The 144179-nt window shown below is 35.7% G+C and overlaps 2 protein-coding genes and 2 long non-coding RNA genes across 9 annotated transcripts; 2 read left to right on the top strand and 2 right to left on the bottom strand.

The window, feature by feature from the left end:
* Positions 1 to 70230: 70230 nt before the first annotated feature.
* LOC129901141 (expansin-A4-like) lies at positions 70231 to 71624 on the top strand. Its single transcript, XM_055976260.1, has 2 exons — positions 70231 to 70886; positions 70970 to 71624. The coding sequence occupies exons 1-2, from the start codon at positions 70414 to 70416 to the stop codon at positions 71277 to 71279; spliced, it is 783 nt and encodes a 260-aa protein (XP_055832235.1). The 5' UTR covers positions 70231 to 70413; the 3' UTR covers positions 71280 to 71624.
* Positions 71625 to 72467: 843 nt separating this feature from the next.
* Positions 72468 to 75958, bottom strand: LOC129901058 (uncharacterized). Its single transcript, XR_008769746.1, has 2 exons — positions 75433 to 75958; positions 72468 to 72857 (listed from the first exon to the last, which is right to left on the bottom strand). It is a non-coding gene; the product is annotated as an uncharacterized LOC129901058 (long non-coding RNA).
* A 17633-nt stretch (positions 75959 to 93591) lies between these two features.
* LOC129901535 (uncharacterized) lies at positions 93592 to 117041 on the top strand. Its single transcript, XR_008769855.1, has 3 exons — positions 93592 to 93937; positions 100780 to 100845; positions 116788 to 117041. It is a non-coding gene; the product is annotated as an uncharacterized LOC129901535 (long non-coding RNA).
* Positions 117042 to 125138: 8097 nt separating this feature from the next.
* Positions 125139 to 134232, bottom strand: LOC129901693 (delta-1-pyrroline-5-carboxylate synthase-like). 6 transcript variants are annotated; one of them, XR_008769909.1, is made up of 6 exons: positions 134095 to 134232; positions 133311 to 133460; positions 132621 to 132692; positions 132439 to 132530; positions 131833 to 131934; positions 125139 to 125363 (listed from the first exon to the last, which is right to left on the bottom strand). XR_008769909.1 is itself a non-coding variant. In XM_055976949.1 (3 exons), exons 1-3 carry the CDS (start codon positions 133356 to 133358, stop codon positions 131865 to 131867), a joined length of 372 nt encoding a protein of 123 aa, XP_055832924.1. In that variant the 5' UTR covers positions 133359 to 133701; the 3' UTR covers positions 131768 to 131864. The 6 variants fall into 6 exon arrangements, 1 of the variants encoding a protein (XP_055832924.1); XR_008769911.1 differs by lacking the exon at positions 134095 to 134232 and adding an exon at positions 133914 to 133990; XR_008769910.1 differs by lacking the exon at positions 134095 to 134232 and adding an exon at positions 133557 to 133701.
* Positions 134233 to 144179: the final 9947 nt, after the last annotated feature.

Below are 144179 nucleotides of genomic sequence, written 5' to 3'. Positions count from 1 at the left end.
AAAGAACAATCGTTAGGAGGGAAGGTCTTAGAGTACCACTTTATCGCATGATATAGATCATGAAAGAAGCAAGGATTTCCTAAGATGCCTCATAGACTCCTACTCAAAAGTGTGGAATACTTCACACCCATGAATAAGACCCTACTTGACAAGGCATGTTGGACACCCTAGGACACTTGGACCTTGTGCTCTGATATCTAGTTTGTCATGACCCGACCTAAAGCCTAGTCGTAACACAGAAATCAAAACCCTAAAAGGCTCCAACCAAGCCTCTTGTACATATAATAAGCATACATAAGGTAAAGAAAAAGCGAAAACATTATAGGAGAGTCTAAACCATGAATAGGAAATGAAGAATGTCACATGACAATATAAACTCAAAATATTTATCCAACTAGATGCCTCTACTCATGAACATTGGCGGGGGCTAAGACATGTACCCAGTTTACCCTCAATATGAATCATAACAAAATGTATTTAAAAAAAATAACCAACTGGATGACTATGCCCTGATAAATGAGGATTCACCACAAACACTGCCGGATAGGAAAGCTTAACTAGCCACGTGGACGAATATGATCTTCAACCTCAACCCCTACATTGTGAGACAATGTAGGCAAAATGTATGCATTAGTATGTTGGAATGTACTAAGTATGATGGCATGACATGCAACGTAAATCACGGGATGCAATGGTCTAGTAAAACACATCATAACATAAGATAAGTAAAGTCATGAGAAAATAATAATGACCAAAGCATTTGGAAAGCATAATTGAGATCATGAAAATACACTTGGAATCATATATATGTGGGATAGGAACCTAACCGACAATAAGACCATGTGAGTTATAACATAAAATCCTAATGTTACTCCTACATCGGAGGAAAGGGGAATCTATTTGCCAAGGTACACTCTACCCCACTAGGCGGATCATGCATATGCTATATGTGGATCCAATAGCTAGGCCATGAAGGCAACCTACGGTGGCACGTAGTTTATGGACAAGAGACTTTATATAAGGACCCTATATTTCGAGCCCCCACCTCAAGTCTACATTCGGTGCTAAGTTATATCTCACAAAATACATACATAGCATAGAAATCATAATTACATATATCATAGCCACGATCATAGGTTTGAAATCATAGAGTAGCTCAATTTCATAACATAAGTGAAATGTGGATATTGTCCTTCCACATTACAAATCATACATACATAGACATAATTCATACTTGGAAATTCATGGTCATAGCTTATACTTGAAACTAGGGTAAGACATGAATGCATAATCAATTGACTTAAAATCATGAAATTCACTTGAAAACATGCATGATTATATACTTGCTATCAACCCATACATAATTCATAAAGATAATATCATTTGGAAGTATAATTGAAAATATCCATAATTCATAACATGAACCCTAAAGATCAATATAGGAAAATCATGGAAAAACTCTTTAATTCAATGCAATAACTATTAATTTATATTAAAATATATTCATAATCATAATTTGAATCATAATTCATGCAATTGGACTAGAGATCATAAAACTCATAAAATACCATACTTTAATTTGTTAGAAAACTTGAGAAATTGATTGGGCTTCATGGATGAAAGAATCTATGAGTCAATATCCACATACTTTAAGTGAGAAAACTAACTAATTTGGAAGAACTTGAGAGTTTTGATGGAGAGCTTGAGTGAATTTACTTGAAGTCTTCAATGGATTCCTTGAGAGTCTTTTTTAGAGAGAGAAATATTTGAATAGGTGAATTGTAGAAGAATGAATAGAATTAGAGGTTTATGTTGATTAATAGAGCTGAATTAGGTCCTAAAAATGTCTAGGCTAATTAACTAACAGTTAGGGAAAAGTCTAAAGTTCCCTTACTTAAATGAATTCGAACAAAAATCATCTCCCAAGTCTACGATGCAGAGGTATTCCCTGATTGGCAAATTTTGAGCGAATGAGATTTTGGCCAGATTTTGATTTGGGAAAAAATTACACTAAATGGGAGCAAGTCCACCACATGGAAATGCCGTGCACTTTAATGTTTTGCACATTTCTTCAAATAATATATCTTTTGATATACAGTCCTAAAAATCCACCGAGACCATTTTCTCGCAGGTTTGACCCCCTGATCGATATCTGGACTTGAATTTTCTAAAAAGATTAAGGATAATACATTATGTGAGCGGCCTATTCCCAAGGCATTCTTAAGGTACTTGTGAGGATTTTAAGGAATGTTACACCTAGGTACCAAAGTGATGATGTTAGGGGTAAAACTTATCCCACATGCCAAGAGTGTAGAAAGTATCATCTAGGAAATTGTTTAGCCAGTTCGGGTGCATGTTTTGGTTGTTGTTCGATAGATCATAAGTTAAGACTTAGTCATTGGGCTTCTAGGAATGATTATGATAGTCATCAAAGAGCTCAGACCTACTTTTCTTTGGGGCGTCCTTTTCCCACCTGTCGGAACTATGGTAAGAATTATCTAGGAGAAAGCATGGCCAGTAAGAAGGGTTGCTACAAGTGTGGTGACAGGGGATATAAGATGAGGGATTGCCCATGGCTACTAAAAGAGGAGGTGAGATGGATCGGGCTGCTTCATTCGATAAATTGAAAAGTCTTTGACATTGATGCTTATGCTTTACTTGATACGGATGCTATATTATTTTTTTGTTACTCCTTTGCCTTTTTATAAGATTTTAGGTATGTCCCAATATTGTGCTAGAGTTTCTTTTTTTCCATTTTGGTTAATACCCTATTGTAATTTGGTATTTATGGGTAAGGAAGAGTGATCCTACTAAGGATAATATTTGTGTTCAAAAACATTTGGAATTATCATTGATAGTGGTTGTAGAGGCAAAGCAATACATAGACCCAATATTTGTGCAAGTGGCGAAATTGGTGGTTGATAAGAAAATTGAAGCTTTCTCCCAAGAGAGAGATAAAGTATTTCATTAGCAAGTTTGCTTAGGAGTTCCGAATGTAAATGGCCTAAGAGTAATGGTATTGAGTAGAACTCATAGTTCTTGATAGATGAGTTAGAAAAGATTAGGGGTAAAGTGGGTGTTCCATCTTGTGATGATTGAAGTATGTTTGTTCCATTTAAGGCTATAGACCTAAAGGAGAGCCAGATGGGATCTTGTTGGGTGTGATATATAGGTAGGAGTATATTGGTGTGTTTTTAGCTGGAATGAGTGCAAATGTGGAAGTAGAGATGCTAAGGTAGACATTAGAGTTCATAAGTGATATTAACTTCGAGAAAGCCATAAAGTGGTTAGAATGGTAGGCTTTAATGCGTAGTTGTGGATATGTGAGTGGTTGTAATAGGTTATTCATGACTTTTTATTGAGGGAATTTATGATTGATTTTTAAAGGAAATTGGGAGGATCATTTAGCATTAATAGAGTTTGTATATAATAACAGTTATCACTATAGAATTGAAATGACTCTATTTTAGGCATTGTATGGTAGGCGGTGTAGATCCCCTATCGATTGGTTTGAGATAGGTGATGTTGCTTTGATAGGACCCAGGTTGGTATTTGAGTCCATGGTGAAGGTTAGACTCATTAGAGAAAGATTGCAAACGGCCAAAAGCTGACAAAAGTCCTATTCATATGTGAGGAAAAGGGAACTTGAATTTGAAGTTAATGATTGGATTGAATTTAAAATTTCACCCATGAAGGGTGTGATGCATTTTGGTAAGAAAGGGAAGCTAAGTCCCCACTATGTTGGCCCATATCATATTTTGAGGTGAATTGGTAAAGGTGGCTTATGAGTTGAATTTGCCTTCAAATTTGGCATCAGGGCATCCGGTGCTCCAATGTCATTATTAAGATATTTTATTGGTGATACTAGCTCTATTTTGCCATTGAACAACATTAAGGTTAAAGAGAGTCTTTCTTATGAAGAGTTTCTGGTTGAGATCTTAGACCAACAAGTTAAAAAGTTGAGAAAAAAAGAAATAGCTTTAGTTAAGGTGTTATGGAGGAATCAAGATATTGAGGGTGCTACATGGAAGGCGGAAGCCGATATGATTTCTCGAGATCCTCATCTCTATCCTTCCATGCCTAGTTGAGGTATATAGCTGCTTCATGATCCAACCAGCCCAAATCAAGTATTTCAGATATTTTCATGGCTTCATATGCATTAATGTTAATGAAATGAGTTTTAAAGTTATGTTTTGAATTGATTTTAGGGATTTCAAGTTTTATACATTTTCGAGATATTTTGCATTCATGTTGGGTGGTTATATTCTTCTCCTTTTTTGTTAATGTTAAATTGAGTCTCATTCGAGGATGAATGTTTCAAGGGGGAATGGAATATTGTAAGCCCCCAGAAGTTGAAAAGTCATAAAACGAGGTTCAAAGAAGTTCCAAACACAAATATCATCTTTTAAACCAGGTGACCACCCCGAACTGGGTTCAATGACCGGGTTCACGAACCAGTTACTCAGTACGGTCCATTTTGTCTCCCACAGCGGAAGCCTTGAAATTTAGGTTTTCAGAGGTGGGCTTCACAATAGGGACCACGGTCCATGGTGTGCACCATGGCTCGTGGTGCCCTTCGTGGTGGACACACCCCTAAGACCCCCATATTTCTAGATTCAAGTTTATCACCACGGAGGAGGTTCACAGGCAGTATTGCCCAACATGGTCCGTGGTGATGGTCCGTCTAAGTACCCGAATCAAGTTTTAATTTAAGGTCATTTTGGTCATTTTCCTATATTTCATTAATGTATGCGAACGTTTTTGTGACTAAATTCATTATGTAACTGTCCTAAATGATCCTAAGTCTATTATTTTTCTCTCATTAATTCCCAAACAACTTTAAGACTTTTCTCTCAAGGCTTCTTCAAGAGTTCATCTTTTTTATCAAGTTTGGCTAGTATTTCTTCAAGAACAAGTCTCCTTTGCCAATTCCACATTCAAATTCACTCATGGTGTGTAGGGATTAATCCATGGGCCCCTTCCACCCATGGAGTCCCAAGGTTTTTATTCAAAATCTCATTAATTTCAATTGGTTTTGTAACCCTAATTTGATGATTGCATTGGGGTTGTTTCAATTATATTTTAACCATTATAAGTGATCATTATAAGTATATTTCTACATGAATTACATGATTTCAAGTTGAATTATGATTGCCCATACATGAAGCTATTTTCAATGATGATATATCAAGTATGATTATGAATTGAATGATTTCAAAATATTATCATGGTTTTCATTCAAATTGACTATGTATGTGAGTTTTACTCCAAATTCAAGTATAATAACAATTACGGATTTCAATTATGATTAAACTTTGAATTTTATGCAATTTATGGAAAAGGTAAATTAGGGCCTTATGTGGTGACCAAGGAACCTAATATCATGTATTATGTAAGTATGATATTATAATGTTGGAACGTCACTACTCATATTGCAAGTATGTTATAAAAATGAGCTACTCTATGAATGTTAACCTATGTACAAGTTTTTGATTAATGTTAACCATTCTTACTATGCCATGTTATGTATTCCATAGGATTTGACTTACCACCGAGCGAACTTTGAGGTGGGGTCCCTACCAAAAGCCTTAGAAGCAGCCTCTAGTCCCATAAACCATGTGCCATCGTAGGTTGCATTCATGGCACAGCTAGTGGATCCACATATAGCGTATGTACATGATATCCGCCTAGCGGGGTAGAGACTATCTTACCAAGTATATTCCCCTTTCTTCTGTTGTATGGGGAGACATCGGGATTCTATGTTATACTCACATGCTCTTATTGTCGGTTATGGTTCTATCCCACCTATGTATATGCTCTTTACGATCTTTATGTTTTTAACTATGTCTTACAAATGTTTTGATCATTGTGGCTTCCTCATGACTTTACTTATTCTCTTTTATCATGTACGTTGATTGACCATTGCCTCCAATGATTTATATTAAATGTAATGCACTTATACTTCGTACATTCAAAAGTACTAACGTATATTATTTCCTATATTGTCTTATAATGTAGGTGTTGGGGATCATATTCCCACACATGGCTAGTCGAGCTTTCCTATCGGTAGAGTTTGGTGAGTCATCATCTATTAAGGACAAGTTATGACTTGTTTTCTTTCAAATACCTTTTATTTCATTCATGATTTAGGGTGAGCTAGGGACATGTCATAGCCCCCACCCGTCTTATATAGTAAAGGCATTGTTGGACCTATATTCTAGAGTCTGTGTAATCAAGTTTACTCTTCTTCCTTTGGTCATGTTTTAGATACTTCTTATGTTATTTTCACATGTACTTTATCTTATGGATGCTTATGATATGTCAAGAGTCTTGGTTGGATCCCTTTAGGGTTTCGATCATCGTGTTACGACTAGGCCCTAGATTGGATCGTGACATGAACTCATAAAAAAATCATCAATTAGCATGGCTAAATTGTGATTTCTCCATATTTTCTTCTTTCTTCCTTGTACTTCCACTTTAGCATGTTCTCAAGCTTCAAGCCTACGTTCTAAATTCTTTCCAAGCCTCTAAAGTATTGACTTGATGCATAGTTCTTTAACTCTTTGGCTTTGATTGGTGTGCATGCATCATTCTCCCTTTCTTTAAAAGGATTTTTCCTCAAATTCAGACCTAGTAAAACCATAGGAAATACAAGAAACAACAAGAACCTCATAGAATGAGGGTTAGCACAAGGTTTAACATATCCACCAACACACCAAGGATGTACAAACTATCCAAGCATCAACTTTTTTTCAGGATAAATAAAGCTTCATATTTACAAAAAACTTGACTACTAAAAAGATCATGAAATAAGGATTTCCTAAAAGTCTCGATGGTTGCAATATCACATTGGTTCTAGGAGACATAAAGCACAATTGATCATCTATTTTGAGATAAAACCACTTCCAAAGTGAAACTATGATAAAATCACAATAATTTAAATTATCACCAAGGTCAAAAGTAAAGGATTTTCATATATCATGGTCAATACAACAATCACCTACCCTATTAGATCTCATATAAACATAAGAGACACACTCAACACAAGTAAGAGCCTCATCACATGAAAATATATAATAAAGAAAGGTGTAACGAAAGATAACTTCATTCAAGGTATTCTCACATGTAATCTCATTCTCAAGAAGATAAACATCATTGTTCAAGTAAGTTTCAATCGCATGACCTTTATGAGCAAAACAAGTAATAGGGTCTTCAACAAGACTCAAAGAGTCTCATCTTTTGACATGATTAGCATCATCACTAATTTTAGTCTCATTAATCATATCACAAAATCTCTCAATTAGTGGAATAGAACTAAAAACAAGTTGATCAACACAAGTTTCATACGATAATGTACTATCATTCAAATCACAATTATCAACACTAGAAAAATCGATCTTGCAAAAAGTATCAATTCGGTCATCAATAGGATCACCTAGTGTATGAACACTCTCAAAAACTACATTATCACTATATGGCAAATAATTACATAACAATGTGCTATCATTCAAATTACAAGTGTCAATACTAGATGGACACAAATTGATCTTGCAAGAAGAATCAATTCTGTCATCAAGAGGATCAACTAGTGTATGAACACTCTAAAAAAATACATCTTCACTATGTGGCAAAGAATCATTAGGCCCTAATGAAGACAAGCTATCACTCATACTATGTTCATTAGAAATTTTAAAAGTGTCATGTTTATATATTGTACCTTGAAAATCACAAGATAGATTTGTAGTAAATCTTCATCTCATATGTTTTCATGCAACTCGAATCGCTTGACCCAAGAGTCACAAAATCCATCAAGTCCTTAATTGTAGGCTCCTTGTTGGCAGTTTGTATTTCCCTATTCTCCATGTTCATACCTACATAAGTATTCTTATAAAGAGAAGGACAAGTAATTAGGTTAGATGGTGTTTGTGGCAACTCACTCACTTCCCTCCTCACATCCTCTCTTTTTCCCACTCTAGAGCTGCAATCATTCAGTACCTTACTCCTCTCAATATTTTGTCTCTCAATATCATTGGAAGAAACTCCAAGACTCCTTATTGATGAATGCATATTTGCATTTACCTTACTACTAGAAATTATGGGTGGAAAGAGAAGTTTACCCTTTTTTTCCACTATATAATTGTACCATTCTTGATCATATGGAATTCCATGATTTTGAAACCAAGGATTTCCTAAAAAAAGGTTATAAGTATCCATGGATAACACATCACACCAAATCTCCTCTTGATATTCACCATGTGCAATGAATACCTTCATACTTTTATCAACCCAATACCTTCTTTCATCATATTAAGGATCATGTTTCATCACATGAGATATTCCCAACCATTCAACCACATGAGGGGTGATGAAATTAGTATAACAATAGTTATCCAATATAAGAGAGAAACTGGTATACCCATAAATATTCACATTCGCTTTAAGAAGTCTCCTCATCGGGTCAATTGTACCATTAAACATTGAGTTTTCTTATAATGCCTCGTATCTTTTTGGTTTCATATTTCTAGATAACATGATACACCATTGGTACATATTTAAGACACTCGATCACAACTAATAACACATTAGGTTAGTATAACTCACAATCACTCAAGTACCTTTGTTTGCCTCATAAATTACTTCGTCCAATGATTGTATCTTGTTTAGTCCGATGAGTTGCAAGGGTCCAATATCTACTTGAGGTTAAGAATGTATTCTTGTTGAATCGATAAAGAACACATAAAATCTAAGGGATCACATCTAATAACTTTCAATAAAAAATAAGCAAGAAAGTTAAAAAAAGATGAGACATAAAAATTGGCTTAAGAACTAAGTAACAAGAAGTAGAAGGAATTACTTGTAGTTAATTAGTTGTAGGAATTAAATAAATGAGATGAAAAACTAGCTAAAAACTAATAAAAATCAATAATTATATGTTACGTAGTTAAGAAATTAAAAAAGGATGAGTGTAGAAGAACTATGAAGTTTTGACACAGACAAATTTTAAGGCCTTAAAAAAGATCATCACTTGAAAGAGTTTGATTGATTGATTTGATGATTAAAACTAGTTAACAAATAATTAAATATGTTAATTAATTATTAAATTGTAAGACCTCAGAAATTTGGAAAGTCCTAAAATAAGGAACAAAGAATGAAAGTGCAGAGAAAGGAAGAAAATTGGCACTAGGTATCGACCACAGAAGGCCATCATGGGACATGGTATGAACCACGCCTCATAGTGAGCCACTTTGGTCGTAATTCAGAGACTCAGACCTTTAAGGACCACGACAAGGGACCATAGACCGTGGTGAGCACCACGGGTCGTGAAGCCCTCTGTGATGACCCATTCCGTGGAGCTCTTCATAGACCATGGTATGGTCTGTGGTGGTTACCTTTGCAATCCCTCTTACAGGACCTGCACCACAACCACATTTCACAGACTGTGATGCCCTCCATGGACTGTGAGGACTCACTAGAGGAAGTTCAGAGATTTTTCTGCAAGCTCCAAAAATATTTCCTCTAAGTAGAGACTTTCCTACAAGCTGTGAAGGGCCCCCATGAAGCCCAGTCTGATCATATTTTAAAGGTACATTTTGGTCTTTTCCTGTGTGTTAAAACAAAGTGAGGTCATTTTGAGGGAAGAATTCACCTATATAAAAGACCCTAAGCCTTCCTACACTTATACACTCTCACTCAAAGTTCTAAGACCCAAACCCTAACCTCTCAAGTTCTCTCAAGTCTTCCTCTTCATCAAGAAAGTTAGGATTCATTCAAAGAATATCAAGTCTCCATTTCCTTAAAGTTTCATTATATTTCATTCCCCAAGGTATGTGGGTCTTATTCATGGGTTCTTCCACCCATGGACCCCAAGTAATTTCTAAACTTAATATTTCAATTTTAAATGATGAAATCTTATGGGTTTTTATATGATGATTTCAAATGCATAAATTATTGTCCATTTGAAGTTTATTTACCTATATTGGTATATATTGACTCTCAATTTTATAAAATGGATAATTTATCAAGGTCCTTATAAGAAGGCATGAAAGTAACTTTAAAGTGTATCGGTGGGTTATTTTAATTGATGTATTTCTATTACTATCATGCATACTAGCATTATTTTAAATATATTTGAAGGTTGAATGAAATGAACCCACCCAGTTTCATTATATTGAAATGAAGTTGAATTGAAAGTTTTGACTCCAAAATGAAAGTTTATAAAAGTAAATGTTTACAATTAAAGGGGGTAATATGAAATGAAAATGATTGATTTATGATGAAATGGCTTCTTCGCCAAAGAATGGATTCTATATGATAAGGACAATTCTCACATATTTGAATCAAATAAAAGGTTTTAATGAGCTATTCTACCAAATAATGATTTGATATATAAAGTTATATGAATGCTTATGTTATTATGATATTTAAATGTTATTCCATGAGATATGACCTAGCACCAAATGTAGCATATAGATGGGGACTCAATCTAAGGGGTCCTTAAGTAAAGTCTCATATTGCATTAACTATAAATAGGAGCCCTTGTAGGCTATTTAGGCTAGTGGATCCACAAATAGCCCTAAAGAAATGAATAAAGTTGACGGAGTTCTACCCGACAAATAGTCTCCCCATGCCAACGTAGGGGGTTATGTTGGATTTCATGTAATAGCTCGCAGGTCTTAAATGTCGGTTACAATCATCATCCAACAAAATAAATGTTTCAAATGCAATACCCATGATTGATTATGCATGCATCATACTATGTTTCATATTACACAAATGTTCTAATGTTTTTAAAATGTTCATGCATACCTACATACTTAGTACATTCAAAGTACTAACGCATACTTGATTGCGTACATGATATTGCCATGTAAAGACCAGTGTTGCTCCACATTCTCCTCCCAGTGGCTAGTTGATTGCGATGAAGGCTACTACTTTGGTCAGTTCCCATGTTTCGGGGACAATATCCTTTCTTTTTCTAGCATATGTTGTGTATAGACTTTTGGGATATCTTTTGGTACTTTTGACATTACATTAAGGGTGAGCTAGGGACATGTCTTATCCCCTGCCAAGTCTAAATTTGTAGAGGTATTGTTAGACAAATAGACAATGTTGATGTTGTTAATTAACCTTATGCTATGTTATTTCCCTTAGTCCCATTATTCCCTAATTTGCGCTTATGAATTTAATGTCATTACCTATGGTAAGCTAAATGAATACTAAGAGGCTTGGGTGAGGCACCTCTGGATGTCTCATTCATCATGTCATATCTAGGCCCTAGACTTGGGTCGTGTCATAAATAGTTGAGAAATTGAAGGAAAAGGGTGTAGAAAAAAATCACGAAGTTTGGACACTTAGAAAAAAGTTTAGGTCTAAATAATTTCACATACTTCAAAATATTTTGTGGTGCTAAGGAAAACCCTACACACTTCAAGGCTCTGAAAATAGGCTCCACGTGCCACACGGTACGTCTGGAGGAACTGCCAATAGCTGTTCAGTTATCGCTAACTTAGCACCTGCGTGGCTGCTGCATTGGTAAGTTGTTGCTGACGTGGAAGTCCACATGGAAAATATTTAATTTTAAAAAAAAAATCATTAGTGGGCCAATAAATACTTTTGACCAACTTTGACTTGAGAAAACCTTGTGGTGGCAAAATCAAACCCAACCCAACCCAACGCAACCCGTTTAAGTTTGGGTTGGTTATTGTCTGGCCTATTCATTAGCTCAACCCATTTCAATCTATGAAAAATTAGGTTGATATGTAATTCGAATTGTATCATAAGAAATCTTATTAAAATATTTTTTTAAAAAACTCTTTTTTTCAATTTGATATGTTATATATAGCCATAATAAAGAAAAAAATAATTTTATTAGGTAACAAAATAGTTTAAAAGAACAAATAAAACAATTATTCTTAGTGAAAATTGGGTTGGGTTGAATCTTGGCCCATTATATAATCTATTACCTAATCTATTTTGACCCAACCGATTTTGACCCAAACTAATTTGGGTTGGGTTGGGTTGGATCTTGACTCAATTATTGTCTTAACCCATTATGATCCGTCCAAACTTAACCTAACCTGCCCAATTGCCAACCCTAAGAAAATGGATCAAATGTTCCTTTTGGTCTTCTTCTTCTTCAAGAGCACTTGAAGATCTTCAAGAACACGAAGAACACATACTAAATCCCAACAATCTCAAATCAACTCAGAATTGACTCAAAATTTAGGAATAGCTTCCCCTTGACATATACAATAAACTTCAATAATTATTAACCTCCAATTCTTCCTCAATCAAAAGACTCATTTTTAAAATTTGAAAAGTTTCAAAAGATCAAAACCCTTTAATGGTAACTTTACTTCTACAATCCCAAATTGAATAAAATTTAAAACCTAGACTCAAAATATACTATGGAACAAGGATCTAGTGTCAAAAACAACAAATCAAACACAAAATATTTTCGTATTTTTTTTGGATTTCTTTGGACGAATTTTTTATTTTTTTTGCAAACCAAGACTAGATTTGTGAAAACAAATCTAAACCTAGGATCTGATACCAATTGATACTGTATCAAAATGCTGAAGAACAAAGAAATAAGATGAATAAAACATAAAAGGATAAAAGAAAGACACAAGTAAGGAAATCAAAACCAACCAAAGGGTATATACTAAACCCTAAGACCTCAATTGATTGATCCAAATCAAGCACCTACACTATTAAAAGACCTCAAGGGAATTATATTCCCAAACAACCCTTCTTTTTAAGCTTAAACACAATTAAAGGCTTCAACAAGCACTTAAAACTCTCAAAGAGTATTTAGTTTTTATATTCATCAAAATCTACCTTCCAAAATAATAAAAAGCTACCACTTATGCTAGGATAGAAGAGAAAGATACTAGCTATTATAATTTTACCCTTAATGAAGTAAGGGCAAGGTTGGCTTCTTTAGGATGAATTCATAAAAAATCATCAATTAGCATGGATAACTTGTGATTTCTCCATCTTTTCTTCTCTCTTCCTTGTAGTTCCACTTTAGCATGTTCTTAAGCTTCAACCCTTCATTCCAAATTCTTTCCTAGCCTTTAAATTATTGACTTGATGCATAACTCTTGAACTCTTTAGCTTGTCTTGGTGCGCATGCATCATCCATTGTCAAGTGGCGCTGGTCAGAACTAGCCACTTTGCAAAGCTTTGAGGGCCATTTTGGGGCTATTTTTGTAATAACTAAATAAAATTTTTAAATAGCTAGCCTTTTCTTCTTTCTTAGGTAGATTATTTTGACTATTGATGAACAATACACCTTGTGAGAATTTGAGAGATTGGTTAATCCTGGGTTATCTTTTGCTTAGAAACGTTGGTTGCAAGGTGAATCCAATTCCCTCGAGGCCATCATAAGAGTTAGGTGATTTATGGGATCACTTTGATTGAACTTTTAGTGTTTAATATACCCTTTGGTTTTTTTTGAGTTAGTATCTTTTGTCTATCTACTTTTCTTTACTTTATTGTCTTTCGATTCCGCATTGTTCTTGTTGTTCCTAGGTTCGACCCTATAAGAAAACCTTTCCTCTTTATTAATTTGTGAGAAGGTGAGAGAACCTTTCACAACCATTTTTACTTGCTTGGAAACATACTTGAAACAATAATTCATCATCATCATAAACCATTCATACATCCTTCATTAATCCATGATCTTAATTTAATAAATTCATATTTTAAAAATAGCATAATGCATGGGTTCATGAAAGCTCACCTGAAAACATGCAATTTGACCTGAAACATACATCATTAAATCATTAACATTGAAATAAATCATAATTTAACTGATCCAATGCAATTTCATGAAAATCCTAAAATCATTGAATTGAAATTGGTTGAAAAAGCAGAAAACCTTTGAGAAAATCCATGGATGGAAAGGATCCATTGATGAATTCCCAACATACCTTGATTGAAATCAAGCTTTAAATCTGAAAAAGGAGACTTAAACCTTGGATTCCTAGCTTGACTTGAATTTGATCCTTGGGAGAGTATTTTTAGAGAGAGAATTATTATATTCAATAGTTGTAGAGGGAATGTGGGAAATTTGAAGGGTTTGGTAGTTATAGTCTTTAGGAGTAGGTCCAATATGACTTAGTCTAGGGATTAAACGAGTCAGAAAGAATGAGATTACCCTCATTAAATGACTGTCGGAGTCTATTTGGCTAGATTGATTGAGCCTATCATCCAGGACGGTGAATCGTCAATCTCCTGGCTTACTTGCCAACTAGCCTTGAGTTTTGATGGAAAAATCGCTGAATCATTTGGCGAGTTCATCCTAGCATGCCAACCCTGTCGGATAGTCACTAAAGTGGATAATCTCTCACCCAAATTCTCCCCATTCATGCCAACTTTCCTTAATGTTTTGGCGAATAAACAATCTCATCGAGATATTTTGGCGAGTTACCAACCACCCTTCTTCCTCACCAATCTTCCCTTGAGTGTGAGCAGATTTCTCTGTTAATATTGGCGAGGTCCACTAGCTCGCCTAATCTTCTTAGCGAGTCACCAAAGTGCTTTCTTCCCGCCAAAATTCCTTTCTTCCTGAGTCAAATTCTCAAGAAACTTGGGCGAGCTCCTAGGCACTTCGGTGTGTTTTTGAATGTGGTTGGCGAGTAACCGAAGCAACTCGGCTATCCTCAGCTTCCAAATTTTTAGTTTTCCTTATGAAATTTCAATATTCTGACTTTTCAACTTTTAGAGCCTCACAATATTGATATAGAGAGGTGAAGTCATAGCTTATTCTTCCAGACAGCTTAAGATTCATGAGAAGAATTATCTGATTCTTGATCTCGAGTTGGCTGCCATAGTATTTGCTTTGAAGATATGGCATCACTATCTTTATGGTATGCATGTAGATATGTTCACTAATCACAAGATCCAACAATATGTGTTTATTCAGAAGGAGATGAGCCTAAAGAAGAGCACTTAGTTGACTTAGAAGAAGACTAAATTCTAATAGTCAGATGCTTGTGAGAAAAGTTTTGAAGAGTTCAAAACTAAACTGACTACAGCTCCAATTTTGTCCTTTCCCGAGGGACCAGATGGGTTTGTTATCTATTCTAATGCATCCAGAGTTGGATTGGATTGTGTATTTATTATGACCCAAGCTAGGCCATAGGCATGACACGGTAATCGAAATCTTGAGGGACTCCAACCAAGACTCTTAAAATATATTGCATACATAAGGTAAGTAAAGACAACAACAAGATCATAGTACAGAAGATAAGTCTCGAAATAGAATCTCAAATATAGAAGAAAACTCAAAACAATAGTCCTAATAATTAGAGAGACATACTCATGTTAGTCTATACATACCTTTTCTTTTACTAGACTAGGATTAAATCAAGTTCCTAGCTCACCAAATAGAAAAAAAGTCATGAAAATAATGGAAGAATCATAAATATCGCGTTGTTGAAACATGAGGAATCACCAATAATAGGAGGATAGTAACTTAATATCTAACCACGAGCAGTATGTGTGTGATTATCGTCGGACCCTACATTATGATACAATATAAGTAAAAAGTATGCATTAGTACATAAAATGTAATAAGTATTTAAGAAATATGCGCAATGTAAACATGATAGCATGATGAGCATAAAACATATGATGGAAGACCAATAATTATTTAAAATCTTGAGATTCAAAACCATGAGTTGAAACATGTTGTCAATGCATCCTTTGGAATCATCATAAGGGCTCATAAGAAAGAAAACATCATTCATTGTGGAATATAATCTTTAACCGACATTTAAGACCATGTGGGTTGTAACATGAAATTTGGTGTTACTCCCACACTGGAAAGAGAGAGACTATTTGCCAAGGTCTCCATGAGAACATCTTTTAACATCATGAGCTATTTATGGATCCACTAGCTAGGCCAATTAAGGAAAACCTATGGGGGAAACATTATTTAGGACTAGAGGTTTATACTAGGGCTCCCTTGGGTTGCTTCTTGAACTTCTAAACTGGGCCCCACCTCAAATTCTTCTTGGTGCTTAGTCAATATTTTAATGGAATTCCTAAACCATATTCATTAATAGCATTCAGAAAGGCAATAATAAGTACAAATAACATCATAAAACAGTCATAAGAGTAATTTATTAACATAGTGATTTACACAAGTATAAGAAAATCGCTCATCTTTATGAATATATGAGTTGGTAAGAAAATTGTTCACCTATTACATGAGTGTGTGAGAAAACCTTTCACAGCCATTTATACTTGGTTGAAAACATACTTGAAATCATAATTAATCATCATCATAAACCATTCATACATCCTTCATCAATTGATGATCATAATTCCTTAAATTCATACTTTGAATATACCATAATGCATGGCTCCATGAAAGCTTACTTGATGCAATTTAACTTGAAACATGCATGATTGAATCATTAACATTGAAATAAATAATAAATTAATTGACCCAATGCAATTTCTTGAAAACCCTAAAAGAATTGAATTGAAATTTGTTGAAAAAGATTAAAACCTTTGGGACTCCATAGATGGAAAAGATCCATTGATGAATTCCCAAATACCTTGATTGAAATCAAGCTTGAAATCTGAAAGAGGAGATATGAACCTTGGAGCCCTAGATTGACCTGAATTTGATCCTTGGGAAGTATTTTTAAAGAAAGAATTATGGTATTCAATAGTTTGAGAGGGAGTGAGGAAAATTTGAAGGCTTTGGGTAGTTATAGTCTTTAGGAATAGGTCCACTATGACATAGTCTAGGGGTTGAACGAGTTACAAAGGATGAAATTACCCTTATTAAATGACTGTCATAGTCTATTTGCTGAGATAGGCCGAGCTCGTTGTCCTAGTTTATGAGTCACTGATCTCTTAGCTTACTTGCCAACTAACCATGACTTTTGATGGAAAAACCTCTGAATCATTTGGTGAGTTATCCTAGCACACCGACCCTATCGGAGAGTCACCAAAGTGGCTAATCCCTCGCCCAAACACTCCCCTCCTGCCAAATTTTCTATAAGTTTTGGCAAGGTAGACCATTACACCGAGACATTTTGGCGAGTTGCCAACCAGCCTTCCTCCTTACCTATATTCGGTTGTGTCTGAGTAGATTTCTCTAGATATTTTGGTGAGGTCCACTAGCTCGCCTAAACTTCTTGGTGAGTCGCCAAAGTGATTTCTTCCCGCCCAAAGTCCATTCTTCTTGTTATACCCCATACTCTTGTACCTTGGAAGGTTCTTAATCTTCTTAAGTTTTTTAAGTTTCTTGAAAGGTCCGTAAGCTTCTTAGAAGTTACCATGTGAGCCGGATAATCTATAACACTACCAAACAACTCTAAGGAAAGGAGAATGTGACACCCCATAGTAGGGAAGATTTGAAATATGGTAATAAGAATCCGGAAGAAGTTGGAGGCCAAGTAATGAGTCGTAGGACTCCACTTATGTACGTAAGCTACCTACTTGAAAATCTTACATTCTCAAGCTACTTGAGTGCATACCAAGCTTACGTACAAAGGATTACATAGGTTCGTAAAGTAAGATGAGATTACGAACCCACGAGGAGGAAAAGAGAGTGACACATGGCAGCATGAAGGAGTGCCATATGGCATAAGCTGGGAGTGCCACGTGGCAGCAGCTGAAGCAAGGGGTGGGCCCCCACCTGCCACGTGGCAGCCCCTAGTTGGAGAAGGGAGTGCGTTGGCCCTATGAGGGCTTGACATGTGTCACCACATAAGGGTTGACATGTGTCACCCCCTAAAGTAGCCTATATATATAAGTTTTATAATCATTCTTATCCAATAATTCATTCTTATCTTCAAAATTCTAGAAAACTCTAGAGAAAAAAAGATGAGAAGAAACTCTAGCTAGAAGAGAAAGAGAGCTACGGTTTTGGGAGGAAAAAAGAGGTAAGTTCTCCAATTTCATTCCATGAATTAGTTATCTACAGTATACCAAGAAGGTATAAAGGTTTTATTAATATAAATTTATGTCTTGGAGCAGCACCAAACGTACAACAAACAGCCACGAAGTTTTAGTCGCGCTAAAAGAACTTCTAAGGCTAGTTTTGGCGAGTTTCAGGAAAGTTAAGGTTTTTCCTTTCAAATTGAAGTTTATGATATGGTTATGAGGTATATTAAATGTCTTAAATAAGGTTGTAAGTGTAAAAATTGCATAAGGATGCTTGACGTTAGAAACAAACTAAATTGAAGTGGTTATAGCTAAATAGAAGTTGAGTAGTGGGTTGTCGTTGTGGTGCTGCAGGTGCAGCTGGTTGGGTTGCGTGTTTCAGGGATTTAAAGTGTTTTAAAGAGAGTGTGGGTGATTTTGGTTTCAGCCACACGACCCTCCAATTGGTATGGTTAAATATTTTGTGAAATAAAGATTAAAAACTCTATTTTCGTATCGTAGTTTTGAGCTAGTTGTTTGGAGTTGTATTGTGTAATGTTGAGGTGGTTTACTTGTATATATGCTGCTGGTTGTTGTTTTTGGTATGTTTTTTGACACTGTGGCTGAATTGAAACCTCGGGGATGTTGAACTTACAGGTGAAATGTTGCCCGATATTCGGTAGCATCGGAACTAGTAACAAACTAGTCGAGGGTAATGGATAAGGAAATGAATCCGATTAGTACTTGGTTGTAGAGTGGGATATTGGAAAGTTAAAGTCTATTAATCTTAGTATTACTTTCATGTCAAATAGGTTAAGGAGGTATACGGGCAAGCCGGATATCAATTAATCCCAAAAAAGGTATGTGAAGCTTTCTCTTGGCATGTCTTTGGCATAAGTATGTGAAGCTTTCTCTTGGCATGTCTTAGCCTTAAGTGATTGATATACGAAATGTGGGGACAATTACATTCATATAATCCTAAGTATGACTCATAAGTCTTATTCACTTCTCGATGGTAGAATTCCTATACTATTTGAGTTATTGCCTCTTAAGGCTTTTATATGATGGAGAGTAGTAAGTAGGTGAAGTTATCTCCTTTCTCTTGGCATGTTTTGGCATAAGTACGTAGAGATACCCTTCTTTTCTCTTTATTTGTCTTTGAAATAATTATGGTGCTATGATGGTAAGGTAATGCAATAATAAGGTTATGATACCGAGCCCATGACGGGCCGGGTACGATATATGTAATGATGACTCCTTGAGGAAAAGTAGAGACTAGGAAAAGCTTATTCTTTCGCTTCCTTTGGCATGTCCTAATTGTAAGTAAAATGTGATACAAGCTCTGGGGTAACTCCACTTTTATGTCCTAAATGTAATCTGTATCTCTTATTCACCTCTGAATGTCAAACTCTTGTAGTAAGTTGAACTACTTTCCTTGAACTCCATAAGTTGAGAAGTACTGGATGCATAAGCTCCTAGTCCTAAGGACTATGTGACGACGGGTATCCCTGATTTTATGAACTGTTAGTATTACTTTAGTACATGTCTAGGGTCCCCGATATCCTAAGTGATATAGGCCTCAATGGCATTTAAAAGTCACTCAAGATGGCTACACTACTATTTTGTTCCTCGGACGATAGCTTAATCTTCTTATATTGTCGAGTCTCTAATAATGATTTAAATTATATATGGTTACTCACTACTTGATTCGTGTATACTGTAATACATCTTTCACTGAGTCTCGATCCAACTATAATATAATAATTATTATATAATATGTGGATCGGACTGAATGTTCCTCGGCATTACTATATGATACATAGATCGGACCAAACATTCCTCGGCATTACTATATGATACGTGGATTGGACCGAATGTTCCTCGGCATTACTATATGATATGTGGATCGGGCCGTCATTCCTCGATATTATTATATGATGTGCGGATCGGGCCGTACTTTCCTCGGCATGTACTTACTATATACATGGATCGGACTATATGTTTCACAGCGCTAATAATATATATGTGCATATGATGATAGAATGATATAGATGGTACACCGAGTCCCCAAATGGGTCGGGCACAGTACGTGATGGTAATATGTATGACTTTCTTTTATACGATGCGAGTGTGGTAAATGGTTAAATGTTATAGTTGCCCCCTGCATCTCTACGCCAACTGTAATTTCCTTATGATGTCTATGCTTTACATACTCAGTATATATGTCGTACTGACCCCCCTTTTTGGGGGGGCTGCATTCATGCCCGCAGATACAGATACACACTTTGGGGATCTGTCAGCATAGGAGTTCCTCTAAGTAGTTCAGAAGCGCTCCATTGTACCGGAGCCTAGTTTTGGTATTAACCCTCGATGTATATATTTATTTGCTCATGGGTACGGCGGGGGCCTTGTTCCGCCTTATGATACTATTCTTACTCTTAGAGGTCTATGACATGTATGTAGGTTGTGTATAGGTTGTACATGCATGTATGTATAGTGGTGCCTATGATAAGCCTCGTCGTCTTATATATTATCCTACCTGTTGATATGCTATAACTTAAACCGGGGACAGATTTACTTACAAATAGTAGGGATATACGCAAGTGCCCAGTTCGGGAAACCATCACGGCCTATGGGGTTAGGTCGTGACACTTCCTGTGTCAAATTCTCAAGAAAATTAGGCGATCTTCTAGGCACTTCAATGTGTCGCCGAATGTGTTTGATGAGTTGCCAAAGAAACTCAGTGAGCCTTTTCTTCCAAAGTTTGAGTTTTCCTTATCAATCTCAACATTCCTACTTTTCAACTATCGGGGCCTCACAATACTCCTCCTTAAGAACATTCATCCTCAAATGAGACTCAATTAGCATGAAAAGAGTAGGAAAAGAACCATAGCATCCCAACACGAATGCAATAACATAGTAAAATGCATAAAACTTGGGATATTAAATCCCAAGCTAAAACATGACTTAAAACTCATTTCATGAACATGCATGCATATGAAAATGTTGGATGACTTAGACACATGATTTTGAAAGAGTGATCATGAAGGAACTTAATACCTTAACTTGGAAAGATAGAAAAGAGATGAGGATATCATGACATCATGGTAACACCACCTAAAAAATGATGTATTTGGTGTTCCAATTCTCAATGAAAATGATATTGCTTCTGTATTTTGGGCATAACTTTTCATCGGTTGGTCTACACTAGGTGATTCAAATTTATACATAACCCCAACTTCATTACCTACAACTTTTGTGAAGACCATAGCTTAATATTCAGAGGCTAAGTAGGTCAAATAAATCAATCTTTGCAAGACCTAGTGTTGTGATAAAATGGAGTATTTATAGAAGAAAATCATATATCACTGTAGGTTACTCCAAATCAGTTGATTCCTAAATGACATGAAACAAGACTTCTTGAACTACAATTCTTATGAAAATAGCAAATCCTAATTAGGAAGTTATCTTGTTCAAACATAGCTCCGAAAAATGGTGTTCCATAAAAAGAAGATTTATCTCACCAACAATAGAAGATCTAGATCCATTTGACATCACCTATGAAATCAATAGTCCTCCATTTGATATCACCCATGATATCACAATCCTCCATTAAATTTTAAAAAAAAAATTTATAATTATTTTAATTATTGTTAGGTTCTCCTTCACACCTATAAATACCCACCTTATTTCATTATTTTGTACATCAAGCTATCTCAAGCAACACTTCTCTCTATACACTTCTTTACTCATTTTCAAAATATAGTTTTAGTTCTTAGTAGTGCAGAAATACTATCCCGGTGATTCATATACTCCAAATAGTACACAAAATGCTCCGGCGAGGAGAAAAGGCTAGGATTCAAGAGTGTTCATTAAGTCCTTCGAATCTGAGTAAAGCTTCGAATTCCAGGTATGTAAGAATTTAATGAGAGTATTCCTTCCACTCTCATGCCTAAAGTATTTTGATTATATGATAAATTACATTTATTTTTTTTAAGCTTTACTCTAGGTATGTGGGTATTTATTCGTGGATCCTTTCATCCATGAAGCCCAAATGAATTATCAAAGTCTTCTATTTAATTCAAGTATGAAACTTTATAGGTTTTTATATCATGATTCCAAATGAAAAGATTATTAAGTATTTGAAGTTTAATTACCTATCTTATATTAGCGTATGTAAGGATTCAATGAGAGTATTCCTTCCACTCTCATGCCTAAAGTATTTTAGTTATATGATAAAGTATGTTTATTTTCTTTAAGCTTTACTCTAAGGTATGTGGGTGTTTATCCATGGGTTCTTCCACCCATGGAGTCCAAAACACTTTCAACTAAATCTCTTGATTTCAAATAAGATTTTCTTATGCGTAATTCGTATTTCTACTTAATAGCATGAATCGTGGTTAAACTAATGATTATTGGTCTATTTTGATGCAAAATAATTTCATATTTATGAATTGATGGTTTGCAAGTATTTTCTCTATTTAGCTTTTTAAAGGTTCTTGAAATTCATGATGGGTTGTTTAAAGCATGATTTTTAAATAATGGATTTCAAAGTATTTATACATATTCATTTACATACATGTTTGAAAGTTGAAGTGATTTGAACCCACCTAGTTTTACTATATTTTCAATAAAGTTTGACTTGAAAGCTTTGACTCCAAATGAATATTTATGAAAGCAATGTCTATAGTCAAAAGGGAGTCTTATTAAATAAAAGAATGATAAAATGATATGAATGATGGATTCTTTATGCAATAAGGACAATTCTTGCATATTTGAATAACCAAATATTTTAATGAGCTATTCCGCCGAATATGATGTTTTGAATTCTCAATCTATATGCTATGAATAATTTGAAGTATTAAACTACTCCGTGGGATTGACTTAGCACCAAATGGGGCATTGAGGAGGGATTCAGTAAGGGAAGCCTAGTAGAAACCCCTTGTCTCATTAACTAAGTAAAAACATAGGAGTCCTTGTAGGCTTAGGCTAATGCATTCATGAAATTCCTTAAAGTTAAAGTTAAAGAATGAATGTAAAGTTGACGGAGTTCTACCCTAGGCAAGTAGATTCCCCGGCCAACGTAGGTGGTTATGTTGGATTCCATGTAATAACTCACATTGTCTTAATATTGGTTATAGTCCATTTCCCACATATGAACGTTTCAAATGCTATTTACATGATTACCCATGCATGTATATATGCACATATGTATGATTTAAATGATATCTACTTGATTACTCATGCATGCACTCATTTATGTATTGTACCTTATAAATGTCCTAAAGGTTTTACTTTGTAATGCATGCCTACATACTTAGTACACTCAAATTACTAAAGCATACTCTTTTGCCTACATGATATAACCATGTATGGACCGGTGCTCCTCCTCGTTCTCCTCTATGTGGCTAGTTGAAATTTCGTTTGAAGACTACTTTTGGTGAGTTTCCATCTTCTAGGAACAATACTCCTTTATCTTTCTAGCTTATGATATGTTGAGATCTTTAGATACTTATGATGGTGTTTCTTTCTATTATGATTAAGGGTGAGCTAATGATTTGTCTTAGCCCTATTAAATCTAAAAGTTAGAGGTATTGTTGGACATATGTAAGTTGAATATTTACTATTATGATTTCCACTTGTTTATTTATTGTCATTACCTATAAAAGGCTAAAAGAATGCTAAGAGGCTTGTTTGAGGTACTTTCGGGTTCCTCATTCGTCATGTCACATCTAGGCCCTAGGTTGGGTCATGACAATCATATAGGCTTCGACCTCCCATGTAGCACCTTCAACTTGTTGGTTCCTCCATAACACTTTAATAGATACAACTTCTTTGTTCCTTAACCTTCTAACTTGCCGGTCTAGAATTTCAACCAGAACTTCCTCATAGGCTAGACTTTCCTTCAAACCAACGTGTTCTAAAGGCACAATCAAGCTAGGGTCACCAACATAATTTTTAACCAATGACATATAAAACACCGGATGCACTAATATTAACTCTAAAGGTAAGTCCAACTCATATTCCACCTTGCTAATCCGCCTCAAAATTTGATAAGAGCCTACATATCGGGGACTAAGCTTCCCCTTCTTGCCAAAATGCATCACACCCTTCATGGGTGAAATTTTTATGTAAACCCACTTAGTAACCTCAAACTCAAGTTCCTTTCTCCTTATATCTGAATAGGACTTATGTAAATTTGGAGTTGTCTTCAATCTTTCTCTAAAAAGTCTAACATTTTCCATAGCCTCATGCAAAAATTGGGTCCTATCTAAAAAACCTCACCAACTTTAAAACAACAAATAGGAGACCTATATCTTCTACCATATATAGCCTCAAACGGAGCCATGTAAGAATTAGAATTTTAGCTATTGTTATAAGAAAACTCTATCAAAGGCAAATGATCATCCCAATTACCCTTGAATTCAATGACATAAGATCTCAATATGTCTTCCATGGTTTTAATAGTATGCTCGGCTTGACCATAGGTTTGCAGGTGTAAAGACCTACTATGCTTAACTTGAGTACCAAGACCTTTTTGGAACTCTAAAATTGAGATATAAATGGAATACCTCAATCCGAAATGATAGATAACGGAAAATCATGAAGCTTAATCAATGCTCAGATGTAAAGTCTAGCATAATTCTTGGCCGAATAGGAAGTTTTAACAAAACGAAAATGCGCTGACTTAGTCATTTAGTCAACAACAACCCAAATCGAATAATGTTGCCTACAAGTACAAGGCAAACCAGTAATGCAGTCCATGTTTAAGTCTTCCCACTTCAAAGTAGGAGTCTCAATATCTTGAGCTAAACCTCCTGAATTTTGATGCTCAACCTTCACTTTTTGATTGTGAGGACATTTGGGCACAAACCCCACAATATTCCTCTTCATGCCATTCCACCAATATACTTCCCTCAAATCTTAATGCATCTTTGAGGAACTCAGATAAATAGAATATTCTAAACACCTCTAAATTATTTTACTATAGCAAAGATGTCAGTTACTAGAAGGAGTAAAGATACAGATAAGCAAATAGACGTGTTTGCTGGAGAAGAGAGCAGCCAATCACCACCTAGACTAGCTGATCAAAGTAAGGCTCAAGATGAGTCCTTATCACAAACTTCCATGACCCCTCCACCTCAAAAATATTTAAAAAGGGAAGAAGCACCTTGAGAACCCCCTATTAATGCTTCTGATTAAGATTTAAAGAACATAGTCCAATTATTGACTCATATAGTTTTTGGCCAAGGACAAAGGAAAAAAGGTTTGATTGCAGGTACTAGTGGTGCAGATAAGGCAGGTAGCACACAGATATGCATTTTTTTGAATTTAGACCCGCCATTATTGATTGGGTCAGATCCAAAGAAAGATCCGCAAGACTTTATTAGTCAAATCCAATAGACTTGGGAAATCATGCATATTAGTGGTATAGAAGCAGTTGAGCTAGAAACATATAGATTAAAAAGTGTGTCTATATTGTGGTATGAAGCTTGGAAAAAATCTAGGGGTACAGACGCACCTTCAGCTAATTAGAAAGAGTTAAAAAAAGGTATTTCTTGATCATTATCTGCCATAAGAGATCCGAGAGGCCCGTGCTAATCAGTTCTTAAAATCTCCACCAAGGGAATATAAGAATAAGAGAGTACAGTCTCTAATTTAATTCCTTGTCCAAGTATGCTCCTAATGTAATATCTACTATGGAGGATAGAGTGCATCAATACGTGGACATATTAGATTCAAATCTAATTAGAGATTATACCATTGCTTCATTGAATAAAGAGATAGATATAGCAAGGATGCAAGCTTTCGCACAAAAGCTGGAGGATCAAAGGAAAAGAAGAGGACACAAGAGTCAGAAAGAGGGAAGTCCAAGAGGGCCAGATATATGGGGCAGTTTGCACCATCTAAAGGTGAGTTTATGCCTTAGTTTTCTAATAGACCACCTAGGCCATCATTTTCCTACTCTACAGCTACTGATATATCTTGGTTTTAAGGTTCTAGGGGTAATAAGTTTGGGCAAAGAGGTGACAGTCGGGTCATGAATAGCGAGGTACCAAGAGCAGGGAAGTACGAGCCAACCAAGACCTCCTCGATAGCCTTGTAAACAATATGGAAGAAATCATCTAGGTACATGTTGGCTCAAGACAAATGCTTGTTGTTGTTGTGGTACACAGGGACATATGATGAAAAATTGCCCACAAAGAGACATGGGTGGTATGGCACAACTACTAGATTGTTTGTTGCATCATCATCATCAGGGCCTTCTTTAGGTAGGGTTCTACAGATGCTTACAAGTCATGCTAGAGGTGTTAAAGGAGCAGCTAGTTCTAGTATATTTTAAAATCACACATATTCCCTAGGAGAATGAAAAAATTTGGAGGCTGCGCCAAATTTGGTTACAGGTACAGTATCTATCTTTTCACACATTGTGTATGGATTAATTGATTCGGGGTCTACACTATCATATGTCACTCTATTGATTGTTGGAAAGTTTAAAAGAACACCAGAATAATTGGTCAAACTATTTGAAGTTTCTACGCCAGTTGGCAAGTCTATTATAGCTAGAAGAGTCTATCATAATTACATAGCTACTACTTGTGATCGTGGTACATTGGTTGATCTTATCGAGTTAGAAATAGTAGATTTTTATGGTATAATGGGTATGGATTGGTTGACTTCTTGTTATGACACAGTAGATTGTCAGACCAAAATAGTCCAATACCATTTCCCAAAAGAGGCAGTCCTTGAATGGAACAGTAATGTTGGGGAACCAAGATGTAAGTTTATTTCTTATCTTACGAAAAAGAAGATAATGTCCAAAGGATACATATGTTATTTAGTGTGAGTGAAAATATAGATGTGGAGCCACCAACTCTTCAATCTATTCCAGTGGTAAATAAATTTCCCAATGTATTTCCTGAAGATCATTCAGGTTTGCCTCCTAAACGAGAAGTAAAGTTTGGGATTGATGTGATTCCAAATACTCAACCTATCTCCATCCCTCCCCATTGAATGGCACCGACAGAATTATGGGAGTTGAAGGAGCAATTAAAAGACTTGCTAGAAAAAGGATTCAAAAGGCCTAGTATGTCCCCTTAAGGAGCACCAATTTTAATTGTACGCAAGAAAGATGGCTTGTTGAGAATGTGTACTGACTACTAGCAATTGAATAAGGTAACGATTAAGAATAAATATCCCCTTCCTAGAATTGATGATTGTTTGATCAATTACAGGGTGCTAAGTATTTTCCAAATATAGAATCGAGGTCGAGCTATCCCCAAGTGAGGGTCAAAGACAAATATATACCCAAGATAGCTTTCCAAACACGGTATGGTCATTTTATGTTTTTTTGTTATGTCTTTTGGGTTAACGAATGCACCAATAACTTTTATGGATTTGATGAATAGGGTGTCCAAGCCATTTTTAGATGTTTTGTGACAGTATTCAGAGATGATATTTTGGTGTATTCAAGATCGAAAGAGGACCACAATAATCACTTGTGGTAGGTGTTACAAATTCTTTGGGATCCTAAGTTGTATGAAAAGTTCTCTAAATGTGAGTTTTTGTTAAAATTTGTGGCGTTCTTGGGTCATATTGTATCTGACGAAGGAATAAGGATTTAAACACAAAAGATAGAAGCTTTGAAGAATTGGCCAAGACCTACAACACCTACGAAGGTGATGTTACACCCCGTATTTTTGTACCTTGAAAGACTTTTGTATCTTGAGAGGTTTTTGAGTTTCTTGGAAGGTTCTCAAGCTTCTTAAGTTTCTTGAACCTCTTAAGCTTCTTAAGTTTTTATTTAAGTTTCTTGAAAGGATCGTAAGCTTCTTATAAGTTGTCATGTGAGCCAAATAATCTATGACGCTATCAAACAACTCTAAGGAAGGGAGAATGTGGCACCTTATAGAAGGGAAGATTGGAAATGTGGTTATGACAATCCGGAAGGAATTGGAGGCCAAGTAATGATTCATAGGACTCTACTTACTTACATAAGCTACCAATTTGAAAATCTTACATACTTAAGCTACTTGAGTACATATCAAGGTTATGTAGTAAGAATTACATAGGTTCGTAAAGCAAACCGAGATTACGAACCCACGAGGAGGAAAAGAAAGTGACATATGGCAGCCCATGAGAGAGTGCCACATGGCAGCATGAGAGAGTGCCACATGGAAGCAGCTGCAACAAGAGGGGGTGGGCCCCCCCCCACATGCCACGTGGCAGCCCATGATTAGAGGAAAGGGGTGTGTTGGCCCAATAGGGGCTTGACACGTGTCACCACTTAGGGCTTGACATGTGTCACCACTTAGGGCTTGACACGTGTCACCCCTAAGGTGGCCTATATATATGTGTTTTATGATCATTCTTATCCAAACAACCATTCTTTCTACAAAGTTCTAGAGAAAGAAAGAAGAGAAGAAACTAGAGAGGTAGAGAGACAAGGTCACAGATTTGGAGAGGAAAAAGGTAAGTTCTCCGATTTTGTTCCGTGAATTATTTATCTAGGGTATAATATGATGTTATAAAGGTATTTTTAACGTAAATTATGATTTGTATCAGCCCCAAAATGCTAACAAACAGCCCCAAATTTTCAGCTGCGCTAAAGGAAATTCTGAGGCAAGTTCCGACAAGTTTTGGCGAGTTTTGGGTAAGGTAAAGCTTTCTCTTCTAAACTGGAGTTTATGATGTTGATATGAGGTATATTACATGTCTTGAATAATGTTGGAAGTGGAAAATTTCATAAGGATGATTGACGTTGAAAAAAACTAAATTGAAGTGGTTATAGCTAAATCGAAGTCGAGTAGTGGGTTATCGTTGTGGTACTGCGGGTGCAGCTGGTTGGGTTTCGTGTTACAGGGATTTAAAGTATTTTAAAAAGGGTGTGGGTGCTTCTGTTTGCAGCCACACGACTCTCTTTTTGGTATGGTTAAATATTTTGCGAAATAAAGATTAAAAACTCTATTTTTATAGCGCAGTTTAGAGTTAGTTGTTTGGAGCTTGTATTGTGTAAGGTTGAAGTAATTTACTTGTAAATATGCTGTTGGTTGCTGTTGTTGACATGGTTTTTGACATTGTGACCGAGTTAAAATCTCAGGGATGTTGAAGTTATAGGGGAGATGCTACCCGATTTTTGGTAGATTCGAAACTAGTGACAAACTAGTCGAGGGTAATGAATAAGGAAATAACTCCTATGATTACTTGGGTGTAGAGTTTGAAATTGGAAAGTGAAAGGTCATTAACCTTAGTACTACTTTCATGTTAAATAGGTTCAAGAGACGACAAGGCGAACGTGTAAGAGTAATCCGTAAGAGGTATGTGAAGCTTACCCTTTCTTTTCTTTTGGCATGTCTTAGCCTTAAGGGATTGATATACGAAATGTGGGGATAATTCCATTCATAGAACCCCAAGTATGACTTGTAAGTCTTATTCATTTCTCGATGGTAGAATTCCTATACTAGTTGAGTGATTGCCTCTCAAGGCTTCTATATGATGGAGAGTAGTAAGTATGTAAAGTTATCTCCTTTCTCTTGGCATGTTTTGGCATAAGTATGCAGAGCTACCCTTCTTTCCTCTTGATATGTCCTTGAAATAAGTGTGGTGCTATGATGGTAAGGTAATGCAATAAGAATGTTATGATACCGATCCCATGACGGGTCGGGTACAATATATGTAAATGATGACTCCTTGAGGAAAAGTAGAGACTAGGTAAAGCTTATTCTTTCTCTTCGTTTGGAATGTCCTAATTGTAAGTAAAATGTGATACGAGCTTGGGGGTAACTCCACTCTTATGTCTCTAATGTAATTTGTATCTCTTATTCACTTCTGAATGTCAAACTCTTATAGTAGGTTGAACTACTTTCCTTGAACTCTATAGGTTGAGAAATACTCAATGCATAAGATCCTAGTCCTAAGGACTATATGACGATGGGTATCCCTGATTCTATGAACTATTATTATTACCTTAGTACATGTCTAGGGTCCCCAAGATCCTAAGTAATATAGGCCTCAATGGCATTTAGAAGACACTCGAGATGGCTACACTACTATTCTGGTCCTCAGACGATAGCTTAATTTTCTTACATTGTCGAGTATCTGATAATGATTTAGATTGTATATGGTTACTCACTACCTTACTCGTGTATACTGTAATACATCTTTCACCAAGTCCCATAAAGAGCCGGGTACAGTATATGATAATTATGACACCGAGTCCCATAAAGGGTCAGGTATGGTATATGATAATATGATGACACCGAGTCCCATAAAGGGCCGGGTATGCTATATAATATACTAATTGGGCCAAACATTCCTCAGCATTACTATATAATAAATGGACCGGGCCGAACGTTCCTCGGCATTATGATATGATATCTGGATCAGGCCGAACGTTCCTCGGTATTACTATATGATATCTGGATTGGACCAAATGTTCCTCGACATTACTATATGGTATATGGATCAGGATGTACATTCCTCGGCATTATTATATGAGATAGCACTAATAGTATATAGATTCTTATGATAACAGAGTGATGTAGTTGTTACACCAAGTCCCCGAATGAGCCGGGTACAGTACATGATGATAGTATGTACGACTTTATGTTATAAGCTACAGGTACAGTAAATGATTATATGTCATACTTGCCCCTGCATTCCTACGACAACTGTAATTTTCTTATGATATCTATGCTTTACATACTTAGTACATATGTCGTACTAACCCCTCTTTCTCGGAGGACTGCATTCATGCCCACAGGTATAGATACACACTCTGGGGATCCGTCAGCGTAGGAGTTCCACCCAGCAGTTCAGAAGCACTCCACTGTGCCGGAGCCTAGTTTTGGTATTAACCCTCAATGTATATATTTATTTGTTCATGGGTACGATGGAGACCCTATCCCGCCTTATGTTACTGTTCTTACTCTTAGAGGTCTGTGGACATGCATGTAGGTTGTGTATGTGTATGTATGTACAGTTGTGCCGATATGTTATGATAGCCTCATCAGCTTATATATTATCTTGCTTGTTGACACACTATGACTCCAATAGGAGACAGGTTTACTTATGGTTAGCAAGGGTATACGCGAGTGTCTAGTTCGGGCATCTGTCGTGGCCTACGGAGTTGGGTCATAATAGGTCTTAGTTTCCTTGGGCTAGCAGGTTATTATAGAAGGTTCGTTGAAGGATTTTCTTCTATTTCTGCACCGTTAACAAAGCTAACACACAAGGCAGCCAAGTTCCAATGAAGTGATGCATGTGAAAAAAGCTTCCAAGAGTTAAAGGATAAATTGACTTCTATACTTGTATTAGTACTTCCATAAGGCACAGAAGGGTATGCAGTGTATTATGATGCTTCAGGAGTGGGACTAGGATGTATATTGATGCAGTATGATAAAGTAATAGCTTATGCCTTAAGACAGTTTTGGCCGCATGAGAAACCTTATTCAACCTAAGATTTAGAACTAGTAGTAATTGGATTTGCTTTGAAGATATGGCGCCACTACTTGTATAAAGTTCATGTCGACATATATACTGATCACAAGAGTTTGCAATATATCTTTAAACAAAAGAACCTAAATCTAAGGTAGCAAAGATAGCTTGAGCTATTAAAAGATAATAATGTTGATATTTTGTATCGTCCTAGGAAAGCAAATGTGGTAGTTGATGCTTTAAGTCATAAGATGATGAAAAGTACTTAAGAGCATTCCACAGGAAGACTACAGACAACTAAAGATCTACACCAATTAGCTAGCTTGGGGGTTCACCTTTTCGAATCTCTAGATGAAGGAGTTATTGTGCAAAATATGGCTGAATCCTCATTTATAGTAGAGGTGAAAGAGAAGCAGTACCCAAATCCTATTTTATTACATCTTAAGGAGAATGTACTACAAGGTATAACAAAGGCATTTGAGCTTACTAAAGAGAGAGTACTTTGATGCCAAAACAGATTGTGTGTGGATAATGTAGATGGACTAAGAAGGAGAATTATGATGAAATTACATCATTCCAGATATTTTGTCCATCTGGGATCAACCAAAATGTATCATTACTTGAAGGAAGTGTATTAGTGGGTGACATAAAGAAGAACATTGCATAATTTGTTGCTCAATGTCCAAATTTTCAACAAGATAAAGTAGAGCACCAAAATCCTGGAGGTTATATGCAACGTAAAGAACTCCTAATTTGAAGTAGGACATGGTTTGCCTTGCTCATTTTGGAAGTTTGATGCCATACCGGTAATATTTGATAGACTCACTAAATTAGACAACTTCTTGTCGATCAAGACTACTTATACAGTTGAAGAGTATGCAAGGTTATATATTAAAGAGATAGTGCGGTTATATGGTGTGCCAATCTCTATTATATCTGATAGGAGAGCTCAACTCAACGCAAATTTTTTAAAATCATTTCTAAAGAGTTTGGGAATGCAAGAGAATTTAAGTACAACCTTTCACCCTCAAATGGATGGTCGGGCAGAACGTACAATCCAAACACTTAAGGATATGCTCCTAGCTTGTATATTAGACTTCAAAGGTAGATGGGGTGATCATTTGCCGCTAATTGAGTTTGCTTACAACAATAGCTACCATTCAGTATCAAAATGGAACATTATGAAGCTTTATATTGAAGAAAGTGTAGATCACCAATTGGATGGTTTGAAGTGGGTGAAACTACCTTATTCGGTCCAGATCTTGTTCATCAAGCTATGGAAAAATTTAAGGTGATACAACAACGGCTAGCAATAGCTCATAGTCGACACAAATCATATGCAGATGTTAGAAGGAGAGGACTAGAGTTTTCTATAGGAGACTAGGTGTTCTTAAAGGTATCTGCAATGAAAGGGGTAGTGAGATTTACGAAAAAGGAAAAGTTGAGTCCACACTACATAGGACCATATAAGATTACTCGAAGGGTTGTCCAAGTTGCATATGAGTTAGATCTACCACAAGAGCTTTCAACAGTTCATCTATTGTTTCACATCTCAATGCTTTATAGGTGACCCCTCTCATATCACACCTACTGAAGATATACAAGTTACGGGAGATCTCACTTATAAAGAAGTACCCATTGCCCTTTTGGATCAACAAGTTAGGAAGCTAATAAATAAAGAAGTAGTTTTCGTAAAAGTGCAATGGAGAAACCAACAAGTAGAAGAGGTTACATGGTAAGCAAAAGAAGAAATGAAGTCCAAGTATCCTTATATATTTCAATCTGAGGAGAAAGGTAAACGTATTGAGTTGATGCACTTACGAGTAAGTATAAGTTTACATGAATTATGTGGCTAATAATAGAATTTAACTTAGACTTGAACTTTGTTTAGGCTGTCTAAATATGCTAACATTCGAGTACGAATGTTCCTAAGGAGGGGAGGATGTAACACCTCATATTCTCCATATGCTAGTTCTATTCATATTATACTCGGCATAGCCTTATCGTATAGGTGAGGGACCATGTTTCTTATATGAGTAGTGTTTGTTTAAAATTGATTGGAAGGTATTGTAATGCCTTGCATGTTTTAGCATGCATACTTCAAGTTAACCTCGACTGAAGTATTTGAAATAGAAATAGAAAGGTGGTATTTGAGCCTAAAGTTTAAAGTGAAGTGTTAAGTTAAAGCAAAAGAGATTTAAATTTAGAAAATAGAATAAAATAAGGGAGTTGCTTGCTTGACTTAAACTAAGCTAGTAGGTGACAAGTAGGTGCATCACCTACTAAGACTTATTGACCATCCTAAAGGACCGAGTAAATGCATCACCTTCTAAGACTTATTTGACCATCTTATAGTTCCCAAGTACACTCACCATCTACTTGAATATTCTGTCCCAAACCAAGCTAAATAAAAAGAGGAGAATGGGCAGCCAAGGTCAAACAAATTGAAGTCCATAAAGGCCCAAGTTAAATGGCCAAGTAGGTGCATCGCTTACTTGAAAATTTATATCCCAAAATGAGCCAAGAAAGTTGGCCAAAAAGGTCCATTTTAAAAGGGATAAGCATCAGTTCATTTCCTTCATTTTAACTTGGAAACAATTTCAAATTTCTTAAGTTCTTTCTTGCTCCTTCTTGGCTATATACAATAGCCCTAAAACACCTCTAGGGTTCCTAAATATTACACCTTCTTTTCAAGTGAAAGGTGAGTTAAAATACTTATGGGTTTAGGTTATTCCTTCCATGGAATCTTATGGAATTGTGTTCTACATGTTTGAGGTGTATGGCAAAATCTTTTTTCAAAAGATGTCCCATCATTCTTTCCAACTTTCTAAGAGTTATTCTCTTGTTCCTTGGTCCTAGTTTAAAGGAGAGTTCACGTTCTTGAAGTACAAGTTTAGAGGATTAATTTCTAGAAACCAAGGTAAGGCTACTACCCATTTTTAGCCACTCCTGATATACAAGTTGGGGAGGAGAATCTTGTATATGTATATCCAGAACTCATGAATGGTGATGAATCGTTAAATTCATTATTCTCCTATTGGGCTGAAGCTTTTGATGGGGTTGTTAGGGGCTACATTATGTGTATTGATGTTATGGGCAGTTTGGTGTGTTATGCCTTATTTTTACCGAGCTTAGAAAAGCACAACATATAGACTCTAAAAGGATTAATTATGGTATAGAGTCACCACCTAATTTATTAAGGAAAATAAGGAAAACCTATTTGATGCATGACCTCTATGACTCACGTTTCAATGTACGAACTAGTTTAGATTCTAGGTAAGGGTTTATATTATTCCAAAGGGGAGGTGTTAGGCATCCTTCGAAATTCACAAAATGTGCTACCCGACTAGATAAGATTTATCAAAAAGGGAGGAGATAAACTTATTATTTGCAAGTATAACACACATATGTAAAGAAATATGTACTAAAATTATATAAAAATATATGTATTGTATGTATCAAGTAAGTAATGTATATTATTATCAACTATGTGTATGAAAATATGAGAAAAGAGATATAAATTTATAAAAAAAGTAGTTTTTATGCAATATTAAAAGAATTGACCTTTATTAATATGAAAAAAAAGAACTCTTTTACCATATAAAAAAATCTTTTGTAATGTGTGAAAAGAAAAATATTTCTTTTATACAAGAAAAAAAGTATTCTCAAATAATATTTTTAAATTACAATATCAATGAGATTTTGTCTAACGTCAATAATATATACAATAATGAATTTAAAATAATATTCTAACTTTATTAAATTCAAATAGCTTCCTCGGAAAGCAATTCTGAGCTGGGTACCTGTAAAGACACTTAGTAGAAGTATTAGTAAGGTATAAATAATAATAAAAAAAAAGTTGTCTTATAAACATCGGAGGCCTTGGAAATCGATGATAATTTTTCATCGGCCAATATTAACTTGTAATATATAATATACAATGTAAACTTAAATTAAAATTTCTGTCTTTTAAAATGGAGAGGCCTCAAAAATCGACAGAGAGATTTTTTCATTGGCCATGTGACTTGCAAACAGTTTAAAAAAGAAACAAAGAAAATTGAGGTAAAAGAATAACATTACAGATGCTCAAATTACTAAAAATGTCGAACAAAATGACCCAAACAAAAATAGTAAACAAAACTCAACGGTGAATCATTAATAATGACCGGAGAACATGAAAACACAGAAAACAATGACTGTAGTTTGAACTCCTCCGTCCAGATCTGAAATGGAATAAAATATACGAGGAAATGCAACAAAATATAGCAACAAGAACAATAAAATCATAAAACAAAGTGAAGCAACATTTATGCCTAGATAGATTTGGGAGCGAAAGCTCAAACCTCACAAAAAATAAAGTGTGTTTGGATGGAAAAAAAGAAGATTTTGGTGGATTTGATGGTTGTTGGTTGGTTTTAATGGAAAAATGTGAAGGAGAGGGATAAAGTAGTGAAGAAGATTTAAAATTGGTGTTATTTATAGTGAGGATGAGGAAGAGGAAGAAAGTGGAGAAGAATTAGAGATGAGAGAGAAAGAGTTTAAAAATAATTATATAGGTGTAGAAAATTGTAGTGTATAGGTGTTGAATTTTTGTTGTAGTTGTTGATGGATGTATTTTTTTTAGGAAAAATAAGAGAGGAGAGAGAGAGAGAGTTTGAAAATGGTTATATAGGTGTAGCAAATTATAGTGTATAGGTGTTGAATTTTTATTGTAGTTGTTGATGGGAGTATTTTTTTAGGAAAAATAAGAGAGGAAAGAGAGAGAGAGTTCAAAAATGATGATTTGTGTGGAAAATTTTGTGTGATTAGTGGGGTAGGTAAAATTGTGCGAAAAATTTGTGTGATTACTGAGATAGATAAAATTGTGTGGAAAATTTGTGTGATTAGTGGGGTAGATATAATTGTGGAAAATTTGTGTAATTAGTGGGTAGGTATAATTGTTGGAAAATTTTTATGATTAGTGGGGTAGGTATAATTGTGGGAAAAATTTAATATTTATCTGTATTTTAATGTATTCCTATACTATACTAAAAATACTAAAATGAATATGAAAAAATATAACAAATGAGTTGTAAAAATGCAAATTAATGAACTGTTATAAAATATAGCTATAATTGAAACTAAATAAAATAAACTGATAAAAATCTTAATCGAAGGATAATTATAGATAAATTGATTTAAAATTGTAAAAATGCACTTTTGAACTATTTAACAAATAAAATACTTAAAAGTATAAACTTTGAAAATATCAGGCCAAAATTTGGTGTCAATTGTCCCGACTTTCTATATTTGCGGACTGTGCTAAAATTATAATTAATATAAAAATAATATCAATCGATATATAACACAAAAAAGAAAAAAAGAAAAAAAATAAAAAATGTAATCGATATTTTGGAGATATACTATATTGTAAAGAATAAATTACAGTGCTATGTTGTTTACGTTTGTTGATGACTGTAAAATATTGTGACCATTAAAATTTACAATGACAATAAATGGATAAGAATCCTATTATTTATGAAACTAAGAAAAGTACATCCATAAACTATTAAAAGGAAAAAAATGAGAATAAATTCATTAAAATTCTAAAATAAGGATAATTATTAATAATTAAAAAAAACTAAAAAATCTGTAAATATAATAATTTGTGTTCTTTAATAATCAAGAAGTTTGAAGACGTTAATTTTGAGCACAGAGAGCCAAAATTGGGTGTCAACAGTTTGCCCCTTTTCGACTAAAGATGACGTAGAAGTCTTCGGTTGAAAATAAATGAATAAATTGATTAAACTCTGATTTGGAGTTTCCTACATACCTCGAGCTGCATGAGGATCGGGCCATGTATAGTTTGAAAGTTGAGGCAAATAACCTCTTGTCTTGTTGTTTGGAGTTGACGACTCTGGTCCTAGTGAAAGGTTTCATATGTTCCCGATGTCTCTTCCAAAATTAGTCCAATATTGAGAGAATAATTACTCCCTTGTGATGACCGAACTCTGCATCGAGCTTCCTATATATCTCGAGTGTCATGAGAAAAGTTAATGTACTTCAAAAGGCAAAGTTGCGGTGAACTTTGATTGACTCTCAAAATTTGTCCTAGTGTTGAATCGTGATGACACTGTTTACTTTTGTGATAATGGTAGAAAGAATTTAGTAAAATAGAAGGATGAAAATGTGATGTAAATGGACTTCGACTGGCGAGGCAAGCATGTAATGTAAAAGACCTTTGATTGGCAAGACGACAAAATGTAAAAGCTAGAGTGTGGATATATGCATTAAAAGGTGGGTGTATATAAAACATATTGAAATACCCGCATTAGAAGGTGGGTGCCTATAAAATGTACTGTAATACCCATATTAGTAGGTGGGTGCCTGTGAAATATAATGAAATACCTCTATTAGAAGGTGGGCGCCTGTAAAATATAATGTAATACACGTATTAGAAGGTGGCTGCCTGCAAAATGTACTGAAATACCCGTATTAAAAGGTGGGCACCTGTGGAATGTATTAAAATACCTGTATTAGAAGGTAGGTGCCTATAAAATATGTTGAAATACCCTTATTAGAAGGTGGACGCCTATAAAATATAATGTAATACCTGTATTAGAAGGTAGGTGCCTATAAAATATAATGAAATACCCATATTAGAAAGTGGGCGCCTATTAAATATAATAAAATACTCGTATTAGAAGGTGGGTGCCTATAAAATGTAATAAAATACCCGTAGGTGGGCGCCTGTAAAATGCACTGAAATACCCGCATTAAAAGGTGCGCACCTATATTTGAATTTAAATTTCCCATATCTGGAGGTGGAAAACATGAGTTATTTTTTTATTTTCATTTTTTTGTTTATTTTATAAGAAATGTTGAAAAATGAACAAAACAAAATCACAACTTGACTTCAGTTGGCACCAACAATTAGTATTGTGCATAAGAATTCCACTGTCTTTCTCAACTAACCTAGATCAACATCAAAGTAATTCTTATAGTTTCAACTGGTACCTCAAACATACCTAAGTGTCGACACGATTTGTTTGTCTTGCTTCAAAATAAAGTTTCGAACTATATCTGTCCCATATGTTTCAACTTCCCTCACCACAAAGAAAGTCATAATTTTCACATATTTGAATATTTTAATTTTAGGACATTTTGGAAAGTATGCTCGCGCTCAGAAAGATATTCATGCATGCAATTGTGATAATATAAGTTTGACCATCATGTAAATCTCCACTAATGTGAGAACATTTGAAATAAAATCTTGTAGGGCTTGTTACTGGCTTGTAATGTTGGCTTAGGGAAGGGTAGGATAGTAATTTAGGATAGAGTGACTTAATTCCTTCTTAAGCATTTCACTGAATTTGTGCTTTCAATGTTTTTATGCATTTAGCTCTTGATTCTCATTTTTGTCCCTTTCTTGCGTACTTTTGGACTTCTTTTGAAGCTTAATTGTCTGAGCTTTTCCCTTCTCAGTATTTTTTTAAGTTTCTCTTGTTTGTTTCTAGTATTCTTCTTCTTTTGTTGCAATTTTTCCTGCTGAACTTGTGGGAAATTCTCAACTTTCTTTTCTTTTGAAGTCATTCTTGCATCCTAAACTTTGAAGGACTTTTTCAATTTCCGTTTTTGACAACTTTGGACCTTGAATCTTCTTTTTTAACTCACACATCTTCAGTGCACTAAAAGAGGTCGGGCCAAGAGAGAGATAGTGCATATAAGCACTCAGAAAAGATATAGGCTAAAATGTGGTTGTCCAAAGAAAAGGCTTAGGCTCAAAGTGGGACATGCTAAGGATTAATGTTATTTGTAGGCTTTGAAAGGCACCAACAAGTAAAAGAAAGCCTACAATCATTTTTCAAATCAAACATTACTCATAATTTTGACTCAATAAACATTTAGGCCAAATTCTACATCAATATTGCGATGTAATGAATTAATCTAAGGCTCACCACACGAATGCACTTGAAACAATAAGGTTGATTTCGTTCTTGTATTAGATATATGCAAGAAAATTTTCTCAAGTGTCACTAAGGTGCAATTAAGATATACCAAAAGAATCTATGGTTTACCATGATGCTGATCATCTCCATATACTAAATATTTCTTCCTCATGCACACTTTTAACTATGTTGGTACCAATCAAGTTCAAACTTTGATTCATTTTATGTTTTTTTTTGAAAAAAAAATGGGACCGAACCCAAATGAGGTTGCCTCGTATATTGTGGAAAACAAGAATTAGGTATGCGTAGTTTAGACAGATATGACACATAATACGTGTTTTGAAAAACAAATATACTTTTTTAAAAAAAATAACAGAATTGAGAAACTAATGAGTCACATTGAAGGGCGGACAACCCAAATTAAAAAAAAATAATAACAAATGTAAGATAAAGAAAATTAAAGATATCTACTAAATATAACATCTTGTACAAAAATTAATACGAAGATGTAGACAAACTCGGAATGATGCCTTGCAAATATAGTGTCTGAGTGCAGCCTCGATTGAATTTTTGAGGGTTCCCCTTAAAAATTTTGCCTCTATTCCAGCTTCAACAAACTCTGGTATTCAATCTTGTAGTAAATGTCTTCTAGTGATTTTTTTTTTGAGATTTTTTCAAAAGAATTTGCCCCAGTTTTCGTTGTAAAAAGATGAAAAACTTACGGAGAATATGATCGAGCCGTTATGACGCCTAGTATCCCATTGAAGTAGGAATCAAGTCAAACATAGTTCCAACATAAACATACCTATGCGTCTTTTGTATGATTACTATGGATTAATGATTGCATTTAAAAGAGGTGAGGCTATGAGTTAGAGTTTAGCTCTGAACCAATGTATTTCTAGAATGTAAAGAATGTACAGGGCAATGTTGATAATTCTTGAAGTAGATGGTAAAGTTCAAAAAAAATGATATTAAAGATCAAAATAGATGTAAAAATAAAATAAAATGATATGACTCAGAAAGACAGTCGTAGAGACTGAAATGAATGTGCAGTATTAAAAAAAAATTCAAGCTCAACATAAGTCAACCAAATTGATGAACCATGGGGACGAGGCAGAAAATGATGTATAAAGTATATATGTGCAACTAAAGAATATGTAGTAAACGTAAGATAAAATATAGAATATGCAAAAATATGTATCAAAAAAAATATAACAAATTAAAAAATAGAAATTCATCCGGCTCAAGTATCAATAAAGAATATTCGAAAAACTGCGAGAAGATGCATAGTAATCTAAACATGCTGACTCTAAAATTAAGGAGTTTTGAAAAGATTCTGGAGAAGTGTAAAACACTTCATCGCATGTTCAGTGTGTGATAGTGTAAAATTATGACCCGATAGAAATAAAGTGACCAATAAAGTGTCAATAAATATACAACTATGGTCTATAAGTAAATATTGAATTAAAAGATTGATAATAATGTAAAGAATTTATGTGTAAATAATGAACACAAATTTATGTACAAAATACAGAATTCACAGGGTACGAAAAGAATCAAAGAGAGAAAAAATATATTGACATGTGAAAAATATGAATAACAATACCTCCCTCAATTGAAAATTTGAGTCTATCATGGTTAAAACCTGAATTATTCCCCAGCAGAGTCGTCAAGCTGTTATGCCCTATTTTTACCGAGGTTAGATAACGCACAACATATAAACTCTAAAAGAATTAATTGTTGTATAGAGTTATCACCTAATTTATTGAGGAATATAAGAAAAACCTATTTGATGCATGACCTATATGACTCACATTTCAATATACAAAAAATAAGTTTAGATTCTAGGTAAGAGTTTACATTATTCCAAAAGGGAGGTGTTAGGCATCCTTCGAAATCCACAAAATGTGGTACCTGGCTAGACTTAATTTATCAAAAAGGGAGGAGATAAAATTATTATTTTCAAGTATAACACATATATATAAATAAATATGTACTAAAATTGTATAAAAATATATGTTTAAAAGAGTATGTACCAAGTAAGTAATGTTTATTATCGTCAACTATCTGTATAAAAATATGAGAAAGAAGATATAAATGTATAAAAAATGATAGTTTTTATGAAATATTAAAAGAACTGTCCTTTATTAATATGAAAAAAAAGAACTCTTTTACCATAGAAAAAAGAACCTTTTGTAATGTGTGAAAAGAAAAACATTTCTTTTATCGAAGAAAAAAAAGTATTCTCAAATAATATTTTTAACTTACAATATCAATGAGAGGATAAATTATAAAAAACATTTTAAAGAAAAAAATTATTTATATTGTCTAAAAATGTGAATTAACTGATTAAATAGTTAAATCAATTTAATCTTTTTCGTTAAGTTTTTATGGCCTAAGTTTTGCCTAACATCAATAATATACACAATAATAAATTAAAAAAAATATTCGAACTTTATTTATTTCGAATAGTTTTCTCGGAAAGCAATTGTGGGGATGGTACATGTAAAGACACTTAGTAGATGTATTAGTAAGTTATAAACAACAACAACAACAACAACAACAACAACAACAACAACAATAATAATAATAATAATAATAATAATAAAATATGTCTTATAAACATGGAAGGCCTTGGAAATTGACAATAACTTTTTCATCGGTCAATTTCAACTTGTAATATATAATATATTATGTAAACTTATATTAAAATTTTTGTCTTTTAAAATAGAGAGGCCTCAAAAATAGACGAAAAGATTTTTTCATTAGCCATGGGACCTGCAAACAGTTTAAAAAGGAAACAAACAAAATTAAGGTAAGAGAATAATATTACAGACGTCCAAATTAACTAAAAATATCGAACAAAATAACCCAAATAAAAATAGTAAATAAAACTTAACGGAGAATCATTAATAATGAACGGAGAACATGAAAACACATAAAATAATGGCTGGAGTTTGAACCCCTCCATCCAGATATAAAATGAAACAAAATATACGTGGAAATACAACAAAACAATGCAACAAGAACAGCAAAATCATAAAACAAAGTGAAGCAACATTTATGTCTAGTTAGATTTAGGAGCAAAAGCTCAAACCTCACCAAAAATGAAATGTGTTTGGCTGGAAAAGGAGAGGATTTTGGTGGGTTTGATGGTTGTTGGTTGGTTTTAATGGAAAAATGTGAAGAAGAGGGATAAAGCAGAGAGGAAGAGTTAAAATTGATGTTATTTATAGTGAGGGTGATGAAGAGAGTGGAGAAGAAGATAAATATTATGGGTGTATTTTTTAGGAAGAATTAGAGATGAGAGAGAAAGAGTATGAAAATGGTTGTATAGATGTATGAAATTGTAGTGTATAAGTGTTGAATTTTTATTGTAGTTGTTGATGAGTGTGGTTTTTTTAGGAAAAATAAGAGAGGAGAGAGATAGTTTAAAAATGGTTATATAGGTGTATAAAATTATAGTGTATAGGTATTGGACTTTTGTCGTAGTTGTTGATGTGTATGTTTTTTTAGGAAAAATAAGATAGGAGAGAGAGAGAGTTTGAAAATGGTGGTTTGTGTGGAAAATTATGTGTGATTAGTGTGGTAGGTAAAATTGTGGGGGAAATTTGTGTGATTAGTGAGATAGGTAAAATTGTGCGGCAAATTTGTGTGATTAGTGAGATAGGTAAAATTGTGCGGCAAATTTGTGTGATTAGAGGGGTAGGTATAATTGTGAAAAATTTGTGTGATTAGTGGGGTATGTATAATTGTGGAGAAATTTGTGTGATTAGTGGGGTAGGTATAATTGTAAAAATTTTTAATATTTAACTGTATTTTAATGTATTCCTAGATTGTACTAAAAGTACTAAAATGAATATGAACAAATATAACAGATAACATGTAAAAATGCAAATTAATGAACTTGTATAAAAAATAGCTATAATTGAAACTAAGTAAAATAAACTGATAAATATCTTAATCTAAAGATAATTATAGATAAAATTAATTTAAAATTGTAAAAATGCACTTTTCAACTATTTAACAAATAAAATACTTAAAATTATAAACTTTAAAATATCAGGCCAAAATTTGGGGTCAACTGTTCCAACTTTCTATATCTGCGGATTGTGCTAAAAGTATAATTAATGGAAAAATAATATGTATTGATATATAACACAAAATAAAATTAAAAAATGTAATCGATATTTTTGAAGATATACTATGTTGTAAAAAATTAATTACAGTGTTATGTTGTGTACGTTTGTTGATGACTGTAAAATATTCTGACTATTAAAATTTACAAAAAAAGTAAATGGATAAGAATCCTATTATTTATGAAACTAAAAAAAGCACATCCATAAATTATTAAAAGGGAAAAGATGAGAATAAATTCATGAAAATTCTAAAATAAGGATACTTATTAATAATTCAAAAAAAACTAAAAAATGTGTAAAAATAATAATTTGTGTTCTTTAACAATCAAGAAGTTTGAAAACGTTAATTTTGAGCACAGAGAGTCAAAATTGGGTGTCAACATGGTGACCTTGGCAAAAGATGTATAAATTTGTATTGATGGAAAAAAGGTGGGTGTAGTGATTCACCATTTGTGTAAGGGTTGTAGGGGTCTGCTGTCCATCGAGTGTTTAGCAACTGTTTAACGATGCCACAATGTGATTAGCTGCCAACATTAGTTTTATCATGACTTCTATTGTAGATTAACACCTTAAAGAGGAGGCTGAAACGTGGTAATTGTATTGGTCTAGAAACAAGGTATGTAAGTCTATTCGATTCAATATTCCTTGGCATAAAGTCTAATGCTTGTGATTACTATCAACAAAATGAGTAAAGGATACATCGTGACAGCGTAGGACCTCCAACATAGCTAACGATATTTTCCCCTCTCCTTAGTGTGTCGAATTACTTCAATATGTACATTCTTATTCTTCCAAGTATTGGTATGAGAAAACCGTAGTTTCAACAGTAGTGTTATACCCCATATTTTTGAACATTGGAATATTTTACGCTAATCGAGATAAGTTTAAGGTCAAGATCATTTTGAGATATAAGATAGAGACTTTTAATCCTTGATTTTAATTAAGTATACGAATTGCTTACAAATTTTAATTGATATAGAAATATTAGTGGGAATTATGGATTAATTAACCATGGTTAGATTATTAAGTGAGATTAGTGATTAAACTAATACTAATTAAATCATGAGTGGGATAAGTAGACCCCACTATAGCATGGCCAAATCTGATTGGCCCATGCTATGAGTGGGGCACGTGTAACTTCAAAGGCTGCATGTATAAAGCTTAGTTGATGACTAATTAGTTAGTCATTCACTTCATTCTTCTTCACCTAACATAGAGATAAAAAGAGAGAGACTAAGTTATGGCAACTCACGGCCATGGCTGAGCAAATCAAAGCCCCAAATTCTGATCCCTACATTAATTCTCTAAGGTATTTTTCAATCAATTGGAGGTCATTAACAACGTGAAGTAATTATTGAGGAAGCAAGAATAATTATCACTTCAATCCACAAGTTTCAGCCAATTAAGGAGCCAATTTGTTACGGTAAAATCTAATCCTTTTCTACATATTTTAGAAGTGGTTTGGACTTGTTATAATTTGGTAGATGTGAATTGGATATAAGAAACTATGCATGTTGATGTTGAGGTATGGTTTGAGCCATGTAAGGGGGGTTATTTTGGGTGTGTTGTTGTTCTTGTTGATTTGAGAAATTAAGAGTTAAGACTTGCAATGTGTTGATGGTAATTAATGGGCTGCCTTAATCCAGAAATGATTGAGTTAATTATAACTAATGTTGATGTTATTGTTGTGGCTGATTATATAATGAGAATGAAAGAATATGATATTTCAAGTTGGAATTGTAATTGTTTTAAAGGCTGGTTATAATGTGTTGTTATTGTGTTGAATTGAAAGACTAAGTATAGTTACAAATATACATTGTATGGTTGTAATTGTTGGGTTGTTATAAATTGTTTCGATAAAGCATGGTGGTTGTGGGCTGTTCGGAGTATTCGGAAATCTTGTTGTCACGACCCAACCCCGTAGGCCGTGACTGATGTCCAAACTGGACACTCACGTACACCCCTGTTAACTATAATCAAACCATGCATAATTAAGAACGTAAGAAAATAGAATGTTATCTCAAAATGGTCACATATTCATATATTAGCACAACTTGTCTCCTAAGGAGTTACAACCTATCAATAGGTAACGTGGTACATAAGCCGATGAGGCTGTCATAGCGTGTGGGGTCATCACGTTATATACGTATATGCGAGCCGACAAGGCTACTACTACAAAAGGGAATATCCCAAAATATAAGTCATACTATCACCGTTGAACATCATCTATATACAACCCACACATATGTCTACAGACTTCTAAGAGTACCAACAGTATCATATGGCGGGACAGGGCCCCGCTGTACCCCTGAATAAACATATGTACACATCAAAAAGGGGTTTATACCACAAGTCTAGGCTCCGACACAAAGGAGCACCCCAAAATAGCTGAGTAGAAATCCTAGGCTGGCGAATCACTGAAGCTAGTACTTGTACCTGCGGGAATGAAATGCAGCCCCCTGAGGAAGGGGGTCAGTACAAGATATGTACCGAGTATGTAAAGTATGAAATACAATAGGAAAGATCATAACTGTAGAAGAGAGTCCAGGAGACAAGTATGATAATCAAGAACTCACTGTACTTGTGCCTTACGGGACTCGGTGAATAAAGTCGTGTAGACGTATACCGTACCCAACCCATCGTGGGACTCGGTGCCATAACCATATCATTACATCACCATGTCATCATATAGTGTACCCTTCCCTCTAGTGAGGAACTCGATGGATAATGTAGTAAATTGCGCGTGATAATATACCCGGCCCGAGACTCGGTGAAAGAAGTAATAAAAGTATGCACGAGCAGAGTAGTGAGTAACCATATGCAAATTAAATCATCATCTGAGACTCAATAGAATAAGTAGAATAAACTCACACTTGAGTATTAAAGGTGATAATCATATTAAATAGCCTTTGAATGTCACTACGAACCATATCAAATGGAGCCTCAGAAATCATAGACATGTATCAAGATAATGCTAAACAACTCATTGAATCAGAGACATTTATCATCGTAGAGTCCTTAGGAATTGGAGCTTATACATCCATTTACTATTCAACATATAGAAGGCTCGAGGGCAATAGCTCAACTACTTTAAGAGTTTTACCATCAAGAAGTAAATAAGAGTCATGAATCATACTCGGAGCTTATGAATGGAATTACCCCCAAAGCTCATATCATATATCACTTATGTCTAAGACATGCCAAAAGAAAAGAGGAATAGCTTTACATACCTTTAGCGCTTATTCGCAACACGACATGTATATGTTGCCCGAAGCGTCTCCACCTATATTAAAATGTCAAGAACTATGCTAAAGTTACGTTAAGGTCCAAAACGTACTCTAACGTTAGTAACTCCTTTTTAGAAAATTAGGCGATGTTTCTTTTATATTCAAATCAACTTCGTAACAACTAAGCCAACATAAATACCCACACGTTCATGTACTATATTATATTGAGGCTATTCGAGACAAGACTCAAAAATACGTCGGACAGCCCGCATGCTATGCCAAATCAGCCCACACATAACATTTGATCATAACCCTTTAACATAACATCTCGGCCAACACGCAACACAATGTATAACTTTAGCTATTATTAATCTTTCGAGCTCAACAAGAATAACAAATGTTTTTATCATACATTCATGTTTTACTTTAAGTTAAGTTATTTTCGATACTCTTTTTAGTTCATTCATTATTTCATTCAGTTTTATTACATACCGTACATTCTATGTACTGGCGTTTTTCAAAGATGCATTATTTTATGATGCAGACATAGGTTGTCATGATCTAGACTAGTCCCTAGTCGCAACACGGCATTCAAAACCCCGAAGAGTTCCAACCAAGTCTCTTGACATAACATAATCATACATAAGGTAAAGCAGAAATAGCAGAGGAAGAGTCTAAAATATGTATCATAAAAGAGGGAGTAAACTCGACTACATAGACTCTACATCATTTGTCCAACAATGCCTTTACTACTCAAGATGGGCGAGGTCTAAGACATTTCCCTAGATCACCCTCAATACGAATATAACAAAAAATCTTTGGAATGAAAAAAACTCATAACTCGCCTTCGATAGATGAGGACTCACCAAAAGTTCGCTGGATGGGAACTCTATTAGCCACGTATGGAAGGAATGTGATCCTCGACTCCTATATTATGAGATAATGTAAACATGTAAGACTCCGAAAGTCAGAAAGTTGAGAGAAAGGAAAATATTAGGAGAATCTGGACTGACCCAGGTCAACGAGTCCGTCTACGACTCGCAAAATCTATTATGAGTCGTAAAGATGACTCATGGAAGTGAAGAAAAAGCTTTGAATTTGGCTAAGGAAAGTATAAGAGTTTATGAGTAGTTCGATGACTCGTGTAAGAGTCCACGACTCATAAAATGGAGTCGTAGTGCAGGCTTGCTATCTTGCAACTATTCAACCCTCAGAACCTCTTCTACGACTTGACAAGATGAGTCATAGAGAGGATACGACTCGTAAAAGTGAGTCATATGCAAACTTCAGAGGCTTAGCAAATGGGCAAGTTATTAGACTTGCAGGACGAGTGAACCTTATAAATCCTAGACTTTAAGACGAGCCGTAGACACGACTTATAACAAAACTTTAGAGACTTGTTTTTCAAGTCTTTTTTAGGGCCTGCAGGATGAGTCGTTCCTACGACTCGTCACTGACTCTACGAATCGTAGAGTGCCCTCGTAGGGCTATCCGACTCAAGATTAATGAAGGGTAGTTTGGTCCTTTTCCCTATATTCTACCAATGTATGTGGACCTTTTTAAGGACTATATTCATTAAGTAAATGTTTTAAATACTCCTAAACCCTTTTTATTTCCTCATTATTTTCCAAACAAGTTTAAGACTTCTCTCCCAAGGTTTCTCAAAAGTTCATCATCTTCATCGAGCTTTGGTTAGGGTTTCTTCAAAATCAAGCCTTTTTTCTCAATTTCAAAGTTCAATTTCAATTAAGGTATGTAGAAATTGCTCCATGGGTTCCTTTCACCCATGGAGTCCCAAGATTTTCATTCAAAATCTCATGACTTTCAATTGGATTTGTAACCCTAGTTTGATTAATTGCATTGAGCTATTTTAATTATATTTTTAATCATTATAAATGATCATTATAAGTATGTTTCTACATAAATTACATTTTCCAAGTTGAATTATCATTGCCCATGCATAAAGTTATTTTCAATGATGATATTATGAAGTATGATTATGAAATCAATGATTTCAAAGTATTATCATGGTTTTCATTCAAATTGACTATGTACATGAGTTTTACTGTAAGTTCAAGTATAAATTATTATCATGAATTAAAAGTATGTTCAAGATATAAATTTTATGCAAGTTATGAAGAAGGGTGAATTAGGGCCCAATGTGGTGACCTAGTAACCTAATGACATGAACTATGCAAGTATGATTTGTGATGATGAAAGGTCAATACTCACATTGCAATTTATGGTATGAAATGACTTATTCTATGAGTTTCAATCTATGATCAAGTTTATGATATATGTTAACTATGATTACTATGGTACGTTATGTAATTTCATGAGATTTGACTTAACACCGAGCGGAATTTGAGGTGGGGGCCCTACCAAAAGCCTTAGTAGCATCCTCAAGCCTCTTAAACTATGTGCCACCGTAGGTTGACTTCATGTCTTAGCTAGTGGATCCCCATATAGCGTATGTACATGACCCGCCTAGCGGGGTAGAGTCTACCTTGGCAAGTAGATTCCCCTTTTTTCATTGTATGGGGAGACATCGGAATTCCATATTATAGCTCGCATGGTCTTATTTTTGGTTATGATTCTTATCCCACATATGCATACTATTCTTATGTTCTTTTACATTTTCAACTATGACTCCAAGATGCTTGATTACTATGGTTTTCTCATGACTTTACTTATCTTTTTATTATTGATCATTGCATCTTATGATTTACATTGTATGCCATGCCCACATACTTAGTACATTCAAATGTACTAATGTATATTGTTGCCTACATTATCTCATAATGTAGGGGTTGAGGATAACATTCTCATACGTGGCTTATTAAGCTTTCTCATCGACAGAGTTATGGTGAGTCCTCATCTATCAAGGACTAGTTAAGAGTTGTGCTTCTTACTTTAAAAGACTTTGTTACATTCGTATTGAGGGTGAGCTAGGGACATGTCTTAGCCCCCACCAGTTTTAAAGTAGTAGAGGCATTTATTGGACAAATATTATAGAGTCTATGTTTCCAAGTTACATTCTTCTTTTATGATTCATGTTTAGACTCTTTCTATGTTATTTCCGTATTTACCTTACCTTATGTATGTTTTATGATATGTCAAAAGGCTTGGTTGAAGCCCTTAGGGGTTTCGATCTCTATGTTACGATTAGGACCTAGGTCAGGTCGTGACAAAGAAATAAATATATGTTAGTACATTTGAATGCACTAAGTATGTGGGCATGCCATGCAATACAAGTCATAGGATGCAATAATCAATTTACGTATATGATAAAGAGAATAAGTAAAGTCATGGTAAAATCATAACGATCAAAGCATTTAAGAGACATAGTTGAAATCATAAAGAACGTAATGAGAGTATACATGTGTGGGATAGAACCATAACCGACAATAAGACCACGTGAGCTATAATATAAAATCCTGATGTCTCCCCAAACAATAGAATAAAAGGGAATCTACTTGCCAAGGTAGACTTGTAACATCCCCTAAAAACGTTGTATATGATGTTTCAATTTTTGCCTAAACATGATACAGCCTCTGTATTTTGGTCATAACTTTTCATAGGAATATCCAAATTGGGTGATTCAAATTTCTGAGTAACCACAAGATCATTACCTACAACTTTTATGAAGACCATATTTTACGATTCTGAGGTTAAGTAGGTCAAATAAATTAATCTTTGTAAGGTAGGATGCTGTGACGGAAATGAGTGTTTATAGAAGAAAAATCATATCTCACTGTAGGTTTATCCAAATTGGTTTATTCTTGAACGATATGAAACTAGACTTCCATATCTACAATTCTTATGAAGACACCAAATCCTAATAAGGAATTTATCTTATTAAAACATAGCTCCCAAAACGAGTATTCTGTCAAAGATAACTCATTTCACCTACCATAGAAAGATCTAGATACATTTGACATCACTCATGACATAAATTGTCCTCCATTTAACATCATCCATGACATCAATATATTCCACTAAAATTTCAGATTTTTATTTATAATTATTTTATTTATTGTTAGGTCCTCTTTCCCACCTATAAATACCCACCTTATTTTCTCATTTTATTCATCAAGCTTTCTCAAGCAAATCTTCTCTCTATACACTTCTTTACACATTCTCAAATATAGTTTTAGTTCTTAGTAGTGAAGAAATACTATTCCGGTAATTCATATATTCCGGGTAGTACACAAAAACGTTCCGGCAAGGAGAAAAGCTAGGACTCAAGAGTGGTCATTAAGTCTTCCGGTACCAACTAAAGCTTCGGTTTCCAGGTATGTAAGGTTTCAATGAGAGTATTCCTTCCACTCTCATGTCTAAATTATTTTGATTATATGATAAATTATGTTTATTTTCTTTAAGCTTTACTCTAAGTTATGTGGGTGTTTATCCATGGGTTCTTCCACCCATGTAGTCCAAAAACTCTTTCAATTAAATATCTTGATTTCAAGTAATATTTTCTTATGTTAATTCTTAATTTTACTTAATAGTATGAATCATGATTAAACTAATGATTATTGCTCTATTTTGATACAACGTAATTTTATATATATGAATTTATAGTTTGCAAGTAATTCCTCTATTTATCTATTTAAAGGTTCTTGAAATTCATGGTGGGTTGTTTAAAGCATGATTTTTAATTAATGATTTTTAAAGTATTTATGTGTATTTAATTACATACATATTTGCAAGTTGAGGTGATTTGATCCCACCTAGTTTTACTATGTTTTTAATAAAGTTTGACTTGAAAGCTTTGACTCCAAATAAATATTTATGAAAGCAATATCTATGATCAAAAGGGAGTCTTATGAAATGAAAGAATGATGAAATAATATGAATGATGGATTCTTTGTGCAATAAGGACAATTCTTGCATATTTGAATTATCAAATGTTTTAATGAGCTATTCTAACGAATATGATGTTTGAATTCTCAAGTTATATGCTATGAATATTTGGAAGTATTAAACTATTCTGTGGGATTGACTTAGCACCGAATGAGGCATTGAGGTGGGATTCGGTAAGGGAATCCTAGTAGCAACCCCTTGTCTCATTAACTATGTGCCAACATAGGAGCCCTTGTAGGCTTAGGCTAATGGATCCATAAATAGCCCTTAAAGTTAAAGTTAAAGAAACGAATGAAGTTGACGGAGTTCTACCCGGCAAGTAGTCTCCCTGGCCAACGTAGGGGGTTATGTTGGATTCCATGTAATAGCTCGCATGGTCTTAAATGTCGGTTATGGTTAATTTCCCACAAAATGAATGTTTTAAAGGATATCCATATGATTTATTATGTATATATTACATTATGTTCCATATTACATAAATGTTATAATATTTTCTCAATGTTCATGCATCCTTACATACTTAGTACATTCAAAGTAATAACGCATACTCTTTTGCCTACATGATATCACCATGTAGGGATCAGTTCTCCTCCTCGTTCTCCTCCACGTGGCTAGTTGATATTCCATCGAAGACTACTTTTGGTGAGTTCCCATGTTCCGGGAACAATACTCCTTTGTCTTTCTAGCTTATGATATGTTAAGATATTTTATTATGGCATTTCTTCTATTATGATTGAGGGTGAGCTAGGAACTTGTCTTAGCCCTATTAAATCTAATAGTTAGAGGTATTGTTGGACATATGTAAGTTGAATATTTATTATTATGATTTCCGCTTGTCTATTTATCATCATTACCTATGAAAGGCTAAAAGAATGCTAAGAGGCTTGTTTGAGGTACTTTCGGGTTCCTCATTCGCTATGTCACGTCTAGGCCCTAGGCTTGGGTCGTGACAAACTTGGTATCAGAGCCCGAGGTTTTGAATGATCCTTGGAGTCCAACATACCGCGTCGAATAGGGTCTTGTTCATGGTTGTGAAGTGCGCCACAATTATGAATAAGAGACTATGAGGCGTTTAGGAAAATTTTCACTTCTTTCAAATTCATGTCGTGCCTTAGAGTGTCCTAAGCTTTCCTTTAACTAATTACCCATTTTGTGTTCTCTAGATAATGACTCGTGGAAGACCACCTCAAAGAGCAAGGATTGACAATGAGGACCAAACTCCTCCGATTCCTAATGCCCAACATCATGAGGATGGGGTAACCCATGCCGAGTTTCACAGTGTTATTACTTTGTTAGCTCAAGTCGTAGCTAACCAAGGGAATCTAGGTGTTCCTCCTCCCCAAATGCAAAATCCAGCCTCTAGGATTCGGGATTTCCAAAGGATGAATCCGCCCGAGTTCGATGGTTCTAAACTAGATGAGGACCCTATGGAGTTCATTAATGAGGTGTACCGGATTGTGGCTATCATGGGTGTGCCACCAAATGAGAAGGCCGAGCTAGTGGCCTATCAACTCAAAGGTGTGGCTCGAGTGTGGTACGAACAATGGATTGTTGAGAGGGATGAAGAAATAGGGTCGATAGGATGGGAAGAGTTCAAAGGTGCCTTCCTAGACCGCTTCTTCCCATTGGAGCTAAGGGAGGCCAAAATCCAAGAGTTCATCAACCTCCGTCAAGGAAGTATGAGTGTGAGGGAGTATGCTCTCAAATTCACTAAGTTGTCAAAGTATGCTCCCTTCATGGTCTCTGACCCAAGAGCTAGAATGAGCAAGTTTATTTCCGGTGTCTCAAGCTTGGTGTCCAAGGAGTGCAAAACGGCCATGTTGATCAAGGAGATGGATATCTCTCGGTTAATGACTTACGCAGAACAAATTGAAGAAGAGAAGCTTAGAGAGAGATCAAGGGGGTTCAAAAAGGCTAGAGTGGATGGTGGAGGGTTTAACCCTCAAAGGTCCGATTATGGTAACAATGGCAAAGGCCAAGGTGGGCAACGATTTATGGGGCAAGGTTCCACCAATACTCCTCCTCCAAGGTTCAACAAGGACAAGAGTGGTAAACCAATGATTCCCAGAGAGAATGTTGCTACTCAAACTTTCCCTGCTTGCAAGAAGTGTGGAAGGACTCACAAAGGGGAATGCTTAGCTGGCTCCAATGCATGCTTTAAGTGTGGCAAGCTGGGCCACCATGCTAAGGATTGTAGAGATGGTGGTGGTAGGACTCAAGGCCAAATTGCTCATGGTCAACAAGTCCAAGGAGGTGTCCAACGCACCAACCGCTTTTATGCCTTGCATGGGAGACAAGAGGTTGAGGATGCACCCAATGTCATTACCGGTATGTTAAAGGTCTTTTCTTTTGATGTGTATGCACTATTAGATCCGGGTGCAAATTTATCTTTTGTTACTCCATTCCTTGCTAATAGATTTGATGTTTTACCTGAAATGTTATTAGAGCCTTATTTGGTGTCTACCCCCGTTGGTGAGTCAGTTATTGCTAGAAAGGTCTATAGGGGTTGCCTTGTGTCTATCTTGCATAAAGTTATTCCTTGTGATCTCATTGAGCTTGATATGATAGATTTCGATGTCATTCTTGGGATGGATTGGTTACATGCATCTTATGCTTCCATAGATTGTAGGAATCGTCGAGTCAAGTTCCAATTTCCAAATGAGCCTGTTATTGAATGGCAGGGTCGTGATTCGGTGGTTAAGGGTCAGTTTATTTCTTATCTTAAGGCTCGCAAAATGATTTCTAAGGGATGTATTTACCATATTGTGAGGGTTAGGGATGTCAACTCCAAAAGTCCTTCTCTTGAGTCAGTTCCTATAGTCAATGAATTCCCCGATGTCTTTCCCGATGACCTTCCCGGTGTCCCTCCCGAAAGGGAAGTTGATTTTGGTATTGATATCCTCCCCGATACCCAACCTATCTCTATTCCTCCTTACCGCATGGCCCCAGCAGAATTGAAAGAGCTAAAGGAACAATTAAAGGACTTGTTAGAGAAGGGGTTCATAAGACCAAGTATTTCGCCATGGGGTGCTCCCGTTCTATTTGTAAGAAAGAAGGATGGTTCACTTCGAATGTGCATAGACTATCGGCAATTAAATAAGATGACCATTAAGAACAAGTACCCACTCCCTAGAATAGATGACTTGTTTGATCAATTACAAGGGGCAAGTCACTTCTCCAAGATCGACCTTCGGTCCGGCTACCACCAACTACGGGTAAGGGAGTGTGATATTCCCAAAACAGCCTTCCGAACAAGGTATGGTCACTATGAGTTTGTGGTGATGAGTTTTGGGTTGACGAATGCACCGGCGGTGTTTATGGACTTGATGAATAGGGTGTTCAAACCTTACCTTGATACCTTTGTAGTAGTCTTCATTGATGATATTTTAATTTACTCTCGGGGTGAGGAAGAACATAAAAATCACTTGAGAGTTGTGCTTCAAACATTGAGGGATAAACAATTATTTGCAAAATTTAGTAAGTGTGAATTTTGGTTAAAGGAGGTAGCATTTCTTGGTCACGTAGTGTCCGGTGATGGAATCAAGGTTGATCCTAAGAAAATAGAGGCAGTCAAAAATTGGCCTAGACCATTATCTCCTTCAGACATTAGGAGCTTCTTAGGTCTAGCCGGGTACTATAGACGGTTCGTCAAAGGCTTTTCTTCTATCTCATCTCCTATGACAAAATTGACCCAAAAGAAATCCAAATTCATATGGACAGATGAGTGTGAGAAGAGTTTCCAGACCTTAAAAGATCGACTTACCTCTGCTCCTATTTTGACTCTCCCAGAAGGATTAGAAGGGTTTGTAGTTTATTGTGATGCTTCAAAGATTGGTTTAGGTTGTGTCTTAATGCAAAAGGGCAAGGTAATAGCCTATGCTTCTAGGCAATTAAAGGTGCATGAGCGCAACTACCCTACCCATGACCTTGAATTGGCGGCTGTTGTTTTTGCTTTGAAGATTTGGAGGCATTACCTCTATGGGGTGCATGTGGATGTCTATACTGATCATAAGAGTCTTCAATATGTGTTTACCCAAAAGGACCTTAATCTAAGGCAAAGGAGGTGGCTAGAACTCCTTAAGGACTATGACATGAGTGTGCACTATCATCCGGGTAAAGCCAATGTGGTTGCTGATGCACTTAGTAGAATATCTATGGGGAGTGTGGCCCATGTGGATGAAAGGAAGAGGGAGTTGGTGAAAGATGTTCACCGATTGGCTAGATTAGGGGTGAAGTTGGGTAGTACTAATGATGAGGGTATGGTTGTTCAAAATAGTTCTGAATCCTCTTTGGTGGTGGATGTTAAATCAAAGCAAGATCTTGACCCAAAGTTTATCGAGTTAAAGAAGTTGGTAAAGGAAAAGAAGATAGAAGTCTTTTCCCAAGGGGGAGATGGGGTTCTATACTACCAAGGTCGGATATGTGTTCCAGATGTTGATGGCCTAAGGAGTTTGATCTTGATGGAGGCTCATAATTCTAGATACTCCATTCATCCTGGTTCAACAAAAATATACCGAGACTTAAAGGAGTTGTATTGGTGGGGTGGCATGAAGAAGGACATAGCAAGGTTTGTGTCCGAATGTACAAATTGTCAACAAGTGAAGGCTGAACATCAAAGACCGGGTGGCCTAGCCCAAGACATTGAAATCCCAACTTGGAAATGGGAAAATGTGAATATGGATTTTGTAGTGGGTTTGCCTCATACCCGGAAACGTCATGACTCGATTTGGGTAATTATTGATAGAATGACTAAGTCAGCTCACTTCTTACCGGTTAAAACTTCCTATAGTGCCGAAGACTATGCCAAGTTGTATATTCGGGAGTTGGTGAGGTTGCATGGTGTGCCATTATCCATTATTTCGGATCGTGGTACCCAATTCACTTCTCACTTCTGGAGATCATTTCAAAAAGGCCTCGGTACTAAGGTAAAGTTGAGCACAGGATTCCATCCTCAAACGGATGGGCAAGCCGAAAGGACGATTCAAACACTAGAGGATATGTTAAGGGCTTGTGTGTTGGAGTTTAAAGGGAATTGGGATGATCATCTACCTCTCATCGAGTTTGCCTATAATAATAGTTACCACTCAAGTATTGAGATGGCACCGTTTGAGGCTTTGTATGGGAGACGATGTAGATCACCGGTAGGTTGGTTCGAAGTAGGTGAGATGACCTTGTTGGGCCCCGATTTGGTACTTGATGCTTTAGAGAAGGTGAAGATCATTAGAGAAAGGTTGAAGACGGCTCAAAGTCGTCAAAAGTCCTATTCTGACACTAGAAGAAGGGATCTTGAGTTTAATGTGGATGATTGGGTGTATCTGAAGGTTTCACCCATGAAAGGTGTGGTTCGATTTGGTAAGAAAGGGAAATTGAGCCCTAGATATGTAGGGCCTTATAGAATCGTGAGACGTGTTGGTAAGGTTGCATATGAGTTGGAATTACCATTGGAAATGGCCATGGTTCATCCGGTGTTTCACGTGTCTATGTTGAAAAAACATGTGGGTGATTCTAGTTCCATTGTACCTATGGCAGTAGTGAATATTGAAGAAAACTTGACCTATGAAGAAGTTCCTGTGGAAATTTTGGACCGGCAAGTTAAGAGATTGAGGAACAAAGAAATTGCATCTGTTAAAGTCCTTTGGAGGAATCAACAAATAGAAAGTGCAACATGGGAAGCGGAAGCGGATATGATTAAGAGATACCCTCATCTTTTCCCCTCTACCCAAACCTAAGGTATTAAGTTGTCCTTGCTCAATTACTTGAAATCCTTACATCTCAACTTTTCTTGTCACATGCTTGCAAAATTATGAAATATTTTTTAAACGATATTTTAAATTACACTGTTGCATTAATGATAGGTTGTTTGTTAATACTCTACTCTACTCAAGCTAAGTCTTTTCTCATTCGAGGACGAATGTTCCCAAGGGGGAGATAATGTAATATCCCCTAAAAACGTTGTATACGATGTTTCAATTTTTGCCTAAACATGATACAGCCTCTGTATTTTGGTCATAACTTTTCATAGAAATATCCAAATGAGAAGGCCGAGCTAGTGGCCTATCAACTCAAAGGTGTGGCTCGAGTGTGGTATGAACAATGGGTTGTTGAGAGGGATGAAGAAATAGGGCCGATAGGATGGGAAGAGTTTAAAGGTACCTTCTTAGATCGCTTCTTCCCATTGGAGCTAAGGGAGGCCAAAATCCAAGAGTTTATCAACCTCCGTCAAGGAAGTATGAGCGTGAGGGAGTATGCTCTCAAATTCACTAAGTTGTCAAAGTATGTGTAATATCCCCTAAAAACGTTGTATACGATGTTTCAATTTTTGCCTAAACATGATACAGCCTCTGTATTTTGGTCATAACTTTTCATATAAATATCCACATTGAGTGATTCAAATTTCTGAGTAACCACAAGATCATTACCTACAACTTTTATGAAGACCATATTTTAAGATTCTGAGGTTAAGTAGGTCAAATAAATTAATCTTTGTAAGGTAGGATGTTGTTACGGAAATGAGTGTTTATAGAAGAAAAATCATATCTCACTGTAGGTTTATCCAAATTGGTTTATTCTTGAACGATATGAAACTAGACTTCCATATCTACAATTCTTATGAAGACACCAAATCCTAATAAGGAATTTATCTTATTCAAACGCAGCTTCCAAAAAGAGTATTCTGTCAAAGATAACTCATTTCACCTACCATAGAAAGATCTAGATACATTTGACATCACTCATGACATAAATTGTCCTCCATTTAACATCATCCATGACATCAATATATTCCACTAAATTTTCAGATTTTTATTTATAATTATTTTATTTATTGTTAGGTCATCTTTCCCACCTATAAATACCCACCTTATTTCCTCATTTTATTCATCAAGCTTTCTCAAGCAAATCTTCTCTCTATACACATTCTCAAATATAGTTTTAGTTCTTAGTAGTGAAGAAATACTATTCCGGTGATTCATATATTCCGGGTAGTACACAAAAACGTTCCGGCAAGGAGAGAAGCTAGGACTCAAGAGTGTTCATTAAGTCTTCCGGTACCAACTAAAGCTTCGGTTTCCAGGTATGTAAGGTTTCAATGAGAGTATTCCTTCCACTCTCATGTCTAAATTATTTTGATTATATGATAAATTATATTTATTTTCTTTAAGCTTTACTCTAAGTTATGTGGTGTTTATCCATGAATTCTTCCATCCATGTAGTCCAAAAACTCTTTCAATTAAATATCTTGATTTTAAGTAATATTTTCTTATGTTAATTCTTATTTTTACTTAATAGTATGAATCATGGTTAAACTAATGATTATTGCTCTATTTTGATACAACGTAATTTTATATATATGAATTTATAGTTTGCAAGTAATTCCTCTATTTATCTATTTAAAGGTTCTTGAAATTCATGGTGGGTTGTTTAAAGCATGATTTTTAATTAATGATTTTTAAAGTATTTATGTATATTTAATTACATACATATTTGCAAGTTGAAGTGATTTGATCCCACCTAGTTTTACTATGTTTTTAATAAAGTTTGACTTGAAAGCTTTGACTCCAAATAAATGTTTATGAAAGCAATATCTATGATCAAAAAGGGAGTCTTATGAAATGAAAGAATGATGAAATGATATGAATGATGGATTCTTTATGCAATAAGGACAATTCTTGCATATTTGAATTATCAAATATTTTAATGAGCTATTCTACCGAATATGATGTTTGAATTCTCAAGTTATATGCTATAAATATTTTGAAGTATTAAACTATTCCGTGGGATTGACTTAGCACCGAATGAGGCATTGAGGTGGGATTCGGTAAGGGAATCCTAGTAGCAACCCCTTGTCTCATTAACTATGTGCCAACATAGGAGCCCTTGTAGGCTTAGGCTAATGGATCCATAAATAGCCCTTAAAGTTAAAGTTAAAGAAACGAATGAAGTTGACGGAGTTCTACCCGGCAAGTAGTCTCCCTGGCCAACGTAGGGGATTATGTTGGATTCCATGTAATAGCTCGCATGGTCTTAAATGTCGGTTATGGTTAATTTCCCACAAAGTGAATATTTTAAAGGATATATATATAATTTATTATGCATACATTAAATTATGTTCCATATTACATAAATGTTTTAATGTTTCCTCAATGTTCATGCATCCTTACATACTTAGTACATTCAAAGTACTAACGCATACTCTTTTGCCTACATGATATCACCATGTAGGGATCGGTGCTCCTCCTCGTTCTCCTCCACGTGGCTAGTTGATATTCCATCGAAGACTACTTTTGGTGAGTTCCCATGTTCCGGGAACAATACTCCTTTGTCTTTCTAGCTTATGATATGTTAAGATATTTTATTATGGCATTTCTTCTATTATGATTGAGGGTGAGCTAGGAACTTGTCTTAGCCCCATTAAATCTAATAGTTAGAGGTATTGTTGGACATATGTAAGTTGAATATTTATTATTATGATTTCCGCTTGTCTATTTATCATCATTACCTATGAAAGGCTAAAAGAATGCTAAGAGGCTTGTTTGAGGTACTTTCGGGTTCCTCATTCGCTATGTCACGTCTAGGCCCTAGGCTTGGGTCGTGACAGTATGCTCCCTTCATGGTCTCCGACCCAAGAGCTAGAATGAGCAAGTTTATTTCCGGTGTCTCAAGCTTGGTGTCCAAGGAGTGCAAAACAGCCATGTTGGTCAAGGAGATGGACATCTCTCGGTTAATGACTTATGCAGAACAAATCGAAGAAGAGAAGCTTAGAGAGAGATCAAGGGGGTTCAAAAATGCTAGAGTGGATGGTGGAGGATTTAACCCTCAAAGGTCCGATCATGGTAACAATGGCAAAGGCCAAGGTGGGCAAAGATTTGTGGGACAAGGTTCCACCAATACTCCTCCTCCAAAGTTCAACAAGGACAAGAGTGGTAAACCAATGATTCCAAGAGAGAATGTTGCTACTCAAACTTTCCCCACTTGCAAGAAGTGTGGAAGGACTCACAAAGGGGAATGCTTAGCCGGCTCCAATGTATGCTTTAAGTGTGGCAAGCTGGGCCACCATGCTAAGGATTGTAGAGATGGTGGTGGTAGGACTCAAGGACAAATTGCTCATGGTCAACAAGTCCAAGGAGGTGTCCAACGCACCAATCGCTTTTACGCCTTGCATGGGAGACAAGAGGTTGAGGATGCACCTAATGTCATTACCGGTATGTTAAAGGTCTTTTCTTTTGATGTGTATGCACTATTAGATCCGGGTGCAAATTTATCTTTTATTACTCCATTCCTTGCTAATAGATTTGATGTTTTACCTGAAATGTTATTAGAGCCCTATTTGGTGTCTACCCCCGTTGGTGAGTCAGTTATTGCTAGAAAGGTCTATAGGGGTTGCCTTGTGTCTGTCTTGCATAAAGTTATTCCTTGTGATCTCATTGAGCTTGACATGATAGATTTCGATGTCATTCTTGGGATGGATTGGTTACATGCATCTTATGCTTCCATAGATTGTAGGAATCGTCGAGTCAAATTCCAATTTCCAAATGAGCCTGTTATTGAATGACAGGGTCATGATTCGGTGGTGAAGGGTCAGTTTATTTCTTATCTTAAGGCCCGAAAAATGATTTCTAAGGGATGTATTTACCACATTGTGAGGGTTAGGGATGTCAACTCCAAAAGTCCTTCTCTTGAGTCAGTTCCTATAGTCAATGAATTCCCCGATGTATTTCCCGATGACCTTCCTGGTGTCCCTCCCGAAAGGGAAGTTGATTTTGGTATCGATATCCTCCCTGATACCCAACCTATCTCTATTCCTCCTTACCGTATGGCCCCGGCAGAATTAAAAGAGTTGAAGGAACAGTTAAAGGACTTGTTAGAGAAGGGGTTCATAAGACCAAGTATTTCTCCATGGGGTGCTCCCGTTCTATTTGTAAGAAAGAAGGATGGGTCACTTCGAATGTGCATAGACTACCGGCAATTAAATAAGATGACCATTAAGAACAAGTACCCACTCCCTAGAATAGATGACTTGTTTGATCAATTGCAAGGGGCAAGTCACTTCTCCAAGATCGACCTTCGGTCCGGCTATCACCAACTACGGGTAAGGGAGTGTGACATTCCCAAAACAGCCTTCCGAACAAGGTATGGTCACTATGAGTTTGTGGTGATGAGTTTTGGGTTGACGAATGCACCGGCGGTGTTTATGGACTTGATGAATAGGGTGTTCAAACCTTACCTTGATACCTTTGTAGTAGTCTTCATTGATGATATTTTAATTTACTCTCGGGGTGAGGAAGAACATAAAAATTACTTGAGAGTTGTGCTTCAAATACTGAGGGATAGATAATTATTTGCAAAATTTAGTAAGTGTGAATTTTGGTTAAAGGAGGTAGCATTTCTTGGTCACGTAGTGTCCGGTGATGGAATCAAGGTTGATCCTAAGAAAATAGAGGCAGTCAAAAATTGGCCTAGACCATTATCTCCTTCAGACATTAGGAGCTTCTTAGGTCTAGCCGGGTACTATAGAAGGTTCGTCAAAGGCTTTTCCTCCATCTCATCTCCTATGACAAAATTGACCCAAAGGAAATCCAAATTCATATGGACAGATGAGTGTGAGAAGAGATTCCAGACCTTAAAAGATCGACTTACCTCTGCTCCTATTTTAACTCTCCCAGAAGGATTATAGGGGTTTGTAGTTTATTGTGATGCTTCAAAGATTGGTTTAGGTTGTGTCTTAATGCAAAACGGCAAGGTCATAGCCTATGCTTCTAGGCAATTAAAGGTGCATGAGCGTAACTACCCTACCCATGACCTTGAATTGGCGGCCGTTGTTTTTGCTATGAAGATTTGGAGGCATTACCTCTATGGGGTGCATGTGGATGTGTATACTGATCATAAGAGTCTTCAGTATGTGTTCACCCAAAAGGACCTTAACCTAAGGCAAAGGAGGTGGCTAGAACTCCTTAAGGACTATGACATGAGTGTGCACTATCATCCGGGTAAAGCTAATGTGGTTGCTGATGCACTTAGTAGAGTGTCTATGGGGAGTATGGCCCATGTGGATGAAAGTAAGAGGGAGTTGGTGAAAGATGTTCACCGATTGGCTAGATTAGGGGTGAAGTTGTGTGGTACTAATGATGGGGGTATGGTTGTTCAAAATAGGTCTGAATCCTCTTTGGTGGTGGATGTTAAATCCAAGCAAGATCTTGACCCAAAGTTTATCGAGTTAAAGAAGTTGGTAAAGGAAAAGAAGATAGAGGTCTTTTCCCAAGGGGGAGATGGAGTACTGTACTATCAAGGTCGGATATGTGTTCCAAATGTTGATGGCTTAAGGTGTTTGATCATGATGGAGGCTCATAATTCTACATACTCCATTCATCCCGGTTCAACAAAAATGTACCGAGACTTAAAGGAGTTGTATTGGTGGGGTGGCATGAAGAAGGACATAGCAAGGTTTGTGTCCGAATGTACGAATTGCCAATAAGTGAAGGCCGAACATCAAAGGCCGGGTGGCTTAGCCCAAGACATTAAAATCCCAACTTGGAAGTGGGAAGATGTGAATATGGATTTTGTAGTGGGTTTGCCTCATACCCGGAAGCGTCATGACTCAATTTGGGTAATTGTTGATAGAATGACTAAGTCAGCTCACTTCCTACCGGTTAAAACTTCCTATAGTGCCGAAGACTATGCCAAGTTGTATATTCGGGAGTTGGTGAGGTTGCATGGTGTGCCATTATCCATTATTTCGGATCGTGGTACCCAATTCACTTCTCACTTCTGGAGATCATTTCAAAAAGGTCTCGGTACTAAGGTAAAGTTGAGCACAGCATTCCATCCTCAAACGGATGGGCAAGCCAAAAGGACGATTCAAACACTAGAGGATATGTTAAGGGCTTGTGTGTTGGAGTTTAAAGGGAATTGGGATGATCATCTACCTCTCATCGAGTTTGCCTATAATAATAGTTACCACTCAAGTATTGAGATGGCACCGTTTGAAGCTTTGTATGGGAGACGATGTAGATCACCGGTTGGTTGGTTCGAAGTAGGTGAGATGACCTTGTTGGGCCCCGATTTGGTACTTGATGCTTTAGAGAAGGTGAAGATCATTAGAGAAAGGTTGAAGACGGCTCAAAGTCGTCAAAAGTCCTATTCTGACACTAGGAGAAGGGATCTTGAGTTTAATGTGGATGATTGGATGTATCTGAAGGTTTCACCCATGAAAGGTGTGGTTCGATTTGGTAAGAAAGGGAAATTGAGCCCTAGATATGTAGGGCCTTATAGAATCGTGAGACGTGTTGGTAAGGTTGCATATGAGTTGGAATTACCATTGGAAATGGCCATGGTTCATCCGGTGTTTCACGTGTCTATGTTGAAAAAACATGTGGGTGATCCTAGTTCCATTGTACCTATGGGAGTAGTGAATATTGAAGAAAACTTGACCTATGAAGAAGTTCCTGTGGAAATTTTGGACCGGCAAGTTAAGAGATTGAGGAACAAAGAAATTGCATCTGTTAAAGTCCTTTGGAGGAATCAACAAATAGAAAGTGCAACATGGGAAGCGGAAGCGGATATGATTAAGAGATACCCTCATCTTTTCCCCTCTACCCAAACCTAAGGTATTAAGTTGTCCTTGCTCAATTACTTGAAATCCTTACATCTCAACTTTTCTTGTCATATGCTTGCAAAATTATGAAATATATTTTAAATGATATTTTAAATTACACTGTTGCATTAATGATAGGTTGTTTGTTAACACTCTACTCTACTCAAACTAAGTCTTTTCTCATTCGAGGACGAATATTCCCAAGGGGGAGATAATGTAACATCCCCTAAAAACGTTGTATATGATGTTTCAATTTTTGCCTAAACATGATACAGCCTGTGTATTTTGGTCATAACTTTTCATAGAAATATCCACATTGAGTGATTCAAATTTCTGAGTAACCACAAGATCATTACCTACAACTTTTATGAAGACCATATTTTAAGATTCTGAGGTTAAGTAGGTCAAATAAATTAATCTTTGTAAGGTAGGATGCTGTGACGGAAATGAGTGTTTATAGAAGAAAAATCATATCTCACTGTAGGTTTATCCAAATTGGTTTATTCTTGAACGATATGAAACTAGACTTCCATATCTACAATTCTTATGAAGACACCAAATCCTAATAAGGAATTTATCTTATTCAAACGTAGCTCCCAAAACGAGTATTCTGTCAAAGATAACTCATTTCACCTACCATAGAAAGATCTAGATACATTTGACATCACTCATGACATAAATTGTCCTCCATTTAACATCATCCATGACATCAATATATTCCACTAAAATTTCAGATTTTTATTTATAATTATTTTATTTATTGTTAGGTCCTCTTTCCCACCTATAAATACCCACCTTATTTTCTCATTTTATTCATCAAGCTTTCTCAAGCAAATCTTCTCTCTATACACTTCTTTACACATTCTCAAATATAGTTTTAGTTCTTAGTAGTGAAGAAATACTATTCCGGTAATTCATATATTCCGGGTAGTACACAAAAACGTTCCGGCAAGGAGAAAAGCTAGGACTCAAGAGTGGTCATTAAGTCTTCCGGTACCAACTAAAGCTTCGGTTTCCAGGTATGTAAGGTTTCAATGAGAGTATTCCTTCCACTCTCATGTCTAAATTATTTTGATTATATGATAAATTATGTTTATTTTCTTTAAGCTTTACTCTAAGTTATGTGGGTGTTTATCCATGGGTTCTTCCACCCATGTAGTCCAAAAACTCTTTCAATTAAATATCTTGATTTCAAGTAATATTTTCTTATGTTAATTCTTAATTTTACTTAATAGTATGAATCATGGTTAAACTAATGATTATTGCTCTATTTTGATGCAACATAATTTCATATGTATGAATTGATGGTTTACAAGTAATTCTTCTATTTATCTATTTAAAGGCTCTTGAAATTCATGGTGGGTTATTTAAAGCATGATTTTTAATTAATGGATTTCAAAGTATTTATGTATATTTATTTACATACATATTTGCAAGTTAAAGTGATTTGAACCCACCTAGTTTTACTATGTTTTTAATAAAGTTTGACTTGAAAGCTTTGACTCCAAATAAATATTTATGAAAGCAACATCTATGATCAAAAGAGAGTCTTATGAAATGAAAGAATGATGAAATAATATGAATGATGGATTCTTTGTGCAATAAGGACAATTCTTGCATATTTGAATTATCAAATGTTTTAATGAGCTATTCTAACGAATATGATGTTTGAATTCTCAAGTTATATGCTATGAATATTTTGAAGTATTAAACTATTCCGTGGGATTGACTTAGCACCGAATGAGGCATTGAGGTGGGATTCGGTAAGGGAATCCTAGTAGCAACCCCTTGTCTCATTAACTATGTGCCAACATAGGAGCCCTTGTAGGCTTAGGCTAATGGATCCATAAATAGCCCTTAAAGTTAAAGTTAAAGAAACGAATGAAGTTGACGGAGTTCTACCCGGCAAGTAGTCTCCCTGGCCAACGTAGGGGGTTATGTTGGATTCCATGTAATAGCTCGCATGGTCTTAAATGTCGGTTATGGTTAATTTCCCACAAAGTGAATATTTTAAAGGATATATATATAATTTATTATGCATACATTAAATTATGTTCCATATTACATAAATGTTTTAATGTTTCCTCAATGTTCATGCATCCTTACATACTTAGTACATTCAAAGTACTAATGCATACTCTTTTGCCTACATGATATCACCATGTAGGGATCAGTTCTCCTCCTCATTCTCCTCCACGTGGCTAGTTGATATTCCATTGAAGACTACTTTTGGTGAGTTCCCATATTCCGGGAACAATACTCCTTTATCTTTCTAGTTTATGATATGTTAAGATATTTTACTATGGAATTTCTTCTATTATGATTGAGGGTGAGCTAGGGACTTGTCTTAGCCCCGTTAAATCTAATAGTTAGAGGTATTGTTGGACATATGTAAGTTGAAGATTTATTATGATTTCCGCTTGTTTATTTATCATCATTACCTATGAAAGGCTAAAAGAATGCTAAGAGGCTTGTTTGAGGTACTTTCGGGTTCCTCATTCGCCATGTCACGTCTAGGCCCTAGGCTTGGGTCGTGACAAGACTCTACCCTGCTAGACGGGTGTCATGAGCATGTGCTATATGTGGATCCACTAGCTAGGCCATATTGGCAAACCTACGATGGCAAGTAGTTATGATACTAGAGACTTTATATAAGGACCTCGGAGGTCGAGCCCCCACCTCAAGTCTCATTCGGTGCTAAAATCCCACAGAATACATAACATAGTGATTATACTTAACATATATCATAAAACTTGTGCATAGGTTTAAAACTCATAGAGTAGCTCATTTTCATATCATTATTGCGATGTGAAAAGACTTTCAACATTACATATCATACTTACATAATTCATGTCATTAGGTTCCTAGGTCACCAATTAAGGATCCTAAGTCAGCTTTCTTCATAACTTGCACAAAATTTATATCTTGAATGTAAATGTAATCCATAATCATAATTCATACTTGAATTAGATTAAAACTCATATATATAGTCAATTGAGTGAAAGCCATGGGAATACTTTGAAATCATTGAACTTCATAATTAAAATTCATATAAATTATCATTTAAAATAGGTTCATGCATGGGCATTCATAATTCAACTTGAAATCATGCAATTAATGTAGATCCATGCTTATAATAATTATTACTAATAATTAAAAACATAATTGAAAAGTCTCGACACAATTCATCAAAAATTAGGGTTTAAAAGTAATAGAAATTCAAGGAATTTTGAGGAAATCTTTGGGACTCCATGGGTGAAAGGAACCCATGGATCAACCCCCACATATCTTGATGAAATTATCTCAGAAATTGAAGAGGAACCTTGATGAACTTGAAACCCAAGCTTGAAATTGTGGGAAGAGTTTGAGAGAGATTTTGGTCGTCTTTCCTAAGGAAAATTTAGAAGAGTGAATTGAATAGGAGGGAAATTTGAGGAGTAGGGTAATTATAAGCTTTGAACTTGGCCATAAAAGTGTCTAGGTTCATTGAACCGAATTTGGAAAAGTCAAAAATACCCTTCATTAAATTCCAAATTTTGGACCTACGAATTGGACTCTACAAGTCGTAGAAGTGTTGACGAGTCGTAAGAACGGCTCAGCCTATATGTCCTTGAAACCTTGAGAATTTGGAGTCTCTGAGCCTCTTTCACGAGTCATGTCTACGACTCATCCTTGGGTCTATGAGTCGTAAACCCCTTTAGTCCTGTAGGCCTAAAAACCTGCAAATTCCTGAGTCTCTGAAGTTTCATTATGAGTCAATATTATGACTTGTCTACTAGACGACGACTCGTCCTGTTGATTCATAGGGGATTCTTCTGAGAATGGTCCTGAACCGGTTCAAGGACTCACTCTACGATTCGTTCCTACGAGTCGTAGGAAGTACTACGAGTCGTAGAGTGACTCGTGATCTTGAAGTCAGTCCACAGTTTGGGAAATTTCTCCTTGGTTCCATTTTTCCGACATTCTGGGTGTTACATAGGTGCTCAGGATCATCAACGGGCTCTCCATTAAGATCATTACTTCATCAGCCTTTTGGTGAGGCCTCTCTTGTTTTGGAGGACTACATTATAGTTATGCTTTTCAGTATTTAGTAGTTCATTTTGAGGTAGTCGTGAGTCTTTTCTCGGCACCTATCTTTAGTTAGTAGAAGCTTCATGAACAAAGTTAGTGGATCAGTTCAATATTTCATTTCAGAAGCTTTAAACATTATTTCATATTATATTCAGAGATATTTCAGACAGTGCATGATGTTTACTTATTTGTTTAAATGTTCATCCTTGTAAGTTTCCTCATTCATGTATAGTTTTCCCTCAGCAGACAATCATGCCAAGGGTTCACTTGGGACCAGTAATAATTTTGAGTGCCGATCACACTTAAGGTGTAGACTCAAGGCGTGACACATGGCAATTCAAGCCTCAAATCGCACTAAGCTAATCCAAAGTGTAAAATAGAGCAAACGAAAATGGTTGAGTTTGATGAAGAGGAATCAAAGCTACTTCATGTTCCAAGAACATTCAGAACTCCGATAAATACTCTATTTTTTCTTGGTCTTTTTCAATTTTAAATGCCAAGGATTTTTTACTGATATTAAAGTTTTTAATGTTTTCTTGTTCTTTTAAAAATCTGACATGCATTTATGTCTTTTTTACGTTCTAGTGGGAGGTATGAGAGGAGCTCCGGACAGAGATTTAGTCTAAGTTGAAGCTACTAGACTAGTGGATGTTTCATTTGATTCAGACTAGTCCATGGACTAGTGTAACCTATCTTCCTCATCCATATTATCATAATCTTGAAATTGTTTTTTTTAATGTTCCATGACCTAGTTGTTCATTATTGTCAATATCATGATAAAACTTGTTTCATCAACATGAATATAATCATTTATATGAGTTGGATTACTAGGACTATACACTTTTTCCCTTTTCCTACCGAAACCCAATTTTTAAATAATTAGGAAACATTATGATCCATGTAAATTAAAATAATAATAATTTATAATTCAAATACAAGAAAACTAAATATGAGAATTAATAGAGTGAGAGATCTGAGAGGTGTATCAAATGTTGGTGTAAAAGTAGAAAAAAATTTAACCATAAATTGAAATCATCTCACTCCCCCCCCCCCCCCCCCCTTCCGAAGCCCATTCCTCCTCGCCGAAGAGGTTTTGGGTTGACCAGTATAGTCACTAGGACAATGCAATCCAATAATGGGTACCCACTTTACTTGCATATTATCGGAATGCCCTCATACTAGTTATTATATATTTTCATAGTAAAAAGTTTTTAATAAAATAAAAATATTTTTATTTCTTCATATTTTGCGTATTAAATTAGGATAAATATTTTATAATTAAAAGAAATCGTCATTAGGGGGAAAATGTGTTTTAAAAACAAAAGGAAATAATATATTTATTTGAAAATGACATTTTAACCCACTAAGTAACAATAATGACATTTTTTTATCAAAATATTGACAATAAAAACATTTATGGACAAAACTATCAACCAAGGTAATTTTTGTTCATTTAACATAATTTAAGAACATTTTTTACCCTTTTTCCATACAAACAACAATAATTCAAGTAAGATTGGAGAAAAATGAATGTGATAAATAGAACAAAAATTTATTTGAATTCCAAGTTTAGATAGATTTTTTTATTGAATAATGGTAACATTACTTACAGGCTATAAATGAGTTACGATAATGAAATGTAACTTTTCGTCGTTTTAATTGATTGGCGTTGGACTTGGATTGTGTAGCAAAAATATTGCCGGGTCCTTTTAAATTAAATTAATTTTTTCATCAATCCGACTTAATTTATGGAATTCGTTTGAACACCCCCGATAACAAGAATCTTAAAAGGGTGGATGGGTTAATTAAGGGAATGGTAATGCAAACTCCATAAAAAAGAGGAGAAAAGAGGGAGCGGAAAATTCGGAAGGAATTTATGGAAATGTTTAAAAAGTGTAGTAGATTGACGGAACAAGTTGCAATTAAAGCAAAGCGGCTATAAGTGAGACCTTATAGTGCTGTGGACCTATCTTTTCCTTTTATATTCCATTTCAATCAAATTAAAAAATATCCTCTCCTTTTGAATGGAACTCCAGACAACGCTTTTATTTGAAAGACTTGATGGCAATTACGTTTTCTTTCCGCCAATATGTCCTTTGATTAAGGAGGACCAAAGTAGGTAGGTATAGACATAATTAGGGAGGATTTCCTTTCTTCTCTCTCTTATCCACTGCCTCCATAAGTACTACTTCCCCTTCTTTCATTTTTTCCAACCCCTCCATAAGTCCCAACTCCCACACTAGGAGTACTCTTCTCTATCAACAATGATGATCCCTTTTATTGTTGGTCTTATTTTGGTGGAGTCATATTGTCTTATTGTTGAAGGAAGAATCCCTGGTGTTTACTCTGGTGGTTCATGGGAAACTGCTCATGCTACATTTTATGGTGGGAGTGATGCTTCTGGAACTATGGGTGGTGCGTGTGGTTACGGGAATTTGTATAGTCAAGGGTACGGAGTGAATACAGCAGCATTGAGTTCTGCTTTGTTTAACAACGGATTAAGTTGTGGAGCTTGCTTTGAGCTAAAATGTACAAACGATCCTCATTGGAAGTGGTGTCTCCCAGGAAGCCCTTCCATTTTAATTACAGCTACCAATTTCTGCCCACCAAACTATGCCTTGCCAAATGACAATGGTGGCTGGTGCAACCCTCCTCGCTCTCACTTTGATCTTGCCATGCCTATGTTTCTCAAGCTTGCCCAGTACCGTGCTGGCATTGTTCCAGTTACTTATCGCAGGTAATTAATTACATATAGTAGTTTTATACTCATCAAAATAAATAAATAAATAATGCATTTACCATATATTTGTGAAATGTCAGGATACCATGCCACAAACAAGGAGGAATCAGGTTCACAATCAATGGATTCCGTTACTTCAATTTGATTTTAATCACGAATGTAGCAGGTGCAGGAGACATTATTAAGGTTTGGGTAAAAGGATCAAAGACTAACTGGATTCCCTTGAGCCGCAACTGGGGTCAAAATTGGCAATCAAATGCCGTCTTGACTGGTCAATCACTCTCTTTCAGGGTCAAAGCCAGTGACCATCGCTCTTCTACTTCATGGAATATTGTTCCTTCTCCTTGGCAATTTGGCCAAACTTTCACTGGAAAGAATTTCAAAATCTAACACCCTACCCCCCATCCAAAGCAAAGATTTTCCCCCTTTTAAAATTTTTTATTAATCTAAGATATTTTTCCTCTTGAAAAAAAAATTAACCAGGGGGAAGAATAGTGTTACATTTAAATGGTATTGTTGTTTGTGGGCTAGCATATTTCTGAGTGTGTGCAACTTTTTTGACTGTCTTGAAATAGGAATAGGAATAGTAATAGTATGATTAAATAGAAAAAGCAAAAGGTTATCTATAATACAGCTTGAAGTGGCTGCAAAATCATGTAAGCCCGCAGCAGGTTTTTTTTTGACTTTTACTGTATACGTAACAAAGTTTTATAAAAGCAGTGTTCTTCTGCTGAATCTTTTTTCTATCCTTGGGCGGTATACTTTATTTCCTTTTATTAGTCTTACATTCCTTATTTACACATTTTTCTTTTTCTTTTTAGCGTATTTCCAGAAAAAACTTCACATTTTCATATTTACAAGTTAAGCTGACATGTTTTGTATTTGTGCAATATTAATTGATAATAAATATATATAAAAAGAGTAAGTAATTATATCGATGATATATTATTACTAGATAAGGGCGGGAGTAATTATATCAATGATATATTATTACTAGATAAGCACGGGCCGAACATTGCAACTTATATTTATATAATCATACAGAACTAACTGTGGCAATAGCCTTGAAGCAAAAGGATATCAAACTAATTTAATCCAATGAAATCCGATTCAACTATAATGATAAACATGTTACACCTCTACGTGATTCAAGTCGCCCAAATATAACATACATTAATTGATTTTGCAGATTGCCAGATTCTTTTCTTCTCTTATTTTTTTCACTTCTACTTGGACAATTTTGCTGTGGATTTGATAGATACATCAATGCATACAAACAACCATTATGCATGATAACATTGACACAGAAGTTTCAAGCATGAGATGACAAAGAAATTTACGTCACAGCTTATTCCAACAATAATTCTACAGCTATATATAAAATCCTAGCATAGAAGGCAGAAGCAGTTGACAACTTTATATAACTGTTGTAGTATCAGCCATTGGTAAAATTTATCAAATTATTTAGATTTTTGTTTTGTTTAATTTTCCAAGTTGTCGATGAGCTTAAAGTGAGGGAAAACAAAACTGGAGAGAAGTACATATTCCAAACATAGCAACTAAATTACCTCTGGAGAGTAAAGAAAGACGAAAAAATCATATTGACGAGAACTTTACTAAACACAGCAATTTACTATATCCAGCCATCAAGGATCAAACATTGCAGCACCCATATTAAGCTCTCAATGAAACCTATAACAAAATACACTTCAGCATGTATGAAGAATTTATCTTCAACAAAAACTGAAGGTGGAAACAACCCAGTGAAGATTAGGGATTAGCGCAGATTGCTAATGGAGTAGTGAAGCCGGACAATAAGCAAACAATGTGTTCAGCCAGCATGAATCAAATTTTCTTGATAACAGAATCATTGATGAACAAGTGGTTGTGCCAAGTCTAAGTGTTTGTTGTGGCAATATGCTGTCAAGAAATCTGTAATTTAGCTTATGGCCAGATTCAATGGTTATTCTGCAAGGAAAAAATTAAATATGTAGATTTTGTCGCAAGAGAAAAATGTAGAAAGCAAATCAAGTAGTTCAGTTATTTGCACAGTGAATGCCGGAATTTTTTCGAGCAGATGATAGATTTTTGGAATATGAAATGAAAGAACAATAATTTGATAGACGCCCTCGGTACAATATTGACGATCTCACAAAGATGAAATTTCAGTTAATTGTCAGAGATAGAAAAAGACTAAGGTTTACAATATTATCTATAATCAGAAAGCTTATAGCATTATTACTACAAAAATTATATAAGCATTTTGGATTAACTAAGCCATGAGTACATAGAATTCAACAAGAACTGAAGTTTGTGTCCCATTAAAGTGAGGAACGGAGATATATTCAGAGTAGATGATTTATTTTTTTCTTTTATATGAACTGCTTTGGGGAGAGAAAGCATTTAAAAAAAGAACAAATATTGTAACTACATATTCAATAATCCATTGCAACACTTGTTTAGTACCTTTACATTAGTATTCAACATATGATAAGTTCATAGAGGGACCATTGCACAAACAAAGGAGAAGCAGATTTCACTAACTTATTTAAATCTATTATGATAGAAATCCAATTTCTATTCATTTCTCCGCGTAAGAAAATCAGAAACTTACTTGACTATTAAGTTGAGGATCAGCTAAATGTCGTTAGTTATTCTCATAATTCTAGTATGTAATAAGTTGGATAAATTTCATGTTAGCAATAAGAATGAACATGTCTAGCAAACATCATGCTAACCTTATTCTGAAAACACAAACTCAAACATCAAACCTTTACCTTAGTATTCAATATATGATAAGTTCATAGAGGGACCATTGCACAAGCAGAGGAAAAGCAAATTTCACCAACTTCTTTAAATCTACTATGATAGAAGAATCCAATTTCTATTCATTTCTCCTTGCAAGAAAATCAGAAGCTTACTTGACTACTAAGTTCAGGATCAACTAAATGCCTTTAGTTCTGATTCTCATAATTCTAGTACGTAATAAGTTGGATAAATTTCATGTTAGCGATAAGAATGAACATGTCTAGCAAACATCATGTCAAACTTATTCTGAAAACACAAAATCTCAAACATCACTCTTGTGCTTTCTTCCATGAAATGGTAGTTGTTAATGTCAGTGGTGGAGCCAGAATTTCACTAAGCGGGTTCAAAGTATAAAGAGTAAACACACAGAGGCCAAAAGGTGTTCAGCATCTAACTATATATACGAAAATATTATTTTTATCGTGTATAAATAGTGTAATTTTCTGCCAATGAACCCCATTGGCCCTTGCTAGCTCCGCCCCTGGTTAATGTTGTATCATGGATAGTTATGAAGGACAATTATCCATGGAGTCTTAGCTCTGTTAAACTTTGGAAATTCTTGTTTAAGCAATATAAGGCAAATTGAATACAACGTAAAAAAAACACTTCGTATCTAAAAGTTTGATCTGTCAGCCTGGACAAAGATCACATCGCGGAACCACTTGAGGAAACACTACCAAGTGAAGTATGTAATCAGAGAGAACATGAGAACTCAAGACTAATAAAAAAAAGGTTCTCAAAACTTCTTTTTTCGCCTCTTCTTTTAGGAGGTGATAAATGAGAAAAAGAAAGCTGGGGAATCGAGAAATTCAGCTCAAACATTAATGTAAGAAATGTTAAGAAAGACATCTTGAATGAATCCCGTTGTGATCACTCAAAAGATATTTTTGTATTCATTTGTATCAGACAGAGAAAATTCAAAGGATTACTTTGTAAATGAGTCTCCATTGAGATAGCTTCCAGAATTGTTGAATTTAGTTATACTCATGATGTCATCTAGAGATAAGGGATTGAAATTCATTGGACTGGACATGTCTTCTCCACAATCTCAAGGAAATGAAAATAAATTCTCAAAGATCTATTGAAATCACGAAGTTACAATTGGTCAAATGTCATCCTCAATAAACCAATATGTCATGATCCTTTCTCATTAAATACCTCATATGAGAATTATTGGGCTTGAATGAAAAATCAGGACCAACACTACCAACTTTGATAGACAAGTGAACTTTAAATCATTTTTCAATTATCTTCATATGATAAATAGATAAATTAGTAGTATAGAAACTGTTGGTAAAATATCAGATTGAATATTATCTTCGTAATACCTAATTATCTAGGAATTCTCAAAACAAGACCAATAAAATATTGTCCTCTAAAATTAAATTATTGATTATCATGATTCACGCTAAACTAACAAAAAAAATCAACACATAAAGGAATGTGTGCAACACACACCATGGATACACAGAAAACGAGATAATGTAGCAAAGAAGAAAATTCCGCTACAAATTAGCCAAGGAGATTATCAATTAGTGAAAGTATACAAAAAGTTAATTCACAAGTTTTATTTCAACAGTAAAAAAATTTTGTTAGGTTATTTTAACAATTAAAACTGGTAAGAGGACATGTTTAGAGAAACAAAAAAAACAGGAGTAAAATGGCAAATTTGCAAGAGCAAAAGTGAAATGAAAAGAGATTGAAAGCAAGACAATGAACAATTAAGAAAACTTACAGTTGAATATTGCCAGAGAAGTCCCGAACCAAAAATCTGAAAATGGGAGAGCAAGAGAGGGAAAAAAGAGAGATGCAAAATACAAATGCAGAGTAAAAAGATAGGTTATACAGTGAACAAACACGTGAAATTTTCGATCATCAACTAAACAGCATTCTACAACACTACTAACAGTAAACTCCACATCTCTATGAAATGCTAATCTGAAAGATTTTGATGAAGATCTATAAGTCTTTATCGAAACAAATCATCGCCAATTTTTTCATTTTTTTTGTCATAAAAAATGTACAAAGAACTGAATAAACAAGAAAACCCATGTCCCTTTATACCTAAGAAAGAAAAGAGAAATTGGAAAAAAGAGCAAAACATAACTACACGATGAATCTTCCAAAAATGAAGGACCATAAAGCAAAAAAATCGAGAAAAATTAATGGGAAGATATAAAACACCTAAGAGTCAGAAATAGCAATTATAAAAGAAAAAGAACAGAGAATGAATATCATACGAAAAACCATATATTCTTACAAAATCACATACCTAAAATACATAAAAGATAGAGCCTTCACAAGAATTTCGATTTGCCTTTTTTAAGAGAAAGCTCCTAAATAAAAATCAAAGAGAGAATATGAATAACTCATGGATTCCTACAAAACCACATTAAAGAACATATAACAAGTGAGCCTTTTTGGTAGAAGTCAAGAAATACCCATTTCATGAAAAAGATGAAACAAGAGAATTTAAGATGGAAAAAAAAAACTTGAAGAGGAAAAATACATTTACTGATAAAAGAGAAGATAGCACTGAAGAGTGGGGAAGAGTGAGGATTGAACAGTGAAGGGAAGTAGGAGCCCGTTTGGATAAGGTTAAAAAAAAATTATCTATAAAATACTTTTAGAATTTTTAAATGCAGAAAATTATTTTTATAAATAAACAGTTGAATATTTGAATAAAAGTGTTTGGTTATAAAAACGAGTGAACGGAAAAAGTGGATGAAAAAATGTGGACATGACATCCACTTGGTTGTCTATCCTCCCCACAATACAAAAACTTTAATTTTCTAGAAGCACAAATAAATTGAGCCTAGAGCCCATTTGGATGGATTTTAAGTTGGTTAAAATCAATTTAAAGCTCATTTTTAACTTTTAACGTATTTGTCTAATGCTAACTTTAAGCCATAAAATTCTTAAAGTCAGTTAAAAATAAAAAAATTAGAATTTCTAACATTTTTTTTCCTAAGTGTTTAAAGCCATTTTGTTTGACCATAGAAATTATTTTTATATCCCTTATATTTTAACTAAATTTTCAAACTACCTTTTTTATTCTTTTAACCCTAAAATTCAAACACTTATTTTCAACATAAGCACTTTTATCCAAACACTCAACTGCTTATTTATAAAAATAACTTTCAGCACTTCAAAATTCTAAAAGCAATTCATACATAAAAGTTACTTTTTTTAAGCTCATCCAAACGGGCTCTATCTCTTTTTCTTATTAATTTACTAAACTAGTTTGTTTTATAACACGTTATCAACATGAGCCTCCATCACTTTGAGCTATTTTAAAAAGGTAACAAAAGGGTAAGAATTTTATTTTCTTAAAATGTTGAATATCTCTAAACTTAAATTTGTTGCTCTTAATATATCTGAAAAGGCTACTCATCATGGGCTCTAGATGTCGAAATACACCTAGAATCGATGGATTTAGCAGACACCATCAAAAATGACAATATGGCATTTAGTCAAGACCGTGCCAAAACCATGATATTTCTCCGTCACCATCTTGACGAGGGGTTAAAATTATAGTACCTCACATTAAAAAAACACATCTTAAACTATGGAAGAATCTAAAAGAAAAATATGACTATCTGAAGTTGGTCATCCTTTCACAAGCACGTTATGATTAGCTCAATTTGAGATTAATGAATATTAAAAATATAACTGAATATAATTCTGCCTTGTTTAGAATTATAGCATAGTTAAATTTATGCGGAGAAGAAATCACTGAGCAAGACAAACTTGAAAAAACATCCTCCACATTTTCACCCGCGAATATGCTCCTGCAGCACTATCGCAAAAAGGGTTTTAAGAAATATTCTGAATTACTTTCTCGCCTTCTTATTACTGAACGTCATAACGAACTGTTAATGAAAAATCATGATAGTCGGCCTGTTGGTTCTTTGTCAATCTTGAAGTGAATCGAGCAAACTATAACCAACGACAAAGAGATTATAGCCCTAGTCGTGGTCGTGGTCGAAGAAGAAATTATAATCATGATGCTTGGCTGGCACTGAAAAATAATTGGCAGTATAAAAAGAAGAGTGAAAAGCAAAAACTTGTACCAAAGAAAAATTCAAAAAGTATATGTCATAAATGTAGATGTATGGGGCACTGGTCACGAACCTGCCGGTCATCAAAACGTCTGATTAAAAATTGCTTTTCTAGAAGAGTGCGCGAAAGTTCTGCGTTGCAGATCTGCTCCCCCATTATACAAATTTTCCCAAAGTCAAAATTTGGCCAAAATCTCATTCGCTCAAAATTGGCCTGTTAGGAAATAAGTCCGCGTCGTGGACTTGGGTTGGGTTTTCTGTCCAAGTTTCATTTTTTAGTGGGGACATTATAGATATTTTCCTAACTATTAGTGAATTCAAAAAGTATATGTCATAGATATGGAGGTATGGGACACTGGTCACGGATCTATCAGTCATCAAAACGTCTGGTTCAGCTATATCAGACATCCTTGAAGAGGGAAGAAAATAATTGAGAGACATACTTAATCTCTAAAGACAATGTTAAGTCTATGCATCTGAATGTAGCTGATTTCTTCAATTTTCTAGAATGAAATATGAATATTTATAACCTTGATAATATTTAAATAATTTTCTTTTTATTTGTTTGTACTAAATAATATGTTTATATTTTTCTAATTCATGTAAATAAATAAAATTTGTATAATGAGCCATGTTTTAATTATAATGTTTACTTTATATCTTTTTGAAGAAAAATATGGATATGCCTTAAATTTTATTTGGATCAATGATCAATGACGGAGATATTTGTGTAATTGATAGTGGAACGACTCATGCCATTTTTAAAGACGAGAAATATTTTTTCTACTTGCTTAAAAGAAAAGCAAATGTTACTACAATTTCTGGTAATTCAAAAATTATTGAAGGCTACGAAAGAGCTACTATATTTCTACTTAAAGGGACAAAGATTGTTATAGAAGATGCACTATTCTCTTCTAAATCTCCAAGAAACTTATTAAGTTTTAAAGATATCCGCAGAAATGAATATCATGTGCAAACACTAAATGAAATGAATATTGAATACCTTGGTATAACCAAGAGTGCCTCAGGCTAGAAATATATTTTGAAAAAATTATCAACTTTGTCGTCTGGCCTATATTATGCAAAAATTAGTGCAATTGAAGCACATTTGATCGTAAACCAGAAGTTTACTGATCTAAATACATTTGTGCTATGACATGATCAAATAGGTCACCCTAGATCAATAATGATGAGATGAATTCTTAAAAATTCAACTGGACATCCGTTAAAGAACCTGAAGATTCTTACGAATGATGAATTTTCATGTGTTGCTTGTTATCAAGACAAATTAATTGCCAGACTATCAACCCTGAAGGTTGGCATCGAATCTCCTGGCTTTTTAGAGCGTATACATGGGGATATGTGTGGACCTATTCATCCACCTAGTGGATTGTTTAGATATTTTATGATCTTAATAGATGTATCATCTAGATGGTCTCATATGTGTCTCTTATCATCTCGCAACCTAGCGTTTGCGAAGTTATTAGCATAAATAATAAGATTAAGGGCGCAGTTCCCAAATTATCTAATTAAAGCTATTCGCCTTGATAATGTTGGAGAATTTACATCTCAAGTTTTTTATGATTATTGCTTATCAATTGGGATAAAAATTAAACATCATGTTTCTCATATTCATACTCAAAATGACTTTGCAGAGTCATTTATTAAGTGCATACAATTGATAGCAAGACATTTACTAATGAAAATACAATTGCTTACTGTTTGGGGTCATGTTATCTTACATGCAGCAACACTTGTACATCTCACACTGACAAATTATAATAAATACTCTCCGTCACAATTAGTATTTGTTCATAATTTAAATATAGCTCATTTATAAATTTTTGGTTGTGCGGTATATGTAACTATAGCAGCACCACAACGTACAAAGATGGGTCCTCAACGAAGGTTGGGCATATATGTTGGGTTTGACTCACCCTCTATAATTCGCTACCTTGAACCGTTGACAAGAGACTTATTTACTACTCGATTTGCAGATTGTCGGTTTGATGAAATAATTTTCCCACAACTAGGGGGAGAGAAAAAGAAACCCGAATGAAAAATTGCAGGGAAAGTTTCATCACTATCTTATTTTGATCCACGTACCCGCACATGTGAGCAAGAGGTTCAGAAGATCATCCACTTACAGAAAATAACAAATCAAATGCCAAATGCATTTACTGATTTGAAATAAATAACTAAGTCACATATCTTTGCAGTGAATGTGTCTATCCGGATTGATGTCCCAAAAGGACCATCTACTAGTATCATAGCTTCTGAATCCCAAACAGCTTGAAGCGTGGTAGAGATTGGGTTCAAAGGATAAAAATCCTAAAAACAGAAGCATAAGAAATAATAAAGATGATACTACAAAAGAACCTCCTGAAGAAGGTCAAGATTTGAGTAATCCTGATATTCTTGAGAAAATCTTAAAACGATTTTACATGGACAAAGCACATCCATTAAGTACTACAATGGTTGTTTGATCACTTCAAGTGGAAAAAGATCTATTTCGACCTCCAGAAGAGAATGAAAAACTTTTTGATCCTGAAGTACCATATCTCAGTGCTATTGGTGCACTTATGTATCTTGCTAACGCAACCAGGCCTGATATAACATTTTCTATTAATTTACTACCAAGGTATAGTTTATCCCCAATGTGAAGATATTAGAACGGTATCAAGCATATTTTGCGATACCTAAAGGGTACCATTGATATGTGTTTGTTTTATACTAATAAAGGTTGTGCAGACTTTATTGGTTATGTAGATGCAGATATTTATCAAACCTACACAAAGCTCGAATTCAGACAGGCTATTTATTTACATACGGAGGAACTGCTATATCATGGTGATCTACAAAACAGTCTATTGTTGCTACTTCTTCAAATTATATTGAAATAATAGCAATTCATGAAGCAAGTAGAGAATGTGTGTGGTTGAGATTGATGATAAAGTTCATCAAAGAAAGGTGCGCCCTGGAAAATAATGTCAAAGTACCACAGTTATATTCAAAGACAATGTTGCGTGCATAGCTCAATTGAAAGGTGACTTCATAAAAGGAGACAAAACGAAATATATTTCACCAAAATTATTCTTCGCACATGATCTCAAGAAGAATGGTGATATTAATGTACAACAAGTTCGTTCGAATGATAATCTTGCAGATTTATTCACAAAGGCATTACCAACATGAACTTTTGAGAAACTAAGGTATAAGATTGGAATGCGTCATCTCAAAAATATCAAATGAAGTTTTCATCAGGAGGAGTAAAATACGCGTTGTACTCTTTTTTTCTTAACTAAGGCTTTGTCCCACTGGGTTTTCTAGTAAGGTTTTTAATGAGGCAACACTAAAGGCGTATTATCAGATATGTATACTCTTTTTCCTTCATTAGGCTTTTTTTCCACTGCATTTTTTCTAGTAAGGTTCTATAGGTGTTCAGAATAACTATATATATTGTTTCTTGTAAAGTTTTTAATGAGGCATATTACACGTGGACATCCAAGGGGGAGTGTTGTACAAGTAGATGTCATGTTCACTTTTCTCCTATTTTTTCCTTCCACTCATTTTTGTCCTCCAACTTTATTCCCCAATTTTTTTACGTTTTCCTCCTTTGTACTGGCTATAAATAGCCATCAGTATTATGCAATTAAATGCACACTAAAATTCTCTCAATTCTCTCTCTTTCTCTTGCTATCTCTCTTTCTTATTAATTTGCTAAATTAGTTTATTTTATAACAATTCATAAATTCTGATTTATTTTGTAATTATTTCCTGAGCCAATTTTTCTATCGACAAGTAAAAAGACATGATTTGAAAATTTTAAAATATGATTATTGCTAAACTCAAGGTTTAGGCAAAGAACATAAGAATTGACAGTTTATTATTGCTAGAACCACTACTAAAAATAGTCCAAAAAGCTATAGAACAAAAAGCGACGGACAACGTCGCAAATAAAATGTGACGGATAAAAGGACGCTGTCCGTCGTTTTTATTTATTTATAATTTTTTTTTAATAGGAGCGACGGATAGTGATGCCTAGTCCGTCTCTTATTTTGACAATTTTTTCCGCTAAAATTAAATATTATTTTTATATAAATATTTTATATATTTTATTAAAAAATAATTATTTATAAATTTAATATTATGACGCCGTTCGTCGCAAATATTTTTTTTATAGTTTTTTTTAACTTAACGATGGACAGGGTCGCTACGTCCATCGCTATTGGTCAAAATATTTGGTCAACATATTTAAAATAGCGACAGACGCTGTCGTTTTGTCCGTCGCATTTTTTATCAAAATGACAGTCAAATATTTTAAAAAAAGCGACGGACTTAGAGACGCTGTCCGTCGCTTTTTGTTAAAATATGTACAACACAGAACGTATTTTTTTAGTTCTCTCTCTCTCGAAACTCTCTCTTCTCTCTGCCTTCTCTCTATAATTCCGCCGCTCTGCCTCCCAACGCCGTCCCCCCACCCCCGTCTCTGTCGTTCGTTACTGCTCCGCCGTCGCCGCTGCTCCGCCGCCGTCTTGTGGTACTTTAGGAGTATTATTCATTTTTAAGAGGTTAGGGCTTAAACCTAAAACTAAATTTTAATATTTTTTATTTGTTATTTGTTAGTTAGTTAATTAGTTGATTACATTTAGTTTGTTGTTGTTCATTTGTATATTGGATTGTAAAATTAGTGAATGTAGTTATAGTTTTGATTTTAGGGCTTAAGTTAGATTTGGATTGTTGAATTAGATTGTAATTTTTTTAGTAATTTGTGATGTTAGTTAGTTAATTAGTTTATGCCATTTGGTTTGTTGTAGTTTATTTGTATATTAGATTGTAAAATTAGTGAATGTAGTTATAATTTTGATTTTAAGCTTTAAGTTAGATTTGAGTCTTTTGAATTAGATTGTAAATTGGATAGTAATTTGTGATTTAGTAGTTACTTAATTAGTTTATGCCATTTGGTTTGTTGTAGTTTATTTGTATATTAGATTGTAAAATTAGTGAATGTAGTTATAATTTTGATTTTAAGCTTTAAGTTAGATTTGAGTCTTTTGAATTAGATTGTAAATTGGATAGTAATTTGTGATTTAGTAGTTACTTAATTAGTTTATTCCATTTAGTTTGTTGTAGTTTGTTTGTATATTGGATTGTAACTTAGGAAGTTTTGAAGTTTGAAACTTATAGAAGAATATTGGAACTTAATTAGAGGCTTGAGTTTTAGGACTTTAGAACTTATAATTAGAATAATTTAGATACTTAAATTTAGAAGTTGAACTTAATTAGAACTTTGAAGTTGAATTTTTTGTTAACTTTAGAAATCTTGTTGAGGTTAAACTTCCTTATGAACTAATTAAGCTAATGTTGAGCTTTAGAATAACTTAGATACTTGAATATAGGAAATTTTGAAGTTTGAAACTTAGAAAAATATTGGAAATTGGATACTTGAATTATATATAGGACTTTAATTTAGAACTTATAATTAGAATAACTTAGATACTAATTAGAACTTTTTTAGATTTGTATAAATTTTGAACTCTTTAAACTTTATAGCTAATTTGATTAACTTAGATACTTGAATTTTAGGATATTTTAATTTAGAACTTCAACCTAAATGTCATGAGGTTTGAAACTTAATTTTTATTTGAATTAATTATAACTTGAATTAATTAGAATATAAACTTAATTATAAGTTGAATTAATTAGAAATTGAAATTAATTATAACTTGAATTAATTAGAACATGAAATTAATGATAACTTGAATTAATTAGAATATGAACTTAATTATTACTTGAATTAATTAGAACTTGAACTTAATTATAACTTGAATTAATTCGGACTTGAACTTAATTATAACTTGAATTAATTAGAACTTGAACTTAATTATAACTTAAATTAATTATTATATGAATTAAATAATTATAACTTCAATTAATTATAACTTGAATTAATTACAATTTGAATTAAGTAGAGCTTGAACTTAATAATTATATGAATTAATTAATTATAACTTAAATTAATTATAACTTGAACTGAATTATTATATGAATTAATTAATTATAACTTGTATTAATGACAGTTGTAGTCTCGATGAAATGTAGTCTTTATGAACTAATTAAGCTTGAATATCTGTAATTTTGTAGATGGATCATCGTTTGTGGATGTATAACATGCATTATGAAGTTGGTGGTAGTTTGAAACCTGAATTTATTGATGGTGTAAGAAGTTTTATCGATCATGCAATGACACTTGATGTTTTTAAGCGAAATGGATTGGTTAGGTGTCCTTGTCGTGAATGTAGGTGCTTGAAATTTTTTAATCCAGGTATAGTTATGGTTCATTTGTATGATAATGGATTTAAGCCTAGATATTTTGTATGGGTTGATCATGGAGAAATAGATGGATTGAATAATATATATTATAATCTGCTGTCCGTGGATGAATATAATATGATTGCACCACATGGTCAAATTAGGATTGAACATGATAGGGTTCTACATGATAGAGTTCAACATTATACATTTCAACATGATAGAGTTCATGAAATGGTTAATGATGAGTTCGGGGATCAAGGTGGGACGGAACTCAAACAATATTTTGATGAAACTCCTAATAAAGAAGCAAGACACTTCTATTAACATTTAGAAGAGGCTAGTCATCTACTATGTGAAGGGAGTCCGCATTCTGCTTTGTCAGTTGCAGTTAGGTTAATGAATATTAAATCAGATTGGAGTGTTCCTCATGCGGCTATGGACTTAATGGTTGATCTTTTGGGCAAACTAGTTAATCGTGGGTTTAACATACCTAAGAACTTCTATCAAGCAAAGAGATTGGTTTCCAAGTTAGGATTGTCGTATGATAGAATTCATTGTTGTGTTAATGGTTGCATGTTGTTCTACAAGACTGATAGTGAATTAGAAATTGTAATTTTTATGGAAAAGCTCGTTATAAGAGGACTCCTGCTAGAAAGATGGTCCCAATTAAGGCGATGCATTATTTACTTTTTATTCCCAAATTAAAGAGGTTGTATGCATCGATGAGGTCTGCCCCACATATGAGATGGCATCGTGAATATAGAAGGCCGCCGGGTGTCTTGTCACATCCATTTGATGGAGAAGCATGGAAACATTTTGATAACATGTATCCTGATTTTGCTAGTGAACCAAGAAATGTACGATTGGGGTTGTGTGCAGATGGCTTCACACCATTCTCTAATGCTGCCTCACCTTATTCTTGTTGGCCTGCATTTCTTACCCCGTACAACCTTCCTCCTGAAATGTGCATGACAAGTCCGTACATCTTTCTAAGTTGTGTTATTTCAGGTCCTCGCAATTCTAAAAGTTTGATTGATGTCTATCTACAACCATTGATAGATGAGCTTAAACAATTGTGGTTTGAAAGAGTAGTGACTTACGATATATCAACTAAGCAGAATTTTATTATACGTGCTGTTTTAATGTGGACAATTAATGATTTTCCTGCAAATGGAATATTGTCTAGTTGGATGACTGCTTGAAAGCTTGCTTGTACTCATTGCATGGAAAATAGTAAGGAATTCACCTTAAAGCATGGCAGAAAAAATTTATGGTTTGATTGTCATCGTCAGTTCTTGCCAATGAACCATGAGTTTAGAAAGATGAAACATGCATTAAAAAAAATAGGGTTGAAAATGACTCTCCACCTCCATCACTGACAGGACATCAAATTTGGGAGAGAGTTTCTCAATTGCCTAAAGTTATAGAAACTCCACTATCTAGACTTCCTAGATATGGTGTTGAACATAATTGGACCAAATAGAGCATATTCTGAGAGTTGCCGTATTGGAAGGATAATCTCCTACGACATAATCTTAATGTGATGCACATTGAGAAAAATTATTTTGATAATTTATTTAACACAGTAATGGATTTTAAGGGCAAGACAAAAGACAACACAAGAGCCAGAGTGGACTTACAGGAATACTGTAGGAGAAAAGAGTTGTGGTTGCAAGAACTACAAAATGGTAAAACTGTCAAGCCTAAAACCTGTTATTCATTCACATTGGATGAGAAACGTGACATATGTGAGTGGATTAAAAATTTGAGAATGCCAGAGGGATATGCTTCAAATTTGGGTAAGCGGGCAGATCTGAATAAAGAAAAGTTGATAGGTATAAAAAGTCATAATTGTCATGTATTAATGGAAACATTGATTCCTATCGCTTTTAGCCATCTACCTAACAAGATATGGAAGCCAATCACAGAGGTAAGTCTTTTCTTTAGAGATTTATGTTTTGGAAAGTTGTTGGAAAGTAATTTAGACAGGATGGAGGAAAATATTGTTGTTATTACTACAAAGCTAGAGAAGATTTTCCCATGTGGTTTGTTTGATGTGATGGAGCATCTTCCTATTCATCTTGTAAAAGAAGCCCGCCTTGGAGGTCCAGTTCAAACAAGGTGGATGTATCCATTTGAGAGGTAATGGTTTTCTTATATAAGTAATTAATTTATTCTTCTTATATATACTATAATTATTAGTTAACATATATTTAGGAAAATTGGAAGCTACAAACAAACAACTAAACAAAGAGAAAAAATTGAAGGCTCAATTGTTCAAGCTCATATTATGAGAAAAACTGGTGATTTTTATTCCTATTACTTTAGGGATGAAGTTCCATACAGGAGAAATAGGCCTAATCGCAATGATGAAGGTGATAGTGATCCGATATATCCATTGATTTTATTTTTTAATCATTGTGGTCGAGGATCTAAACAACGTGGAAGATGAAGTTTCACTAACATGGAAAGACAATCAGCTGTGACCTATATTCTGCTTAGTTGTCCAGAAATTCAGCCATATCTTAAGTAAGTGTGAAATTAAATTATCAAATTACATAGTAATAAGTGATTACTAACTATCAAAATTGTACATATCAATATCAGCTCGTTTGTAAGAACATGGAGCAATGAAGCCATATATACGAGGTTTTCCAAATGGCTAAAGGATTATGTAAGTGTGAAAGCTTATATTGAATCAATAGGTATAATATTTTTACTTTATAGTAAATTGTATTATTTTGAAATCAATTTGTAGGTTTATGATGAATAATCAAGTGTCAAACATTTGACATTTGTGAGAGAGATCGCACTCGGGCCTGCATCTCATATTCATACAATGAATAAATATTGTGTGAATGGTTTTAAGTTTCAAACTGAAAAAGATTCTATACACAAGAAAACCAATAATAGTGGTGTGTGCATTCAAGGTGATGTCGATGGTAATGGTCAAATTGTAGAATATTATGGTGTCATTCAAGAGATTGTTGAAGTAAGATATTCAGGTTGACCTAATAAAGATAGTATTATTTCGGTGTAAGTGGTTTGACCCATCACACAGAGGCACAAAGGTGGACCAACAACATAATATAATTGAAGTTAAGTACACTAGACAATACGGAAGTTATGATCCTTTTATCATTGCCCAAAATGCTAAGCAAGTCTATTACGCTCCATATCCATTGCTTAGAGATAAGGCTGATTGGTGGGTTGTTATTAAGACAAAGCCCGTGGGAAGAATTGAAATTGAGAATGTATTAGATGTGGCGTACCAAAATGATGTTGCACTTGTTCAACGACAAGTTGATGTTGAGTTGAAAACCACACTAGAACATCCTCAACACATAGTAGAAGAGGTTTTCGATGATGAACTTATAATGCCAAATGTTGAGGAAGAAGTAAATGAGGAATATGAATCATTTGAGGGGGAGGAATGGATTGACAATGAATATGAAACAACTGAGGAGGAGGAATGGAAAGATGACGAAAATGAAACAAGTGAGGAGGAATAGAGTGGTAAATTATCACTAGTATGTAAGTTATTTATTTCCCTAACCCTAAATTTATTTAATTTATATTTTTTATATATTGTATATTACTTTACATGCAGATGTCATCTGGTGATGGTGATAGATCTCGGGATCATCTTGGTGTTAGCCATTCTGGTAGAAGTAAAAAGAAGTTTAGGAGACCTGTTGATCCTGAGGATATCCCATGACATATTTCTTTAGCGTGGGAGATGCAGCACCGCCGAGCTAGTCCTACACATATTCATGTTATGCCTTTTGCGACTATGGATCCTTTAGTTTACCATAGTCAGTTCCGCCGACCACACGGCACTTCTTCTTCTTCACAGATCAGATATACTTCATATGATCAGACCTACCAGCTACCCACAAAGGTTATTGCTCGACCCTCGAGAGTATCTGTCATGCCCCGAGAGGGTACCCTAGGCGTGGCCGGCACTCAGAAACCATTTCTGGCTTCCGAGAGAACCACTTGGTCTCATTTCTTATTTATTCATCAGCGGAAGACTTAAGAATAATAATGTGGGCTTGTCATAATCAAAGGAAAAATAGATAATTCTTATAAGAAGTAGTTTCTAAGGAGAACTACTCCGATTACATCATCAGACTCTGTCTATGAAGCCTCTAATACTCTTAGATGGTGCCAATGACATGTCCATGGCTACCTCAAAAGAAATATCACACTCAACAATAATAAAAGGATAAGGAGTTCCTTCGAATACAAGAAGGACTCACCAAATAGCCGAAAAGAAATGATCTTCAACGATGCGCCTATTGAGGATCTCTAATACCTGTATCTGCATCATAAAACGATGCAGGTCGAATGACGTCAGTACGTGAAATGTACGAGTATGTAAAATGGCAGGAAGGTAAGAACAGATATCAAGAAACTCATCTCAATAAAACTCAACTCAGAACTCAACATCATCTCAACATCAATATGTAATGCAAGTTTAAAATATAATAATAAAAATAATAGTAATAAGCAATGCTTACTCAGTTGGGAGTTTCTCTAACCGACAACCATCACTTATGAGCTAGCGATGATACAACGAATCGATGTCGTTGCCACATTCATCCAATACCTTGCCAGGGTAAAGGACAAAATATCATTTGCTCAAATTCATTCAAACTCAACTCTTTTACTCTTTCAAAACTCAATAAAATATATATAGTATTAATTCATATAACTTTCTTTTAATCAATGAAAATAATAAAAAGCCAACATCTTTACTCAAAACATGTGTAAAAATATTCATGAACGTCAAATTAATTAGAATTCATGAGAAAGTAGCCATGAACAATAATTCCAATAATATGAGAGAAACAATAATAATAATAATATTAATGCATAAATATATCAAACTCAATAGAAGAAGAATTAATTTATTTAGAATTCAAGATTTGGATAAAACTCAACTATAACTCAATTATAATGAATTTAAATATTGGGCGCATGGACGAACTCAATCCAATGCTATGAAAGCCTAACATACCTTAAATCCGAAGGTTTACTCCGAATTGGGACACTCTTGGACCCCTAGCCTTTTCTTCTCGCTGGAGCGTTTTGTGTACTATCCGGAGTATAAGAATAACCGGAGTAGTATTTTTATACTACTAAAACTAAAACTATATTTGAGAAGAAGTATATAGAGAGAAGAAATGCTTAAGAAAGCTTGATGAATAAAATGAGGAAATAAGGTGGGTATTTATAGGTGGGAAAGAGGGACCTAACAATAAATAAAATAATTATAAAGAAAAATCTGAAAGTTTAATGGAATATATTGATGTCATGGATGATGTTAAATGGAGGACAATTTATGTCATGAATGATGTCAAATGTATCTAGATGTTTCCATGGTAGGTAAGATGAGTTCTTTTTAACAGAATACTCTTTTTTGAAGCTGTGTTTGAATAAGATAAATTCCTTATTAGGATTTGGTGTCTTCATAAGAATTGTAGATATGGAAGTCTAGTTTCATATCGTTCAAGAATCAACCAATTTGGAGCAACCTACAGTGAGATATGAATTTTCTTCTATAAACACTCAATTCCGTCACAGCACTATATCTTGCAAAGATTAATTTATTTGATCTACTTATCCTCCGAATCTTAAGATGTGTTCTTCATGAAAGTTGTAGGTAATGATGTTGTGGTTACTTAAAAATTTTAATCACCTAATTTGGACCAACCTATGAAAAGTTATGCCCAAAATACAGAGGCTGTATTATTTTCATCGAGAATTGAAATACCGACATACAACATTTTAGGGGTTGTTACAGTATCATCTTCTTCTACTCCATCTCTCGAATCTCAGTCTCCTCACATATCTACTCTGAGACTTAGAGATTCTAGTGTAGAGATTGACACTCCTACAACATCACCTATACCTTCTTTTGCTGCTAGAACAGAGGCAGTAAATGATGTGTCTAGGTTAGCTCCTGGGCAGAGGGATAGACTTGGGAGAGTCATGATTGAGCCTGATGGATCCTCGTAAGTTTAATATTTTATTTATTTATTTTTGCTACATTAATAACTTATAGATGATATAATTACATGTTTATTATGTGTCTTGCAGGTGACATCCTTCGAAGGAGGCTGCTAGGGCTCTTCAGGAGAGTATTAGGAGGCTATATACTGAGCCCTATCACTCTTGGTGGGAGATTTCAAATAGTATCCGCTAGGCAATGTTTAATGAATTCAAGGTATATCTATATTTAAATCTATTTTTTAAGTTACGTTTAATATTTTTACTATACTTTACTTAACTAATTATTTAACGTTATTCATTCTTTTTCCAGATTTTATGTACCTGGGAGCCAAGGTACAATATGGTCATTGCGACCACGAAAGAAAAACGAGAGCCAGACTGTCTAGCTGGCTAAAGAAAGCTAGGGATGATCGGGCACCTTCGAGTTAGATGCTGCCTCATATATTTGAAGAATTATGCCGGTATTGGGATACCGAAGAATTCAAGGTTTTGTCTGATCAAGGAAAAAAAGCAAGAGTCAGTCTAAAGGGTGGCTCATTGCACACCGGAGGTGCAAAGAGTGTTGGTACGATTCATAGGGAGATGGTAAGGTTTTTAAATTTTAAGTTTAAATTCATTTTCTGAATTAAAATATTATTTCATTAAATGTATTTTTATTTATAGAAAAAAGAATTGAGACGCACTCTCTATTGTCATGAAGTCTTTAATAAGACTCATGTGAAGAAAAAGACTAATGAGTCGGATCCGGATGAGTGAGTGGAGGAAAGGACCGAACGAGCCTATGTAAGTTATTTAAGATATAATATAATATATTTTGATTCTAAGTTTTATTTTTAATATATATATATATATATATATTGATTATAACTTTTTTTTTAATATGCAACAAGATTATGAGCGACACGTACGTGAGATGAGAGATTCGGTTAATCTAACGCCTGCATAGTCCACTCAATTTTGGACAAAAAAAGTGGTTGGAGGCAGCCACAAGGGCCGAATATATGAAATGGGCTCTAGGAATAATGTACGACGACTCCAATCAGGTTTAGAAGGTATTGGATCATCGCGTCAAGACGAGGCCATTGACGGGGTTCAGATAGCTGCAATGTCTCAGCAAATTGCAGAACTTACACGTGCATTGGCAGAATAAGAGAAAAGAAGGATCAATGATCAAAAAAATATGAATGAACAAGTTGAGCAAATTAAAGAACAAGTGTTCAACCTCGCCCGTCAGCCTCCACCCCATTATTTAAGAGGGTCCACTCCGGATGATTCCGATGATAGTGATGAATATATAGCAAATAGTCCTTAGGGTTCCCTATGTTAATTTATGAACATTTTGAATTTTTTTGTTAATTTTGAAACACTTTAAATCGTTCTAAATTATGATTTTATTCATTTTAAGTGTTTAATTATGTTTGTTATTATGTATTTTGCGAATTTTGTTTGTTGTTATTTGTGTTTGAATGGGCTGAATTGAATACAATTGAATTAAATTTTGATTGCAGGTGGACAGCAGAAACTGTAGATTTCTGCTGTCAAAAGTGTTGTAGAAAAGCGACGGACAGGGTCCTTTAGTCCGTCGCTTTTTTTTTTTATTTTATATTTTTCTAGAAAAAGCGACGTACTAAAGGACCCTGTCCGTTGCTTTTCTGTAAAATTTTAAGAAGAGTAGTATAAACAAAGCGACGGACGGAGACTAAAAGTCCGTCGCTTTTTATTAAATAATTCCTTTTTTAAAAAAAATAAAAAGACGGAGTCCGTCGTTTTGTTTTATATATATTTTTTAATTAAAAAAATTAAGGGCGACCCAGTCCGTCAATTTTAACGGCCCTGTCCGTCGCTATTTCAAAAGCGTCTAGCAAAAAAGCTACGGAAGTGACTGCGTCGCTTTTTCATCGAGTTTGACCAAAAAAGTGACGGAGTTTCATTTTTTTTGACAATTCCGAATCTCCAAGTGAAACGTTTCATCTGTGCCTAGCTTCACTCGACTAAATCTTGTTATTATGAGATATCTATAGTTGGAAATGTGTAAGAGATATGCGATATCACAAATAGAGATAAGCTGCTCTTGAATGTGGATATGAATAATGTGGAAAGGAACAATAGAAATAAAATGTACGGCTAAAATTTTTGGGTTCCCAGCAACAACTATTTTTACCATGCTATTTACTAAAAAATTTACATGACAGATTATCTATTAAAATTAAGCATATCTTGCGAACAACTTGGATCTACTTTCATAGAAATATTCATAACAAGTACCTTCAACCAGTATTTGTTTTGTTTCACGTGGTGTCTACTTAGGTTTTAACTTTCAGAACTTCATTTAGGCATACAGATGAGCATTATAATCTCATTAAAATGCTTATTCCATTCATAATTTGCAGTAGTTACCTCTTTTTGAAATGTCATTCTTTCCCGTTACTTTTAAACTTATCATAAACATTATTTTGCAATAATTTTTTTATTTTTTCTAACTAACGTTGCTCTTAATTTATTACAGGATACACCCACTCATTTGATTAAAATAGCAGCAAGTAGATGTGTTGTATATACAAAAAGAATGTGATCTATGTGTGCAAGAGGACTAAAAGAAATCGACCGAGGACCAAATGACACATAGTGTGTGATTTTTTCTTTTTTTTTTAATTTTTAGAGTGATATTACTTATATATAGTTGGTTCCTATTGTGAATGTAAAGACGTTCAGATTCTACCCCTACTTGTAAATAAAAACTGATTGTTATCTTTTGAAGATGACCCTCTTTTCGGTGTGCATAACAAAGGATCCTTATGTATTTACAAATGGTTTGATTCTTTCTGGTAAATATTAATAACTGATCATTTTCGAAATATGATACTCTTCTTAGGTTCTTATCAGTGCATAATGATAAGATCCTTTTGCTTATCTCTGTGCAAAATTGTTTAATCTCAAGTATATATGCTAATGTGCTCAAAGTTGTGTATGCATTATTTCAAACGAAGCTTTTTCTTTTTAGAACTGCACATTTATAAATAGATGGTTCTTCATTTTTTTTCTTATACAAAAATATTTAATCAATAAGATTCATTTAGTCTCTTATTCTTCTCCAAAAATTAAATTCATTATCATAGCTTCTTTTTCCTTTGCAACTTTATGACCCCATATGTTGGGCCCCTGCTTAGCACCGGGCATGGTTCATCTAGTACTATTTATACATGATCAAAATAATTTTTTTATGTATATATAGTACATATCGAATCTTTAAGTCTATTTTTTCAAATTTTAAACTCCTAACTAAAAATTCTAGTTCCGCTAAGGCATATGCGTGTATCCCACCGAGCAAAACTTTTTGAAGGATGATAATGATGAGGAGGAGACAGCATTCTTTTATCTAAAATTTGCCAAATCGATTACAAATTGACTAATTTGAAATATTGGATACAATTTAAATAGCACGATGAAACCTGACTAACAGCCTAACAGGTGCAATTCTTACCATTAAAAAATGAGACGGCCCACGTATAGTTCAATAGGTTCTGCCCACGAGGAGGCGGCCCATGTGCTTATGGGCTCATGAAATTCGATACCACGCCATTATAATGGGAGCTTGTGTTTTTGAATAACCCTGGTCCCTGGCGCTTCTTGCCCTAAACCCCTACTATCTTCAATTTCTTCAGCACAATGAAGCTCTTCATGTTCATGCGACATCTTCAAAAAAGAAAAATCTCTTTGAGTTTTTTCCCATTGAGTTTAGCCATGGATTTAACTTTAACTTTCTGTGCAGATTTTTGATGAAGGTAAACAACGAGACTGTTTCAATCCAGCTCAAAAACGGAACCGTTGTTCATGGAACCATTACAGGTCACTCTCATTATATATTTTGTGTTGCTATATTTACGTATTAGGTATGACCCCTGTAAAATCTAAAGTGAACAATCTGCACTTATGTAATTGCTGAATTGCTCACGCCAATATTTGAATTGAATAATTTGCTTGTATGAATTTGATTTTCTGGGTAGAGAAATTATTTGGAAGTGTCGCTAACTGAAAGTGTAGTTACTGGGTGGGATATGGAAATTGCTAAACTAAATTTGGTTAGTGCTATTAGTTAAGTTCATAGTAGATGGATGGTAACTGCAAGAGCTTACTTCACTCTCCTTCACTTACCATGATTCACTATATATGTCGATAAATGCATGGAATTTAGGGCAGATTAGCTATAGAAAGTATACGAGCCTCTCAATCTTTCTCCTTTCTATGTCCTTCTGAATCTGTTAGCTTCTTATCTTCTCTGATTCAGATGTATTATTTCCACTTGAGTCTTTCTTCAACTATGAAGTTCCTTTGAAATACCAATAGGAACTCATTCTCCAGTGCTAAGCTATTTCTGCCTATCATCACTGTAATTTATGTCTAGAGCATTGTAATTCCTCTATGTTAATGCTTTAATTGTACTCTGAATTGATACAAATGATATCTCTCATTCTCTTTTTTTGTGGTTCTACAATTTGGATTATAAATTATACAAAAATAGATACATCTTTCATGATTTGATATTCTGAATCATCTTTGAGCAAAATCACCTGTTATATTAAAATTGAGGAGAAAATGTTAGTATTAATATGAATCAATATAGGCAAGTTGTTTGACCAAAGAAATTAGGTTTCACAAGTTTGTTAATTATCAATTGTTATTTCTTCCTTATAATTTTTGAGATCAACAGAGAAAACTAAGATCAATATTTAGGATTTGAAGATAGACAAAGTAGTCTTCATCACAAGAATTACTCTAAACTTATAGACTCAGCTATATCAATCCAAAAAGTTCATAAGCTTTGATGTAGCAATAATTGTAACAGCGAAAATAATATATTTTTCATTCAAATTGACGAATGGAGCACCTGTAAAAGGATAGTTAATATTTAACTGACCTGCTATCATATGACAAAGTATCTTGAATTCCCACAAAAGAACAGCAGCATAAGGCAACCAATAGCAGCATGAAAAGCTTGCAAACCACGGTACTCAATGGCAGCAATAAAAGAGCGCAAAAATGACATCCCACAGCAGCAGAAGAAGTGATTTCAACCGCTTCCAGGATAACATCAAAAGTATTCTGACTGCACTTCAAAACAATAAAAAATAATGTGTTTAGAGATTGAATGGAATTCAAAGAAAATAAATACAAAGATAAGATCGTTGTTTATTTTTGTCCAATTACAAAGGTGAAATTTTAAACGATGTATTAAATAATTCAAATACTTTTTAATTCTTTTTTATGAGTGGATTTTTCCTTTCCATGCTATGATTGTGGGAGGAAGGATTACACTTGTTTGCCATGCTTGGATATTCTTTTTCCTTTGAACTAAAATGTTCAATTGTGCTCTTTCTTTCATCAGTGACATCAATTGTCATAGATGGCATTGATTTATGAATCACGTCTTGTTTCTCCAGGTAAGACAAAATGGATAATTTTTGACATTGTTTTCAATATTTTTGTGAATAGCCTTTTCATTTTAATGTTAAATATCTTGCCGCTCAATTGATTTTGCACATTTTGAAGGAATGACGTTTCTTTCTGAATCCATTAAAATTGTTTAATAATAACATCATTAATATAATAAGAAAAGAAAGAAAAAAAATAAAACTACAAAGATTATATATATTTACCATAAAAGAAGAACAACAACTATAGCATATGCAAGACTCAATAATTTTCAAATAAAAATAAAAAGTAGATTTAGAACAATTAGTGAAGAAGATAGAAACAGGGAAAGTACAAAAATCTAAAAAAGTCTTCGTGATTTTTTGGTGAAGTATATCCATAAAAAAATTGTAAAGTAATAAATTGTTTTAATTTTAGCTGTAATGATATTTAATATAGACCTACACAATCAGATAGCTAGAAAAAATTGAGTATAAATCAAAGTTTACACCCTTCAAAATATTCAGATAGTTGGAGAAGCAGAGATTTCTAAAAAAAATCAGAGTTATATTATGTCTAAGCAACTTGTGTTTTTATACTTGATTTGCTTATTTGATATTATGCTTTTGATGTTAAATAAGAAATAACGACCTCTTTTCCTATTTTATTTGGATAAAAAAGTAGACTTTGACAACTTCAAATACTATATGAAAAGTAACTCCTTGTGTCACAATCTAACCCACCGGACCGTGTGGGCACTCACTCTATGACCTAAGTAGAAGAACCCGTAATCCCTATATGAAAACATTGCGGAATTTATAACAGATTTGAACTAATTAAAGCTAGAAAATTTCAAATCAATCTATAAAAATCCAGTTTATAAAAAATAACACTTAGAATATATTATTTTGACAAGCCCCAAGAAGTTTCAGCCCAAACGGATAATTGGAGGCGTTAGGCGAGCGACATGGAAACATTCAGCTGCCTTAGGCCTAAAGAGAGGGTCTTTAGTAATTTGGACCCTCCAACTTGGGAAACAAGTCTTCAAACTTTTCAGGACTAAAGGAGAGGATACATATGCTAAATCCATAAAGTTTCAACCCAAATGGACAATTGGAGACGTTAGTCGAGCGACTTGGAAAATGATAACACTCTCCAAAGCTCTTACTGAGGTCCCTTCTTTATTGCTAGTCTGTGTACATTATTTTTTGTTTGGGCTTGTTTGTTGTATTATTGCAGGTGTCTGGAGTAATATATTAGCATTCTTCAACAACAAATACATAGACAAGAGCACAAAAACAACTTCCAAACACCCTGCAACCTCTAAGCTTCAGCAGGGCAGCAGGTGCAGGGTGTGGAGTAGCATGTGGACTTGTCCAATGCCCCCCAAACTTTGCAGGAAGTTAGAATATATTATTTTGACAAGCCCCAAGAAGTTTCAGCCCAAACGGATAAATGGAGGCGTTAGGCGAGCGACATGGAAACATTCAGCTGCCTTAAGCCTAAAGAGAGGGTCTTTAGTAATTTGGACCCTCCAACTTGGGAAACAAGTCTTCAAACTTTGCAGGACTAAAGGAGAGGATATACATGCTAACTCCATAAAGTTTCAATTCAAATGGATAATTGGAGACGTTAGTCGAGCGGCTTGGAAAATGATAACACTCTCCAAAGCTCTTACTGAGGTCCCCTCTCTATTGATAGTCTGTGTATATTATGTTTTGTTTGGGCTTGTTTGTTGTATTATTGCAGGTGTCTGGAGCAATATATTAGCATTCTTCAACAACAAATACATAGACAAGAGCACAACAACATCTTCCAAACCCCCTGCAACCTCTAAGCCTCAGCAGGGCAGTAGGTGCAGGGTAGGGAGTAACTTGTGGACTTGTCCAAAGTCTCCCAAACTTTGCAGGATGGTAGCATATATATTTTTGATAAGGCCCAAGAAATTTCAGCCAAAACGGATAATTTTAGACGTTAGGCGAGCGAGCTTGAAACAATCAGCTGTCTTAAGCTTAAAAAGGAAGAAATTTGCTAAATGGAAGCTCCAACTTGGGAATCAAGCCTTCAAACTTTGCAAGGCTAAAGTAAAGAATATATATGCAAACCTCATGAAATTTCAGCTCAAACGGATAAGTGGAGACGTTAGTCGAGCGACATGGAAAATGCTAACAGGCTCCAAAATCCTATTTGAGATCCATTCCTCTCTACTAACCTGTATATGTCTATGCTTGTCTTTGGTTACTTGCTGTGTATTTGCAGGTTGTTGGAGACTTACACCAACATGCTTTAACATCAAAATCATAGAGGACAACATCTGCAGCAGCTCAACACCTGCAGCAGCCCAACACCTGCAACACCTGCAGCAGCTCAACACTTGTTTGCTTTGTTGCTTGTCTTTGGTTGACTTTCTTTGCTTAGAACCTATTTGGCACTGCTATGAGGGCTGCAGTAACCTTGGGCTTATATGGAGTAGCACACTCAGCTGGCCAACCACACTCTCTATTATCAACACACCCCAGCACCAACCTGCAGCAGACAAGGAACAAATCCAATCCACCTATGCCTTCTCTAATAACTCTAATAACACAACACTTGCAGCAGCTCCTTTCTTGCTGGTTCTTGTTTGTGGTGTAGATGCAGATGTCAGGATGAACTCATCAACATGTGTTTCCAACACCTACATAGAGCACAGCACAGATACAACCACCAAAACAAATACCTTCACTAAGAGGCCTACACAAGGACTATGCAGAGCAGCAACTTCCTTCTGGATTTTGTGGTTGTTTGGTTGCTTGTATTTGGCTGTTTGTCTTGTTGGTTGTGTTTGTCTATGCAGGTACCCCAGCTTCACCCCCCTCCAGGAGAATGCATTGATCTCCATGACCAGTCATTCTCAGCTTCACCAATGCAGCTGGCAGACTGCTAAAAGGACTGCAGTATCTTGGGGCTGCTTTGAGACCAACAAGCAGCCTAGGGAACCTGCAGCCACCTGCAGATTGGCAGCCTTGGATGCATTCCATCAACAGCTGCAACAGCTCCACCAACTTGCAGCAGCCAAGGAACAAATACAAGCTAATGCTACAGCAGCTTGCACACCTCTTTGGTTGAATGTATTGTTGGTCTTGTTTGGCTGTGCAGGTACAGGTCTGCAGCAACCATACATTTGGACCACCATGCAGCTACTTCCTTCCTTTCAACCTCCATAGCTGGTAATCATGATGCTGATACAAAGGCACACTTCACCTGGATTTACTTGGTACGACAAGACTAAAAGGAGCAAAGATGAAAGGAATTTCCCATCCCATGCGAGATAGAAGTTTCGTATGCTTGTTCTTCTTCAATGTAGCTATGTCTGGTACGTAGCATAGTTGAATAGGACTAGTGTAGGTTACTTTTCTTTTTTCTCATGGAAGGGGAGAGTCTCCCTCATTTATGCTTTCATAGTTGAATTGTACCGGGAGGAGTCCTCTCACAGGTTTAATGCTTTCTAGTTATAGTTAGTTTCTTTTTTGTATCGGGGATGAGTTAGCCGACCTTAATAGGTTAGCCGACTTATGAACCACCATAGGATCGGAGGTAAGGTTTATGTCCCCCTCCTTGTATTTTTATTTTGATTATTTATGTTAAGGCTTGGGGGTGTTGCTTAACCCCTGACTGTGCACGAGAGGTGGGAGCCTCGTGTAGGGTCTGTTCCCGTAAAAAAAAAAAAAAAAAAAAAAAAAAAAAAAAAAAAAAATAGGTACAAGAGCTTTTAAGAGTACAGAGTATAAATAAAATAATCAACACAACCCCCATCAATAAGAAAGGAAAAATAGGAGCTGTCAGAAGATCATCTTCGCCTTCACTTAGAAAACTCAACTGACCCTGCAATCAGAGTATGCCAAGTGGCATAGTAAGAGTAGTATCAGTACAAACAACATTTACTGGTAGGCATCATCGATCAATCTGATACCCACTGCGTAATATATGAATAGAAAAATAAGAGAGATCATAACAATTAAACTTTATAAACCAGTCCACCCATCCTGCTAGTAAACTCCTCACTCTTACACTTATGGTCTTCACCACTCTACTAACCACGACCTTACTATCAATTTTGTTTTACGAACTCGAGACCTATGGGATATGGGCCCACCATGCCACTGCTTCCCTCTTCATCCACCCATACCAGTTCACAACTTTAGTCATTCAATGGTTCCCCACAACTTGTCACTAGTCTTGACCCAATTGTCTTACAACATAAGAACCTAGCCATCTTATAACCACATTCATAATTAGCTCCGAATTCTAAGAAACCACTACTACACCACTATCTCAATTTACACATCCCAAAAAGACGACTCCCTATCAACAAGCAAACCCCAACATGTGGATATAGAATTTCACATATATCACATCAAGGCCTAACACGGTTCCATCATCTTACATACAATCCCTTATATCTAACATATCGCAATTCAACGGGTTCCTTTATAAGTCCTTTTTCCTTAGCCCTTTACATCTAACCTCACCATTACACAAAATATAGATATCATTAGGTCCTCTCATGGGACCATTCATAAACGCATACTTGGCCTTTTCAGGGGACCTAAATCAACCATATATGTGTCGGAACATGACATCCAATTTAAGAACGTGTCAGAACGTGACACCCGATTCAAGAGTGTATCGAAACGTGACACTCGATTCAATTATGTGTAGAACGTAACACCTGATCCAATTATGCAATTCAACCACAATTACCAACAATAAGCCACATTATATCACAAGAATGAGTTCATTACAAATAGGCCAACAATTGATTATTTTACATATTCAATGGCATTTTTCACATATTAGGTAGCATACTTCCCTATTGCCATACCCTTCTGCATAATATGTGAATTCTAGTAGCAACCCTTTGTCTCATTAACTATGTGTCAACATAGGAGCCCTTGTAGGCTTAGGATAATGGATACACAAATAGCCCTTAAAATTAAAGTTAAAGAAATTAATGAAGTTGACAGAGTTCTACCCGGCAAGTAGTCTCCCCTGCCAACGTAGGGGATTATGTTGGATTTCATTTAATAGCTCGCATGGTCTTAAATATCGGTTATGGTTATTTTCCCACAAAATAAATATTTTAAAGGATATCTATATGATTGATTATGCATGTATTGCATTATGTTTCATATTACATAAATGTTTTAATGTTTCTTCAATGTTCATGCATGCTTACATACTTAATACATTCAAAGTACTAACACATACTCTTTTGCCTATATGATATCACCATGTAGGTATCGGTGCTCCTCCTCGTTCTTCTTCACATGACTAGTTGATATTTTGTTTGAAGACTACTTTTGGTGAGTTCCCATGTTCTGAGAACAATACATCTTTATCTTTCTAGCCTATGATATGTTGAGATCTTTAGACACTTACTATGACATTTCTTTCTATTATGATTGAGGGTGAGCTAGGGACTTGTGCTAGCCCCATTAAATCTAAAAGTTAGAGGTATTGTTGGACATATGTAAGTTGAAGATTTACTATATTATTTCCGCTTGTTTATTTATTGTCATTACTTATGAAAGGCTAAAAGAATGCTAAGAGCCTTGTTTAAGGTTGTCACGACCTAACCCCGTAGGCCGCGACTGGGGTCCGATCTAGACCCCCCGCATATATATCTATCAGCTGTGGTCACATTGAACTGTAAATAAATAGTATCATGTAATAAAGCCCCATTGGGCGATAACATTTCATAAATCTGTAGCCCTTTTTGTATGTATCACAACATGATAGGGCACGCAAGCCGACAAGGCTGCCATAACATAATAACATACATCATATATCATGTAGACCCAGTCGAATCAAACTGACATACACAACCCACATATACATGTTTGCAGACCTCTAAACATATAAATGACAACATATGGCGGGACAGGGCCCCCGCCGTACCCCTGAATGGATAAAACAATTTTTATACATCCGTGGACAGTATCAAAAACTAGGCCCCGATACAATGGAGCCTCTTCCAGCTGAGCTGCATGGAATCCTAAGTTGACGGACTCCCAAAACCTGCATCTGTACCTGCGGGCATGAACGCAGCCCCCCGAGAAAGGGGGTCAGTACGATATATGTACTGAGTATGTAAAACATAATACAATACAACTGGAAGCATATCTGAGATAAAGAATAGGGGATAAGATATCAATTCAGAAACCTGTACCTGTACTTTGTGGATTACAAAAACATGCATGTTCGAGTCATATCATATAGCCGGCCCTTTCGGGGGTCCGATGAATCATCTCTGTAAAATCATCTCTGTAAAACCATCATGGCCCCAGTGCCATCACCACCTTATTACAACACATCATCATATATCTATACACGTATCCTGGCCCTCTATTGAGGGACTTAGGGAATAATGCAGTGAACTGTGTACGAGAACATATCCTGGCCCGGGACTCAGGGAAAGAAGTGTTACAATATACACGAGTAGAGTAGTGAGTAACTATATGCAATTTAAATCATTATCAGAGACTCGACAGAATAAAAAAGTTAAGCTTTTGTTTGAGAACCCGAGTAACGGTGTAGTCATCTCGAGTGTCCTCTAAATGCCATTATGGACTGTCTCAAAAGTAATCTCGGGGACCCTAGACATGTATTAATGTGGGGCCAAATCATTTATGGAATCAAAACACTTAATCTCGTATAGTCTTTAAGACTTGGAGCCTGTACCTTTGGTACCTTTTTAACATATACCAGTTTCTAGGGAAATAGTTTGACTACTATAGGAGTTCAATATGAAGAAGTAAATAAGAGATGTTTGAGAATAGAGTTACCCTAGAGCTCAGATCATATTCAACTTACAACTAAGACAAAGGCATGTCCAAAAGAAGAAAGAGAATAAGCTTTATGTAGTCTGTACTTTCCTTCAGGGGATTTGCATACACATATTTCGTACCCGGCCCATCATGGGGCTCGGTGAATTATTATGGCATCATAATCTCATTTTTGTATCAAATACGTGTCAAGGAAAATGAGAGATAGCTTTTTACACACTACTGTTTAACACGTAGAAACCTTACTAGGCAATACTCAATCCTTACAGAAATTCCAAAACTAAGCAGTGGATAGGGGTTATGAGGCGTAATTGGAATCCTGGGAATGGAATTATCCCCATAGTCCACACACAATTCACTTAAGGCCAACACTTGCCAAAAGGAAAGAAAGATATCTTTACGAACTTATACCAAAACATGCCAAGAGAAAGCTTTACATACCTTGTCTGAATTATTCCTTATCCTGCTTGCCTCGCCGTCCTTTGAACCTATTCAACATGAAAGTAATATAAATATCAACCCCTCTTAACTTTACAGCATCTTAGGTTACACCTTAGTATCAATGAAATCTATTTCCTTAGTCGTTTCCCCGACTAGTTTTGTTATTTGCTAAGGCGTCGACGAAAATTGGGCAGCACCTCCCCTGTAATGTGCCCTATCCAAATTTCCAATTAGGTCCCTAAGACCTACAGCCAACCAACAACAACAACCTGCAACAATTCATACCAACAATATACAACATAAACTCCAAACGACTTATTCAAAAATACGATATCAAAATAGGGCGTCTAGCCTTTATTTTGTGACGCCTTTAGTTATACGTAACGAGGGGTCATGTGGCTTCAACCAGCAGTACCCTAACCCAAATTAGGACATATTCAGGCCCTGCAACAACAAGCCACACCCCTGCAGAGCAACTCACAAGAACGACACTTTATTTCGATGACAATTCACTTCTAGCGACTCCAATTTAGTTTATTTCGAACGTCGAGCATTTCTACGACATTCTTAAACTTCCAGCAGCATACAAGGGGTGTAATACACCATATAACAATACCATAAACTCCAATTTAAAAAGGAAAGGCCTTACCTTACGTTAAACTTGTCAAACTTGCCAAAACTATCCAAAATGTGAAATCTGGACAGCTTACTGTTTTACCTTGTCGCTTCATTTCGAAGTTGTAATGGAGGGAAACAGGATTTACGTCCTTCATGAAAGTTATAGACATATGTCTTAGGGTCGCAAACAATTTCGAATCATCCCTACATCATTTTTGTACAAAAATATATGACCAAAATACTTACAGCTGTCCGTGTAGAATTTCCAAAACCAAATCTGAGCAGTACCTCCTCTACACTTCATCACCGTTTTTCGAGATGCTACAAGTACAACTGGATTTTGGAGTCTGAATGAAAGTTATAGATCCATGAAATACCTTTCCAAAACATATTAAATCACTCGAAACGAATCTGTACACAGGAAGTTATACTAATATTACTAACGACAGTCCCTTCCAAAAACGGGTTTGTTAATTAGTTCTTAACATTTTCTCCTTCAACTTTCTCTTATTTCTTTCCAAGTGTAAACTGCAACCATGGTTCCGTAGGCATCATAATATACATATATACACCTCCACGTAATTGAGGAACACCGTAGATAATTAATTCACGGAGGAAAAATTGAAGAACTTACCTTTAATTCCTCAAAATTGTGGCTGCCTTGTTCCTTGTGTTCTTCACATTTTTTTCCTTTCTTTTGGCTGTGGATTTGGATGAAACAATGTGACTAAGAGTCACTTAACACATATATATATTCACCTTTTTAGAAGGTGACACGTGGCAGCCTCCTAGGGTGCCACCTCAACTTATTCGGCCAATCACATGCTGCCATGTGGCAGTGGGGTCCATCCCAAGTAGGTGAGTCACCTGCCTGCTTGTCACCTGCTTGCTTGACTTTCGTAAGTTTAGAAACTAGTTTTTGCTCCCTCTCGTAGGTTCGTAATCTCGTCTTATTTTAAGAGCCTATGTAACCCATGCTACCCAAGCTTGGTACGTACTCCAATAGCTTAAGTCTGTAAGACTTCCAAGTTAGTAGCTTACGTAGATAAATCGAGTCCTACGACCCATTACTTGGCCTCCAATTCCTTCCGGACTCTTATGATTTCATCTCCAACCTTCTTTGGTATGGGGTATCACATTCTCCCTTCCTTAGATCCGTTTGATAGTGTCGTAACTTAAGTGGCTCACATACTAGCTTCTAAGTAACTTAAGGGACATTCCGAGTTCAAAGATGTGAGGTGTAACATCCTTCCCCCCTTTAGAACATTCGTCCCCGAATGTTAAATGCAACCTTCTGTAAGACTTTATATAAATTATAGAGGGGTTCCTTTCCCTTATGCCATCACATATATTCCCATTTATATTATTAACATACGAGTGCTCAAGAGTTGGAGTTATCTGTAGACATCGGTTACAGGTGCAAATACTTGTATTCCATGTTCTCTTCAATTCCCCGATCATCCTCTTTCTGGTTTTGGTTTTTTTCCACTGTAACTTGACGGAAGACACGTCCTCAGTTCGCAACCTTCTAATTTGCCAATCCAAGATGGCAATAAGTTTCTCCTCGTAGGATAACTCTTCCATCTCATGGACTTCATTTATGGAATATACCCTGGGTGACTTGTCAGTATCTAATGGACTGGGCGTATAGTTTCCAACTGAGGTGGTAAGCTTAACTTACCAGCCACGTTGCCCACCTTATGAGTAACTTGATACTGTCTAACGTATTCTGGGTCAAGTTCCTTTTCTAGGTGACCCTATGTTGAACATCCAATCATCAACTTGAACTTTGTATGTCGATGTCGATTATCTGTATATCATTCCTGCCGACTCTGGGTTGTCATTCAATAGTTTGTTTAGTCCTGTTTGGCCTACCAGCTTAGTCTTTTCCCCATCAGGGGGACCTATAGGCGCTTCCTTACAACATCTTTTAGGGGGTCATTTGGATACTGAAATGGTAGCCCTTCTCGTAGGCAAACCTAATAATTGATGGACGATAGTCCTAGCTACACTTAAAGCCAACCTCATAAGCTCGTAATATATTTTCTAGCAGTTGATAGTATGCTCAGTCTATTCAGAAGCTCGAGGTAAATGCGGTATGAAGGTCTGTCTGTGCTCCCGACCTCTTCTTTATTCTGGAGATCCATCAGCGTAGGAGTTCCTCTCAGCTGTGTCGAAAGTGCTTCACTGTTCTGGAGCCTAAATTTTGATGCTGGTCACTTAATGTATATATTTGTACATTCAGGGGTACGACGGGGGTCTTGTCCCACCATATGTTGCTGTTACTATTCTTAGAGGTCTGTAGATATATGTATATGTGGGTTGTTTGTGAGTTAGTTTCGATGTTGCCTATTCGATATGTTGTAAATGTTTTTGTTATAGTAGCCTTGTCGGCTCGCGTGCCCTTTCATGATATGATACAAATGAAAGAGGCTACATGTACATGAAAAAGTTTGAAACTATTGGGGTTTTTGTATATAGTATCACATCACACACGGTTCAACTTAAGTGTAGTTGATAAATACGCATGAGAGGGTCCAGGTCGGAACCCAGTTGCGGCCTACGGGGTTGGATCGTGACAAAGGTACTTTCGTGTTCCTCATTCACCATGTCACATCTAGGCCCTAGGCTTGGATCGTGACACACACATACTTGGCCCTTTAATGGGAAACAAATCAGCCATATATATGTTAGAACGTGACACTCGATCTAAGAGAGTGTCGAAACGTGACACCCAATCCAAGAGTATGTCGAAACGTGACACCCTATCCAATTATATGTCGAAACATGACACCCAATCCAATTATGCAACGCAATCACAATTAGCAACAATAAGCCACATTATATCACAAGAATGAGTTCACCACAAACAGGCCAACAACTGATCATTTTACATATTCAATGGCATATTTCACATTTTAGGTAGCATACTTCCGTATTCATATACCCTCCTGCATAGGCAATTGACAAGTACATGAAACATATACTAGAAACAAACCATCATCTAGGTTACTAACCCCTAAGGTTTATCACAAGCATCCACATAGTTTATACCCAAGTACATACGACTATGCTAATTACAATTTCTCCTGTCTAAGTACGATAATATCACAGTCAAATCCTCCCTAAATTATTACATAACTTTCTTACCCAGGTCACTTCAAGTAAGACCACAAATGTTACCCAAATTTCTGCCTATGACCCGTGACTCATAACTTAGCTATACGATTCCTAATTAAATTTCCTTCTAAACTACACAATGGGTGTAGATTAACTACTCAGATAAGATAAGCCTAGCCTACCTGGGCACCCAAGAAGTACTGGTGAGATAGCATGGCTCCCACCCTTGGTTCCAAATATCTGACGGGTAAGAATGGTTTAAATTCCATCGATTTGAACCCTTTCAGTGCTGAGATTCCTTCCCCTCTTCTTCCCAAGTCTGGAGCAGCCTTTGGAGGGATTCTGCAGTAACCCTCGCCTCCAAGGCCCTTGGTAGAAGTGTGAAAAATAAAAAAATCACGATCTCCCGCTCTGGCGGCCGCATTTTCACTCTGATGGCACCGCTATGGTGGGACCCAGTTGAGAAATTTTCTTCTAATCTTAATTAACGATGATTCAAGTTGTTACAATAGATACCAATTTACCCTTCATTCGTCCCGAAATGATACATGAGAAGTATAGTAATTCGTAAACTAGAGTATTAACTAAAACAAGAAAGCAAAAATGGAAATTAATTAAAAAACTAAACAAGAATTAAAAGATATGGGTTTGACACGATCCAAATAACAACAAATGGGTTAATAGTTGAACCAAATGCCTTTACTTGAGAAACTAATCAAGCTTTAGAATCGGATCCTGATCGCTTCGTGAATAATGCTAGACAACAATTAGTAATAGTACTAACCGCCTTCTAAAGAATACCAAAAAGAAACCAAAGATATCAAACAAGAAGTTATCTTACTACCTTGAACTATGAACTAGTTAGGTTGAAAGATAAATTCAAAAGCAATTTGCCACAAATGTTTAAAAGAACTCTCAATATATTATTCTTCCAAATCTACCTTTTAAAGTAACAAAACTCCCCTTTATATAGTAGTAAGAAGGGGTTGTTCAAGATAAAAAAATAATTAAAAAAATGGCATTTTATAGAGTTCTAGATGGCTGCCACACACATGACACATAATGTCAAAATAGAAGAAAAATATGACACCTCTTAAAGTCTTAGTGGGCTGCCCACATATATGACTTATAATGTCAAAATATAAGAAAAAAATGACACATCCTAAAGTCCAAGAAGGCTGCCCACACACATAGGTACCTAAGATCAACCTAGAAGAAAAATGATATTAAATGCTAGTTCTAGAAACTAGTTAAAAGACTAAGTGCTGAAATTTTCTCTTCATTTGTGGGCTGATTTGGGCCATATTTCCTCTCATCTTGGATTTTAATTTGGGCCTAGTTTGCATGAAATTGGGCCCTAATATTCATCCTCTTGGACTTGAATTTGAGCCACCAAATAGTTGTAACATTTGGACAATTCATTTTTCTTGGGCTTTAGCTCTTCTTCCCCAACAAAATACTTTTTAATTGCTAATTCTAGCCCATCAAGGTTGTTTTGAAATTTTCTTATTTGAGATCTTGTCATGGGGCATTTTGGAAACTCCAAAGTTTCCTTAAATATTGTTGAGCTTCCATCGATGCTATCATTCTCCTTTTCTTCAAGAAAATTCGTCCTCGAATTTAATCCTGCATCAAATAAAGAAAGATCAGAATATTAAAGGTAGCACTAACTTGATATTCACTAGGAAGATCAAGTTTGTAAGCATTGTCTTCAATCCTTTCAAGGAATTCGAATGGACCATCTCCTCTTGGGTCTAATTTGAATTTTCTTTTAGTAGAAAATCTTTCCTTCCTAAAGTGTACCCATACTAGATCTCCAGACTTTAAAATAACACATTTCCCCCCTTATTTCTCCTCAAGGCAGTTTGTTCATTATTCCTTTCAGTTGCAAGTCTTGTTTGTTCATGTATCTTCTTTATCATTTCAGCCTTTTTCCTACCATCAAGATTAATAATATCATTAGTTGGCAAAGGCAACAAATCAAGGGGAGTGAGGGGGTTAAGATATGACAAGCTTGCATAGGAATCACATCACAAATGGTATCATCCTCATACCTACTAATATTGAATGAAATCATGCATTGTTTGTTGACTTTCAGTTCACCACTATCATTTAACCATTGGAGTCTATAAGGTTTAGGGTGTTTCATGCACGCAAGCCCTAACATATCTACCAAATTTGAACTCACCACATTTGTACAACTACCACTGCCAATAATCAAAGAACAAGTTCTCCCCTTTATCCCACACCTAGTATGGAATATATTCTCCCTTTGTTCTTCATTATTGATTCCAAAATTGATAGACCTAAGCCTCCTAACAGCAACCAAACCATCATTAAAGGGAAATTTTATATTATCTACACTCTCATTTTCTTCCTTTTTCTCACTTTTTTCACTCTCAGATCTTGTGTTAAGAACCCTCCTAGATACCCCAATAAAATCATCATTAGGTAATTCTACATCATCTTCACTCATACGTCCCTCTTCTTTTTCTTCCTCACTTTTTTCACTCTCATAGTTTCCATCTTCTCTCATGATAATGTTGCTCCTAGTTGGGCATTCATGCATCATATGCCCTCTTCCGTGACATTTATGACATTGAATGGAACTAGAAGACTTATAAACCTTAGGGAAAAAAGATTTACCTCCCTATTTTTCATCCACTTTACCTTTGCCCTTGACTTCCTGGGGTTTAGAAGCCACTTCTTCTTTTGATCATGATTTCTTAGAGATGGTGTTATATCTACTCTTCCATGATCTTACAGTTAAATCTACCAACTCATCTAAAGTTACATATGATTGTATTTCTACTACATCAGTTGTTTGTCTATTTAGACCATTAAGAAATTTAGCCATAGTAGCTTCTTCTTCCTTGCAATTGGCTTTAATCATAGCCATATCTATGGACTTAAAGTATTCATCAACAGTCATGGCTCCTTTCTCCAATGATTGAAGACGCCGTTGTAGATCTCTTTGAAAATAAAAAGGCACAAACCTCTTCTTCATGACCCTCTTCATCTCGGCCCAAGTTGCAATGGGTGGTTCTCCATGTTGTTGTCTATCCCTTGTAAGTTTTTTCCACCAAATAGAAGCATAGTCAGAAAATTCAACAACAACAAGCCTAACCTTCTAAATAATTATGACAATCAAAAATAGCCTCAACTCTTCGATCCCAATCAAGGTACAAATCTGGATCTCTTGTTCGCTTGAATGATGATATCTTCATCTTTATGCTATTAATGTTGTCATCTTCCAAATTACCTCGTTGTCCCCTCCTATATCTCCCTATCCTATCTATATTGACATCAAAATCATCAACAAAATCATATATATAATTTTCTTGATTTACAACAGCGGCATAAGGTGCATTTCTCCTATGATGATTCCTAGGATTATTTTGAGGTGGTACAACATGTTGATTCCTCCTAAGTTCAGCTATTGTTTCATTTTGTTCAGTAATTGCATCCTTTATATTTTGAAACTGCAAGTTCCATCTTTCAAATTATTGGTGCATGGCTTTCATTTCTTGCTCGGATCTTGGCCTCTTGTAAATCCTTTTGTTCATCATTACTACATGCATTAGACATTTGTTTTTTTAAAAATAGTGTATCACTCAAACTTTGACTTTTTTTCTTACTTGTTCTCACCCACTCTTGCATTTTTCCTCTCAAATTATCTTTGGAAAATTACTTTATGAATTTATAGTTAAACTCAACTTGTATCAAGTCCTTATTAGTAAGATAAGGATTTTTTATTTTATTTTTTGGCACAACAAGAAAAAATAAATGAAGAACCAACCCTAGAAAGAATAGAATTTAGTTTGGAATAGACTCGAACATAAAGAAAAGATTTTTAGAATAAGATAAAGATCTAGGATCCCCTCTTCTTATGTTTTATCAAAACCTTGTTTTTTTTAAAAAAATATTTAGATGAAGAAAATTTCTTGAAGAGTAACTACTTTTTTTCTTTAGCGGTACAATTCACTGTTATAGAGATTTTTTTAATTTTTTTAATTTTTTTTTCTTCAAGAAGTTTTCAAGATTATCAATAACGGAATCTTGATAGAACCGCTTTGATACCACTTGATAACACTAAGGATGGTAATCTGAAATAAACTAGAGTATTAACTAAAACAAGTGTGGAAACAAAAAAGGAAACTAATCAAAGAAACTAAATACAAATTAAAAGATGTGAGTTTGACACGATTCAAGTAACAACAAATTGGTTAATAATTGAACCAAATGTCTTTACTTGAGAAACTAATAAAGTTTTAGAATCGGATCCTGACTGTTTCGTGAGTAATGCTAGTCAATAGTTAGTAAGAGTACTAACCTCCTTCTAAAGAATAACAAGAAGACACCAAAGATATCAAACAAGAAGTTATCTTACTACCTTGAACTATGAACTAGTTAGGTTGAAAGATAAATTCAAAAGCAATTTGCCACAAAGGTTCAAAAGAACTCTCAATTTATTATTCTTCCAAATCTACCTTTTAAAGTAGAAAAGCTCCCCTTTATATAATAGTAAGAAGGGGTTGTTCAAGGTAAAACAAAATTAAAAAAATGGCATTTTCTAAAGTCCTAGATGTCTGCCCACACACACGACACCTCCTAAAGTCTTAGTGGGCTGCCCACATATATGACTTATAATGTTAAAATATAAGAAAACAATGAAAGCTCCTAAAGTCCAAGAAGGCTTCCCACACACATAGTACCATAAGGTCAACATAGAAGAAAAATAATATTAAATGCTAGTTCTAGAAACTAGTTAAAAGACTAAGTAAGTCCTGAAATTTTCTCCTCATTTGTGGGCTGATTTGGGCCATATTTTCTCTTATCTTGGATTTTAATTTGGGCCTAGTTTGCACGAAATTGGGCCCTAATATTCATCCTCTTGGACTTGAATTTTGTCCATCAAATAGTGGTAGCATTTGGACAATTCATTTTTCTTGGGCTTTAACTCTTCTTCCCCAATAAAACACTTTTAATTGTTAATTCTAGCCCATCAAGGTTGTCTTGAAATTTTCTTATTTGGGATCTTGTCATGGGGCCTTTTGAAAACTCCAAAACTTCCTTAAATATTGTGAGCTTTCATTGATGCTCTCAGAAACAGACTAGTTAGGGCTCGGTTGAAAGAACGACTATGGTCCATGGTCTAGTGGAAAATTTGTGTACTTTGAATTAAGGTGCAAATGAAGTACCTTGACTACACGCCCGACAAGGATTACTTAGAGAGAAATTGACCCACTTTTCAACCGCACTGCCCTACCCCATCCTGCTCTGGCAGAATTCTTTCTACTGGAGCAGGGATCCTAGCGCTCTGGCGGGATGTCGCGACTAGTAAAGGGTGGGGAGAATAATGGTTTCTCCCCATTCTTCATATTCCCTCACTCAAACGTTCCTAAAACACTCTCAAATTACTCACTCCAATCTTCTACTCTACAGTAAGAATCTTGTCCATAACTTTAAATTAATGCTACTATTTACATTCTAATGATAACATGCTAAGAATCAGTAGAATCAAAGGCTCATAGGGTATTTTTAAACCCTTTTTGAAATACATTGCTTACGTTGGTAGATTAACGTAGCATGGACCCTCTCCTTACGTCCACAGTGTCTTCACGACGGCTTGGGCGTAAGGTTCAACAATGAATTCCACCCAAATTGGTCTAGATTATGAGGGGCGAAGTTGAAAGGTTATTTTTGGTCCAAACCTTGATTATGCCAACTATTTGGAGTTTTTGAACTAGTTTCCTTTGTTAATAAGGGTGTTACGACACTTAGGAGTACTGATATGCAAAAATTTTAAAGAAATACATGATTTGGGGGGTGGGGAGGCACCATGAACACACTTGGTATTCTTCCTAAATAAACCCTGATCTGGCGGCCTTCATCCCACTCTGGAAGGATTTCACCAGGCAGTGGCCTCGTCTTTGGGGCCTTTTCCTCCCCCTCTCCCCCTAACCTCTGTATTTACACTTATGCTATGGAATTCTAACTAAAATTTCATGAAAGTTGTAGGTACAACACTATGGCTCCTAAAGACGACGCAAACCTCCCCTTCGTCTGATTCCCCGATGCCGCCACCCGAGAGAGGCATCACGACTATCAGAAGAATAAGTTTCTACGCAAGAGAGGGTTCTACATGCTGGGAGTGGCAGACAAAATAGCTACCTTCTATGCTAGGCTACATGAGTTCAAGTTGGGTGAGGGAATTCTATGCCATCCTCCCCACAGTACGTTGGGATGATTCCACCCCACTATCCATATCCAAGGAATAAATATCCCACTAGTCCCCACTACATTAATGTTGTACTAGAGATTCCTGACGCCTCCAATGCTGACTACGAGGCTAAGTTGAGGGAGATAGATATAGAGTGGCTACAGGACACTTTAGAGGCCTCAGAGCGCTAGAACAGGGTCTATTGGCCTAATACAAAGGGCATCTCTAACACTGACTAGTCAAACGATACTAAGAGGTGGATACACCTGGTGGCCAGGAGGATCCGCCCTTCCAGCAACCACACAGATGTGACTTTCCCATGGGCTCTAATTGTGGCTTGCTCCATTCAAGGGATATGCCTAAATGTGGGGGCCCAAATCGTGTCAGAATGGAAGATGTTCTATCGGGGCATCAAGAAGGCATTCTTCCTACCAGGTATGATTTCTGCTATGTGCAAAATGGCCGAGGTTCCGCTTCTAGACTCTGACAAGGTACTCTTTATAGATCCCCTTTTTCACCCCTTACTTATCAAGCAGACCTCTTCTTGGGGACAAAATAAGGGGAAGACAAATAGGACAAAGAGCAATCGGGTAGCAATAGTAGAGGATTAGGATGTTGCCCCTCCCACTCAGTCACATCCACTGCTTGAACCTCACTTGGAGGACGACTTAGCTACGGTTCGGAGGCGACTAGGAGGATGTTTTGCCCAGACCCCTACTCCAGTGCCACTACTTGTGTAGGTAGAGATGCTCCGTCGTCAGCTACAGTAGGAGAGAAGAAAGATCATAGCGAGAGATCGCCTCATGATGAGGATGTGGAAGACAATTAAGGTCATCTACTCTTACGTCGCTCCCCAGAGAGAGCTTCCCACCCAGTAGCTGGAGACTTTCGTGAGTTTAACTTTCTGAATGAGGCCTGGACAGGAGAGTACCCTCCAGAGAAATTAGATTCAGATGATGACACTCTCCCTCCTTCCCATTAGACTTGTTATTTTATTGGTTTTCCCTGTTTGGGCATGCAACAAACAATTTATTGCTTTCTTTACGGCTTTCCTTTATTTTTGTAAGCACCTGGATGCTAATATTTCCTAAACATTGTCGTATATAAATACGTCTATCTGTTTACAGTCTTTTCTACCTTGTTTGGACACTACATTGACCTCACAGTTGGTCATTAAAGTTTCGGAGTTCATTTCAAAAGTAGGGGAAAAACAGGGGACCTGCCTTGGAGTTTCTGTCTTGCGATATCCCGCTGGGGCGGGAATCGCCGAGATAAAATCTCAGTGAATTTTATTCTAGTGTATTTTCCTGTCCCATATCCCTCTTAGAACCTTCCACGTTAAAACATAGCCCATTAGTCTCCTTTTTACAAGAAATTAGCACGAACCATCCTAGAGTTGAACCCAACACTACACCTTAGGAAATTTCCTTTCCCATATACCTTAGTTTAACGAGTATGCCCACCGCAAGGATCCATCCAAGACACAACAACAACAACAACAACAACCCAGTGAAATCCCACACCGTGGGGTTTAGGGAGGGTAGAGTGTACGCAGACCTTACTTCTACCAAGGTAGGACGACTGTTTCCAAGAGATCCTTGGCTCAATAAAAGCATAAAAGCTTAAAAAGGGTCAGATAATGTTAAGAAATTCAAAGCGATATAGGAAAATAAATAACGGATTCGTCCAATACACATCAAGATAATAAAAGCACAGTCTAAAACAACTAGTAACATTGAGTTCTTATTAACTAGTTCTCGCAATTAAAAACTGTTAAAACATATAACACAAATTGGCAACACATTGTTTTAGCCCAATTATGAATATATTAAGAGAGTATTTCATAACTACCTTTATGCTAATGTGCCACAATAGCTCTTTTTGTCACATGGTTCTCAACTAGTTTCGATCGCTCCAAAACCAGAGTTCCTCTACAGTCCCATGTAATATTTCCCCTTACCATTTCTACCAATGATAACTCCATGCACCACTTACAAGTTGTATTCCATCAAATGATATATCATTTAACACGTACGTTCATTAATCCCTTTTGTGTTTTATCATTAGACTACTGTACGAAATCAAGTTATGACTCATTTCCGACAACAAGTACAAATTACTAGCAAATATATCCCACATAATTTCAGCAAGCAGACAAAGGTACTTCACACTTTTAACTCTGGAATTTTTTATGCACATAATCACAATTTCAGTTACATCACTCAAGCAAGTTCAAAAGTATCAACTCAATTCGCTTCATGGATTAACATTAGTTGATCATCTATGCATTTACACAGCCTCTAAGGCAAGATATCAATTGGAACCTTCTCGGTTCCAATTTTCTTTGCTTGCGTCCCTTCAGCCATATCAACAACATGCAGTTATTTCGTTGAGATACCAATTAGAATCAACCCATACCAAAAGCGACAGACCGCACTGTAATGCATTATCCTTAATCTTTTTAGAAAATCCGAGTTTGGAATATTGATCAAGGGGTCAAGTCCTATAGGAAAATAGTTTTGATGGAATTTTAGGACCCGTAGATCAAAAAATATATTTCTCAAGAAACTGCGCAAACCACTAAGGTTTGCGACATGTCCGCATCGCGGACTTTCTTGCCTCCGCGTCGCGGACCTGGTAGTGTGTTTATGGCCAAATTTAGTTTTTAGTAAAGGCACTTTAGACTTTTTCCTAAATTATTAGTTAATGAACATAGACATTTTTAGGACCTAATTCAACTTTATAAATTAACCTAAACCTCTAATTCTATTCATTCTTCTACAATTCACCTACTCAAATATTTCTCTCTCTACAAAAGACTTTCAAGGACTCCATTGAAGACATCAAGTAAATTCACTGAAGCTCTCCATCAAAACTCTCAAGTTTTTCCAAATTCGTTGGTATTCTCACCTAGGGTATGTGGGTATTGATGCATTAATTCTTTCATCCGTGAAGCCCAATCAATTTCTCATGGTTTTCTATCAAATTAGAGTTTGGTATATTATGGATTTTATGATCTCTATTCCGATTTCTTGAATTTTGATTCAAAGTATGATCGTGAATCTATTTTGATATAAATTGATGGTTATTGCATTAAATTAAAGAGTTTCCATGAATTCTCCTATTTTGATTTTTAGGGTTCATTATGTAAAAATGAGTATTTTCAATTATACTTTCTGATGATATTATCTATATGAATTATATATGGGCTGATATAAAGTTAATGATCATGTATGTTTTCAAGTCAATTGATCATGCATTCATGTCTTAACCTAATTTTAAGTATAAGCTATGATTATGAATTTCTAAGTATGAATTATGTCTATATATGTATGATTGTAATGATGAAAGGACAATTCTCATATTACAAGTATGTTATAAAAATGAGTTACTCTATGATTTCAAACCTATGATCATGACTATGATATATGAAACTATGATTTCTATACTATGTATGTATTCCGTGGGATTTGACTTAGTACCGAGTGGACTTGAGGTGGGGGCCCTACCAAAAGCACTAGTAGCATCCTCATATCTCTTGAACTACGTGCCACCGTAGGAATAAAGGAATTAAAGGTGAATACCCAATCTCTAAGAGGTGAGTACCCGAAATATCAAGGCTTGTAGGTGAGTACTTGAGTCTAAAAACTAGGGGTGAGTACCTGATTCACATAACCGCTTAGTGGATCCACTTAGGCATGTAGGAGTCTACCTTGGCAAGTAGTCTCCCCCTTTCCTCCGATGTAGAGGTAACATTAGGATTCCATGGTATAGATCTTATAGTCTTATTGTAGGTTATGGTTCCTATCCCACATATGTATGGTCCTTTTCATTTTCTAAATGACTAATCCTATCTTTTTCTTTATATGATACTCTTATGGTTTATTATGCATTGATCCTTCTTAAAGACTACTTATGATTTTTACTACTTCTCCTATCATGCTATTTAAAATGGTCATTTGTACAAATATGATTTTCTATGTGTTGCATTTCCTACATACTTAGTACATTTCAATTTACTAATGCATACTTTTTGCCTATATTGTCTTATAATGTAGGGGTTGAGGTTGAAGATCATATTTGTCCATGTGGCTAGTTAAGCTTTTCTATCCGGCAGTATTTGTGGTGAGTCCTTATTTATCGGGGACTAGTCATCGAGTTGGTTATTGTTTCAAAGACTTTTGTTATGTTTCATATTGAGGATGAGTTATGGATATGTCTTAGTACTCGCCCATACTCATATGTAGAGCCATCTAGTTGGACAAATGTTTTGAGTCTATGTTGTCATGTGACATTCCTCAATTTTTATTTATGGTTTAGACTCTCTTATGATATTTCTGCATTTACTTTATCTTATGTATGCTTATGATATGTACAAGAGTCTTGGTTGGAGCCCTTTAGAGTTTCGATCACCGTGTTACGACTAGGCCTTAGGTCGGGTCATGACAAACTTGGTATTAGAGCATGATTTTTCAAGTGTCCTAGGGTGTCCAACATGCCGCTTCAAGTAGAGTCTTATTCATGGGTGTGAAGCGCGCCACATTTATGAGTAGGAGGCTATGAGACATTTTAGGAATTCTCACTTCTTTCATGATTCATGTCGTGCTATAGAGTTTACCGTAAGACTTCTTTTCCCTAACAGTCTTTCTTTGCGATTTTTAGAAAGATGTCTCCAAGAAGACCACCATCGTCAAGGGGAAACAATGCTAATGAAGCCCAAGCTCCACCAGCTCCTCAAAATAATAGTCCTCTACCGGACCAAGTGACTAATGTAGAGTTTCGAACCGCCATTACTATGCTAGCCCAAGTGGTGACCAACTAAGGGGTTGCGTCTCCTCCTAATGTTCCTACTCCGGCCTCGAGAGTAAGGGACTTAGCAAGAATGAATCCTCCAGAGTTTTATGGCTCAAAGGTTGATGAGGATCCTCAAGAGTTCATTGAGGAGGTCTACAAGATAGTAAGCATTATGAGACTGACTTTGGAAGAAAAAATAGAGTTGGCGGCCTACCAACTCAAGGGTGTCGCTCAAGTGTGGTACAACCAATTGAAGGCCAAAAGAGTGAATGAGGGTCCTATAGATTGGGAAACTCTTTTCAAAACATCAAACAAAAGCTATTCTAAGTGTAACATCCCTCAAAATGCTCACAAGTGCCTTGGAAATAGGCCGCCCATGTAATGCATTATCCTTAATCTTTTTGGAAAATTCGAGTTCGGAATATCGATCAAGGGGTCAAATCTTCCAGAAAAATAGTTTCAGTGGATTTTTAGACCCGTAGATCATAAGATAGATTTCTCAAGGAACTATGTAAACCAGTAAGGTCCGCGATAAGTCCGCATCACACTCAGTAAGCATCGACCGACTGAGCTATAAAGATAAAACAAGTATAAAGAACATGTAAGCAAGGAGTATATTTCACAAGTAACTATCATAAATAATACGGAAACCTACAATAAACATTAGATATAAGGAAGAGAGAGAAAATAGGAAACAAGAAAAGAAACCAAGGACGTACCTGTGGCGCCAGCCCGAGAGCTAAACACGATGACACACTACGAAGGGGGACAACTAAGTGACAACCTACTAACAGAAGTAAACACAAATATTACATAAAGGCCCAAAGGATCGTATCCCCTACATCCCCGCGCAAAAGTTAGATAAATAAGAACAAGGGCAGTAACTACCTTCAAGCAAGAGACCACCCTTTATACCGCCACAAATTCGTAAATAGTAAGACAATACTTCCCAAACCCCTGTGTGCCCAAGAAGTTCACTCACAAATAGGTAAGCCCTCACGACATCCCATACTATCGACAGGTACAAACAACTATGTTTGTGATAGGCAATGCATATATGAATGGAAGTAATGCAGTAAAACTAGTAGTACCATCTGTGCCAAATGCCTCATACCAAGATATATACACCTACTTTCAGTCCTGGCCAGAAAGTAGGATCCATGTACCTCTATCAGATCGTTATGGGGGCTCGAGAACACCCCCTATATACCTGCCTGGTCTCGATCCAGGTCTTGTATCAATCTGCATATCCAATATTCAAGATCCACTCCATCGTGGTGACTGAAGATAAATAGCCAAATCAGTATAGAAAGGGTCAGAAATCTCTATGACCGGGCCAGTATCATAAAATGAGCGCATCCTTGATGCCTCCAATCCACTAAAAATAGCAGTAGTAAAGGCGGTACAACTCCCATTCGAAAATTAGCATATAATAGTTTGGGTTACAACCCAGCTTTCTCAAATTAATGCCAAGAACCAATGCATGCACTGGGTCGACTACATTCGTGAGAAAACAATGATCTAATGAAATGCATGACATCACCAACACCAAAACAACATGTACAATCACATACAATAATGACGCAACAAGCACCTTACCTTTCTAAAGCCTATAAATAGGGCTCACAAATAAAAGCGACCTCTAATCAAGGACTAAAGCTCAAATCTACTCCTCTAAATCAACAACAAGGCCCAAAAGGGTACTTAACCCTAACTGGGTAACAAGGAGGAGGAAAGTGAGGAAACGGTGCTCATTTAGTCAATCAAAACCTCTAGATCCAATTGGGAATACAACCCTGAGAATACAACCACAGCTAGATCCGCCAAATAGCAATAAAGAAGCATAGGAAATTCTAACTCTAAATCCAGAATTGGGATCCGACATTAGATCACAAGCCTAACCGGGTGGAAATCACTACCCCAAGGCTTCAAGAAAGATGCTACAATAGGCAAAGGACTAAGCCTCATAAATTCTGGCCAACAACGCCTATATCAACTAAGTCTCATCCTAATATCAATCCTAAGGCGCAAATCCACCAATCACCATAAACATCGAACAAGCCACCTAAAATAGGCTAACCAAGGTCAAACTAAGGCATAATCAATAATCTTACCAACTACATTGGAAGTCTCATAAAGGTAACCTAGCCTAAGGCACACACCAAGACAAATAACCAAGGATCTAGGAATCAAACCTAACCCGCCACATACAATCCAAACCACAAGAAATATATACTAAACAATACCTCATGAAACTCAATCAAAAGAAAGGAGATCGTAGCCTACCTCAAAGCCGAACACGCGCGCTTCAAGTCCACTTTTTGAAAGCTTTTCTCTCCAAAAATGACTTCAAATGCCTCTATGCTATCAAAATGTTGATCACCTCATCAATACATATGTTTTAACACTAAAATCGCATTTTTTGGAGATGGACCAAAAATTGAGTCTAAAATGGGACTGTGGGATCCTGAAAATGACTCCATAAAAAGGTTCTGAACGCATTGTTAAGCTTGTACCCTAAAATGGGGCACAAATTGATTCTCAAAATGACCTAAATCAGCCAAACATTTAGAATCACCATTAAAGCTTTAATCAAGCTAGAGCAACCCCTTTGGGCAAGAAATTACCTCAAACCGATGATCTTCACGCTTTCCAGACCCTACTAACATGTAGAAATAAATCCTAAGAACCCAACACACTTGGAATCACTTTAATTGGAGTTCCCTAGATCCCAAAATTGAAGAAAGAATAATGGGGTAGGGGCTGAGTTTGTGTCACTGATCTTAATTAAAAGACTAGTGAAATGGTCTCCGTGAACGTGGGAAAGAGGTCCACGAACGTGGAGGCTAAGGAGTCAAATCTCCGCGAATGTAGAGGCACTGCTGCAACATCGAGGACAATCTTCTAGGCCTTCGCAAACGCGACCCTTTGCTGGCGAATGTGGGGACCAAGAACCTTATCTTCTGCGAACGAGGCCTGGGTGGCGTGAACGCGAAGACCAAATTTGGTTTGCACCAGCTGATGCACATCAGCTGGATTTGGAAATTTTCCCAACTCCGGTGGGGTGCTAGAAATTCATTCGAAATCACGTTCACACAAACGGACTATGCTTGTAACGCCCCTCAAAATTCTTCCCTAGGATTCGGACCCTTCTTGTATTCATGAAGGGTCGAACCCAATTATTTAGAAGTGTGTGTGCTTGAGTTAAGATGAGTCTTCGAGTAATTGAGGAGTGTTGGAGGTGATGTGGGGTCACGGAGGACCCCTAGGGCCGAGCTAAGACCAAAAAGATTCGTCGTGGCTAAGTTTGAAGAGGAATTCGCATGAGGGGTTGACTTCTAATGACCCTATCTTTTGATATATGACAATCTGGGTGGCCCACGACCTATTAAATTAATGGTCGTCGAGTCTTCTTTCCAACGCCACCAAGAATGTAAATTTTGGAGTTCGGAGTCGAAAGATATGACGATCCTAAGATGAACTAGCACAACAGGAATTTCAGGCCTGGGGTTCAACTACTGAAAATCTGGGCTTGGCGCCGCAGTGGCGCGACGCGCCACTATCGCGCCAGGAAAGTGCCTCAGTAGTTTGGTCCATAGCGCGGCGCGCCACTGCGAGGTGTGCAGGATTTATCAAGCCAAAATTCCAGAACCCAGAACCTTTGGCCTTGGCGCTATAAGGGCGCGACGCGCCACTATCGCGCCAGGAACATGCCTCAGTAGTGTGGTCCCTGGCGCGGCGCGCCACTGCGAGGTGTGCAGGGTTTTTCAAGCCAAAATTCCAGAACCCAAAACCTTTGGCCTTGGCGCTATAAGGGCGCGACGCGCCACTATCGCGCCAGGAACATGCCTCAGTAGTTTGGTCCCTGGCGCGGCGCGCCACTGCGAGGTGTGCAGGTTTTAGGCGTAATCGGCCTGGCGCTGCAATGGCGCGACGCGCCACTATCGCGCCAGGAGCGTTTTTAGCCTATTTTCAGATTTTTAGAGAAAGGGCAATTTGGGAATTTGTTCCAAATTATATATGTATCATCCTTGAACATTTTGGGGACATATTTTCAGCCCCTCTCTCTCTCTCTAAAAAAGCCCTAGAAAGATCCTCTCTCTTCCTCTTCTTCTTCTCCAAGTCCTTCTTTAACAAATAATTGTTCCAAGAGCTTCAAGATTCGAGTTCTCCATTTCAGATTATGTCAAGATAAATACTGTTGAAATTTTTCATCAAATGCACAACCTTTTTTCAAATGTAAATCTATCCGCAACAATCTACAAAATAATGCGAATCAAGATTTTTTTTTTCCTTCAAAAGAAAAGTAGTAGAAGAGGAAATTGAAGACTTGCAATACACAACCTTTTCAAATATAAATCCATCTGCAACAATCTACAAAGTAATTGGAATTTCTTATTGTTATCATTTTTTTAAAAGAAAAAAAAAACATAGATTCGGGAAAAATTAAAAATTAAAATCTAGATACAAACCAAATTAGGTAATTCTTATGGGTTCGTTGATAATACAGTGCGAATTGTATTTTTTATATATAAAAAGGAGTTGAAGAGGAATTGAAAACTTGCATGTTACTAAACTGCGGAAAATCATCACCAAATATGAAAGAAAAGCATGTAGAAATTTGAAAGAAAATAAACATGTAGAAATTTGAAAGAAGAGTTTACTCCAATTTGCGTTAGCTTTGAAAAAGGTAATAGGAGAAACTAAATAATCATTGAGCGAAGATTTTTTGTTTATCGAGATATATTTTATTGTATAATTGATGCGGAACGAAGGCATTGTCTCTTTAGGGCATTGCGATTTTTTTTTTGCTTTTTTGGTTAAAAATTTTGGAAAAAATCTCAAACCATGGAAAAGAGAGGATTTTTTAGAAGAGAGATTGCCATGAAAGAGAGAAAAATCTAATTTCTTGAACGGAAGTGAGAAATGAAGAACACACTACATTCAGCTTCATAACCACTCTTTTTCTCTATTTGAACAGATCCTAGATGGAGATGGAAAAAGTAATTCTTTTTAGTGTTCCAATATCCAACACTATATAAGACGTAATTATTACTTTATGCTTAAAAGAAGTTAATATTTCGAAAATGCCATTGGTCGTTCTATGACGGCATTTCTATATAGTAGAAAAAATAAAGAGAAAAAGCATAAATTTACTTCTCAATTTGTATCAAAAAATTAGTTACATATATATATATATATTTTTTTTTTTTTTTGGGGGTGGGGGGTGGGGAACAGACCCTACACGAGGCTCCCACCTCTCGTGCACAGTCAGGGGTTGAGCAGCACCCCCAAGCCTTAACATAAATAAAATAATAAAAATAATAAAATACACGGAGGGGGACATAAACCTTACCTCCGAACTTAAGATGGTTCAGAAGTCAGCCGACCTACTAAGATCGGCCAGCTCCTCTCCATTGGTAGATGGAAATCGATAAACCTATGAGAGGACTCCTCTCAATACAATAAAACTAAGAAAAACGTAAATGAGGGAGACTCTCCCCTTCCATGTCAATACAAGAAGAAAACCTACACTAGTCCTATTCAACTAAGCTACATTAAAACATAGCTAAATTGAAGAACAAGTATATGAAACTTCCAATTTCCATGGATCGAGATCGTTCATTTCATCTTCGCCTTCTTAATCTTTTTCATACCGAGCTTGTCCATGAGATGCGAGTGCTTCATGCAATGTCAGTGCATGGTGTTGCATATTTGGTGACATATGGATGTATTTCATTTGATGAGTCTTCAGTCGGCTAACTTTTTCAAGGTTGCTCGACTAACATCTCCAGTTATCCGTTTAGGTTGTGACTTCTTGAGCTCTGTAGTTGCTACATATGCTATCATACTACAACATGTGGGATCAGTTTGATGTTGCATGATGCATATTGTTGAGATTTTGCTGACTGTTGCTGAATTGTGTGTTGCTTTTGGCTTGTGTTGTTGCTGATGCTGTTGAGTGGTTGATGCATATGGAGCTTCTGTGTGACCTGCAGAATCAGTTGGACCACAAACAAGTACTACTGTTGTTGCTCTGGTATCTGCAAGGGATTTAGGGTTGTTGTTGTGTGCTGGAAATGGTTGAAGATCTTCCAGGTAAGCTGCTGCTGTTATAGTACATGGCTTGTGCAACTGCAGCTTGTTATAGTTTGCAGCTTCTGATGCTCCAGCAACCTGCATAAACAAACAAACAAACACAAAGGTAGTGGAGCTCTTGTTGGTTCCAACAGTTGCTCCAGCAGTGGTTGTTTGGTTTCCTCATCTGGTGTAGTTGCATTGTTGAGAAACAGCCATAGTGAGTGCTGCCTATTGGAAGTTGATGGATTTTTTCCACCTGCACAAAAACAATCAAACAAGAACCAATCAACAAAACAAACAGTAGGCTTGCACTCCATAGTTACATATTTAAATTATAATGACAACCTATTACACACTTAAATTATCTAAAAGTAAAATTGTTACCCTCCTATAATTGACGTAGCAAAAAAAATAAAATCACCCACCTCAAATTCTTTCTTCTTCACACCTACCTACCTTCTTCTTCTTCACACCTACCTCCATTTACTTTCATTTTGAATCTTGATTTTTTTTCCATTAAACTAAAAAAAATTAAAAAACAAAATCACCTACCTCCTTGTACTTTCTTCTTTACACTCACCTACCCTCTTCTTCTTTACACCACCTATATCTACTCCCCATTTTGAATCGTGATTTTTTTCTTTCAAATCCATTAAGAGAAAGAAGAATTTTTCTCCCCATTTTGGTGGAGAAGACGATTGAGGTTTGGGGGAAGGGGAGAGGGTCGAATGGATGGTTAATAATTAATTAAAAGTTAATTAATACAAAATATAGTTAATAAAAGAAAAGTTAATTAATAAAGAAAAGAAAAGAAAAGAATATAAAAAATTAAATGGGTAGTTAATAATTAATTAGTATTTAATTAGTATAAAATATAGTTAATAAAAGAAAAGTTAATTAATAAAGAAAATAAAATAAATATAAAAAATCAGATGGGTGGTTAGTAATTGATGGATATTTAATAATTAATTAGGATTTAATTAGTATAAAATATAATTAGTAAAAGAAAAGTGAATTAATAAAGAAAAGAAAAAATATAAAAAATCGAATGGATGACTAGTAATTAATTAGGAGCTAATTAGTATAAATATAGTTGATGAAAGAAAAGTTAATTAATAAATAAAAAAATATAAAAAATCGGATGAATAGTTAATAATTAATTAGGAATTAATTAGCATAAAATATAGTTAATAAAAGAAAATTTAATTAATAAAAAAATGAAAAGAAACAAAAATCTAAAAAATTATAATTTCTGACGTGGAGATGACATGGTGCCACATGGCATCAAATGTAATACACTACATATTATAAGAGTGGTGCTATGCGTTCATGTGTGTAATAATTTTACTTTTAGGTAGTTTATGTATGTAATAAACGTCATGATAGTTTAAATGTGTAACTGACTTTTCGGTGAGATAATTTATATCTTTTCCCATAAATAAACTAGATGGGCATGGCAACACATACATTTGTGTATCTTTGATTGTTTTAATTTAAAATGCTGAAAAAGAAACTTTTGAGTTTTTATTTGTCTACCTTGTTACGTAATAAACGTATCTACACTTATATCAAAAACATTCTAATTGTCATTACACAATACATAACATACATAAAAGAAATTTATAATTATTGTAGTTCCAGTTAAATAAAGAGGAGCTCAAAAATTAAATATATCTTCTATTGTTGATGCAAAGAAAATCCCAGTCATTCAAAAGTCTTCCTTCAATGACTATCACAAATTAAGGTTTTGACCAAGAACCTGAAGCAAAATTAAGCAAACCTTAATTGTTAACCGTATAGACTTATCTTCTTTAATATTGTATTCACATTACTCAAATCAAATACTACTATGAAGAAGACTCGGCAAAATGTCTCATTAAATATAAAATGCAAATGCGTTCACAGAATCACAGGTTCATTTTTGTAAGTACCTCTGGCTAGGGCTGGGCATAAAATATCGAAAACCGAATTACCGAACCGAACCGGCTATTTCGGTATTTCGATATTCGGTATTCGGTAATTCGGTTCGGTAGTCGGTACCAAAAGTCCACAATTTTGGTATTCGGTTTCGGTTTCCGTATTTATTTTTTTCCCGTTCGGTATTTCGGTAAATACCGAATACCGTAATTAATATGACTAGTCCACTATTAATAGTCTATTATATGTCTGTTGGGCCTAAGCCCTTTAGGAATTATTTTAGGGCAGCCCAAATCCCTAACCCAATAACCCAACAGCCCAGTCCAACAACATTACAACAAAAATCCATTTAGGTTAGGGTTAAATTTTATTCTTTCTTTCTGTTTCTCACTTTCTCTTCTTCTCAGTTCTCTCGTTCTTCACTTCTTCTTCTTCTTCAGTTCTTCACTTCTTCAGTTCTTCTTCACTTCTTCTCAGTTTCTCACTTCTCAGTTCTCGTCGTCAACTCGTCATCAGTCATCACTCATCAGTCGACAGTCATCGTCTCACGGGAAAGTAAAAAAAAAAAGAAAAAGTAGCTTCACAGGAAAGCAAAAGCTTTTTTGGTTATGGCTGAATCTTCTTCAACAAAATTGGTATAAGAAATTAGTGGCTTTGGAGTTTATCGGGAAGAGGTTCTGAAGGCAAAACGGTTGTACGAGTCTACCTGGATATCACGAGCCTGAACTTTGGAGTGACAGATCAGCAGGTTCGGGGCATTAAGCTGATTTAGACGAGCTGAATTTTTTTGAAGCTCAGGCAAGTTTTCTTCCACCAGCGTTATTTGTATATCTGTTGAACATTGCTCTTTGTATGAAGAAAATGAAAAAAATCTAAAGTTTTGATCTTTTTGGCTTTTCCGCAAGTTTACAATTGCGCTAAACTCAGTTTGGTTCTCGTTGGTAAGTAATTTGTTGATTCATTTTTCTGTGCAATTTCAGCATTTCTAAGCAGTTTAATTTGTTAAATTTGAACTTTTAATTCAGTTAGAACTTAAAAATCACGGGCTTTTTGCTTTTGGGCATAGATGAAGTGAGAAAAAGTATGTGGTTCTAGACTTGTAGTTACTTGATAGATTGTTTAAGTATAGGGAAATTTTGGACTGTGTTCTGACTTCTGATAGCATTTGTTGTTAGAAACTTGACTTTTAGAAGAGTTTTATTTCTGCATTTTTCCTGTTCTGTGTTCACAAGGAAAAGAAGCTAAGTGGTGTAATTATAAGTTAATGGAAAAATCATATAGCAGCATTCTTGGTTCTCTATTTTTCAGTTTGTAACTTTAATGTATTGAATACTGCATTTTCCAGTGTATGTATTATCCTTCTTTGTTGCTTTGTTTCTTGCTTCCTTTCTTTCAAATGAAAATGATTGTTAATTTATATCTTAAAACATTTGTAATCTCTTCAATGTTTAGATGGAAGATGAAACAAGTCGAACGACCAATGTCATTGGAAGCGCACCTTTGGCTCTTACCGAGTCTCTTGTTTCAACAATGGAAGTTCAACAACATGCAGTGACGGTGAAGAGAAAAGCTATAGAATCAAGATCTGCTGCTTGGCCGCATTATGAGAAGCTCATAGAAGATGAAATTAATAAAGCTAAGTGCAAGTATTGTGGTAAAGTTCTCTTAGCTGATTCAACTAAAAATGGAACAAGTGGACTGAATAAACATTTGAAAACTTGTCCTAAAAATCCAAATAAGGTTAACAATTTCAATTCCAAGTACAAACAATCAAATTTAAACTTTCCCTTAGAAGGTGAAATGCGTGATGGGGCAATTTGGACTTTTGATCAAGAGGCATCTCGGAGGACTTTAGTTGAGATGTTAATCCTTGATGAAATTCCTTTTCGTTTTGTTGAAAAGGAAGGTTTTAAGAATTTTATGAAAAAAACCCAGCCTTTATTTCGAGTTCCCTCCCGTAGAACAGTGACTAGGGATTGTTATCAAGTTTTTGGTAAAGAGAGACAAAAGTTTATGAAATATTTGAAAGAAACATCACCGAGAGTTTGTCTAACCACAGACACATGGACTTCTATTCAAAGAATAAATTATATGTGTTTGACAGTACACTTTATTGATAGTGATTGGCTTTTGCATAAACGAATTTTAAACTTTTAGGTTGATACTAGTCATAAGGGTGACGAAATGGCCCGTTGTATTAGTAAGTGTTTGCTTGATTGGAAATTGGAGAAAATAATCACTATAATTGTAGATAATGCTTCTTCTAATGATGTCATGGTGAAAGAGTTACACAAACAAATGGTTAATTGGGGATCTAACATGAAATGTGGTAACCATCTTCATGTGAGATGTATGGCTCACATTTTGAATCTTATTGTGCAAGATGGCATGAAAGAAGTTGGTCCATCGATCAAATGTGTTAGGCAAATGGTGAAATATGTTAGACAATCTCCCGCAAGGATTAGAAAATTTGAGGAATGTTGTGAACTAAAAAATATAGACAGTAAGAAGTCATTATATTTAGATGTTTCAATCCGGTGAAATTCGACCTACTTGATGTTGGATGCTGCACAACATTTTGAGAGTGCATTTGATTACTTTGATCTCGAAGATGGTGGATTGTCAACTTATCTTGCTAATCATGTTTGTGAAGATGGAAGTGTTGCAGGTGTACTTGAGAGTGATGATTGGCAAAAGGTGAGAAATATGGTAATATTTCTTAAAAGATTTTATGATCTAACTGAAAAGGTTTCAGGTTCACTCTACGTCACTTCTGCTGGTCACTTTGAAGATATAGTTGAGCTTCACAATCATTTAAGAGAGTGTATGGAAGACAATGATCCTTCTTTGACAAAAATGGGAGAAAAAATGAAACAAAAGTCTGTCAAGTATTGGGGTGCTCTTGAAAAAATGAATAAAGTGCTTTTTATTGCCTCTATCTTAGATCCTCGTAACAAACTTGAGTATGTTGGCGACGCACTTGAGGATATGTTTGGAGATGAAAAGGGGAGTGAAATAAAAGATGAAATGGTGACTTACATGAAATCTATGTTTGAAGAGTATGTAGCAAAATTCTCTAATGTATCTCGACGCCCATCTACTCTCTCTGATTTATCGGGTCAGACATCGGATTCATCTATCTCTAACACTAGCACAAAATCAACAAAAGTAAGAAATAGGATCCAAATGAAGAGGAACAAACTAGATGGTACAGGTTTGGGTAGTAAGTCGGAGTTGGAAAGGTATCTTAGTGAAGAACTAGAGCCGACTGATGATGACGACAATTTTGATATCTTGTCGTGGTGGAAAGTTCATTCTCCTAGGTATAAAATTCTTTCCGAGATGGCTCGTGATGTGTTGGCAATTCCAATTTCTAGTGTGGCATCGAAATGTGCCTTTAGCACCGGGGGCCGTATTCTTGATTCATTTAGGAGTTCTTTGACTCCGAAATTGGTGCAAGCTGTTATTTGTCTTCAAGATTGGCGTCGAAATGAGCCTTATCCCATAAATGTTGAAGAAGATTTTAATGATCTTATGAAATTTGAACTTGGTATGTTTTTCAGTTGCCCTGTCTCCACATTGGATCAAGAACAGGATCAGAAGGATCACGATGGCTCTGATGGGTGGTTTTGCTAGAATAGGAAATAATGAGATCACTGTTTTAGTAAATGATGCGGAGAAGGGTAGTGACATTGATCCACAAGAAGCTCAGCAAACTCTTGAAATAGCGGAAGCTAATGTGAAATTCTTCCCTTCTGAATCAGATAGATTCATATCTGAAAGAGGTTGACAATAAGTTCTTTCAAAATTGACTATTTGCCCCTCTGTTAGAGGTGTTCCAGAAATGTCTGCGATCGAGTAAATAGCTCTACGAACGAATGGATCGGATCGACTTGGAAAATGGAAAGATTCGATATTTTATTTTTATATTTTTTTACTTTGTTTAATTGTTGACACATTTTAAATTCTATTTAGCTATGGATGATATTGACTTGCATTGTTCAAGCTGAAAAATAGTAAAAGCAGATTTTGGACTCTATTTCCTCTGCTGCTACTGTTTCTGACTTCTGATTTTGGAGCTGCTTCAGGTGGTGGTGATGTTGTGTGTAGTGTGCTGCTGCTGCAGGTAGAGTTGCAGCTTATGTTGTTTGTTGTTGTTGTGTGTTGCAGCTGAAGCATTTTGTTGTTGTTGTTGCATGTTGTATGCTGTTGCAGGTGCTGTTGTTGTGTTGCTCCTGCCAATTATTGGCTTATTGCTGCTGCAGTGCAGCCTGCAGGTGTTGTTGTTGCTGGTTGTTGCTTGTTTTGGTGGCTGTTGTAGGGAGCTGCTGCAGGAGGTGGTGGTGTTGTGTGTTGTGTGTAGTGTGCTGCTGCTGGGTGTAGTGTTGCAGCTTATGTTGTTAGTTGTTGTTGTGTGTTGCAGCTGAAGCATTTTGTTGCTGTTGTTGCATGTTGTATGCTGTTGCAGGTGCTGTTGTTGTGTTGCTCCTGCCAATTATTGGCTTATTGCTGCTGCAGTGCAGCCTGCAGGTGTTGTTGTTGCAGGTTGTTGCTTGTTTTGGTGGCTATTGTAGGGAGCTGCTATAGGAGGTGGTGGTGGTGTGTGTAGTGTGCTGCTGCTGGGTGTAGTGTTGCAGTTTATGTTGTTAGGTGTTGTTGTGTGTTGCAGCTGAAGCATTTTGTTGCTGTTGTTGCATGTTGTATGCTGTTGCTGGTGCTGTTGTTGTGTTGCTCCTGCCAATTATTGGCTTATTGCTGCTGCAGTGCAGCCTGCAGGTGTTGTTGTTGCAGGTTGTTGCTTGTTTTGGTGGCTGTTGTAGGGAGCTGCTGCAGGAGGTGGTGGTGGTGTGTGTAGTGTGCTGCTACTGGGTGTAGTGTTGCAGTTTATGTTGTTAGTTGTTGTTGTGTGTTGCAGCTGAAGCATTTTGTTGCTGTTGTTGCATGTTGTATGCTGTTGCAGGTGCTGTTGTTGTGTTGCTCCTGCCAATTATTGGCTTATTGCTGCTGCAGTGCAGCCTGCAGGTGTTGTTGCAGGTTGTTGCTTGTTTTGGTGGCTGTTGTAGGGAGCTGCTGCAGGAGGTGGTGGTGGTGTGTGTAGTGTGCTGCTGCTGGGTGTAGTGTTGCAGTTTATGTTGTTAGTTGTTGTGTGTTGCAGCTGAAGCACTTTGTTGCTGTTGCCTGTTGTTGACTTTTAGTTTTAGATTTTATTTTAAGATGGTTTGTGGCTACTTATCTTGTAAAAAAAAATGTTTGCATTTGTGTTGATCTTATAAGATGCAGAAATTTTGGTATTACCGAATACCGTACCGAACCGAATTTTTATTTACCGATTACCGAATTACCGAACCGAAGTTTGAAAGTTCGGTATTTGGTATATACTTTGAATTACCGATTACCGAATTATCGAATCTAAATTTTGAAAATACCGAACCGAATACCGAACGCCCAGCCCTACCTCTGGCAACTCACTCGTGAAATTATTAGAATTGAAAATGTCATAACAACCCAAATCACAGAATTTCTGTAGAGACTTCATCAATCATTATTCATAAAAGAAGGAACTTTAATTTCTCAAAAAAATTGAAAATATGGAGTACATTGGTGTAAATAACTTTTTAGTAGGATTTACCCCTAATTATAACACAGGTATTTTAAGAAGTCGTCAAATCCTTGAAATATCTTTGAAGGAGTCTTCCTACTAACTGGAAACTAGGAGTTGACTTCCTCCTTTATGGTGTCTTACATTTTGATCATGTTGAAATTTATATTCTTATTTTGTCAGATTTAATTAGTAATGCTTTCGTGTCTACGGTATGTCACTTTACCTCTTTATCTACAATCTTTGTTTCAGCAATACACCATCTACGATGAATTTCACTGTTGGTTCTTTTCATTTATCATGAGATCAAATATAGTCACTTGACTCACTTTGTCCTTTCTGTTAATAATATTAGAACTTGAAGAGACAAAGTCAAAATTGAAAGTAGGAACTTATTTTAGGAACAAAATGCATTAAAATCTCTATTTTCCGTTTAGTAATTATCAGATCAAAAAGCTTACTAATGTTTGAACTTAATATGAAATAACCTAGAGGACATGAAAATGACACCACTGTAGGAGTTAATGTCTACTGGTTCTAAGGTCTAACGGATACCATTAAATATAGAGGCAACTAATATACTATAAAGAGATGCAGCAAAACATCATTAAAATTAAATCATTTTTAGTCAATACATAACACCTGCATATTTATAGAGAGCAGAAAATACAACCATTTAGATAATCCCTTCTGCATGCTAGAAACAACTTACCATTAAACTTTTCGCAAAGCTTGTCCTGTTGGCTACCCTTTAGCCAAGATCATTTTTCCATATTCTTCTTCCTTTTCTTCCCTTTTTCCTTGGAAGCTGAATCTATTTAGTGATGGCAAGCACAATATGATTTTTTAATTATGAAAATAACTAAATTTAACATAAGGGAACCATATATAGATTGGAAATTCAAATCCACAGTGTCGTGCCTTCTGATTTAAAATCAGACGTGCAATTGAGCCCCACGACTCGGTCACAAAATCAGATATAAAACATTCTAGAGTTTACTCTTATAGTGTTTTGTCCATAATTTAGGTAGCTAACGCAATACAGTTTTTATTTTATTTTTATCATCAGAGCATTTTTAATAAAATAGGCAAAGAAGTTTGTTAATGCAATAGGCAAAGATGATCATCCATGAAATAAACTACTCTATACATGTTATCACTTTTGTAAGAAGACGTCATTCTTCCATACCATGAGCCATATACATACTTTTTAATGATGTCAAAAGTTTCATTGAACTAAAAAGGGTTTACAGGTATTTGAGTAGGAATTTAGAATGAAAAGAGCACATGTTTTAGTGGGCAAGAACAAAACAGAAACCTGTTGTTAATGAGCTTCCAATGACGGCCAACACCAACGGCACCTGAGGTTACCAAAATAACTTCAAAGCCTTGAGAGGTAAGTTCCCAAATCTGTAAGTAGTTTTTGAGCAAACATGGTAACATGTGATTCAAGAAACTATTTAATCCATATAGTGGAAATTGAGCAAGCATAAGATTCACCAGCTCACACAATGATCCCATTCTTCCGAGTACTAATCTTCCATCACCTCGTATCACGACGGCAGTTCCAACCTTTGAAAAAGACATAACATATTATTACAAAGAGAAGTATACGTATTAACAATAGGAGTTAAGAAAAAGAAAAAAAAAGGATAAAAGAAACATGTAGGAATATAAAATTGATATTTTTCTGCTCAAGTCTCAACAATGCAAAGAAATTTTAACTTTTTAACAGTTGCACTTCTTCAAACACCTGATGCGTGTTACATATGTAAACATAAGATAAATGTAAAGAATCATAACCATAATACAAAACCTAGAAAGTATATATTTTTTACATGATGCTATTATTGTGAGACTCCTATTATGGATATCATGTTATGGCGGCGCTCATCTTACAAGGCAAAATTTCTATATTTTCCTTGGTCACAGGATAAGGCAAATATATTGATGAGGTGATTAAGGAAACTAAGTTCATGAAATATCCTATTTTCACCTATAGGCTCTTTCATATATACTATTGTTACATCTTCCCCCACCTACTCCATGTAAACATAGTAAGATGACATTAGATGCACTTAAGAAAAATGAGTTAATAGGATAGAAGGTGCAATAGATTATATTATCTGATAAAGCAGAGACACCAAAATAAAGATAAATGAGAAGACATATTAAATGTAAGTTTCATACCATAGAACATGAAGACCGCCTTCCATGTCCGATCGAGTCTTTATTCATACGTAACAGGAAGCTATCCTGTAAACTTTAGGGTAGAACTTCCTATTACCACAGAAAACCAACAATCCATTCATATGATCTCAGACAACTTCTTTTGATGACCTAGCAAAAAAGCATGAACAAAAGAATTAATTCGTACTTGAGGCATATTGTCAAACACCTTTGCTGCATCAACATTCTTTTCTTTTCATTAAGTACCATTTTCTCTTTCTGATGGAAAGTTTAGTGTACTTCAGTAGAAGAATTTAAACAATCAACCACAAGCATGTAGTACAAAATTCACCAAGAAAACGAAAGAAATTAAAGAAAATAAACAAAAATGCGAGGAGAATAAGGATGAACGCAAATTATAGATCAATATTTTCTGAAAAAGATAGAATCACATGTTTATGTGCTCATCAAGATATAACAAACAAAAACTAAGCAGAATTTTTAAAAATATAAAGATAATTGAAAATCAAAATTGCTTAACATAATGTAAAAGGCCATAGGCAATAGGAAGAAGAAGATTCTAAATGAGACCCCACTTTGTAAAATCAATTGTAGTACACGTACCTAAAGTGCAGCATAAGTGTTTGCTACTATAGAGGGCACACGTCTAATGAAAATTAATAGGAAAAATCGGTAATAACGATTTAAGAAATTAGCGAGTCTCCTTAAGACACAACCATCACTTATGTGTGAAAGAAGAGAAAATTGATTTTAACAAAACATCATCATAGAGCATGTAAATCACCTATCATATCTGATTGAGTCCTTTTTATTGATAGAGAACATGAAGCTACTTGTGAACTCGAGGGGGTAAGTTTCTATTAACATAGAACATCAATAGCATGGAAATACACTTTTTATTGCAGCACTCATGCTAGGGTCATTGAATCTTTAAATTTTTCAATTTAGAGTTGAATCATAACTGCAAATTAATATATATATATATACATTTGGAGATCAAATTCCGACTATGTAGTGTTATCATCCATGACCTTTATAACCCTGAAAATAATGATTTGTATCAACTTTAAAATCAAGTAAAGAAAATGTAGGTGCTGACAGGTTAGTTCAGTGATAATTTGACAGTACTTTGCTGGTTACTTATTCATAACTTCCTCAAATAGTTTTCTTTGTATAATCAGTTCATCGTTGATCATATTCACTTATGTACCAACTTTAATGAAGCTACCTATAATGATTGTGAAGGTTATTTTTCGATATTTTTGATAAAATTATTATTTTACCCTTTTCGTTAGTTTTCCCGAGTCACTTTTGGTTGGGTCTGAAAGTTGATTTTGAAAATCTTGAGAAAAGTTGAGGTTTTGCTAAAGAAATGAGTTTTAAAGGGTTAAATTGTTAAATTTTGAGTTCAGATTTTTTTGGAGTTTCGAGTCTCAAAATGGAATTTCGTCGATTCCATCAATTTCAGAATATGAAAATTGGTCTAGAAGAGTTGTCGGAATCAAATTTGGAGTTGAAACGTGGATTTTAGGTCTGAAGTTGGATATTGAGTTAAAAAATTTGATCCAAGATTGATTGTGGTCAACACTTGTGGTTCGGGTGCTCAAATTAGATTTCTGATGGCTCCAATGGTTTTGGGGGTGATTCTAACGCTAGAAATGACATCGTTGTAATTTTTAGAGGTCCTGAGGGTATTTTGGATATTTCAAGTGTCGAAACTAGTTTAGTTGTGACTTATCGGATTTTGGGTCAAGAAGACCTCGAATTTGAATTTTAACAATTTTATTGAGTCTAGAACATCGAATTTAGTAGGATTTCATAATTGGTTTGTCTCCACGGGGTTCCGAATGAATCTCGAGGGTCCATTTCGAGAATTAGGCCTTGTGGGATTTTGCTGTCATCTAGTGCGAATAAGCATTCGCATTCGCGGCACTGTGCACTACATTTGTGAAGGCTGGTGAGGGAGACTTTCGTGTTCGCGGTGCTGGGGCCAACATTCGCGGAAGAGAGTCAAATTAGACCCTCGCGATTGTGGCCAGTCCCCGCATTCTCGAAGGGAAAAGTATGCTGACCTCCGCGATCGCAGCACTAGGCCCTTGTTTGCGGAGAGTAAATTTGACCCGACCTGTGAATAATGATTTAGTTACAGGATTTCACCATTTTTACCATTTCAAAGCATGGGTTTGGGCGATTTCTTCAAGGTTTTTCACCACAAAATTCTCGGGTAACGTATTTCTAACTATTTTCTTTAATTTTCCTTGACTATTTATGAATTTTAAATTCAAAATTTGGTAATTTGAATTAGAGATTTTGGGGGGGTTTTGCCTAATTCAAAATTTTATCAAAAATTGGGATTGTGAACTCATTTTAACCCCATTTTCAAAATGGTGTTCACCATAAGATTTCTAATTACTTGAGGAACATTTTCATCCAAGAATTTTCATATTTGAACCTCAATTTTTGGTGTCCAATTTTTGGACCATTTTACCCTTTTCGATGGAATTAATTGATTTTGGTGTCATTGGTTTCGAAATGTGATTGTGAGTTTATATTTAATTAGATTGTGGTGATTTGGAGTATCGATGGAGAGGAAAATCTTTGGATTTGAGTTGACTGTGACTTTGACTAAGGCAAGTGGTCTTCTAACCATTTGTTAAGTATGTTGAACCTTGAATTTTCCTATGTGTGGGGGTTAGGGGTGTATTTGGAGTAGTAGATTGAGTATGATTCATCTATTATGAGGCGTTGATTATGGAATTCAGGTATGAGTAATTGTCGAAGTGTTGAAAATTCTAGGATTATTGACTGTTTGTGTGATTGTGGACTATATGGTACTATATTATGACTATTTACTTTGTATTCGCTCATTACTTGTGCATATTTCTATATGTGATGGCTGATAAAGTGATATGAGTGAGATACTATATATTGGGACCAAGGTTTCTACCAATCGAGGTAATTTGTTGAGGTTTCTTTCGGTGGCCAAGGTCTTTTCTGATGGATATTAAGGCCGAGGTGTCTTCCGACAATGATGATAGATAAATGGTCCATGTGAGGCCCCCATGGGTTCCATTCTGAGGTGATCAACGGATGTGTATCGTAGGACAGACATGTATCACGTTTATTTGACATTGCATAGGCATTTATTTCATCATGTGGCTGTATATGATTAAGATTTCCTATGTATGCCTGAGTATGATGATGAGAACATATATGTACTTTCTACTGTGGACTGTCGGTATTTTCGAGATAATTATTGTATAAACTGTATAGACTGGATTATCTGAGTGCAGGTGTATAGTTGTGGCGGTATGTGGTTGGGATGTTCAGAATAGCTGTGTTCCAAATTGCTTTACTTAGGGTTTAGTCCCATTTGCTGAGTATCTCGTGATTTGGTGCTCACCCCTTGCTTTTACATCTATGTAGGATCTGAGCCCGGTGCCTCCTATTCTTAGTATTCCTGTTGATTGGACCAAGCTTCTGGACGAGTGAAGGTAGCAACTTATCTTCTTCGGCAGATTCTCGCTGCCCATTTATCTTATGTTTTGTTCTACTTGAGGACTGAGACATTTAGACTTGTATCTTTTCATTTCTTTTGAGATAGTGGCTTGTAAATGTGACACCAAGTCTCGTGCGGTTTAGAACCTATTTTTCCGATTATCCTTGTTTATATCGTATTAGACTTTACTCTTCAACTTCCATTTTTATTTATTGGCTTGTTTGGACTCTTAGGCTGACTTGTCTTTGGTGGGTTAGGAAAATTGCCATCACACCCGATTTCAGATTGTGACAAATTGGTATCAGAGCCCCAGGTTCATAGTACTCACATGTATACAAGCCTGGCCTAGTAGAGCCTTGTGGATCGATGCAGAGACGCCCTTTACTTATCTTCGAGGGGCTTTGAAGACTATTAGGAAATCCTCTTTTACTTCTATCAATTCTGCCGTGCATGAGTTCTTATATAAGTGCTGAGTTATCCCGTTCCCTTTTGATAGATGGCTAGGACTAGAGCATCAGCTTCTACTAGATGAAAGGAGCCAGCCCCCAAGATTGCTACTGAGACCCCAGCTCGAGATAGAGCTAGAGGCAGAGCCATAGGCTGAGGTAGGAGCCGTGGCTAAGGAGAGGCACTAGCCAGGGATCATGAGAGGGGCATCTCTCTCGAGCCTACGATAGAGGCTAGAAGAGAGCAGCTTCCTCCTGATTATACAACAGCGCCATTACTCTAGGATACTCTACTGAGGGTTTTGCGCATGATCGAGACTATGACACAGACTGGCAGCCCAGTAAGCACAGCAGGTACATCATAGACCCGAGTGAGGGTCCAGGTTCTAGGCCAGCAACAGGCTCCCGAGGCCTAGAGACAGGTGGAACAGCTGCTGGTAGTCCCTATAGTTGAGATTCCCCCAACATTAGCAGTTGAGGGTTAAGGTGCACCAGTAGCTTCATTGACTTAGGATGAGCAACGCAGGTTTGAGATATTTAAGAAGATGGACCCACCTTAGTTTCAGGGTGGGAAGGCCGAGGACACATATGAGTTTTTGACTACTTGCAGGGAGTTGTTGGAGACAGTTGGGTTGGCTGAGTCAGATGGTGTTTATTATGTTACTATTCAACTTCGTGGATCGGGTAGAGAGTGGTGGAGGACCTATTCCAGGTCTCTACCAGTTGGTTCTCCTCCAGTTACATGGGAGACGTTCACCAGTACCTTTTATGATTGTTTCATCCCTTGGAGTGTGAGGTAGGAGAGTCGCATGAGGTTTAAGAGCCTGAGGCAGGATAGGATGTTCATTTCAGAGTATGAGGTTCGCTTTTGTCAACTAGCTAGACATGCCACCATTATCATCCCTGATGAGATTAAGAGGGTTTGCCGCTTCATGAGAGGTTTGAATTATTCTATCAGGCAGTCTATATTTAGGGTATCTATAGATGGAGCCTCCTTTTAGTGTGTGGTTAGTGCCGCCAAGGAGGGAGAGTTGATGGAGAGGAAGGAGTTTGGGGACCTCAAGCGGGCCCGTTCATCTAGTCAGTACTATGGTGCCTCATCTAGAGGCAGATGTGCTGTATGTGGTAATGATTCTGTCACGACCCAACCCCGTAGGCCGTGACTCATGCCCGAATTAGACATCCATACATACCCTTAGCCAAATTAGCATATTGACAGAATAAATAAATATAGAGATCAAACAAGGTCGCTAGAATAAACCAAAAATAGATGTTGGACACGGACGCCGCTATGGTCATCACAGAATACAAAATCTAGATCATATACAAATCCCACAACAAACATCTACAGACCTCTACAAAATGATAGTCTAGTCATAGGATGGGACAGGGCCCCGTCGTACCCCTAAGCAACATGTACAAATATACAACAGAAAAGTCAGTACCAAAGTATGGGCTTCGGACAAAGAGCACTGTCAAACGGCTAGGTGGATGTCCTAAGCAAGCGGATCGGCAAATCAAACGTTTGTACCTGTGGGCATGAAATACAACCCCCAAAGATAGGGGGTCAGGATGGAAAATATACCGAATATGTAAAGCATGAACTATAATAAATAAAGCCATAATCCGAATAGCATGTACAAAAACTGAACAAAATGTCCAGATTATCAAAAGGTTTATCATAAACATATAGAATGCATGTAGAAAATATATGCCATATTCGGTCCCCTTTATGGGACTCGATGAACAAAATGTGGTCGCCACCCCGTCACTGGCGCCACAGCACAACCTACTCTAAAGTAGAGAATATCTCCATAACATATCATATCATATCAGATGGCCACATTATATCATATCATTGAACATCAGCATAAGTGTACATGGCACATCATACTCCAAAACCCATGTACCTATCATACTTGCCCCCTCACGTTGAGGCACGGCGAACAATGTAGAGAAGTATACTTGATAACATATCCTAGTCCAGGCTCAGTGAAAGAATGGTTACAGTATGCACGAGTAGAATAGTGAGAAACTAAATACAATTTAAAATACAAAACACTTATAGCGACTCAATAGCATAATTCTGATGACAAATCATATAAACAAAATTGAACAGTAATCATAGCACATATCTTTCTGATGTCACGTTAGTCTATGTCAAAATAATCTTTCTGAAATCGTCTCCATATTTCAAAATATATTATGGAGCTTAATGGGCTAATTAAAATAATAGTCGTTTAAGATTTTGAATTCTACTCAACATAAGTCAAATGGAATAACAAAGAAAATTTTTGGAATAGTGGGTCCACCTTAGCCGAGTGAGGTGGCATACACAAATTATGTGCGTTAAACTTCATGATGTTACTTTAAGAATTTTAAGGTAGTCAGGTCCTATTTGTTCAAGTTCTAGATGTTGAGATAATTTTTCCAACCTAGTCATAACTATTTAATTCAATTCTACTGAATGGAAAAGAGGCAAATTTGGGCGTCGATTTCGAAGAGTAGAGTCGTCCCCGAGGGTCGTATCCAAACCTATTACATCTAAGACATGCCAAGAGAAGAAAAGGTAAAGCTTTACATATCTTATTGGCCTGTTACGCTTGTCCGAATTCAAATTCCGTTTCCTCCAAAATCTACAATTGGTCACATTTAACAATTACTAATTATAAGACTTTAAGAATTCAACCCTAACCAATACTTGTCTACAAAAAATTGGGCAGCATCTCCCCTATACATAATGCATCCCTGAGATTTCAACTCGGCCACCAATGTCAACAACCATACCAACAACAATACCAATAACGTCAACAATCAATTTAAAACGCATCCAAATATAAATTGTCTTTTTCTCTAAATAGTGCAAAAATTTTCAACCCAACTTTGCACTTTCAAATCAATATGAATATTTTCATATTCATATATTAATTTAAGCTCATTGAAACATAGGCCAAGAATATTCCAAGCAATCTATACAATATTCACCCATTTCCATATTTCACCCGAAATCTCTATATATGCAACAAAACTATCACGACCCATTTTCTACTTTCAAATTCATAGTCAACAACAACAATCCACACTTTAACAACTTCATTTCCATAATATCATAAAACCATGCTAAAATAACATAATTCCCTACAATCCATTTCAATGCCAACTTAAGCCATTTAACCTTCATTTACGTTATAAGAATCACAACAACACCACTAACATACTAAATAATATTATTTCATTTCCATCTTATCACCCTACACCACATTTCCAACTTCAACCAAATTCATTCAACTTTCATTTCCAATATAAAATCCACAATAACTACTACTAGAATACTACATAAAATTTAATTTATCTTTCGTATACAATAATACACATACATGGCTATATACACCTATGCACACCCACCATGCAAACTTCCATATTTCCATAACTTCTACCCATTTCTACATACTACAACATAAGCAAACCTTCATAACATAATAAAAAGGAATTAATTCTTACCTTTTCCTTCCAACTTCTTCACTTTACCAAGGTCCTAAATCAATGAAACAAGCATCCTATCTTCCAAAATAACTCCACCATGTTATAGAGGACCCTTGAATTAGTGGGAATACTAGAAGAAAATAATTTTTGGAACAAGATTTCAAGGAGAAAATTTCTCCAATGTTGGCCGATTTTCTCTTCTTTTTTTTCCTTCTTCCTTTTGTATTTTCTCCTTCTCAATTAGTCTTGAAGCTTCTAGGAAATTTATGACTAAGTGGCCCTTTTATTCATTCGTCCCATGGATGAATTACATGGGCTTGAATCCTTTTTTCCCCTTTTGGACCATGGCTTATGGTTGGGCCTATCTTGTTGTTCCTTTTTTTTAAAGTTCCAAGCCCAATCATTTAGCCCATATTTTTTTCCATAAAACTACATTTTGTAAAATTCCATTTTTACCCTTAGTCTTTTTCAATATTTCCACCTCCAAAATTCCATAACAAACTTATGTGAAATTCCAATTTTCATAACCGACTTATATATCAAATAAAATCAAAATATAGTATTATCCTTAACACGTTACTAGTATCCCAAAATGTCCAAGTGTGAAAAACACGGGTTATAACATCCTCCCCCCTTTAGAACATTTATCCTCGAATGTTAAACTGATCCTATAGGGTTTATGAATATCTTAGGGAGGAGTTTCTTTATACGGCTATTTTACATAATTTATTGATTGACCAACATAGGTAAATAAGGAATTTAGGTTACTTGTGGGTGCAGAAAACAATTGAGGATACTTCTTCTTCATTTCTTTCTTAGCCTCCCAAGTCATTTCTTCTCAGTGATTATTGCGCCATAATACTTTAACAGAGGGCACATCTTTGGTGTGCAATCTCCTTACTTGAAGATCTAAGATAGCCATCGGCTGTTCCTCATAGGACAACTCTTCAGTCACCTGAATGTATTGCACGAGAAATACTCTGGAAGGGTCGCCAATGAATTTGCGAAGCATAGACACGTGGAATACCGGATGTGCTACTTCTAAATCAGCTGGTAAGTCCAACTCATAGGCAATCTTGCCTACTTCATAGATAATCTAATAAGGTCCAATGTACCTCGGACTAAACTTCCCTTTTCTGCCGAATCTCATGACGCCCTTCATACGTGATACTTTCAAGAATACCCAGTTACCCACTTGGAACTCTAAAGGTCGACGCTGGTTGTCTGCATATGCTTTCTGCTGACTTTGAGCCACCAATAATCATTCCTAAATAAGCTTCACCTTATCAACTACCTGCTAAATCAGATCTAGGCCAATCAACTTAGTTTCACCCGCATCAAACCAGCCAATAAGTGACCTACATTTTCTGCCATATAATGCCTCATACGATGCTATCTAGATACTAGAATGATAGCTATGATTATAAGCAAATTCAACAAGTGGTAGATGATCATCCCAGCTACCCCTGAAATCAATAACACATGCCTGCAACATATCTTCCAGCGTCTGAATAGTGCATTCGGCTTGCCCGTCAGACTGAGGATGGAATGCTGTACTAAGTCTCACCTGGGTCCCCAATCCTTTCTAAAAAGATCTCTAGAAATTAGCTATAAACTGGGCACCTCTGTTGGTGATAATGGATATAGGAACTCCGTGGATCTTTACTATCTCCTTAATACACAACCTGGCGTAATCCTTATCCGAATAAGTGATCCAAATTGGGAGAAAATGGGCCAATTTAGTCAACCTATCAACAATAACCCATATCGAATCATACTTCTGTAGAGTGCGAGGTAAACCTGTAATAAAATCCATATTAATGATCTCCCACTTCCACATTGGGATTTCCATCTCATGTAATAATCCACCTGGTTTCTGATGTTCAATCTTGACCTGTTGATAGTTTGGATATTGGGCAACGAACTCTGCAATATCTCTTTTCATACCATCCCACCAGTTTAAACATTTAAGGTCGTGGTACATCTTTGTTGTCCCCGGATGAACAGAATATCGGGCAAAATGTGCCTTGCCCATAACGTGTCGTCATAGCCCGACAACATAAGGTACACATAACCTGTCCCTAGATAATAATACCCCATCAGATGTAATCCCCAAAGGGGTTTTTTCTCTATCAATACCTGTATCTCGGTACCGTGCTAAAATAGGATCTTCATAATAAAGTTGCCTTATTTCTTCTATAATAGAAGATTCAACAAATTCTCGGACCAAAACCCCAATACCTACAGATTCGGCCAAGCGAACTCCAAGACTGGCTAGTTGACCAATTTTACGATCTATTTCTTTTTTTTCTTTCTGGTGGAACATCTGCCAAGCTACCCAAGGACTTACAGCTGAGTGCATCTACCACGATGTTGGCCTTCCCAGGATGATATAAAATATCGACATCATAATATTTTAAGAACTCTAGCCATCTCCTCTACCGCAGATTCAAGTCTTTCTGCTTAAAAATATGCTGGAGACTCTTGTGATCTATATAGATATCAAGATGAACGCCATATAAATAGTGCCTCCATATCTTCAAAGCATGGATCACAGCTTCCAGCTCTAGATCATGAGTAGGGTAATTTCTTTCATGCTTTTTAAGCTGTCGGGAAGCATAAGCTATAACTTTGCTGTGTTGCATTAAGAGACAACCTATTCCCACACCCAAAGCATCACAATAGATAACATACCCATCTGGTCCCTCTGGAAGAGTTAAAACTAGAGCTATAGTCAACTTCTCTTTCAATAACTGAAAGCTTCATTCACAGGCATCAGTCCACTGGAATTTGGCTCCCTTCTGAGTTAATCTTGTCAATGATGCTGAGATTGAAGCAAATTTCTCTACTAATCTCCTGTAATATCCTGCTAATCCCAGGAAGTTATGTACCTCTGTAGGTGTCGTCGACCTAGGCTAGTTCTTTACGACCTCGATCTTTTGTGTATCTACCCGAATACCATCAGCCCCGACAATATGTCCCAGAAATGTCACAGAAGTCAACCAGAATTCACATTTAAAAAATTTATCATATAGTTTCTGGTATTGGAGTACCACAAGTACCACTCTCAAATGATCTGCATGCTCTTCTTCTGACCGGGAATAAATCAAAATATCATCAACAAACATAATCACAAACATATCCAAGAATGGTCTGAATACTTGATTCATCAGGTCCATGAATACCGCTGGAGAATTTGTCAGCCCAAAAGACATCACTCTGAACTCATAATGGCCATATCGGGTCCGGAATGCTGTGTTCAGAATATCTAATTCTCTTACCCGCACCTAATGATAATTTGATCGTAAGTCTATTTTTGAGAAACACTTGGCACCCTATAATTGGTCAAACAAATCATAAATCTTGGGGATGGGGTATTTATTCTTTATGGTTACCTTATTCAGCTGCCTATAATCAATACACATCCATAGCGACGCATCT

Source organism: Solanum dulcamara, chromosome 8 (genome assembly GCF_947179165.1).
Source record: "Solanum dulcamara chromosome 8, daSolDulc1.2, whole genome shotgun sequence".
NCBI lineage: Eukaryota > Viridiplantae > Streptophyta > Magnoliopsida > Solanales > Solanaceae > Solanum > Solanum dulcamara.
The sequence above is the reverse complement of the archived record's forward strand: the minus strand, read 5'-3'. Positions and strand labels throughout refer to the sequence as shown.

Coding starts and splice junctions, on each gene's coding strand:
- LOC129901141 (XM_055976260.1), top strand. CDS start 70,414: ATGATGATCCCTTTTATTGTTGGTCTTATTTTGGTGGAGTCATATTGT. Junction 70,887..70,969: donor GTTCCAGTTACTTATCGCAG/GTAATTAATTAC, acceptor GTGAAATGTCAG/GATACCATGCCACAAACAAG.
- LOC129901693 (XM_055976949.1), bottom strand. CDS start 133,358: ATGAATAAAGACTCGATCGGACATGGAAGGCGGTCTTCATGTTCTATG. Junction 132,693..133,310: donor GGCGGTCTTCATGTTCTATG/GTATGAAACTTA, acceptor TCTTTTTCAAAG/GTTGGAACTGCCGTCGTGAT. Junction 131,935..132,438: donor TGGAAGCTCATTAACAACAG/GTTTCTGTTTTG, acceptor ATCACTAAATAG/ATTCAGCTTCCAAGGAAAAA.